The 144,179-nt window shown below is 39.9% G+C and overlaps 1 protein-coding gene across 27 annotated transcripts; it reads left to right on the top strand.

Annotated features, from left to right (window-relative positions):
* Positions 1 to 26,541: 26,541 nt before the first annotated feature.
* On the top strand, positions 26,542 to 136,397 carry LOC148846038 (CMP-sialic acid transporter 4-like). 27 transcript variants are annotated; one of them, XR_016101758.1, is made up of 17 exons: positions 26,552 to 26,835; positions 27,520 to 27,735; positions 28,201 to 28,317; positions 50,346 to 50,402; positions 75,643 to 75,720; positions 75,882 to 75,926; positions 92,476 to 92,535; positions 92,658 to 92,780; positions 93,235 to 93,312; positions 102,431 to 102,500; positions 108,426 to 108,533; positions 108,677 to 108,810; positions 108,906 to 108,985; positions 109,468 to 109,516; positions 109,624 to 109,686; positions 121,839 to 121,919; positions 126,140 to 126,496. XR_016101758.1 is itself a non-coding variant. In XM_088953021.1 (16 exons), the coding sequence occupies exons 2-15, from the start codon at positions 27,568 to 27,570 to the stop codon at positions 109,672 to 109,674; spliced, it is 1,218 nt and encodes a 405-aa protein (XP_088809147.1). In that variant the 5' UTR covers positions 26,542 to 26,835; positions 27,427 to 27,567; the 3' UTR covers positions 109,675 to 109,686; positions 135,544 to 135,887. The 27 variants fall into 27 exon arrangements, 21 of the variants coding, with proteins under 21 accessions (XP_088809147.1, XP_088809163.1, XP_088809160.1 ...); XR_016101759.1 differs by lacking the exons at positions 121,839 to 121,919; positions 126,140 to 126,496 and adding exons at positions 111,769 to 113,162; positions 113,480 to 113,794; XR_016101754.1 differs by lacking the exons at positions 121,839 to 121,919; positions 126,140 to 126,496 and adding exons at positions 135,148 to 135,321; positions 135,544 to 135,887 and having other exon boundaries at positions 26,553 to 26,835; positions 27,427 to 27,735.
* The last annotated feature ends 7,782 nt before the right edge of the window (positions 136,398 to 144,179 follow it).

Raw genomic sequence — 144,179 nt, 5'->3', positions numbered from 1 at the left:
GAACCATTGGTACCAGAACCAATCGAACATGAAATGTTGGGAACCTAGAACCAGAGCCAATAGGGTTTGTAATTTTTGGATTGGAACCGAATTGATCGGTTTTCAGAACAATTGGGTCTGACTCAACAGATTCGATTATAATAATAAAAAATAAATAATTATGTTATATATATTTATATGTAGGGTGGGGTCTGAATTAGTTCGGGACTAGGTGGAATCGGTTTTGAACCGATAGTAGTTGTGACCCTATATCCCAAGTTAGTTAAGCCAAAACTGACCCAATCGGTTCAGATCCAACAGGTCCATTAGGTCGGATCCAACCATTAACAACCCTAAATCCCAAGTTAGTTAAGCCTCAGCATGTGTCAAGTCATAGAGTGGGGACCAAAGTTATGATCTCAGTACGTGTTGCCCACAGGAGGTCTTAATGGACCATGCATGCTGTACAAAAATTGCACATTTCGTACCTGTCAGCTTTAAAGAAAAGTGTATAAGTGACGCATTGAGGTCTTTAAAGGCGTGTCACGGCCATTGGCTAGGTTATCGTTTCTATTCCATGGTGAATAAGTGTGATCAACTTTTGAATCTTGATTCACGATGCCACCATAGTGATGTATAAATCCATCCTCTTACACTCCCATGTTTCTAGATTTTATAATTATTATGGTTATTGTATAATGACAAATTTTAGGCGTCTCAATTGATTTTGTGGTTTATTCTAGTGTTTTTAGTTCACCATTGACTTGGCTGGTTTAACCGTCCGAAGTCTCATCCATACATTAATTAGGTTAAAAACCGTTCGGCCCAACAAGTTGAAATGTTGAATTATTCGACCTAATGACCAGGTTATGGGTTGCATATTACATATGTATATATGTATGCATATTTCTAGAGGCCATAATTTTGTTCTTCAATTTTTGATTCGGGTGGTTAGGTGGTCTTTTTTTATTTTGAGTAAATTTTTGAGAACTAAGCATCACAAGGGCCATAGGCATCTTACCCTACTATTTTCCTGAAAAAAACACTTTTTTGTTCTCAAATCACAAAATTTAATATTTTGTTACATATAAAAATTAAAAACTAAATAAAAAAATATAAATGAAATATAAAATAAGGCATACATTATATAAAATAATTATACATTATTTATTGATAAAGTATGTGTTTATACACATTTATATACACATATATGTATATAATTATACATATAGTTGAATATGTAAAATGTTGTTGTGGCATGGTCTGGCTCATTCAACCTGGATAGTTGAATCGGCAACCTGCAACCTAGAGGCAAAAACAGTTCAGCCTTTGGGTCCATTTTCAAAATGTTGGTCTAATCCACATTGGAATAATTTGAGAGTTTGTGAACCCTCAATTCGAAAACATTTAATGAATGTTTTATATTTATCCAATAAAAAATAATGGGAGGACAGTGATAGGAAAACAAAGGATCTTATGTGCTACCACCTCGGTATCCACCCTTGGTTCCCTATATAGAGCGCCGCAAAATTGGGCTGGCCCGCCTAGCACAACATGATGGCAAGTGGGTCGTGTCGGGCTTGGGGTTACAGTCCATGGGCCAACATGACACATCATGCCTGAGTGGGCCATATCGCCCGTGGCTTGCGTGTCGGCCTTGCCCAACTTGGCATGCCCCACCTTGTCCGAGGAAACTAGTTGTTGGGACCCCTCCAACGGCTAGTTTTTTGCTTTTTTGGGTGTTTTTTTTATAAAAATACCCTCAATAACTATAAGAAGCTATATCGGGGGTATTTCTGAATTTTGGCTTTGGATGTATAAAAAGTGACAATATTTCCCCCAACAGCTAGTTTGGGGGGGGCAGTTGGTAAAATGATAAATGGCTTTATAATGACCAAAATACCCTCCGAACAACTTAAAATGGCTAGTTTTTTAAGGTATTTTAGGTAATTAAATTATTTTTAATTTTTATAAATACCCCTATCCTCCACCATTCTCATCACACCAATTATCATACTCTCTTCTATAGTCTCATACTTTCTTTCTCTGCTCTCTAACTCTTAACTTTATTTAAATTTCAAAAAGAAGAAGGTTTGCTTAAGTATCTCAAGTGAGCAATTTGGGAGGTTTGGATGCCTCAACCGTTGAAATCAAGTTGAGATTTCGATTTGACAATCCGGGTAAGTGCAATTAAACTAATTTTTATTTTATTAGAATTAAAAAAAATGGTCGATTGTTCCTCCTAAAATCAATTTCCCAACATGTTTAATGTTGACAATGTTTAGTCGTAGTATGATAGCATTAACATTGATATGTATGATACTGATGTTGTCAGAGTTCCCGCCCCTATTACTGCTACTAGGGAAAGAAAAAGAAAGACACAAAGTTGACTAGCCCTGTTTGAAAAAATATTTAGAATAAAAGAGGTTGAAGGGAAGGGAAAAAGAGTTGTTTGCCAAAAATATAGGAGTGACTTTAGTTATAATTGCAAGGGTGGTATTGACCACTTCGGGAAACATTTGCTCTCCCATGAGAAACAAGATGAATAAGTAAGGAAAGATACATCACAAATACAAATTGGGTGTAAGGTTTTTGGTAATTTTAAATATTCTTCAAGATAAAATGAGACATGAGTAACAAATTATATTGTACATGCTGAAGAACCATTTTTATTAGTTGAGGATTCTAAACTTGAAAGATTTTTACAATGTTTTGTACATTCACAATTTAAAAGAATTTATAGATTAGATTAGATGTTTTAAAATTTTTTTATTCATATAAACAAAATTTAATTTCTGTTTTATCAAATCTTAATTTTGGAGTTGCAATTATTCTTGATATTTCGACCTCTAAATATAATATTAGTTATATTTGTCTAATTGGTCATTTTTTTATGATAATAGGCTTTTACAAAAAAAAAAAAAGAATTTTAAGTTTTATTATGACATACCGGCTCAACAATTGATGTAAGTATTTTAAATACTTTATATAATCATGTAATTGAAAATAGGGGTTTCTTCAATCAGCTGCCCCTCAGAAATCGAAATTTCAATGAACTTGGTACGGAATATGAAACCCATGCCAGCCCCAGCTCCTCCATCCCCATGTGCAAAAATTTAATCATTATACCCGTTATGCCCTTGGAAACTTGGTTCGAAATTTATTTGGTCGTTGAGTTTTCCACAATTCGATTTTTCAGCTTCCTGCATTCGTCGTCTAAAGGAAGGTTGACATACCCACCATTCAACGAAATAGTAATAATATTATACCGTTATACCCCTTAGCGCAATTTGAAACTAGAGAATAAGAACTCCGTTTGAAAACCTATGACGTCTCTATTCCTCTGTTAAAAAATGATGGTTGTTTTCTTCCCCGTGCTCCTCCATTCACCGTTCGGTAGATTGCTCCCGACCATCTTCTTCCCCATGCTAAAAAAAGGGAGAAACGAACTCTACTAAAAAACGACGACTTCTTTATCGCTCTATTCGATAATCATGACTTCTCTGTTGCTCCCGACCATCTTCTTTCCCATGCTCAAAAAAGGAGAAACAAATGCTGTTCTATCTTGACGGTCTTCCTCATTTTGCATGTTGAAACGTTCTCAAATATCCCTATATTCAGTAGTCATCGGCCGTGGATGACACTCAATGTTACCCATTCGAAGGAAGCTTGAGCATCGGTTTATTGTTCATCGTCCGTCGGAGGCACCCTGCGTTGACCATTGAAAGGACACTAGATGTTGGGTTTAGTGGGCGTTGGAAGGATTCTCAGGCCCCTACATTCAACCACCTTGGAGGCCCCCATGTTTCTGGCTCACTCCATTTGGATGCCCCCTATGTTTTTGTCTCACTCCGATGTTTTAGCATTCTATTAGCCACCCATGCAAAAGCTTCAAAGCTCGTTGCACCCTTACATGTCGTTCTTAGTATCAGTGATTACTGTCCAACCCCTTCATCAAATCTTGTTAATTTGCAGTGCACCGATGATCAGAATCCCTGTTTGTTGACGTTACTCGACCACAGGCAATTTACTTTGTTACATTTTTTTCTTGTTTGATTGTCGTAAGGACCTCTATAAATGAATATTTGAATGTTGCTTAGTTCAATGCTAATGAAAATGAATTGCGTAATGTTTATTAAGCTATGGATGTCGTTACTGAGGGTTATTGAACATTTATAGGTATGAATAGCCAACGAAGTATTGAGAATCAATCCTTGAATAGTTTACTGTATTGTACTAAGTATTGTAATTGCAAACGGAAATGATCCTTCAAATTTCAACAACTCGGAATAACCCACAGAGGTTGTTTTATAGTTGTTGATTAAAATTTGAGGTAATATTTTAGCGGGATAGGTGGAGATACCACCTCCATGGGGTGGGGAGAGGTCTCCTAGACGTTTGCAAGGATGGCAAAGAAGCCCCGGGCTAACGGGGAAGGTCGATGGTGGGAAACAGTGCTTTTGTAGAATCATCGTTTCCATCCATTGGGCCGATGGATGACTAGAAGGTGTGGGATTCTCGTTGGGTGAATGGTAGTAGGAAGGAGTGGGTTTGGTGGCCAGCAAACTGCTCCGCACTTGCCGGAGTAGCGTCCAAGTGATTTTTCCATATCCGAGATGCAGTCCCAAAGGGGGGCACAGGGGTAGACGGGAGATGGAACCACCACCATGGTGTAGGGAGAGGTCTTTTGGTTGTCCCCAGAAGAGGCAGAGTGACCCCAGGACAACAGGGAAGGACAATGGTGGTAAATAGTGCTTTTGCAGAACCATTGTTTCCCATTGTCAATCTGGACCGTCGAGTCGATGGAGGACCGGAAGGTGTCGGGATGCTTAGTAGGTGAGTGGGTTTGCTGGACAATGAACCCTTGTGCACCCATCAGAGTGGCCTCTAGGTGATACTGTCATTTTCGAGATGAGGCCCCGGGGGGGCGTTGGAGTATATGGGTTGCGGTACCACCTCCACAGGGTGGGGAGTGGTTTCCTAGACATCCATAGAGGAGGCAGAGATGGCCCCGGACAATGGGGAAGGCCGATAGTGGGAAATAGTGTTTTTGTAGAACCATCATTTTCCATCGTCGGGCCGATGGACGACCGGAAGGTGTTGGGATGCTCGGTGGGTGAGTGGTAGTAGGAGGGTGTGGGTTTGGTGGCCAGGGAACCCTCTGCACTCATTAGAGCGGTCTCCAAGTGATTCTACCATTTCCGAGATGTAGTTTTGGAGGGGGCGTTGGGTAGACGGGCAGCGGAATCACCTCTACGAGGTGGGGAGAGGTCTCCTAGACGTCCCCAACGAAGGTAGAGATGCCCCAGGCCAACGGGGAATGACGATAGTGGAAAATAGTGGTTTTATAGAACCACCATTTCCCACCATCGATCTGAACCATCGGGCTGATGGATAGCCAGAAGGTGTTGGGATGCTCGATGGGTGAGTGGCAGTAGGAGGGAGTGGGTGTGGTGGCTAGTGAACCCCTTCGCACTGCCAGTGTGGCCTTCGGGTGATTTTACCATTTCCAACACGTGGTCCCAGGGGGTACGGGAGTATAAGGGTGACGGTACAACCCTCACGGGGTGAGAAGAGGTCTCCGGGACGTCCCAAGAGGAGATGGAGATGGCCTGGGCCAACGGGGAAGGCTGATTGTGGGAAACAATGCTTTTGCATAACCATTGTTTTCCTCCGTTGGTCCGGGCTGTGGTGTCGATGGGCAGCCGGAAGGTGTCGGCATGCTTGGCGGGTGAGTGTCAGTAAGAGGGTGCGGTACCACCTCATAAAGTGAAGTAAATTTAATTGCCAGGTGTGATGTGCAAGCCTATACTATACTTTTGGCACGTAGACATGTAGATAAACCTAAAGGAATTCAATTGGCACGTATCAACAGTACACGACTACTTCCATTAACATTTTCACATACATCCTATACAAGCATAAAGGAAAGGGAAGTTCAAAACACCCCTAGTGGGAGTGGTTCCATGGTGTTGCGATAGTGTTTAGGTTAGGTGGGGGGGTGGTAGGGACGATACAACTATTGATCAAAATATATGGCTAATAGATATGATTAGTCCCTTCGCAAAACCAAATGCATCGATGGTGACCACAGGGACCCTTATCCTCACGTTATAGATTATTGTTCAATACACTGATGTTGGCCCGTGCCCTCATCTTTGTGACCTTGCGTCCAAGTTCCAAATTTTGTTGTCTCAAAGCCAAATTATCCTACACCGAAGCGTCAACGTCTCTCTATAGGTTCTGACTCTGCCTAAGAGCGTGGCGGTATTCTGGGTGTGTGACATCCACCAAATAGATGTGGTGGGATTCTCTGATCTGGCAGATTCCTATAGCATCTGTTGTTTGTATGCTAGATCCCAGCAATGGAAATAGTTTGTCGATAAATGATACCTCATGTCCACATACGTTAAAGCCCACAATTGCTTGATAGAGGCCATTCCCAGAACTCACAATCCACTCTGTATCCTGTTCATTCAATTCATGTTGGATCAAGTTAAGCAACTCCCTCTATAGAATAATTACACTGTTAACGCCATTGTGCTCCCTTGTGGACTTGAAAAAACAGAGTAGAATTTGGTTAGAATGTGAAGTTTGTGAACTGAATTCATGATCCACCCCATTTATAGATGTTTCAAGATCCTGGTTTATCCCTCTAGCCTATGGTGATGTCTATCAAAGGGTCATCGCACTGACAGATTGACTTGCATCACATTGCAATGCTGCTCTTTTACATCAGATTGCCCCATGGTTGTTGGGTTGCATCTCATACCACCGGTCTCCTTTACATTAGAGTGCCCATTAGTCATTGACTTGCACCACCCGCCCGTTGATCCTAGGCCTGCCTTGGTCCCCGTGCATGGGTGGCTAAGGCATGTGTGAAGCGGTACGTAGGTCTAGTTTATCCCTCCAGCTTATGGTGATGTCTGTCAAAGGGTCACTGCATTGACCGATTGACTTGCATTACGCTATAGTATTCCTCTTTTACATTGGATTGCCCCATGGTCGTTGGGCTACACCTTGTACCACCTTACTCTAGTCTCCTTTACATTAGAGTGCCCATTGGTCATTGACTTGCACCACCCTCCCATTGATCCTAGGCCTACCTTGGTCCCTGTACATGGGCGGCTAAGGCATGTGTAAACTAGTACCTAGGTGTGGTTTATCCCTCTAGCCTATGGTGATGTCTGTCGAAGGGTCACTACATTGACCGGTTGACTTGCATCATGCTATAGTGCTCTTATTTTACATTGGATTGCCCCGTGGTCATTGGGCTGCAGCTCATACCGCCATACTCCACCCATCCCTTACCCCTCTCATTTAAACCCCCACCCCCATCATAAGTACTTATCTCATAAGCACCACCCCCACCGCTAAGGTTGGGGGCAGTCTACATATCCATCAACTAATGCACAATATTGTGCGCTTTCTTCAAAATTTTTTCTTCCCCACTTTCTCTTTGCATCAATACTTATGACTGATGATATCTATCTATTTTTTGTAGGTGTGCCTTCTATTCATTCACAAACACATATGGAGCCCGAGACGGATAAGTCAATCTTATGCATTTGCAACTTTAATGGTGAATCAGTTGGCATTATTATAAATGAGAGCACAAAATTAAATTCATTCATGTAGAACATCTATGGATGTTTTGGAATCGATCCATGCATTACGAAGATAGAGTATACAATCCAGCACGATGAGAGACGCACCCTAAGAATTCAGCACCAAAGCGACATATGTACACATTCAGTACAACAAGATATCCTTAGACATCACCATCTCATTGAATGAACCAGTGAGTGATGTGGATTGCTCAAACAATGGTGAACAACCCGACTCCGATGACGTTAAGAGAAAGCATACGTGTGTTGGCTCAAATGGTATATTTGAAAGCGGTAGCATGGCAGCAACAATGTGACATGGTCTAATAACCGGAGTCAACCAAGTGTTTGAAGACACGGCTACATTTCGAGCTACCCTACCTAAATTCTCTGTAGCCCATAGATTCTCCTTTAAGTATAGTAGGATTGAAAAGACATACATTCATGCGCAATGTAGTATGGACAATTGTTAGTAGGAAATTCAAGTTAGTGCGCTGGGAGGAGGGCCAATGGTTCGAGTGCAAAAGTACCAACCTCTACAATCCCACACCACAAGTGCATCATCCTGTATAAGTCTTTCCATGTTGAATAAGTTTGTCGGAAGGTACAGGACAGTCCATCATAGAGAGCAGTGGATATCATTAAGGACATCAAACGTGACTACATGCTATAGTTAACGTATCAGTAGGCTTGGAGGGGGAAGAGGTCACAAAGATTCTAATCAACGGTATCAATGATGGCTCCTTTCTTGTATTCCATGGTTCTATGAGAAGATTGTCGAGTCCAATCTAAGTTTGTATGTCACTTATAGCATCGACGAAGATGGCCATTTCAAGACACTCTTCTTAGCATTCCATGCATCTCCCCATGGATTTCTCTTCATGGATTTCACTATGGGTGTTGGCCACTCCTATTCACGATAGATGCCAACAATGAGATGTTCCCCGTGGCTTTTGTCGTTGACCCCGCGAGTGCCTTGAGATTGCACTTGGTTTATTGGGCATCTTAAAATAGTAATAAGTGATGACAGAGATGTTATGATTGTTTCGGGTATGGGTAATAGCTTGGTGCATGTGGTCCAGTGAAATTTTCAACTAGATCTGCATGGCTTCTATTGTCGACACCTCATGGAAAATCTAAAATTGTATATGATACGACTTCATTTATCGAAGGAGTTGTGTGATGTAATAAAGGCTATGATGTTTAAAACCATGTACACGAGATCTATCGACAAGTATGAGTCACAAATGGGGAGGTTTTTTACATTTAATGAACGAGTTGGTAATTGGGTAAAGGGCACTGAAACTGAGCATTGGGCAAACTCTAAGTTCCCAAGAATGTGATATGATCAAATGTCATCAAATATTGTAGAGACAATTAATGAATGGGTATCAAACATTCTTGATAGCCTATAATGATCATGTTGATCACATTTTCAGTTGATATTGATGGAACTCCTTTGGAGGGGACATTGCGAATCCCGAGACTGCACAACACCAGTTAGGAGAAGGATCGAAGAGAAGTTGTACGTGACAATTCGCAATAGCTTCTAGTTTTAGGTTGTCTGTGCATGGAGTGGCCTCCCATGTGCACATGCATGTGCTGCCATATTGACAATGGGATGGAAATGTGTATGAATTTGTTGACCTGGACAAATCCCATATTTGTAGAAAAGAAAACAAAAATTAAAGTTGATAAAAGTAAATTACAATAAGGAAAAATAAGAATTGGAAATTAAAGAACGGAAATTAAATCTAAAAAGAAAGTAAACTGGTTGGGATCCGAATCTAGAGGTGGTAGTAGTGGCTAGGCTAATTGCAAGTAGGAACCCCTCCTCTTGCTTGGGCATTCTCCTCTTCCTCTACCCTTGAACTTCTCAAGATCAGCCTTCTGTCTTACTTGGGGCAGAATCCAACCCCTTCTCAAGAACCATTGGGTCATTTTCATAGAGAAGGGTGGATAAAACTGGGATTAGATATAAAGAGGGGGGTGGTAGCTGGGTTTTTGCAAAAATATGGGCACCCTAGGGTTTCATATAAAGGGTTATGATGGTTTTAAGGTGATCCTAAGCCTGAGAAGAGAAGGAGAGGACACCCAATATTATATAGGACTGAGATTTAGGTGCCCAGAATTGGATGGTGGAGATTTGGGCATCTAGGCTAAAAGCTGGGATCTAGTGGCTAAAGGTTGAATGGAGAGTATTAGAAGTTAGGTGGTGCTTTAGGTTTAGAATGCTAAAAAGAGAGTGCCCTAAAATGAACGGTGGAGATTAGAAAGGATGGAAGGTAAGGATTTAGCAATTAGGTGCGGTTAGGGTTTGTTAGAGATGAAAAGAATGAGTGGAGAGGCACCCAAGGGTTTGCTAGGGAGAGGGTAGTTTGGTAGGAGGGGCGCCATTAAGGGTTTAGCAGATAGGCGGCGCCCTCTTGTGCTCAGTTTTTCACAAAAACACTCCTCTCTCAGCTGGCCTTTACACCCGTTTCCCAAAAACTGCATTTTAGCCATGAAAGTTTCCTAATTTTTCACAAGATTTGCATAGAGACCCTCATAGGTCAAAATATTGAAGTTGACTGGGAAAAGGGACATTTGGATTATTCTAAAGCCTTAAATACCCCTGAAATGATGCCCTTAAGGTATCAAAGTATAGAATTATCGCACTCCCCAACTTAATCATTACTAGTCCCTTTGCAATGCAGCCTTAAAATTACACTGGGTAAAGAAGTCATTCCTATTGCAAGATCATCTTTGACAAAATTAGTCAAGTATCATCATTTCATAATTCTTAAACTTTGTATAGATCTGTATTGGGCTTAAGGGGTAAAACTGTCTTGCTTTGAACATTACAGAAACTTGGTTTAAAAATCTTATATACCATTCCATTTGCAGACTATCTCGATAAGTTGAGATTGATTTTAAAATTAGGTTGGTATTCATCTTATTATTTCTGAGAGTGGATTTCTACCCCTGAACTTTAGATGCACACTTATTTTTGTTGCTACATTCCACCATTTGATGCAAATCTCGACACTTGCCTTAGGTGAAGTGACCCGATTACTAAGTGTTAGGTAAGTGTCTTTGGCATTTCCTTTTCGGTTTGATGCAAATCTCGACACTTAACTTAGGTGAAGAGACCTGATTACTAAGTCTAGGCTGTTTGTTGACCTTTTATTCACTTTTTTTTTTTGGAAACATTGTTCAAAGTAGTCCACTATCTCTAACAATTTAAAGAATTTTTTGCCTAATTTCTCAATCTTTCTCTTTTTATCTATACGGGGGCAAACTTGAGAGTATTTTCCAAATTTTAAATGGTTTCGACAATGTTCAAATAAGACCAATTTTGACTCCTATCACCTATTACCAATTTCTACAAAATTCAATATTCTTCTATCAGTTTCCTTAACTTTTGTTTGGGAATCTCTTTTAATGGATTTTTTTAGTGAAATTTTAATTCCACATATTTAAAAGCTTAGTTTCTCATTTGTTTTTCAAGTTTTCTCTTTTTTTCCTCACCCCCAACTTAAGTGCCATTGTCCTTAATGGCATGACGAGAATGTTGCAAAGGGACTTGGGCCAAAGGGAACAATCAAGAAGGCTTTCCAAAGGGGTTCATGGTTTTCCAACTGGTCTTGAATCAAGAAAAGAAAAACTCAATCCCTAACAGTAGAAACACGAAAAACTACGTTAGATTGCTTCCCAACTAGCGTTAAGTTTGTTGTGTTTGCCAGACGCATTCACTCACTTCTCTCTAGATCACTTAAGCCTATCTTGTCAATCTTTCTACTCTCAGAGACTCCTTCCACATATGTTTTAAGTCTTTGACCAATGACTTTGAATGTGCTTTCATTATTTGGATCAGTAATTTTCACTGTACCATATGCAAACACTTTTTCCACAATAAATGGCCCATCCCACCTAAACCTTAATTTGCCAGGGAATAAACACAACCTAGAATTAACAAGCCAAACCTTTTGATTCGGTTCAAAAGTTTTTCTTAAAAAGTTTTTATCATGGAAGGCTTTTGTTTTGGCTTTATAAATGCACGAGCTTTCATAGGCCTCATTACGCAATTCCTCTGGTTCACTTAATTGCAGGGCTCAGTAGGATCCAGCTTGGCCTAAATATAGATTGAACTTTTTGATGGCCCCATAAACCCGATGTTCTAATTCAACGAGAAGATGACATGCTTTACCAAAACCCAGCCTATAAGGAGACATTCTAATGAGAGTTTTGTAAGTAGTCCGGTAAACCCAAAGTGCGTCATCTAGTCTGTCGGACCAATCTTTTCGGTCGGGCCTAATAGACTTTTGTAGAATGCTTTTAATTTCCCTATTGGATATTTCCACTTGACCATTCATTTAGGGATGGTAGGGGGTTGCTATCTTATGGGTGATTTCGTATTTACGGAGCAAAGCACGGAATTGCGCATTAGTAAAGTGTGATCCCACATCACTATTGATTGTTCGTGGACACCTAAAACTAGAGAAAATGTGTCTTTCGAACAAATTTCATTACAACTTTGTGGTCATTGGTCTGGGTTTCTACTACCTCAATCCATTTTGACACATAATTATTGGCCACCAGATTATGGTGGAAACAGTCCCATGAAATCAATACCCCAAACGATAAAAATTTCTATAGCTAGAATAGGGTTAAGTGGCATCACGTCTCTACGGTTCATATTCCCGATAGATTGGCATCTTAGGCAATTTTGGCTAAAGACATGGGCATCCTTAAATAAACTCGGCTAGTAAAAACCACTCTATAGAACCCTGGCCGCATTTTTCTTTCTCGAAAAGTGCCCCTACAGGTGAGAGTGTGACAAAAATTGAGGATGCTTTGGTGTTCAGACTTGGGGACACAATGCCGAATCACTTGATTCGAACATATACAAAAAAGCTCGGGATCTTTCCAAAAGTTGTATTTGAGTTGAGAAAAGAATCTGTCCTTCTTATTCTCAGACCACCCCTTGGGAATTTTACCTACTGCTAAGTAATTGATAGTATGAGCGTACCACAGGGGAGTATTATGAGAGACAAGTAAGAGGTGCTCATCTGGGAAGGAATAGTCATGGATGGGGTCGCTCTTTTCAATTTGAATTCGGGACAGATGATCGGCTACTACATTTTCAAAGCCCTTTTTATCCCGAACCACAAGGTCAAATTCTTGCAAAAGAATGATCCATTTGATGAGCCTAGGTTTGGCCTCTTTCTTAGACAACAAATGTCTTAAGGCTGAGTGACTAGAGTAGACAACCACTTTGGAACCTAATAAGTACAGGCGAAACATTTTCAAATCAAACACTATTACTAACAATTCATTTTCGGTACTGGTGTAATTCGACTGTGCCTCATATAGGGTGCGACTAGCATAATATACTACCATAGGACATTTATTCACCCTTTGTCCCAAGACTGTTCCGATGGCGTAGTTAGAGGCATCGCACGCTATTTCAACGAGCAACGGCCAGTTGGGAGGTTGAAGAATTGGGGCTTTGGTCAGTGCCTCTTTCAGATAATCGAAAGCCTGAAGACAAGCCTCGTCGAAATTAAATGGGACATCCTTTGCCAAAATATTACGCAGAGGCCTAGAGATCTTGGAAAAGTCCTTAATGAACCTACGATAGAAACCAGTTTGTCCAAAAAATGATCATATTTGCTTGATAGAGGTAGGAGGTGGGAGTTTAAAGATTAGGTCAGCTTTTGCCTTATCTACCTCGATCCCTCGTTTGAAAACTCTGTGGCCTAAGACAATACCCTCTTGGACCATGAATGACTCTTCTCCCAACTGATTACCAAGTTCGTCTCGATGCATCATTGAAGAACTTTTCGTAAGTGTTCTAGACAAGTTTCAAAGGAATTCCTGAAGATAGAGAAATCATCCATAAATATTTCTAGAAAATCGCCTATCATTTTTGAGAAAGTTGCCATCATACACCTTTGGAAGGTTGCTAGTGCATTGCATAATCCAAACGACATTCTTCGGAAAGCAAATGTTCCATATGGAGAGGTGAAAGTAGTTTTTTCTTGGTCTTTAGGGTAAATGGCTACTTGGTTATACCCAAAATACCGTTCTAAGAAGTATAAATATTTATACCCTGCAAGTTTTTCTAGAATCTGGTCAATAAAGGGCAGAGGGAAGTGGTCCTTTTTTGTGACGGCGTTGAGTTTTCTGAAGTCGATGCATACTCGCCATCCCATGGTAAGCCGGGTGGGGATCATTTTACCTTGATCACTGATAACCACGGTGAGTCCACCCTTCTTAGGCACCACTTGCATAGGATTTACCGAACTGCTATCTAAAATTGGGTAGATAATACCCACATCCAACCACTTGACTACTTTTTGCTTGACCACTTCTCTCATATTTGGTTTCAACCACCTTTGCATTTCCCTACTTGGTTTGGCACCCTCCTCCGTATAAATATGGTGCATACAAATGGATGGACTAATCCCTTTCAGGTCAGCCACCGACCAACCAATGGCACCTATACTCTTTTAAGACATCAATCAGTTTCTCTTCTTGTATAGGGGTTAAATCAGCTACTATAGTTACTGGTAGTGTTTGGTCAGGTCCTAGAAACACATACTTAAGGTATTCCGGCAAGGGTTTTAATTCTAGGTGCGGAGGAGATTCAAGAGAAGGCACGGGTGGTTCACTCTTTAGCTTTGGGAGAGGTTCAACAGTAGGCCAAGACCGTAATGGGTGTGGTGACTTTGTTAAAACATTAGCTTCCTTAATCGGGTCATCCACTTTGACTAGTTCGGTTTCTCTGGGGTTTATATTTACATTTATTGTACAAAAATCTTGTTCTGGGTAGGCAGAAGGACTTACAAACTCATACAGGTCTTCACACTTTCCCTCCCTTTGAAGAGTTGAGATTTCTTTAGCATTTTCTAAGTAAGGGAAATTAGAGGTTGTAAGATCTTGGTATTGGGGAAGGCCTAGGGATTCGTTTCTAGGGTCTACAACTGGCTAACTAAGCATTGAATCATTTTCCCACTGTAGGTTGGCTTCCATGAGCTGGATTATTTGGCTCTCTAATCTTAGGATAGACTGTTGTTGAGCTAAGATCAGTTGTCGGAGCTGCAGAAACCTATCATTGAGTGAATCAGTTTGATAAGGTTGAGGGGAGGTTTGACATGGCTGAGCCAGTTGAGTCCCAGGTTAATTATTGTACTCATCGTGAGTCTGGGCTTCAAACCATTGAGTGTGCACATCTGGCAAGGTGGGTTCTTGGGCTTGGGCCCAATAAGCGAAATAGGGCTGATTTTTCCACCCAGGGTTATATGGACTAAAGGATGGGTTAACATTGGGTTGGAAAAATCTGTTAGCTACATGTACTTGCTCTAGAATGACTGGTTGACATGGGCCCGCCGCAGGGCACTGGCTAACAAGATGGTTCGGGGCTTGCATAGATGGAACATGTTGGGAGGATGTATGGGCCAATTTGTTGAAGCAATGACTTGATCAAGTCTTTGAGCCATCCCATTAATCTTATCCAGTTGTTAGACACATGGCTCCAATCTATTTGTGGCTTAGGTTGGAAGTAATTTCTCATTCCACAAACTTCGGCCATTGAATTCATTTTTTTAAGTCTTTTTATTTTTATTATTTTTTTGAAATTGGAAATTTAAATTCAAATTTAGATTTTGAAATTTAAATTCTTGAAATTTAAATTCAAATTTGAAATTTTAAATTAAAAAAATGCATGAAATTCAAATGCACGACATACGAGCTGACCTAAGTTTTCCTAAACTAGTGGTTCAATTAATGTGAATTCTGTTAGGTTCACTTGGAATTACACCACTTCCTTTGGTTAGCCAGGTAAGAGGTGGGGATGTGGGAGGCTCCCGTTGCTCTCACAAGGACCTAATTAAGTAACCATAAAACCTGCTTTGGCTTAGCCATTTAACCTCTTTCCTTAGACATTAACCGTCGGTTATGGAAAGTAATTACAAGCTTTCCTAAAATTCAGCACACTTTTGAACCAAATGTGAGACTCCCTAAAGGATCTTGCTATCCAAATTTTAAATTACGGTTTCGGGTGATCCGCACATGAAGAGTGGTAATTTTTGGGCCAAGGAGGGGTGATGAAATCCCCACCTTATCTTATTTAAGTTGGATTGCCCTTAGATGGATTAATGACAAAAAGAAAAAACACAATAAACAAAATAAATGCAACTAATTACAATGCATGAACAATTATTTCTAATATGCAATTCAGCAATTTAACTTAAAATAATATAATAAACTAAACAAAAGAAGCAATTAAAATAATAATAATAAAAAGAAAACCTAACACATTCACAACTAACAAGATATTTTCAACACTTAAATAATCCTATATGATTCATGCTCTAGCATATCAAATCCGGAATGTTGGAATGCAAATGCAAAAATTTTAAAATAATAATTAATTTTCATTTTTTATTTTTTTTAAATCCGAAATTTGAAATTTAAATTTAAATTCAAATTCATATTCAAATTAAAATTTAAATTTAAATTCAAAATTGGAAATTTAAACTCAAATGAAAAAATTTGAATAATTTCCTAGTAACAATTAATTATTCAATTAAATAACTAATTAAAGGGGAATAAAATACAACAACAAATAGTTATAGCAAATAGGAAATATAAGGTTTAATTATGCTAAAGAAAAAATTTAACAACTACAGAAATAAATACTAACACGGGAAATTGCTACTCTAAGGATTAAAACAAAAATAAAAATAAAAGAATATGCAGCAATAAAAGAAAATAAAATAAAATCAATGAAGTGAGTTTCTAATATGAAAATAAAAAATAGAACCTAATATTCCTAAACAGAAATTCGCTCATGAAATTAAAAGGAAAAAAATATCTAAGAACAAAATGAAAAATAAATAATACTAAAAAATAAATCAGATCTAGAAAAAATGAAAGAAAAAAAAATAATTAACTAATTCGAAAATCACTATTTTACCAAGAAAAACTAGTTTGAAAAAAAAAGACCAAATTAGGGCGACTACACTTGAAACGCAGTCCAATTTCTCTTCTCTTTTCTTTTCTTCAGTAGTCTGGTACCCCACCTTTTGCTATTACATCTTGCAAAATCAAAGAAAAATAAGAATTAAAATGAGATTACATATTGAGTAATTAAACAAACAAAGAAAAAAAGAATGAAACAGATCCAAACAAATCAAATAAAAAATTTTGTCCGTTGCTTCCCTGGCAACAGTGTCAAAAACTTGGTGTGTCCGGAAGCATGTCGTTAACCACTTCGGAACACCATCTTTAATATTTGTAAGTTTCACTATTTCTCATAACAATTACAAACGCAGTAAATGGTGAGAATGGGTTGTATCCACAGGGACGTGAGGGAGAAATCGTAATAAACTTTAATACGAAGAAAAGAACACAAAGGGACCTTGTAGAACACAAAAATTTAATTAATTATACTGGAATCCATTAAAATAATATTCTAACAATGCTGAAAGTGAAAAGTTCAGAAAAATAAATAAATAACAGAAATAAATAAAAAAAAAAGCTAAATGAAAATTCTGCAACTCGATCAGAGGTAGCAGTCTCCGTATCTCTCCTTTGACCCTCGAACTCCTCGAGCTATGCTTTCCGTCTTACCTGGCTAAATGCCAGATCTGCAGAAAAAAAAAATTAACTAGATAAAAGAAAATTGCAACAAGGAAAAATAAGAAATGGAAATTAAATCTAAAACGAAAGTAAATTAGTTGGATCCGAATCCAGTGGTGTTAGTAGTGGCTAGGCAAACAACAAGCAGGAACCCCTCCTCTTGCCTGGGCATTCTCCTCTTCCTCTACCCTTGAACTTCTCAAGATCAGCCCTTTGTCTTACCTGGGGCAAAATCCAACCACTTCTCAGGAACCCTTTGGTCATTTTTATAGACAAGGGTGGATAAAACTGGGATTAGAGAGAAAGAGGGGGGCGGTAGATGGGTTTTAGCAAAAATATGGGTGCCCTAGGGTTTTGAATGAAGGGTTAGGATGGTTCTAAGGTGATCCTAAGGCTGAGAAGAGAAGGAGAGGGCGCTCAAAATTATGTAGGGTTGAGATTTGGGCTTCCAGAATTGGATGGTGGAGATTTGGATGCCTAGGGCTGAAAGATGAAGATTAAAAGGAATGGGTGGCGCCCTAGGGTTAGAATGGTAAAAAGAGAGTGCCCTAGAATCAACAGTAGAGATTAGACGCCCTAGGGTTAGAATGCTAAATAGAGAGTGCCCTCGAATGAACGATGGAGATTAGAAGGGATGGAAGGTAAGGATTTAGTAGTTAGGGGCGATTAGGGTTTTTTAGAGATGAAAAAAATGAGTGGAGAGGCGCCCTTGGGTTTGTTAGGGAGAGGGGAGTATGCTAATACAGTAGGAGGGGCGCCATTCTGGTTTTAGCAGATAGGAGGCGCCCTCCTGTGCTCAGTTTTTCACAAAAACGTCCCCTCTCTCAGCTGGCCTTTACACCAGTTTCCCAAAAACTGCATTTCAGCCATGAAACTTCCCTAGTTTTCTACAAGATTTAAATAAAGATCCTAAAAGGTCACAATATTGAAAATGACAAGGAAAATGGACATTTTGATTATTCTAAGGGCTAAAATACCCCTAAAATGATTCCCTTAAGGCATCAAAATGCAGAGTTAACAACACTTCATCACTTGATACACTTTGTCCACCGAAGACCAAACGACCACTGGGTCAACCCCAAACCAAATGGATTGAGTCCTACCCTATTGAGGAAGGGATGTTCATTGCATGCGATGTTGTAACACTAGACACTATAGGAGGATGTGCAAGACACCCATTGAGTAGGGGCAGGTCCAACAAAGTTGAAAGCCTAGAGTGTCAAAAATTTCCCTTAAACTTTTCTTTTTTAAGTTTTTTTGTGGATCTCTTCTGAGCAAGTACCATGCCCTAATGGCCCAATTGTATGTGCACTTGGGGTTAATGGTTTGACTAGGGTGTCAAATGAAACTAAATACATTTTTATCTATTGGTACATAAGTCAATGGATAGTCTACAGAAAATGACCCACCAAATAGCCTAACACTTTCTGACTGTCCATTGGCCCGCCGGCCTAGACCGACGGTTGAAATGGTGGTTCTGCAAAAGCACCGTTTCCCACCGTTGACCCAGGCCATCTTCGCCTCCTCTAGAGATGTATAGGAGACCTCTCCCCACCTCGTGGAGGTTGCACCGCCAGTCCGCCACGCATCTACTCCCGCACCCCCTCTGGGATTTTGTATCGGAAATGGCAAAATCACCCGGAGGCTGTTCTGATGGGTGCGGAGGGTTCGCTGGCCACCAAACCTACTCCCTCCTACTGCCACTTGCCCACCAAGCATCCCAACGCCTTCCAATCATCCACCGGCCTGATGGCCCAGATTGACGATGGGAAATGGTGGTTCTGCAAAAGCATTATTTCCCACTGTAGGTCTAGGTCGTTTCTGCCTCCTTTGGGGATGTTTAGGAGACTTCTCCCTACCCCATGGAGGTGGCACTATTGCCCATTTACTCCTATGCCCCCCTCTGGGACCACATTTCGGAAATGGCAGAATCATCCGAAGGCCACTCCGATGCGTGCAGAGGGGTTTGTTGGCTACCAAACCCACTCCCTCCTACTGTCACTCATCCACCGAACATCCCTAACACCTTTCGACCGTCCATCGGACTGGTGGCCTGGACCTACGGTGGGATATAGTGGTTCTACAAAAACATTGTTTCCTACTGTCATCTTTCCCCTTTGGCCCGAGGCATCTCCGCCTCCTCTGAGGACGTCTAAAAGATCTCTCCCCACCTCATGAAGGTGGTTCCACTGCCTGTCTACCCCTGCACCACCCCCCTCCGGGATCTCATCTTGGAAATGACAAAATCACTTGGAGGCCACTCCAGTGGGTGCGGAGGGGTTCGTTGGCCACCAAATCCACTCCCTCCTATTGCCACTCACCCACTGAGCATCCTGACACCTTCCAGTTGCCCATCGGTCTGATAGATCGGACTGATGTGGGAAACGATAGTTCTGCAAAAGCACCATTTCCCACTGTCGACCTTCTCCGTTGGCCCAGGGTGTCTTTGCCTCCTCTGTGGACATCTAGGAGACCTCTCCCCAACCCGTGGAAGTGGTACCGCCGCCCGTCTACCCTCGCGCCCCACTCTGGGACCGCGTCTCGAAAATGGCAGAATCACCTAGAGGCCGCTCCAGCGAGTACAGAGGGGTTCGCTAGCCACCAAACCCTTTCCATCCTAATTTTTATTTCACATTACCTTGTGCCACTAATTGTTGAGCAAAATTTTGATTGTAAGTCACACCACACACAGAATGGAACACTACTATGGAGATAAGGTTTCACCTGGCAATATAAAAAAATTTGCATTAATTTAAGCCATTCACCTCTAAATTTACATAGTTAGATCAACTCAATCATTGGCTCTATACAAAAATTTACACTGTTAATATCTACTCCCATTGGTCAGATAAGAGAAAGCATAAATAAAAAGGTTTTCAATCATCTTCATAACATGTGGAAATCATGGGATATGGTTTCGGATGAGTTAAGCCCCTATCTACCACATAATAACATCGATCATTCTCTACAACATAGGTATTATATGTTAGTATTAATGGGAGACATATTGTTATGTGATAACAAACGGAATTCACGTGTACTCACTGGATCAAAGTCAAAATCTGCACCTCAAGCGATGCAATCCATATACTTCATCACAAACACCCCACACTTGCTACCACTGCACAAAACATACATCACTTTTTGACTCAATAACTGTCATAAAAGTACCTCTACACCTAAGTTTTGAACATATAATATGTACCCAACTTGTTGGGGGGCTGACTCCAGGAATTCAAATGGCTAACTGGTGTTCCCGGGAACAAATGGTGCCAATTCTTCTCTCAAACTTGCTTGTTGCCAGATAATGTGAAATTGAACAGACACATGAGCAATCCGACTCATTATCTTATACCCAATTAGTAGTGTAAAAATCAACTCATGATACGTACCAAGGATCTTGCATAAGCGTCGTGGCAGCTACTATTTAGGGAACTGTAGGTTTTGATTTTTTGTTCAACATATCCACCACTAGTTGTTGCAAGTGTGAGCCATCAGATAATGGTATGAAAACCTTATTGCACGTCAATATTTCATTGGGCTTCAACCACTGACATAGAATATCGTGGCAGATGCCCGAGAAATACAACTACAATTAAAAACAAATAGCATTGGGATTATATCACAAAATGGATCGCTTGCATATGGATTTCTTGATGGTGTTGGTGGTTCTTGCCATTAGCAAGAACCAAATCTGAGAAATATTTTTGCAATGAAAGACAAACAACCCATACTGGTGTCATCGAAGACACATAGCATATCTTGATGGTGTTGGTGGTTTTTGCCATTAGCAAGAACCGTACACATCTATGACCTACATAACCAAACATGTCAAATCAACCACATTGCTAATTAGCCTTATACGACATGCAACACTCCCCTAAGCCAAACCAATACCTCAGCGTACACCCATGCTTCCGGGTTAAAGAGGGGCAACAAGCAATCTGGGGTAAAAAATACATCACCATTGCTCCATACCAATTGTTTATTTCCATAATCATTAATCAACTTCATTACACAAGAAAAAAATAATGGTATGGACAAAATATAGTTTAAAGCAAATCAATTAAATGGACACAATCTTGTATACAATCTTGTGCACTTGTCCTCTCTTGGAGTTGTTTAAGAACTATTTCACAACTGCTAAGTTCTCCTTTGGGAGCAAGTCCTTCATCTTAAAAGAAGTCCACAAGGATTGTGCATCCACCAATTGTAAGAAAGACTACACTAGTCAGTAACTATTAAACAACTCTACCCTAAACACAATAACCAAATCAACCCCACAAACAACATCGAGACAACACCAACGGTTATCACTTCACCTTCCCCTTCATTTCTCATTTGGACCCTGCAACAATGGCAAACTCTTTCGCTACTTGCCCTTGTTGCCCTGGAGTTAGGTAAGGCGACACCACCGTGCAGTTTTGCTTTCACTTTCTCCTTGCCCTTGGGTAACTTACATTTGTTAGTAGAGGCAATGGAGGGAGAGCAAGGTGGGGCTATAGTTCTAGTCCTTTCAGAAGATTTCTCTACCCCCGTGATGCCACATGCAACTCCAGCAAGCAAGTCTTACCATAATCATCATCGTTTAGCACATACGTTGCCAAACCTACCGGCCCCTCACTAAATGGTACTACATCCGGGTCCATCCCATTATTTCTCAACATTCTAGAAGCCTATTAACTTCATCACTAAGTGCCTTGTTCTGCTTTTTTGTTGAGGCATACTTGCTGGCCTCCGTACAAAGAATTTGATATTCCATAGATTCCATGCAGGATTTGCAAAATTTTTGAAAAATCTAGTTTGAAGCTAGTTAAAAAATCTCAACACTAGTAGTAAGTCAACTTGTATATAACTCAAAATATGTATGCTACACTAAAAATACCTTTTGCCCCTTTCGACTCCACTCATGACCAACACCCTCTCTATTAGAAAATGGTTCCTCACCCACTCTATGGCCCCTGGGTCCACAAACTACATATGAACACCAAAGGTGAAGGGAAGGGAGATCTATCATATGGATGGCCGAACCATGTAAGGTGGCTGGGAGAAATTTCAAAAAATTTCTTTCTCCCTTTCGGGAGTCCTATTCCCTGTTTTAGAAAAACTACATTTTTCAATGTTCGTTCTTGAAACAAATCAGACCAAATCTGAAACCAAGGTAAAGGAAGGGATATACCTAATACGGAATCAACAGTAGTTCCCAATCAGGCGTTCACACCCCAAAAGTTCATCAAATCCTTCATTCACTGAATATGACATAGCTTAGGGTGAGGCATGATCAACAAAGAGATTCTTCAACAAGAACCCCACTTCTTCCGCAAGAATCACACACGGATGTGAGCACAACTTTAAGATTGTTTCTTTTAGCAAGAAACAATATCAAGATCCAATCTTGGTCACTCCAAGAACTAGAGATCGAACAAGGTAGGGCGGCAAGATCAAAGAGAAGATCTAAGATTTGCAAAAAGTGTTTAACAGAAGGATTTCTCCCTCTATTTATAAGCCTTCTTGGATCAACTTCCTAATCATATCAAGAGAGGGTTATTTGATCCAAATCTTTATTTGGATCAGAACTCCTAAGTGGATAAGACATATCTTATCCTCTTGCTGATTTAGCCCAGTTTGTATTGGGCCCAGTTTGTATTGGGCCTTAGGCCCATTAAGCTTTCAGGCTCACTTCCTTTTGAATGTTGGATAGCTTGGCTCTCTTTGTATGGCGTGGGACCCCATCATTGATCTCCACATAAGCCATATGGGTTCAGCCTAGCCGCTGTTATAAGGCCTGGCTGAATTCACTAGTAAAGATAGTGAACCCCTAAGTCCATTAGTATGGGCTCTTAGCAGGCCCAACATTTACACTAAATGGTCATTGGGTCCAACCACCTTATGAAGGCCCAAGGACTATGGACTTATGTGAGATTAGCCCATTAGGTATAAACCCTAAATGGTCTTACACTTAACCTCTCAACCCATAATGATCAAACACTGTCCGACAAGAGAGGACCTCTCCCTCGGCTACAAGGTACAGTGTTGCACTCTCTATTCACATGCCTAAAAAAGCAATCAACCAATAAGTGATCCTGAATTGAATGAGATTAACATAAAGTATAAATAAAAAAAATGAATGCCATCCACACTAACCATCAACACAGCTCTGCATCCAAATAGGCAACCGCTATACGAGGATGAGCCTCCGCTTGTTCCAGCACCACAACCAGAAACAAACTGATGAAGACCACCAATTAAGAATTCATGTACACATTTACCCCAAGCATAATCATCGATACGTTGTAAATCTTCAACATATCCAGCCTAGAAGGAGCTCACCCTTGAACTGCCATAGGAAAACAACACATAACCGAATAATTACAAAATAATCAGCTTCACCACTTCTTCAATGTGCTCCTCACCATCTAACAGAATAATCTTTTTTAGCCTACACCATACCAGATCTAGCTCTACAGAGGTAGAGTGATTTTCTTCAAAGCCAAATGATTTTTTGAAGAATCCACTACCAAGAAGGCCTTCCGATAGGGCAACTGTACTACCCAACAGGCCAAGCCTCGTTATCAAGGCAACATCAGCCTCATGGAATTGCACAATCCTTTCACCAACTATAAATCATTGGATAGTTGAGTCCCACAATTTTACTAGATAACTCAAAAGGGTCATCTCCATAGTCAACTGTGGCAAATCTATGAAGTGTTCAAAGGGAATCTGTCGGAGCCTTCTCTTGTGATCCAAACTTAGAGACAAACTCTACAACATCTCCTAGTTCAAGAGACAACACAACGAGTAATGGCAAATGCAAAGAAAAAAATATAGCTAGTTCCTTACCACACTCAGAGCAATAGAACAGGGTATTGGAGGAGCAAATCCCACTATAAACTACTGAATCTCCAGCAAACAGATTTTCGAGCTCTAGCTTGCCATAGATTACTAGATTTGGATGGGGGTGCACGATGGTCGGGAAAGCTCACTTCCGACGGTGAAGAATGGTTGCCTCGGATGGCTAGTACGGGGGCCTTTAGGGAATAAGAATGTTGGGAGCAATAGAGAAGTCATCTACTAGACGACGAATGGAGGAGCACGGGGGAGAAGACAATCATCGTTTTCGAATGGAGGAACAAATTGTTGATTTTCGACTAGATGACAAATAAAGCAGCACGGGGAAGAAGATAGTTGCCATTTTCAAATGGAGGAACGAATCATCAATTTTCGAACAAAGTTATTTTTCTCCTGTTTCGATTTGTGTTGAGGGGTATAACGGTATAATATTATTACTGTTTTGCTAATGGGGGGAGGAATTGAAAAAAATCATATTTTTTGGCTGGAGTCGATGGAAGTTTCGTATTCTGTACCGGGCTAATTGAAATTTCGATTTCTAAGGGGGAGCTGACCGAAGAAATCCCTTGAAAATAAACTTTTGTCTGTTAGTTTTGATAAAGCTAGTAATAATGATTCAACAATTAATATTTTAAAATCTCAATTAAACCATGTCTTATTTCATATTATATGTTCATGTCACATCTTAAATTTATGTGTTTAAGATGCTTTAAATATTATTTTTTCTTATATTTGTAAAATCAGAAATTGTATTTTGTATATAAGAAGTTCTAAAATAAGAAAATAAGAATTTAAATATTTATGTCAAAGTTATGGTTTACAATATAAAAATTTTGTATTGGATGTTCAACATAGATGGAATTCTACCTATTGTACTTAATAAAGTTGTATTTCTTCTAAATGAATTCTTATTAATTTTATAATACAAAATACCATATGATATTATATTTGAGGAAGAATAGAAAATGGTAGATTTTAGAAAAGATTGTTTTTACAAATTTTTTATGATACAACTAATGAAATTTTGGGTGTTCATTACTGCACTAGTATTTTAGTTAATCATTTAATTATAATTAGTGAATATTTTGCAAAATATATAAAACATTCACAATTTAAAAGTATTATTTAAATAATGGGAAATAAATTTAAAAAATATTGGAATAACATTTTTCCTCTTTATTGCTTAATTACAATTTTAGATTCTAGGATTAAGAAAGATGATTTATATGTTTTATTTGAATCGTATTGTGAAAATATGAATATTGAAATTGGAAATAAAAAATAAGAAATTAATTGTTTATTATTTGATATGTATAATTTATATGAATGTAGGGCATATGAAAGTTGGAACTTGTATAGGTGCAACTTCCACTTTTAAAACAACTAGTTCATCAATAAGTAAGAGGCAAAAATATACTCCCACTTCATCAATAAGTTCATTTACTAAATTTATTTTTTTATTTACAAAGCAAGATTTTCTCATTCAAGTGATTACTTTGACTCGGAGGAAATGAATACTTTTGATATTTTAGCATGGTAGAGATATGAAAAAAATTATCTTTCTTGCTACATGGAAATGGATACTTTTAATATTTTAGTCTTGTCTTAATGCAGGTAATAGGGTGTTGGATGATAAGAGAAGTTGCACGAATGATGAAAGTATGGAGATGTACATATGTTTGGAAGATTGGTTGGATGTTGATGATTGATTGTATGATAAAGGACGGCATGACATTTCACTTGATGTTTCAGTAGAAATAGAGGATGATCAGGGTCAAGGAGATGTATGTGGAATTTGAAGAAAAATGTTGAAGTCAATATTTTTTTGTATAGTCAATAATTGTATTGCATTTTTAAAATTATTGTAAATTTTGTTTTTCAATTTTATTTTAATTATTTGTTATTTTTTCAAAAATGTAATTTTTTATTGTCAATCTATAATTTTATTATATTGTTTTTATATTTTAATCCATTTTCCATATTTCATTCATCCATTGACCATTGTATTGATCAAATTCAAATGAAATAAAATTCCTATTTTTTTTCAAGTTGTTGTCTATTTTGTATTTTGTTAAGTGTTTTTTCAAAATTTTGTTATTTTTTAATTTTCTTATTTGTTCCCAAAGTTAAATATTTTACTTAGCAAAGAAAAAAAAAAAAAGACTAGCCTGGCTTGGCCCAGGCCCAAGGCCAAGACCGTAGCCCAGCGTGACACGGCTTAGGCCTACGACACAACTTACAGACCACCTGACCAAGGCCATGGCACGGTACAGGCCCACATGCGCTGTGCCGGGCGGACCCCCAAAGTATCCCAGAGAGGAAAAGCACAGTTGGATTTATACTTCTACCCCTATAATGTGTTGGTTCAAAAAGTGAAAGGTTGCGAACTCGTAGTGATTTTCCAGCGAGTTCAAACGCACAAGATTTCGGTCGAAAGTGTTATTCCGTCTTCATGCTTATTACACATCTTTATTTATTTACTTTTGTTTTTGAAATTCCTGTTGCATACCTGCAGCAACCGCAAACGGCGCATGAAGACTATTGTAAAATTCAAGCAAACTTTGTAAAGGGAAGAGAAGAAGCGAACTTTGCGGCTATAAATACTTCGCAAATGCTCACTGTCTCTGTATATTCTTCGCATCTATAGATCTCCATAGATCCATATCTGAGTGCCCCAAGCGTTCTATTTCTCTCTTTCTTCGAGTTCCTTGGACCAGATCGAAGAATTCTCCCTGTTTTGGCGCGCTAATTCCTCGAATCGTATCGGAGTTTGGTAAGTTCAGCTACCCAGGTATTCAAATCTCGTCGGATAGTAGCGGTTCCAGTGGTTTTGGTTTTTGAATTGGGCTGGGAATGCTGAATTGAGAGTTTTCTTTTTCTTTTTTCACCTGAGTACTGTTTTTTGAAATTTGATTGAATTCGAGGTCGTTTGGGTGGTTAAGGTGTCCGAATCTCTGGAGATCAATTAATTTGATGGACTAGGAAAGATCCCGGTCGTGTATCTGCAGTATATGACTTTGTCGATTTGATCGTGTGGTTTCAAGCAGTTTTTATTTTTTTTTGGGATTCCATGACTATATGAATTGCAAATCATAGATTTGTTGATTTGATGACAAGATCTGGTTAGGTTTTGATTATGGAAGTGAAGGAAAGTTTCAATTTTGCTGGTCGTTGACTTGAATTTGGTGTGGCTTGCTGTATATTTAGTTGTATGAAGTTATGATAGTATCCGTATTTTTTTTTTGAAACTTATAGTTATCCAATTCAAACAATCTGATTCTATAAGAATTTATTCGATGAAGTATAAATATTGTTGCCTGTGGGGTTCTTTCCAATGATGAGTGGTTTGAACTTTTGACAATAGGTTTTCTTTGATGGTTCTATCTACTACAAGATGTGTCTGGGGCCGACAATGATAATACTGATGCTTCAATTGGTCCACCTTTGCGTATTGTAGATAAAGTTATAATTCTTGGTGATAATTCGGGAATTAAGCTAATAGCTAATGAAGAACGGGATGATAGAATGCAGTGTCTGCCACTCTAAATTGGTTTCTCCAACTTCAAAAACCGTGTCAAGAGCATATGATCGGCACAGGAGCAAGTTATCATCTAAGTACCGAGCCCTCAATGTCCTTTTGGTTGTTGGGGATTGCATCTTGGTCGGTCTACAGGTGATTTGGCATATTCTAATATGGTCTTATGATTCATGATTCTTGTTACAGATAACAGTGGAGCCATGATAGAGATGAATTCATCTTCTGTTAGATTCTGCATTTTCTTTGGGAAGGAACAATATGGTGCCAAGATTCACCATTAAATATTCAGCTTACTTGGTTCTAGGCAGCTTCTTGAGCTGCTTCTAGTGACTCAATGGGTTGCCTTGTAATTTTTTGTTAATATTTGATCATTTAAGTTTTAGCTTCTTAACTTTGCTTGTCATTTTGGCAAGTCCAAATGGCTCGAGAATGACATTAGTCACGATGTTGGCATTATTCTATAAGCATATTGATATAAAAAGAAACTGTTCTAGAAAATTAACAGACTTGTCTAGTATTATGGTTGCTGATTAACTTGAATTACTTCTGGATTTTTTAATGCTTCAAAGTACCTAATGTGGTCTTGTCTTTCTTGTGCAGCCTATTTTGGTTTTTATGTCTAAGGTGGATGGAAGTTTCAAGTTTAGTCCCATCAGTGTTAACTTTTTAACAGAGGTTGCAAAGGTTCTATTTGCAATTATTATGCTCTTGTTCCAGGTAGCTTGAATGTCCTTCAGGAATAGTTTGATAAAATGTGGTTATCATGCTTTAGTTTACATGATTTTGGTTTGTAAGCAAGTCTAATGTTTCTATTGCTGTACAGCTAAAAGTTCCCCTTATTTGGAGAAGTTATATGATTTTAGATGAAGTTAAATTGGTTTTTTTTCATAAGTGAATTTTATTTATCTATATTGTAATCAGAACAGATATAACCAGTATAAGTACCCATAAGAGAGGTGCAACCTCTCCCATCACAAATTTAACAATAACTGTTTACAATTGAGCTCAATACAATCAGTCCATGTTCACCCCTTAATTGGCAAAAGCATTGGTCATCCTCCTCACCCACTGTATACTGAGTGTCATATTTTTTGTTATCCATTTGAGTTTCTGCATTCCTTCCTATAGCACCAAATCACATATTCCGGATCTTTCAGCCACCCCACTATGAACTTAGAATCACCTTTAATCATCAACTTTTCTATATTCAGCTCATTTGCAAGATGAATTCCTTGCAGCACTGCATACAATTCAACTCTAGTAGAGTCCCCCACTCCCACTGGTCTAGAGAGTAGGGCAATGACATGTCCATCCTTGTATTGTAGGCAAATCATATTCAGCAGTATACCTTGATTTAACTTAATTAAGAAATCAGAAAAATAAAGTAGAAGAAGAGAAGGAGAATGTAGAAGAGAAGAAGTGTGTTATTGCAACTGATGTCTGGTGGCCCAGGGAATGTATTGTTGCGATAGATGTCTGAGATCATAGTGGGGGTTGGTAGGGAAGAAGACTGGTGGTAGAGAACAAAATCACTGCTCGAATGGACTTAAACTGATCTTACAGGTTAAATAATTACAGGGTAATGGTAATGAAGAGGTGAGATCTCTTGTGAGCCAGAGCAGAGATGCACCAACAAGGGGCTTATGTGTTTCTCAAGTGGCCTTACCCAGTACAAATCCTCTGGGAATTGGAAACTTAGGGTTGGATTCCAATCCAGGTCCTATTGACCCCAATTTTCAATCTTGAACCAACTCTCCTTGCATGTGTATCATTCAGTGACAGATATTGAACAATCTCAACCATTGCCTGGGTCTTGCCAAGAAGATGAGAGGGTGGGGTAGAGGGGGAAGGGTGAGTAGGGAGGACTTGAAGAAAGGGAACAAGGGGAGAGGATTTGGAAGATGATTTGCAAGTTTTTTGAGGATCTTAAGTGAAAGGAAGGATATGTTGAAAATGCTAATGACATTACTAAAGATGATGGGATTGAAATTGAAGGAAGTGGAGAATGTTAAAGTTTGCTCGAGGAACGGGAGAAGGAAAGAAAAAGATGTTGGAGGTGGAGAATTAAAATCTGATGTGGAGGGTGATTTAGAATTTAGTGGAAGGTGGGGGGGGGGGAGAGGTCAAAATAGAGAGTCCAGTTTTGGCTTGGGTTGGTTTGTTTACTTAGTTGTTGTAGAGATGATGGCTGAATGGTCCATAGTTCATTATTGTTTATTTATTTCTGTTTATGATTTATATTTGTGATTAGTGGGCCTTAGTTATGGGTCTGTTTTATTTCTTTTATTATTGTTTCTAGTGCTGGCTGCTCTATTAAGGGTATTCATGTAATTGTGTTCTTTTTACAATTAAAGAATAAAATATAATAGTGGGGGACAGGAGAGAGGTTCAATTGACTCCCTTCCTTCCCTTTTCTTCTGTCTTCTTCTTCGATTGTATGTCTTTTCCACCTTCTACAATCTTCTTTTCTGCTTTATTTCTGATTATTGTATGTGGGATTTACATCTTGGTATTAGAGCAGAGTTCCTACCTTCTTCCTTTTTTCCTTTTCAATCCCATATACACAGGTTGTATGGAGAGTTGATTGGTTGATTAATTAATAAGTATTCAGCCTAATTAGAGGAGGTTTTTGGAGAAGATTGCAGTGCTTGTTTGGGGCCCAAGGTAGGTTCTTGGAGAGTTTCTTGAAAACCCTAGCTAGCTGGAGAGTTTTTAAATTGAGGGGTATAGAGGGAATTTGGAAGTGGCGCTTGGGGCTGGAATAGAAGTTTTTTGAGTATCTTTGAGATCAACCCAAGTTGGAGAGATTTGTGGAGCCTCTAATAAGAGCGACTAGACTTTCTCCCTCTTCTCCCAGGTGCTAGGTCTGGTGAAATCCTATTTTTGGCTAGTTGAAAAGAAGTTTTGGCCTTAGGAGGTAGTGAGTCTTGACTAGTAAGACCCTATATTTCCGTTTGGCCAATGAAGCAAACTAGAGGTGAGATGAAACAACCTATAGACTCCAAGTTTGGCCCAAGAGGGTTTGTGGAGACTGTTTGGGGCAATAACCTCAGTGAGGTTAGATAAGACTAATTATCTAGCATAGTCTCAGCCAATTAAGATTCATGTCTACAGTAGAGGGAAATGGGGGTACATCACTAGGAGTAAGAAGCAACCTAAGGAGGATGGCCCTGCCTATGAAAGGTGGATGTAGGAGCATTATAAAATTGTAGGCTAGTTATTGAATTCCATGTAGCCTCATATTAACCAACATTATTTGTCAATGGAGACTACAAAGGAGGTGTGGGACAGTGTCACAAAGACTTAGTTTTAGAAGTTGAATGTTGTTAGGGCTTACAAGCTGAAGAATGATGTGAATAATTTAAGACAGGGGGAGAAGCCTATGGTAGGAGATTGACTTAATGGAGATTGTTGTGTGGAGGTGTACTAAGGATGCTGAGACTCATAGGAAGCTAGTTGAGAGGAATTGGGTTTTTGAGTTGTTTATAGGATTTGTGAATAAACCCTAGTTGATTCTAGGTCAGAGTAGAGAAGAAGAAAGAAGAAAGAAAAGAGAAAGAAGAAGAAGGAGAGGAGAAGAGTGTTCGGCCAGACTAGAAGGGAGGATGTTCAAAAATCACTCTCCTAGCCGACCCACTTGACTTTTATTAATAAAACTTGAGCTACGAGAAAGACAATTTTGTCCCTCGTAGAAGATGGGACACATAACTTAAACTCAGATACAATAGACCTTTCACTTTTAATAAGATACACCAGAATGACCAAAATACCCCTGACTCGAATATTCTAACACTCCCCCTTAAGCTGGATAGTATATATCATATAGTCCCAGCTTGTTACAAATGTAATCTTTTCTTCCCCGAGACAATCCTTTTGTGAAGAGATCTGCTCACTGATTTCCTGAGCTCACATGAGATGTAGTTATTACCCCACTTATCACTTTCTCTCTCACAAAGTGACAATCCACCTCAATATGTTTAGTTCTTTCATGGAAGACAGGATTGGATGAGATGTGAATGGCAGATTGGTTATCACAGTATAGTTTTATGGGTTTGTCAATTGAGAAACCCATCTCCTATAGTAGGTTCTTCAGCCATACTAGTTCACATGTGGTATGGGTCATAGCCCTGTACTCTGCTTCCGCACTACTTCTTGCCACCACTGTTAGCTTCTTGCTCTTCCAAGTTACAAGATTGCCACCCAGGAAGGTACAATACCCTGTGGTTGACCTCCTGTCTGATATAGAGCCAGCCTAATCAGCATTTGTGTACCCTACTATCTCAAGAGTACCTCCCTTTTGGTATAACAAACCACGACCTGGAGCACCCTTTAGGTACCTAACAATTCTCAAAACAGCTTCCCAATCAGGAACCCGGGGGTGTTGCATAAACTGACTCACCACACTCACAACAAATGATATATTTGGTCGGGTAATGGTCAGGTAGTTCAACTTTCCCACCAACCTTCTGTATCTTCCAGGATCATCAAAATCTTCACCTGCATCCACACTTAACTTGGCATTGAGTTCCATAGGAGTCTCTGTTGGTTTAGCACCTAACAACCCTGTTTCTTCTAGTAGATCAAGAACATATTTCCCTTGACATAGGTTGATCCTCTGTTTTGACCTCACAATCTCTATTCCTTAGAAATACTTTAGCTTCCTCAGATCTTTCGTATTGAAGTGGTCCTGTAAGAATTTTTTCAGCCTATCAATTCCATTACTGTCACTTCCAGTTATGACAATATCATCCACATACACAGCTAGCAAGAATTTTCCATCTTTTGAGTTATAGCTGAACACAGAATGATCAACCTGACACTGTTTCATCCCAAAGGCCTTCACCACTTCATTGAACCTGCCGAACCATGCACAAGGAGATTGTTTCAGTCCATAGATTGCCTTTTTGAGCCTGCACACCTTACCAGCCTCCCCCTGAGCAACAAACCCTGGTGGTTGCTCCATATACACCTCCTCAACAAGATCACCATGTAGGAAGGCTTTTTTGATGTCAAGTTGTACGAGAGGCCAATCATACATAGTAGCCAATGAGATCAACACCCGAATTGAACCAATTTTAGCCATAGGAGAGAATGTCTCCATATAGTCCACACCATATAACTGAGAATAGCCCTTGGCCACTAACCGTGCCTTCAATCGTTCCACACTGCCCTCAGGAAGATACTTCACTGAATAGACCCATTTACACCCAACAATGTGTTTACCAGGAGGAAGGGTGGTGAGTTCCCACGTATGATTATGTTGTAGAGCAGAGAGTTCTTCTTCCATGGCTTGCCGCCACCCTGGGGAGGTAAGGGCTTCCTGTATAGTCTTGGGAATGGGAACCGATGAGAGTAATGATATAAACTTGCAATGAGAAGTAGAAAGGTGAGTAGTGGAAACATAGTCTGAAATGGGATGAGAAGTACAAGTACGTTTACCTTTCCGCAGAGCAATAGGGAGATGAAGATCTGAGGGAGAAGGAGCAGTAGCAGGATCTGTCGACAGGTGCTGAAGTGGAGGAGACGAAGCAGTTCTGCGGGTATACATTGAGTAATTGGCGGCCTCTCTGTAGTAACAGGCATATGATGTGCTTCTGTAGTAGGAATGGGAGCTATGGGAATGGGGTCCACAACCGGATCAGGAAGAGGAACCACAGAGGGAGAAGAAGAGACACCGACATCTGAGAAAAAAGGAACTGATTCAAAGAAGGTGACATCAGGGCACACAAACGATTTATGAAACTTAGGGTTATAACACTTGTACCATTTCTGAGTCCTTGAGTAGCCAAGAAAAATACACTTCGTAGCTCGAGCATCTAGCTTGTCTACTCCAGGCCCCAAGTGTTGAACAAAACAAACACAGCCAAAGACTCTTGGGGTGAGAGGAAAGAGAGACAAAGTGGGAAACAACACAGAGAAAGGGGATTGACTTCCAAGGATTGACATGAGCATCCGATTTATCAGAAAACAGGATGTAAGAACAGCATCACTCCAAAAATGCTTTGGGACATGCATATTGATCATCAAGGACCGAGCAGTTTCAAGAAAATGTCTATTTTTCCGTTTAGCTACACCGTTTTGTTGCGGGGTGTAGGCACAAGAAGTTTGATGAATTATTCCATGATGTTCTAGGTATTGCTGAAATGGTGAGGAGATGTATTTTTTGGCATTATCTGAGCGAAGTATTTTCATATGAACACCAAATTGAGTGCATATTTCAGCATGAAATTTCTGAAAAATAGAGAACAATTCACTACGGTCTTTCATAAGATAGATCCATGTCATCTTTGAAAAGTCATCAACAAAGATTACAAAATACTTAAACCCATTGTATGACACCACTTTAACTGGACCCTATACATCAGAATGAACTAAAGCAAAAGGACTTGAGACACGACTATCAATTCTTGGACTAAATGAGACTCGATGATGTTTTCCCAATTGACATGACTCACAATCTAATGATGAAAGATGACTCAAGGAAGGAACTAGCAACTTCCAAGCCTTGAGAGAGGGATGACCAAATCTGCAGTGCCATTGGAGAGGAGTAAGAGATGACTGAAAAGCCACTGGGGGGCCACCACCATCATGGTAATACAAACCACCTGCTTCATGCCCTCCACCAATCTTCGTCCCCGTCTTGATATCCTGAAACACACAAGAAGGATAGAAGGTTACAGAACAATTAAGGGACTTGGTTAATATGCTAACAGACGTAAGGTTAAAAGGGAACTTAGGAACATATAAAACAGATGCTAAAGACAATGAGGAGAGGTCAACATCACCAACACCACAAATAGGAGATGTAGAACCATTAGCAAGTGTAACTGTCTGAGATGTGGAGGTGCTAGAAAGGGAAGAAAATACATCAAGAGTCCCAGACATATGGTCCGAGGCTCCAGAATCAATGATCTAGGGTGAGGCTTTGGAAGCTAAACAAGTCATACTTGAATGGGCAAGTGTACCTGTGTTCTGCTGAGATGTTTGAAGGAACTGCTCATATATTGCCCGTGGTACACTCACCATTTCCTGCCCGGAAGCACAAGTGGGTGTGGAGGGGGTTGGGGCAGTTTGTTGGCTTTCAGTAATTGTGCTACTACTCTTAGATGTAACATGGTTAGCCCAAGTGTTGGGTGGACCACACAAATCATAGCATAAATTAACTGTGTGCCCCTCTAAGCCACAATGTGTACATCTTCTCTGAGCATTACCCCTTCCTTTTCCACAGCTTCCCCCTGACTCTCGGCCTCTAGTCCGGCCACTAGCCCAGTTAAACATGTGTCCACCACGGATGCTTGCAGGGCCACTGCTGCCACTACCACTTCTACTTCCACGACCACTCCCTTTAGTCACTACCAAACCAGATCTATCAGAGAAGGAAGAATGTTCCACCGGCCCAATGGATGTCCTCTTAAGACGGGTAAAAACTTCTTCAAGTGAGGGGAGAGCTGATCCTCCCAATATCTGTGCTCTGATAGGCTCATACTCAACCTTCAAGCCCACAAGAAACCTAGTCACATCAAGCTGTTCACGTTGTTGTTGTTGGATCTGGACATTTGTTGTTAGAGGGCGATACACATTTAGCTCATTGCGGATGTTCCTCAAACTTGCATAATACTCTTCTAAGCTTTGACTTCCTTGCTTCAAATTGAAGTACTCTTGGTATAACTGATATACCCTAGTTGTGTTGTCTTGTTCAGAGTACAACTTTTTAGCATGATCCCCGATCTCTTTGGCTGTATCTAGGAACATGAAGTTCACACAAATCTTTGGTTCCATGCTGTTCCAAAGCCATGTCATTATCTGTGCATCATCTTGTTCCCAATCACTGAACCCAGGAGAATTAGAGGAAGGTTTCTCCTTCCTCACATGTTTTACTTTCCTCTTGGCCTTCAAGAACACCTCCATAGATTTTGCCCATGGTACATAGTTCTCACCATTCAACTTGATGGATGTCATTTGAACACTTAGATAATCTAAAGAAAGCATGATGCCTGTTTTGTTGTCATTCTCAACTACAGTTGAAGCCATCTCAATTATTTCACCTTTGAATATACACCACAGTCTCACACTCATCACAAGACTTATCTCACTTATGATACCACCAACCCACTTTCTTCAACTACACATTACACAATACACTCTAAAGCTGAAATCATTCGGTCAACACATCAAACACTTGGACTACACACAGCAGGACCATTTACCATCAACACACCACTACTGAAATTACTCAGTCATTTCATCGAACACTTGTTCTTCATACTGCAGAACTGATTACACACAAGGTCTAGGGGTTCACTTTTAAGCATTTAGAATCATAGATATGTCAGCCACCACAACACAATCAACACCACACCACTGCTGTCATGGACATCAGCAGTCTACTACTCTTCTTTCAGCACAAATGCGAGCAAGAAAACAAAAAAAAAACATGACTGATATGTGTATCAGTTTCACCCAGCACCACAACAACTAACTTTTGAAGCACAAAAATAATCAGCATTCGCAGTCCATTTCTGAACACACGACAGCAGTGTCCATACCTGTATACGTCCAGCCCTCTTCGTACACTGAATAGAGGGTCTAGTATACCACTTCAACGACCACCACAACACCGGCCAGAGACCTTCTCACCTCTAGGCCCTCAAAACAGCAACTCCTTTTCAGCCCTTTATCGAGTTTTCAATCAGGTCAGCTGTAGGATGATGAAACCTACTGTGAAGCTGGCGGCGAACCCAGGAAGAAGACAGCAGCAAGAAAAACACGAGACCTTAATGCTCTGATACCATGTGAATAAACCCTAGTTGATTCTAGGTCAGAGTAGAGAAGAAGAAAGAATAAAGAAAAGAGAAAGAAGAAGAAGGAGAGAAGAATGTTCGGCCAGACTAGAAGAGAGGATGTTCAAAAATCACTCTCCTAGCCGACCCACTTGACTTTAATTCATAAAACTTGAGTTACAAGAAAGACAATTTTGTCCCTCATAGAAGATGGGACACAACTTAAACTCAGATACAATAGACCTTTCACTTTCAATAAGATACACCAGAATGACCAAAATACCCCTGACTCGAGCATTCTAACAAAACTCAATCCTGAGTATGGTATTGGTAGACGAAACATTCTAACAAGGGACGAAGTGGCCTTATCTCAATCTTACGCCATGGTTAGCAATGAGGAGAGTAGGAGGCAGGTGTAGGTTGTAGAAGTCTCAGTTGATCATTTTGCCAATGTTGGGATGAAGCCAAGGGCTACCATTGAGAGGACAGATTTAGTATGTGAGTACTGCAAGAAACCTAAGCACGCAAAGGATACTTGTTGGAAGCTACGACCAGAGCTTATACCTCTTAAATTCAAGAACAATAATATTGGTAAGAAGAATGGGATTGGGAAAGGTGGAAATGCTAATGTAGCCCACCTCTTCTGAGGTTGAAAAACGTTTCAGTGAAGAAAAATTAGTGGGAGAACAGCTTGCAGCTGCTAAGAGTAGGGTATGAGAAGTATGGCTGACTCATTGACCACTTAGAGTCTACTACTACAACTACTACCTCCTCAAGAAATAGTTCCACTTTTGCCTATTCCCATTCAGGTATTTGTGCCTTTGTGAATCATGCTTCTATCTCAGTTAATCGTAGGATCCTTTTGATAATTGACTCTAGTGCCTCTAACTATATGACTAGTGTGTCTCATTGATTTTCTACTTACCAGGTTTTATTTGATCGAGGCAAGATCTCTCTTCCTGATGGCTCTCTTGCTAGGGAAACATCAGAGCTTTAGATACCCTTACTTTATCTTCAGTTCTTCATGTTCCTAAACTTAATATATACTTAATTTGACAAAATCCTTGAATCGTAGTGTAGCCTTTCCTTTCTTAATGTCTTTTTCAGGACATGTAATCTCGGAAGGTGATTGGGAGTGGCCAAGAGGTGAATGGGATATACTTGTTGAATATACCTGAACAAAGTCAAGTATCACCTCAGAGAGTAACTTTTGGTTCTAATGTGTTTAGGAGGCGTTTGATAAATCTGAAAAATTAAAAAGATATTAAGTGTCTGAACTTTGAAAAGAGGCATAGATGCTTTTCTACTTTTTAGAGGCTCTGAATAGATAGGGTTGTTTGTGTTGGATCAACCCTTCGACATTTGAAATTCCCTGATTTTACTGTTTTACCCCTGAAATAGACTATTTAGTAATTTTTGAGTTCAATTTGTATTATTTCATAAAAAATAATTTATTAAATTCAAAATAATATTGAAAAATATGAGTATATTATAAAAAGTAAAAAATAATTTATTAAAACAAGAATAAAATTAAAAAATACATATAAATTTATAAATTAAAAATAAATTATTAAGAGTTAAAATAATAATGAAAATAGTAATAAAGTCCATAAAGCAATGAAAAAAAATTTAATAATTATCAAATTAATATCTTAAAACTATTAAAATATTTAATAATTAATTATTAATAAAAATTAAAATAATTAATAATTAGTACAAATATAATTTATAAAAATTAAAATGAATTTATTAAAATAAGAAGAAAATTATTAAAAAAATATTTAATAATTAGAATAGATAGGACTGCCATTGCTGAGAGTTGCATTGGTGGTGTCGGGAAAGACAAGAGGGAGTTTGAGAGAGGTGGGGGGGGAAGGAAGGGAAGGAGAGAAGAGAGAATGATAAGTCGGGATGCTCTATTCATAACAACTGGTTCGGGGGAGAGAAATTACAGAGATGTATGCTGTCGTTGGTTGATTCAAAATCGCCACTGCAACAAGTTGCAGTGGTGGAAGAGACTGAGTGGTGGTTGAGGATGTTGCCGAGAGAAAGAGAGGAGAGGAAATGGAGGGAGAGGGAGAGGGGGAGAGAGAGAGAATAGGGAGAGAAATTATAGAGAGGGATGTTGTCGCTAGTTGATTCAAAATCGCCGCTGTAACTCGTTGCAACAGTGGAAGAGGCCGACTGGCGGAAGAGGCCGCTAGTTAATTCAAAGTCCTCCTCCTCTCCCAGTTCTCCCATTCCTCATCCTCCATTTGCTAGTCCTTTAGTTTTCACTACTCATCCTATTATTTAGAGGTGGTACCAAAGACAAAGCTTATGACATGAGTAGGTTGTTCTCCATTCTACAGTTGAGCCTTAGACACTCCTAGCTCCTGAAGAGAGGATAGTTCCTTTACGACCTGCCTTAGCATCTTCTTTCCCAGATTTAGACCGACCTATAGCTGTGAGAAAGGGTAAGAGAAAATGTACAACGTCCAAGTACCTTCTTACAACTTCTTGTCACCATCCTATTACTCTTTCCTAGCCTCTATTTCCCCTCAGCCTATACCCAAATCAATATAGAGGCCTTGTCTAAGCCAGAATGGAGGGAGGCTATTAGAACTAAAATAGAAACGCTTCGCAAAAATAATACATGGGATATTGCAGATTTGCCTAATGGGAAGGAACCAGTGGGATGTAAGTGGTTGTTCACCATCAAGTATCATGCTGATGATACCATTGAGAGGTATAAGGCCTAATTATTTTCCAAGGGTTATAGTCGAGTGTGTGGAGTTGATTCTATGGGGATCTTCTTACCAGTTGTCAAAATGACCTCAATGAGAGATCTTTTTGTCCTTGGCAGTAAGTTCTGATTGGCTGTTATATTAGTTTGATGTTAAGAACACCTTCTTAAGTGGGGAGTTGACTGAAGTATGTCACTTCCTCCAGGCATGCATGGTAAGGAAATGCGGAGCAAGGTGTGCAAAAATTGAAGAAATCCCTTTATGGCCTCAAGCAATCCCCTCGAGCCTGGTTTAACAGATTCTAGGCTGCACTTGTTGAGTTTGGTTACACTTAGATGCAATTTGACCATTCCTTATTTATTAAGAGGAGAGGTACTATGGTTGCTTTTCTTTTTGTTTATGTTGATGATATTGTGGTTAAAGACAATGATACAAAGGAATAAGCACTCAAGAACTTCCTTAATTCAGAATTTGAAATTAAGGATTTAAGGGGGTTGAGATATTTCTTGGGAATTGAAGTTGCAAGGTCCAAAAATGGTATCTTCATCTCCCAATGGAAGTGTGTGTTAGATTTTTTTACTAAGACTAGGAAACTTGGTGCCAAACCTGCCTCTACACCTTTTGATGCCAACCACAAGCTCTCGCTAATGATGGTGAGCTCTTGGTAAGATAGGGGAGTGTTCCAACGACTTTTGGGGAAGTTACTATATCTTTATATGACATGGCCAAATATTTCATTATGCTATTAGTGTGATTAGTTAGTTTATGCATGCCCCTAGAGTCACACATATGGTTGCAGAACAGGTTTTGTGTTACTTTAAGGGGATTTCAGGAAAGAGTATTCTCTTCGCTAGGCATCGACACATGAAGCTAGAGGCTTATACAGATGCCGGTTGGGCTGGTAGTATTGAAGATAGAAGATCTACATCTGGTTACCATGTTATGGTAGCGAGGAACATTGTCTCATGGTGACGTAAGAAGTAGTTTGTAGTAACTAGATCTTCAGTTGAGGCAAAGTATAGGGCCATGGCCCATGGAGTTTCAAAGTTGTTATGGCTCAGGTCACTTCTAGAGCAGATGGGTATTGCATATGATAATCCTTTAATGTTGTATTGTGATAACCGGGCTGCAATTAACATGGCTCACAATCTAGTTCAGCATGATAGGAAAAAATACATTGAAGTAGACCATCATTTTATAAAAGAAAGAGTGGCTTCTAAAGAAGTTTGTCTTCCTTTCATTGCCTCAGAGCAACATCTAGCAAATGTTTTGACCAAGGGTGTCCCTAAGGCAAAGTTACAACACTATGTAAGCAAGCTGGGCATGATTGATATCTATGCTCAGCTTCATGCCTAGCTTGAGTGGGAGTGTAGAGATGATGGGCTGAACGGGCCATAGTTCATCATTGTTTATTTATTTCTATTTATGCTTTATACCTGTGATTAGTGGGCTTGTTTTATTTCTTTTATTATTGTTTCTAGTGCTGGCTACCCTCTTAAGGGTATTGTTATGGACGCATTCGTTGGGAGGAAGTACCATCGCCGACAGCAGCAGTAACGTGGGACCCTTATCAGATTATCTAGCTAGCCACAGTTCATCTTACCTTATCTTTATCTTATCTACTTTCTTATCTTACTCTTATCTTATTTGTTCCAATATGGATTAGTATAGAATCTGATTTATCTTAGGGAGTTTTTATCCTTCTTGAGTAGGGAGTATTATCTATCTTATCTGTAAGTAGTTTAATTATCAAGGAGTCTCCCTACAAGGAGGACTCTTACCTCTTGTAATATCCTATTTAAGGAGCTGAGATTATTGAATAAAGATATCAAAAAAAATTTAATCAAGGAAGAGAGTAAAAGGAGAGTTCGGTGATCTCTTGGACAAATCACCCTTTAGGACGCCAAGATAGGTTCGGCTAGGAAGGGGAGGAACAAGGGAAAGCAAGAGGTTTTTCCCGTGGTCCGACCCGTGACGAGATCCTATTCCCGGGCCCATAACATCTTGGTATCAGAGCCTAACGTCATGGGAGATCTGGAGTAGCTGTCGTCTAGGGTCCATGAACTGGAGCACAGGCTCGTGGAGAACAACGTGGAGGTTTGTGAAGTCCAAGACGATGTCCGGGAGCTGCGATGCTTGCTGGAATCGTATTTCTCTAACAGGGAGAGGAGCTCTGAAGGGACTACCACCACCAACAGCCGCCGACCAGATTGGATGGAGTCGTTCGGCGAATAGCAGACTACCGCCCCGGCAGCCGCGGTTGTTCCTAAGTATAGTCGGCTGGAGTTCTCGTCTTACAACGACACCGGAGATCCGCTGGGGTGGCTATACCGTTGTGAACAGTTCTTTTGCAATCAGCGCACGAAAGACAGAGACAAGGTCAGCCTGGCCGCTTTCCACCTAACGGAGGAGGTGCAACTCTGGTTCTACCGACTGGAGCAGGTGGAACCCGGACTCAGTTGGGGTCAATTCAAATCCTACTGCCTCCTCAGGTTTGGACCCCCGTTGACGAGCAACCCGCTAGGTGAATTGATCAACCTCAAGCAAACAGGAACCATGGCTGAATACCAACACCAATTTCAAACCCTCCTTGCTAGGGCAGCCTCGGTACGACCAGATCAGCAGGTAGATATGTTCACCGCAGGGTTAGCAGAACCCCTGAGGGTGGACGTGGAGATGCAACACCCTCCCAACCTGGTCACAGCCATGAACCGAGCTTGTGCCTTCGAACGTAAGCTACATCTCAGCCGCGGGACCTTCAGTGTGGGTCGGCCGCCGATGTCATGGGCACCCTCGAAGTCAACAGGGGTGTCCCCTTCTTCAGCAACCAGCAGGGAACATAGACTTCATCCAGGTAACGTTCCCAGGTCGGCATCAAGCATGGGAAACAGCATGGCGGCACCACCCATTAAACGGTTGTCTAGAGCTGAGATGGCAGAGCGCAGGGCAAGGGGGCAGTGCTTCAATTGCGATGATCTATATTCAGCGGGGCACAGATGCAAGAGGCTATTCTGCCTTTTGGTGGACGAACAAGAGGAGGACGAGGATGAACTCATAGCATTAGAACCCGAGATCTCTCTTCACGCGATTATCGGGATAAAGACCTCACAAACCATGCAATTGCGGGCGCAGGTAGCAGGGAAACCAGTACACATCCTTGTTGACTCGGGAAGCATGCACAATTTTGTAAGCGAGCAAGCTGCCCTCTAGTTAGAATTACCTATGGAAATCAGGCCACAACTGCTGGTAGCTATAGCGAATGGAGAGAGGGTTCACAATCCCAGAATCTGCAAGAACATCCAAATATAGGTCGAGTCAGAATCCTTCTCTACTGATCTATTCGTGCTATCCTTAGATGAATTTGATATAGTTTTGGGAGTTAAATGGTTGATCACCCTAGGCCCAATCCCGTGGGATTTTAGCGCCCTAACAATGACATTCCACTTGGATGGAAAACAAGTTACTTGGCAGGGAACCAGAGTAAAGGCAAAAACGCAGTTGCATACACTGCAGGGCGAAACAATGCACATAGCGGATATGGAAAGACTCCTCACTGATTTCTCAGATGTATTCCAAGAACCCAAGGGACTTCCACCCTCCCGAGCTTGCAATCATCGGATCCCTCTGTAGCAGGATCAGAACCCGTCGTCGTCCGGCCTTATCGCTACCCACATCTGCAGAAGGACGAGATAGAGAAGCAGTGTACGAACATGATGAAGCAAGGAATCATTCGTCTTAGCCGCTCTCCCTTCTCCTCGCCGGTTCTATTGGTGCCAAAGCAAGATGGGACTTGTAGATTTTGTGTGGATTACAGAGAGCTCAATAACTGGACCATCAAGGATAAATTCCCTATCCTCGTTGTAGATGAGCTGCTGGATGAACTCCATGGAGCCCAGTACTTCTCGAAATTAGACCTACGGTCAGGATATTTTCAGGTCCGGATGGCTCCCGAGGATGTGGAGAAAACTGCCTTCAGAACGCATCATGGTTACTTTGAATTTCTAGTTATGCCGTTCGGTCTCACCAATGCCCCATCCACATTCCAGTCTCTGGTGAGCGAGGTATTTCAATCCTACCTCCGCAGATTTGTCTTAGTGTTCTCTGACAACATCTTAGTTTACAGTAAGTCATGGATAGAACACGTACATCATCTACGGACTGTTTTTGAACTCCTGCGACAACACAAGCTCTTCCTTAAGCGGTCCAAATGCTCTTTTGGGGAGCGCCGGGTTCTTTACTTAGGGCATGTAATCAGTGGGCAAGGTGTCACAATGGATGGCTCCAAGATTCAAGCAGTCAAGGAATGGCCCAAGCCCCAATCCGCCAAGGCTCTCCGCGGGTTCCTAGGTCTAACGGGTTACTACTGCAAGTTTGTACAAAATTACAGACTTTTGGCTGCCTCATTAACCAAAATGCTAAAGAAAAATGCCTTCCATTGGGACGATGCAGCTGATGCAGCCTTTGCGAGTTTAAGGGAAGCTCTCTCCTCCACGCCAGTTCTACAGTTTCCAAATTTTGACCTCGAATTCATAGTCGAATGCGATGCAACGGGTATGGGTAATGGAGCTGTATTGCAGCAACGGGGACACCCGATCACCTTCTTCAGCCGCAAACTAGCTGACCGACATCTAAAATTACCCGCCTACGAGCGCGAACTGATTGGGTTAGCTAAGGCAGTGCAACATTGGAGGCCATACTTATGGGGAAGATCCTTCGTCGTCAAGACTGATCACAACAGCCTCAAATATTTGTTGGAACAGTGGCTTACCACTTCGCCTCAACAACATTGGGTTAGCAAACTACTTGGTTTTGATTTCCGGGTAGACTACAAGGCGGGATCCTTAAATCGTGCCGTAGATGCCTTGTCTAGACTAGACAAAGATACTATGCTCCTTTGTGCAATTTCACACCCCCGAGTCACCCTGTTGGAAGACATCAGGAACACACTTTCACAATCATCGGAGTGGAAGGACCTTGTTTAGAAAATACAGTCCGGGACAACCGACTCAAATTGGTCCATTCATGACGGGCTAGTGTTTTACAAAGGACGTATATACTTTTCGACCGATTCTTCCTTAATTCCCTTCGTCATCTCTGGTATACATAACTCCACCCATGAGGGCATTCAGAAGACACTGCATCGCGTCCAAGCTGATTTCCATTGGCCAGGTATGAAAACTTCTATTCGGGACTTCATCCATAACTGCTCCATGTGCCAACAACACAAATGGGAGAACCTACACCCAGTTGGCCTTCTTCAGCCCCTCTCAATTCCAACACAAATCTGGGCTGATATATCCATGGATTTCATCAAGGACCTACCCAAGGTGGGCGGAAAATCAGTTCTATTCGTGGTGGTGGATCGCTTTTCTATGTATGCCCACGTTTACAGTGCTGTTTCAGTCGCCCACGTTTTCTTTACACATTTTCCATTTACATGGGCTACCAGAATCCATCATCAGCGACAGGGACCCTGTTTTTACTAGTGCCTTTTGGAAGGAACTGTTTCGGTTGCATGGTACAACCTTAGCTTTTTCCTCTGCCTACGATCCTCAGACAAATGGCCAAACAGAGGTAGTGAACCGTACAATCGAGATGTACCTCCGTTGTTTTGTTGGGGACCAACCACGCCGGTGGGTTGATTGGCTTCCCTGGGCCGAATATTGTTATAACACGGCCTATCATTCGTCCCTCGGCATGACACCCTTCCGAGTCGTCTATGGCCGGGATCCTCCTCGCTTGTTATCATACGAGCCCGATTCAACTCGATTGGATGAGATTGATCGTTCCCTCCAAGAGCGCGATGCCCTCCTAGCTGAAGTTTCTCTCCGCTTGCAACAAGCGCAATTACGCATGAAGCATGCCTATGACCAACATCGACGAGAACTAACTCTTGAACCAGGTCAGTTTGTGTGGTTGAAGCTCCAGCCCTATCGGCAAGGTTCCTTGGGACACCGGGCTGCCCCTAAATTAGCTCCTAAATTTTATGGACCCTAAAAGGTATTACGGCGGATCGGCCCAGTTGCATATCAGCTTGAACTGTCGGAGCACAACAGAATCCATGATATTTTTCACGTTTCCTTGCTCAAGCCATTTACGGGTCATCCCTCGGATCAAGTACCCCCCCACCGCCCCTGAAAGGCGGCAAACTCATCCCCCAACCTCGGGCTTTAGTTCGATCTAGAATCAATCGGGGTGTTCTCGAGGTCCTAGTGGAATGGGACAGCTTACCATCAGTCGAAGCCACCTGGATTCCCTTGACTGAACTCCAAGACACCTATCCGGATCTCGAGCTTGAGGACAAGCTCATAGTCCAGGAGGGGAGTAATGTTATGGATGCATTCGTTGGGAGGAAGTACCGTCGCCGACAGCAGCAGTAACGTGGGACCCTCATCAGATTATCTAGCTAGCCACAGTTCATCTTACCTTATCTTTATCTTATATGCTTTCTTATCTTACTCTTATCTTATCTGTTCCAATAAGGATTAGTATAGAATCTGATTTATCTTAGGGAGTTTTTATCCTTCTTTAGTAGGGAGTCTTATCTAGGAGTCTTATCTATCTTATCTGTAAGCAGTTTAGTTATCAAGGAGTCTCCCTACAAAGAGGACTCTTACCTCTTGTAATCTCCTATTTAAGGAGCTGAGATTATTGAATAAAGATATAAAAAAAAATTCAGTCAAGGAAAAAGGAGAGTTCGGTGATCTATTGGACAAATCACCCTTTAGGACGCCAAGATAGGTTCGGCTAGGAAGGGGAGGAACAAGGGAAAACAAGAGGTTTTTCCCGTGGACCGACCCGTGACGAGATCCTATTCCCGGGCCCATAACAGGTATTCATTTAATTTTGTCCTTTTTACAATTAAAGAATAAAATACAATAGTGGGGAACTGGAGAGAGGTTTGATTGACTCTCTTCCTTCCCTTTTCTTCCATGTTCTTCATCCATTGTTTCTCTCTCCCATCTTCTTCAATCTTCTCCTTTTTCTGTTTTATTTCAAATTATTGCAGGTGGAATTTACATATGTTGTTATGAAGATTTTTAACTTTAATGTTAGAGGATTGTGTAGTGTTAGGAAGAAGCGGGTGATAAAGGATCTCTTGTGAAGGGAGTGACTAGACAGTGATATTGCAGGAAATTAAACTCGCAGATATGGATAGAAGGTGGATGAGGAGTGTGTGGAGCTCTAGTGGTATTAGTTGGACTGTAGCACCTTCTTGGGGTGCCTTAGGGGGAATGTTCACAATGTGGAGAAATGAAGTGGTGGAATCTATAGAAGAACTAATTGGCTGTTTCTCTCAATTTCATTAAAATATTAAAATGTAGGGGATGGCTTTACTTGGGTCTTGACAAATATCTATGGGCCTAACAATTATAGAGAAAGAAAGGATTTGTTGGAGGAACTCTTTGACATTAGGGGATTATGGGATGATCCCTAGTGTCTAGGGGAGATTTCTACTAGCATGAGGAAGTTCAATGAGTTAGTATACTCCTGTGAGCTAAAAGAGATTATGCTTCAATGGAATTTGTTCACTTGGTCTAATTTATAGGCTTCCCCTACTTGTTTGAAGTTAGATAGATTTATGTTTGGCACTGAGTAGGAAGAGTATTGGGAGGGTTGGTGGCTAGGGCATTGCCAAGGGTTACCTTTGATCACTGCCCAATTAGTATTGGAATGGGGGACCTTCTGAGTTGCCCCACCCTTTTTAGGTTTGAAATTATGTGGCATACTCATCCAGACTTCATTCATAAGGTGGAAGAGTGGTGGAGAGAAGATATGAGAGTACATTGGAAAGGAGTAAGTTTCCATTGGAAAATAAACTTGGCTTATTACTAGTCATGTGGTTGGTTGCCCCAAAATCAATGATCCAATGGTTGGAAATGAGGTAGACACATGAAATGCAGAGGTATGGTTACCTGAAGTGGATAGATGTGAGGTAGACAGAGTGACTGAGCACTCTTCAAGTTGCCGGAGAGTCCTACCATACTCTTTCAACTGATCACGTAAGGTATTTAGCATCCCCTCCTTGGAGTTAGAGCCTGTGGAGATACTCTCTTGAGATGAGTCACCGTTTTCTTTTTTTTTTTTGATAAATGAGAGATTTTATTAGGGAAGAGGATAGAAACATATAACAATTACAAAAGATGCTTGGAGAGGCATGAGCTGTGACCTCTCCAACCCATCAAAAACTAAAAGAGATTACAACTGTGCCCAATACAACTCATCCCTAGTTGCCCCTTGCTTGGCTAAGCAATCAGCCATAGCATTAGTAGTTCTTCCCACCCATTGTGTTCTAGCATTCAAATTCCTTGTCAAACACTTAATTTTTTTAAGTTCATTCTTGAAATGCCAAACTACTGTCTCTGGGTTCTGTAACTACCCCATAACCACCTTGGAGTTTCCTTCTATTACTAGCTATTCCATCCTATCTGTACAGCAAATCTACCCCTTGCAGAGCAACAAGCAGTTCTGCCCTAGTGGAGCCCCCCTCACCTAATGGGCTTGAAAATAACAGAGTTACAGAGCCATTTTCATTCCTTATAACTCCTCCCATCCCAGAATAACCTGGATTGCTTTGACTGCTATCATCAAAATTTAACTTCATAAAACCTTTAGGTGGTGGTACCCAGGATAAAGTCCTTCACATCTTGTTGGCTTCTCTCCTTCTCTTGGACTATTCTGGCATTCCTTTCTTCCCACACTGTCCAAAGCAATGCTGCTTTTGCAACCCTCCACATTATTCTTCCTCCTTGTTGGCACCAAGCAAAGACAGAAGGGTAAAAAAGAAAGCTTACTTCTGCTGGCCTTTTCCACCTGCATCCAAAGATCAAGAATGGCCAATCCCACAAATCTGCTGTAACCGAATAAGAAATTAGTAAATGATAACAATCCTCACCATGGGATCTACAAAGAGTACACCAATTAGGTGAGATGCAAAGATAGGGCCTTCTCCTTTGTAGATTAGATTTCTTCCCATACTGCTGTGGTTCCTTAAAGGACTGGAAGTTCTTTGGCTTGTCCACAGGGTCCCAACATGTTTCTTTGGTATGTCAGGTTCTGCCACAATGAGAACATCTCAACTTATCTTTATCAACAGCCTCAGTCCTCTTCATAGCATCATTACCCTTCCTCCTCTCCTTAGATTGAACTAGGGTGTAAACTTCCTGAATTGATGGGAGCTCCTTTCTCCCTAATACCTGAACACGAATGAGTTCATAACTGGGATTAAGACCAGCCTAGAAAGCAAACACCCACTTCTGATTTATAAGTCTCTTATACTCCTATGCATTTGATTCATTCTTCCAGTCAACAGTCAGATAATAATCAAGCTCTTTCTACATTGAGGTGAGAGAAGAATAATATGATGACCAACTTTTCTCCTCCTGTTTACAAGTGGATTTTTTTTTTTGATTGGAAACGATAACTTCATTAGTATAACTTAAAAATAACTTTCCAGATTTAAGTACATCTGTCAACCCCTAAGTAGGTGTTGAGCCCCCAGTAATCTTTCTTACAAAACTGCCCAGAACATACTCTCCCTCACAGTCCCTTGTTTACAAGTGGATCACTACTTGAAGCTGATATGTATGAGCATAATGCCTTTGCTCGGAAAAGTAGCCTTAGCTTGATTCCATATCTCCTTTTCCATATCAGTTCACATGAAGTTCTTCCTCAGACTAGGGTGAATAGAGGTCACTAGCCAAGACATGATCAAGTAGTTGTCTTGGTCCCACTTACCACGAGCCAAACCAGCCTCCTTAGGTTGAGGGACATCACCGGACAAATACCCAAGCTTACCTCTTCAGCCCATGTATAATTCCACACTTTTTGATCACTCCAAATAATTGAGTCCATCAAGGACAGTGATAGCAACAATAAAACCCCAACTTTCAGCACCTAAACTGGTCATGTTTTGGCTTCCAGTAACTTCTGAGATAGTTGAATCTTCAGTAGGGATTGTCCTTACACATAATAAATGGTAATCACACTTGAAACTTGTACCAGAAAGGAGTAAAAAGCACCAACAACCACAAACCCCGATCTATTTATCTGTTAACAACACCTAAACCTGGCTGGAAGACACAAAACCAGCAGTAGAAACACCTTCAAGCACCACCAGCCAAAAAAAGGAAGGAGGGAACACCTCCATCCAACCCTCACAGTCTGTACACTGCTAAACAACTGATGTGCGGGGGGAAAGAACACTCCTCAAGCACCAAACACACCACAATACAGATTGCCAGGTCTGAAACTTGGTGTGAGATCCATAAAACAGGGCACAACACACAGACAAATGGATCTCAGATCTCAGCAACAGAAAAACACTGAGGAAACTCCTCCATGAACTCAAAAACTCATCATATGAAGGAATAAAACACCCCAAACATTAACCTTTTTGGTTCTACAACAAAAAGGAAAAGAAAGAATAGCAGAAAACACTTACTTGGTCGGATCTCTTTCAGTTTTTTGGAAATTCCAGTCAATTCTAGAGGAAATCTGAGTAGAAGAGAAGAAAGAGAGGCGCTTTTTGGTTCTACAACCAAAAGGAAAAGAAAGAATAGCAGAAAACACTTACTCGATCGGATCTCTTTCAGATTTTTGGAAATTCCTGTCAATTCTGGAGGAAATATGAGTAGAAGAGAAGAAAGAAAGGCGGATCCAAGCCTTGACTTCTATCAATCTTGCTCTGATTTCATCTTGAAGTAAAGAGAGAAAGAGAGAAGGAGAAACAGTAGATCAGAAGAAAGAATATTTGCTGGAAAAGTGTCAGTGGCAGCACCCTCACTGAATTATATGTGAGGGTGTTTAAAGAATAGAGAAAACTACAATAATTACAGCTTAACAAAGAAAAGACAATAATAACAGTCTAATAAGAACCTAACAGTGGTCCTAACAACATAACTAATTTACTTTTTCATTTTATGTATTCATTTTGTTTATGTACGTGTGATTTGGTGGTTGGGGTGGAATATAATTCCTGAATACCTGTACTAGGGTGACATATTGTGTTGGATACTTAATTTTTATTGTGAACTCCTTATTTGATGCCTTGTCAAGCTGTGTCCTTGTTGTATTTGGGTAACATGGGTGGCAGGGAATTTCCTAAGCTTCTTTGCTCTTTAGCTGGACACTGTTTAGGAGTGACTAAGGGAATTGAATAAAGATTCTTATTTTTTTTTGTCTCTTGATACACATGGCTGTGATGCTCATCTTATTATGGTTCTGCTTAATTCTGTAGGCTAGACGTCAGAAGGTAGGAGAGAAACCCCTTCTCTCAGTTTCTACATTTGTGCAGGTAAGAGTTCCCTGCCATTTTAGCAGGTTCATTTAGCTCTCTGTTGTTTGTATTTGAAGGTGTTATTGTCAAAAGTCTGATCTTGTATTTTCAGTGTGCTATCCTAGTGTGTTTAAGAAAGACAGGTTGAAAGGGAATAGCTAAATTTCTTTATTTCAGAAGTGTTCCAAAAAGCTTGTTTGACTAATGCAACAAAATAAAGCTTAAGCTAAGAGCCTTGAGATTCAATTTTAAGGCTATAAGACACATGCCTCATACCTTGAGTCTTGAGATGCCTTATGCCAAGAATATGTCATTCACATTTCACACATTTATTGAACTATTGAAGTGGGCTTCTCATCATAAACTCATGTTAAAGATCAATTCAAGCCTTCCATGTGTTTGTGGTTCATTTTAATATTAGGTTTTTAATACCCATTTGAGGAGCTTTCTAGTCTTGAGGTATGTGTAAGAATGGATTTAATTGTTTGAAGCTCTTAGTATCCCTCTTTGTATGATTCATCCATAGAAATGCAGTCCTTTTATGTATAATTTCATACTTGGCTAGGAAACTAGGAGGCACTTTCAAATGGGTTTGAAGATCAGCATACAGTTTTGCCAATACAATTGCCAAACATGGGGTAAACAGAGCTAATCTATTTTAGGGAACAATATCACAATGATTGATGTAATCAATAGGGGTTGTGGTTAGGAAGCACATTGGTAGCCTAACAACATAGCGAATCCAGCCCTTTGCTGAATATATTCTATTGTTTTGTACCCAAGCAATAAAATTTAATTGTTAACTGGAAAAAGGCGTTGCTTTTTCATTCTCATGATGGAAATGCAAGGAGTGGCAACCCAAGGTTGGAGTTTTTGTATCGTTGTTTGGTTGGGAGGTTCATCAACTCTGATCCTGATATCAGAGAAGTGGAGAATTATATGTCAATGGAATGGCATGGTAGGCATTTAGAAAATGTGCGGAGACTGGGGGTGTGCTTTTTATATTTAGTTTCAGGAGGAAGTGCAATATGGAAAAGGTGTTGGAATTAGAAGAATATGGTTTTAACAGGTTCCCAGAGCTATACTTGGACAGGTGGTGTCCAGCCTTCGGGAAACTTATGAAGGAGAAAGACTTGTATGGATTGATGTTTATGGTATCCCTTTGCATTCTTGGAGTACGGAGACCTTTAGAGCAACTGGAAATGCATGTGACAGATTCAGATGGTTTGACTTTAGGAATTGTTTGGGAGCAGATATAGTTTGCCAGGATTCTTGTGTATGCTGAGAATGCAAAGAAGATCCTAGCGTTTTTGGATTTTCTATGCCAGAGAGGTGTACCAGTTGAGGATTGTGGTCACGGGGTGGGATCCATTCTTCAATTGAGTGTTTACCATTGGAAGGAGTGTAACAGAAAGGAATAAAGATGAAAGAGAAGAGAGAGAGAGGAAGGGAGAAGAGGAACTGTTGCGACTCATAGGGCAACGATGGGAAGAGGAAGAGGAAGAAGCTGAAAAGGCAAGGGAGAATAAGGGTAAAAAGGTAATTTTTAATGGAGGGCCCTTTTCAGGTTTAGAGGGTAAAATAGGAAAGACAAAAGAAGGGGTGAATGATGAATTTACTAATAAGTGCGGGCCTAGGGTTGAGGTAGGTTTCGAAAAACATAAGGGCAAGAGCATTAAGCATTAAGATTGGGGGAATAGGAGTTGAAGAGATGAAGAGAAAAGAGGGAGGCTGTGTTAGGGTATTTCTGTCTTTATACTTATGTTGAAGTTGCTGATCTGTAATATTATATTAGAACTAGTGTCCCTCACTTAAGTAAGTTCACATGTGTCTTTTCCATTATGTTAGTAATATAAAACATGTCTGGCCGAATGGGAGAGGGAATTTTTTCTCTCATTCGAACCAAACTTTTCTTCTCTCCTTTTCTCCTCTTTTCTCTCTCTTTTTTTCTTCTTTCTTCTAGTAGAAATCACTGATTGTAGATTTAGTTGAATTTCTTGTGAAAGGAAAAGGGGAGGAAGAGAAAGATTTCAGTAGTAGAGAAGAAAAGAGAGGGAGAAAAGAGTAGGAAGTCAACCAGGATTCTTGAATTAACCCTAGCCTCCAACTCTTCATTATATTTATACTTAACTTAAAGGATGAGATATTACAAGGATGCCCTTAGTAGGGCGGCTACTAATGTAGTTGAACAGTCACAACTTAAAAACATAAACTAATGGGCCTAACGCCCAATAACTCCCTAACTAAATAGCTTAAAATAAGAATAAAGAACAACTATGCCCAACTCAAGACTCCCCCTCAAGTTGGGAGTAAATGTCACACATTCCCAACTTGCGTAGATCATGCTCCAACTTGTTCTTTGCAACACCTTTTGTGAGAGCTTCCGTGAGTTGCAGATCAGAAGCAATGTATGGAAGGCAAACTTCTCCAGAAGTTACTCTCTCTGATAAAATGTCTATCCTCTTCAATGTGCTTAGTTCGGTCATGCTGGACTGAGTTATGGGCAATGTTAATTGCTGCCTGGTTATCACAGTATAACATCATAGGTTCTTCTGCCTGTACACCAATTTCTTCTAATAGGGAACGGATCCAGAGAAGTTTTGAAACTCCATGTGCCATGGCCTTGTATTCAACTTCAGCACTTGATCTTACCATCACTGTTTGTTTCTTACTCTTCCACGAGACAAGGTTACCCCCAACAAGGGTGCACACTTGAAGTTGATCTCCTGTCATCAAGGCATCTTGCCCAATCTGCATCTGTATAAGCCTCTAGTTTCAACTGTCCATGATCAGTAAACAATATGCCTCTACCTGGGTGTCCCTTCATATAAGCAAGAATCCTGTCAACTGCCTCCCAATGCTAGACTCGTGGAGCATGTATATATTGACTTACCACACTTACTGCATAGGAAATTTCTGGTTTTGTCATACACAAGTATAGCAGCCGACCCACAAGTCTCTGATATCTCCCAATGTCCTTTACTGGTTCACCTTTTGATGCATTGATTCTATGGTTCTGATCAATAGGGGTACTGATTGCTTTTGTTCCAAGCTTCCCTGTCTCTTGAAGAAGATCCAAGACATACTTCCTTTGAGAGATAAAAATTCCATGTCCTTTACTGGTTCACCTTTTGATGCATTGATTCTATGGTTCTGATCAATAGGGGTACTGATTGCTTTCGTTCCAAGCTTCCCTGTCTCTTGAAGAAGATCCAAGACATACTTCCTTTGAGAGATAAAAATTCCATGTTTTGATCTTGCAACTTCAATGCCTAGGAAGTATCTCAGTTCTTTAAGATCCTTAATTTCAAATTCTTTATGTAGATTCCTTTTCAGACAATCAATCGATGAGTTACTGCTCACCTCGGAAGCCCCTTCAAGGGTGGCTTAACCTGCTGAAATAGAAGATGAAGGGAGAGCAGAGAGGGGAAGGTAGGAAGAAGAATGACGTAGAGAGAGAGAGGTAAAGAGATATTCATTCACACTGTTTATTACATGATCAAGGCCTTATATAGCTGGCCTACATGTGTGCATCGTGGAGAGAATATCTTCTGGTGGCAGTGTAACTAACTCTAGAGGCTTTGCCGCGTGTCCATTACCCTTTCTGTCTTCTAGTGAAATGCTGATTGGTGGTGGTCTGCTCCACTCCCATAGTTGGGCTTGGAGAGAGTATTTGGGTTCCAACAATTCCTCCCCCCATAGCATCGACCTTGGCCTCAAGGTCTAGGTTCGGAAACCTCTCGTTCAGCCTTAGATAAGGTACCCAAGTGGCGTCATCTGGAGGAAGCCCAACCCATTCTACCTTGGCTTCTGGCACAACCTGACCACCTCGTCGAACCCAACGGAAATTCACAATTCTGATAGGCTCTGTGTCAATGTCCCCTTCTTCAGTGAATTGGGGTAAGTTAGATAAGATAAGAGTATGATTTCCCACCGCCTTCTTAAGAAGTGAAATGTGAAACACCGGATGAAGCTTTGAGGTTGCAGGGAGGTCCAACCGGTAAGCAACAAGGCTCACTCTCTCCAGAACCTTATAAGGCCCATAATACCTGGGCGCTAGCTTGTGCCAGGCCCGTCTTACTATTGAGATCTGGCGGTAAGGTTGGAGCTTAAGGTAAACAAAATCACCCACTTGAAATTCTAATGGGCGGTGGTGAGAGTCATAGCGGGCCTTCATTCGCTGTTGGGCTTTTGTCAAGTTGGACTTTAGCAATCTAAGAATCTCGTCTCTCGCAAGTAGACGGGTCTCTACTTCTATCACCTTTGATGACCCATATTCATAAGGTAATATGGGAGGGGGTTCTCTGCCATATAGAGCTTTAAAGGGTGTCATTCCAACAGCCGATTGATAAGTCGAATTGTACTAGTATTCTGCCCACAGAAGCTAGTGAGCCCACTGTCGAGGCTTCTCCTTTATGAAGCATCTAAGGTAGGCTTCCAAGCATCGATTAAGAACTTCAGTCTGTCCATCAGTCTGCGGGTGATAACTTGTGGAGGGGTGCAGTTGGGTTCCTTGCAACCAAAAATATTCCTTCTAGAATGAACTCAGGAAGGCAGGGTCACGGTCTGAGACAATGGATCTTGGGGCTCCATGCAGCTTGGTGACGTCCCGTATGAAGATGTCAGTCACCATTGTTGCGGTGTAAGGGTGAGCTAATCCAGAGAAATGGCTGTACTTGGTGAGACGGTCAACCACTACCATGATAACCTTCTTTCCTACAGAACGTGGAAGACCCGTGATGAAGTCCATGGAGAGGTCTTCTCACACTTGCTCTGGAATCTTGAGGGGTTGTAGAAGGCCAGCGGGAGACTGTGAGGAGTATTTCTGCTGTTGGCAGGTTTAGCATTCGGATACATAGTGCAATACATCCTTACACATTCCTACCCAGTGATAGTGGCTGTTGAGCCTCTTTAGGGTTCGTAGCACCCCTGAGTGTCCCCCCAACGCAGAGTCATGAAACAACCTTAGCAGTTCAACTTTGTGGGCTGAATTTTGGGCAACAACAAACCGGCCCCTAAAGAAAAGATCAGGCCTCACAATTTGGTAACTCGCAACTTGGGAAGGGTTACGACTCCACTTATCTCTAATGTTCTATAGCTGCGGATCAGACCTGGCTTCTTGCCGTATAGCTTCAAACAAGGGAACACTGGGCTGAGAGCAGGTCAGATGGGCTAACTCTTCCACTCGTCACAAGGCATCAGCTACTCTGTTTGCGGGCCCAGGCTTATATTTTATGAGGTAGTCAAAGCCCATTAGTTTACTAAGCCATTTTTGCTGCTTCGGGGTGTGTACCCTTTGCTCTGCTATGTACTTCAAACTTTGTTGGTCTGTCCTTATAACAAATTGGCGTCCCAATAGGTATGCACGCCACTTTTGCACTGCCATTACCATAGCCATCATTTCTTTGACATAAGTGGACTGACTTTGGTGAGCTGCTGAGAGAGCCTTGCTGAAATAAGCAATGGGCTGCCCTTTCTGCATCAAGACGGTCCCTACTCCTACAGCTGATGCATCACATTCTATTTCAAAGGGCTGAGAGAAGTCTGGAAGAGTGAGGACTAGAGGGCTAGAAACTGCTATCTTCAAGTCTTCAAAAGCCCGCTGGGCATCATCAGCCCAACTGAAGGAATTCTTCTTTAATAGGCGCGTTAGAGGGGCGGCCATAAGCCCATTCCCCTTAATGAAGCACCTATAATATCCGGTAAGCCCAAGAAAGCCCCTTAAAGCCTTTATAGTAGTGGGCTTGGGCCACTTCTGGATGACGTCTACCTTTTCTTGGTCTGCCATGACCTGCCCTACTGCAACCACATGGCCTAAGTATTGAATTTGTCCTTGTCCAAAGGAACACTTTGTCATTTTGGCATGTAACCGGTGCCCCCTTAGAGTTGTGAGGGTGAGTTTCAGATGTTCCATGTGTATCCCAATCCCCGCTGTGTACCAGAATGTCATCGAAAAACACCAGAATAAATCGCCTTAGGAATGGCCTGAAGATGTCATTCATGAGGGCCTGAAAGGTGGAGGGGGCATTGGTGAGTCCAAAAGGCATAACCAAAAACTCATAATGGCCATCGTGGGTCCTAGAGGCTGTCTTGTGGATGTCAGCCTGGTGGACTTGAATCTGATGATACCCGGACCGCTGGTCTAATTTGGACAATACTCATGCCTCTCCTAACTCGTCCAGCAGTTCATCAATGAGGGGTATAGGAAACTTGTCCTTCACTATAATCTGATTCAAGGACCGATAATCTATGCAAAAGCGCCAACTACCATCCTTCTTGTTCACTAGGAGTACAGGGGATGAAAAAGGGCTGGTGCTGGTCTGTATATGCCCTTTTTCCAATAGCTCTCTCACTGCCTTCTCAATTTCCAGCTTCTGGAAGTAAGGGTATCTATATGGCCTCACATTGGCCGGTTTAGAACCTGGTAAGAGAGGTATCTGATGATCATGAGCCCGAGGTGGAGGTAATTGGTTCGACTCCTTGAATACGTCACCAAACTGATCGAGTATCGATTGTAAGGCCTCGTGTTGGGCTCCTGTGGGGTGGACACAACCCTGGTTGTCCAGAATTGGGACTGTGGGCCGAATGCCTAAGTGCATAAATAAGGGTTGTCCAGCATCCTTGGAGGCCCGTATCATGGAGGCTAAAGTGTCACCTTGGGGACTAGGGGGACGCACCCCTTGTAAATGACAAGTCTGGCCATCTTGGTGAAAATCCATTGTCATTTTGGCACAATCACAAAGTGCAGGACCTAGGCCACGCAACCAATGAACCCCCAAAATAATATCAGCCCCCGAGAATTCCAATGGGTGGAGATCCACCATGAAATTATGGCCCTAAATGAGGATTTTTTCCTTCTTACATACACCATTACATGACATCTGACTCCCATTAGCCACATGGATTGAAAAGAGAGGAGTGGGTTGTATAGTCATACCTAGTTGCTTTGCCAAACGACAAGTGATGAAATTCAGGGTAGAGCCACTGTCAATCAAAATCATCACGGTCCGGCCAACCAATCTTCCTTCTACTCGCATGGACTGAAGAGAGTTGAGGCCCATGAGGGCGTGAAAGGAGATCTCAGCCCCATTAGGTTCTGGTCTATCTGGAATCAGTTCACAATCATTTAAGTGCTCTGGTTCTACCTCTTCTGGCTCTTTCTCTGTCTGTAGGAGAAACACCCGCTGGACCCGGCATTTATGGCTCGGCCCAAACTTGTCATCACAGTTATAACAAAGGCCTTTCTCGTGCCGGGCCTGCATCTCCGCCCATGAGACGTTTGAAGGGCATAGTGGGCCTGGGCAAGATGGGCTTCTGATGATCCCCAACCTGTTTCATGGGCTGTTGATTGACCCGTGGAGGAGTCCTCACATTCGGGTTGGTCGGCTTGCTGGCTCTGCGTAGGTTGTCGATTTTTTCTTCTTGCAGGCGAGCCAATCCCACCGCAGCCATGATTGTCGCCGGACGGAGAGCCCTCACCTCCAGGCGGATATCCTCTTTGAGGCCTCCCACAAAACATCCCACTAAGGCCTTCTCCGGTCAGCCATGTACCCTGGTCGCCATTCGCTTGAACTCGAGCTGGTACTCTGCTATCTGCTTCAACCGAGTGATAAGCTCGTCGTAGTCCACGAACGCCGTCGGTCCAAAACTGATGCACAGAGCTTCAGTGAACTCTGCCCGAAGTTACCTGGGGATGATTTTGGCGATACCACTGGAGCCATAGAATCACGTCTCCTTCTAGATGAATGGAAGCGATGGAGACACGCTGGTGTGCGGGTGTTTCGTGGTATTTGAAAAATCTTTCTGCTCTAAAGATCCAAGGAATGGGATCTCCACCAGAATAGTTGGGAAAGTTGATCTTAGTGACTTTTCTGGTGGGGTAATACCCTGTTCTTTGGTTGCTGGAAGCAGAGGCTTCCGTTCCTGCTGGGTGACTGGTCTCACCGGATTGTTGCTGAGAGGTGAAGCTTGATACGACCACTTTGAGTTCCCTGAATTCGTTCAGCACCTGGTGGAATCCACCCTCAAGCTGGTTGACCCTATAATCCATGGTAGAGGAACGTGTCTGTGGCATCCTGAAGCCTGTGATCTGGATAGCCTGGCTCTGATACCAATTGATTAGTTACCGCTCACCTCAGAAGCCCCTTTGAGGGTGGCTTAACCTCTTGAAACAGAAGATGAAGGGAGAGAAGAGAGGGGTGTAGAGAACACTGATCTGGGCCCCACTGCAGTGGTCCCCACTGTGTTTGTAGGACAGCAGTGTAGTTATTTGTTTCAGTTATAGTAGTGTTAGTTTGAGTCAGTTTGTTAATTCAGTTGTTATTTATTTCAGTTTTTATTTATTTATTTTATTATGTAAGTACCAAGGGCAGATGTGTCCTTTCCATTATGTACTAAACATAACCTATAAACATTAAGAGAGTGGCGGCGGAAGATCAGTAAGAATCTGTCATTCCTTTCAACAACTTGTGTTCTCTTGTTTCTCTTCTATTCTCTCTCCTTTCTCTCACTTTCTCTTCTGTTTTGCAAACCTAAAACCTTTTAGGATTCAAGACTGATTACAGTCTTGATCTTCTACTTGGTATCAGAGCCTATCTAGGGCTTCTCATGTGTGTCTAGTCCAACCGACCACGAGGTCAAGCTAGGGCTGGAAGCTTTGAAGAAGTTTTTCGGTTGGTGAATCTTGGAGATTACCAGGAGAGGTTTGCAGCAGTTGAAGACTTTCCGCGGCTTGCAGAGAGTTGGTAATCAGGAAGAGGCAGCGAAGGTTAGGGTTCAGGTAACCCTAGAAGACAGTAAACCGAAGTACATAAGTTTTTTTTTTACTGAGTTTCAAAGACTGCAATCAGTCGAGATAGGTTGGACCTATCTAGAAAGAGGGGCTGAACTGTGTTCAAGTTTGTTCTAGGGTTTGGCTTGCCGAATTGTGTTTAAGTTTGTTTCTAGGGTTTGACTGTTGGGCCGAACCCCCCTCTTCAAAGGTGATTAGTTTTTAGGGTTTCATATTGCCCTACGACAAGTCCCACTTGTGCGGACTGCTTGGAGAGTGCATCTGAGCACTTACTTCAGACCTATAGTTGAAACCCTATTTTTGCTCTCACAGCAGTGGGCCCCACAGTAGTGATTTCAGAAAATAGCATCTCAGATTGATAGGCTGCCTGGTACTGTGCATGCCGATTGATTTCGGATCAGATTTGAGTTGATTTCTTGCATATACTGTTATAGGCGATTGATTTCAGATCAGATTTGGGTTGGTTTTAGATCGGATCAGATCATATTTCAGATCAGATCAGATTTGCGTTGGTTTCGGATCATATTTCAGACTTACTTGTTTGACTCTGTTTTCTGGTATAATTGCTCTAACAGTTTGTAGCCACTGAATCTTGATCAAAGATGGAGTTTAAGGGTCAGGGAGAAAGTAGTTTTGGAAACCACAGTTATGGTAGTGTATCTGAAACCGGGTTTCAGATTACAACTATGAGATTTGATGGGTCAAATTATTTGGAGTGGGCGCAATCAGCCATGATGGCTATTGGAGGAAGGGGAAAACTGGGTTACCTCTTGGGAGATGTGAGAACCTTCCAAGGAGGACCCAACATACACCAAGTGGGTTCAAGAGAACTATTTAGTTATGGCATGGCTGTGTAATTCTATGCAGCCACATATCAACCGAAATTACTTGTGGGCAAAGACAGCCAAAGAGATATGGGATGTTGTGAAAGAAACCTATTCCCAACCCCTTAATGTTGCTAGAGCCTATGAACTGAAGTGTGAGGTGAACGGCCTTAAACAAGGAGAGAAGCCAGTTTCTGTCTACTTCTCTACCTTGAAATCCTTGTGGCATGAGATTGACCATCTAGAGACCCTTGAGTGGGAGAGTCCCAAAGATGCACACTCACAGAAACCAAGTCGAGACGAATAGGGTATTTGAGTTTCTGGCTGGTTTGAATTCAGAATATGACATTGTGCGACAATAGATATTGACAAGAGATAGTGTGACCCTTTCTCAAGCATACTCCCTGGTGCATAGTGAAGAGACCAGGAGGAAAGTCATGATGCAGCTTCAACCCTCTTTCCCAGCCTTGACAGCTATTAAGCCCAAGCCAGGGGGTGACTCAGAAAGGGACCAGAAGAAGGAAGATAAACGGGATCTGGTATGTGAATATTGCAAGAAACCCAAGCACACAAAAGATACTTGTTGGAAGCTACATCCTCACTTGGTCCCAGCAAAACTAAGAAATAAGAAGGGTAATGCTCATATGGCAGTGAACACTGATTCAACATCCTCATCAGGCACATCCTTGGAGACTTTAGCTGCTGTTCGGGCTGCCCTCATACAGTTGGAAAAGGAAGTTGGGAGTTCAGCTCAGCCATCTCAGTCACCATCAGCTCTTGCCACATCTGCATTTGCACATTTAGGTACTCGAGCCTCAGCTTACCATGCTTCAGCTCCAGGTATTACTGATCACTGCTGGGTAATAGATTCAGGTGCATCTGACCATATGACTAGCTTGCCATCTTTGTTCATTTCTTATCACTTGTTCTCTGGCTGAGATAGAGTATCCATTGCTGATGGCTCTCTTGTTCCCATTTCGGGCAAGGGGGACATCAAGCTATCGGATACTATCTCTTTATCTTCTGTCTTGCATGTTCCTAAGCTTGATACTAACCTGCTTTCAGTTAGTAGTCTTACCAAACACATGAACTGTTTAGTAACCTTTTTCCCTGACCGATGTGTTTTTCAGGATTTGGAGACGAGGAAGGTGATTGGGACTGGCCGTGAGACGAGCGGGATCTATCTGCTTGGAGAGAGTTCTCGTCGGGAGGAGTCAGTGGATAAGAAGTCTTTTTTTTCCCAGTTTGTGAGTTCGGTTATGCTTTGGCATAACTGATTAGGTCATTTGTCTTTTAAGTCTTTGAAGAGTCTGTTTCCTGCTTTATTTGAGTCTGTTGAGTTATCAAAGTTGAGGTGTGAGAGTTGTGAGTTTGCCAAACATTGTAGAACCTCTTATTTTTTAAGTAATAAAAGGAGTAATTCCTCTTTTGATATTGTGCATACTGATGTTTGGGGGCCATATCATATCTCTTCTATGGGTGGGTGCAGATATTTTCTACTGTTTGTTGATGACCATACCTGGTTTTCTTGGGTCTATCTTATGCGTTCTCGGGATGAGGTTCCTGCTCTGACCCAAAACTTCCATCAGATGGTTCTCACTCAGTTTGGGACCAAAATCAAAGTCCTTAGATCTAATAATGCAAAGGAATACTTTGCTCAGCTATTGACCTCCTACCTTCTTAGCCATGGAGTTTCACTAGAGCACTTGCCCTTATACACCACAGCAGAACGGCGTTGCCGAAAGGAAGAATAGGCATATCTTGGAGGTGGCTAGAAGCATTATGTTTACCTCTAATGTACCTATTCGCTTCTGGGGTGATGCTATCCTCACGACAGTTTATCTCATTAATCGAGTTCCTTCCCGGGTCGTTGATATGAGAACCCCCTTTTCCCTTCTATACCCAGACGAGGAGTTGTTAATTGTTCCCCTTAAAACCTTTGGTTGTACCTGTTTCGTTCAGCTTCTCAGGCTTCATCATTCCAAGTTTGAACCTAAGGCCTCCAAATGCATTTTCCTTGGTTATGCACAAACTCAAGGGTTATTGCTGCTATGATCCGGTTTCAGGGAAACGGTTTGTCTCCATGGATGTCACCTTCTTTGAGGAGACACCCTATTATCCTAGGGTTTCTCCTCAGGGGAAGAGCAGTGAGAGTGGGGCTGTTTTGAGTTTCTTTCCTCAGGGGGAGAGCAGTGAGAGTGGAAGTGGGGCTGTTCCTTTACCTATTCCACTGGGTAATGAAGGTTGTAGTGGTGAGGGTGGTCAGAGGGAGCCGGAGTTGAGAGTCTATCACAGGTGATGCAGGCAGGTTGATCCTAGTCTTCGGCAGTGCCGACCAGCTCCAGTTTCTTCAGCGCCTTCAGATCCAGAGCCTACTGAGATACCTCTCACCGTTGCCGCTTCCCCTCCTGTGGATGACTTTGATCTCCCTATTTCCATTCGCAAAGGGAAACGACATTGCACCACTTCTACAGCTCACAACATCTCACAGTTCTTATCCTATGATCGTCTATCACCATCTTACCGGTCCTATCTCACTTCCATTGCCAATGTCCCTATTCCAAGAACAATGCAAGAAGCCTTATCAGTTCTAGAATGGAAAGATGCAATGTAAGTCGAAATGGATGCCCTGTTGAAGAATAATACTTGGGCACTGGTTGACCCACCAAAAGTAAAGAAACCGGTGGGATGCAGATGGGTGTTCACTGTGAAGCATAATGCTGATGGCTCTATTGAAAGGTACAAAGCCCGGCTGATTGCAAAGGGGCTCACTCAGACTTATGGTATAGACTATTTGGAGACCTTTGCCCCAGTAGCCAAGATGACCACCATTCGAGTTTTGTTATCCCTTGCAGCAAATCATTCTTGGCCCCTGTTTCAGATGGATGTTAAAAATGCCTTTTTGAATGGAGATTTACAAGAAGAGGTTTACATGTAGTTGCCTCCTGGATTCTATGATACAGAGACAGGTAAGAAGGTTTGCCGACTGAACAAAGCATTGTATGGTTTGAAGCAATCACCTAGAGCCTGGTTTGATAGGTTCAGACTAGCCATTGGAAGGTTTGGTTATGTACAGGCTTAGTTAGATCATGCACTATTCATCAAGAGGGTGGAGTCCTCTCTAACACTACTAGTAGTATATGTTGATGATATTGTGGTGACAGGAAATGACAGTCATGTGATTGAGTCCCTCAAATAGCTTCTTCATCAAGAGTTTGAGGTGAAAGATCTTGGTGCACTACGGTACTTTTTGGGTATTGAGGTTGCTAGATCCAAGCAGGGGATTTTTATCTCTCAGAGAAAATATGTTCTAGATCTGTTGGCGGAAACTGGAAAGTTGGGTGTTAAGCCGGCCGATACACTCATCAAACAAAATCACAAGATTAGTGCAAAGGGTGGGGAGCCTCTTGAAGACAAAGTTATGTTCCAACGGTTGGTTGGAAAGCTTCTATTTCTCTGCCTCACTCGGCCGGATATCAGCTATGCAGTTAGTGTTGTTAGCAAGTACATGCACTCCCCTAGAACTTCTCATCTTCTTGCGGCAGAGAGAATATTAGCATACTTGAAGAGATGCCTGGGTAGAGGTATATTGCTCAAGAACAATAATCACATGAGGGTGGAAGTCTATACAGATGCCGATTGGGCTGGAAGTGTTGATGATAGAAGGTCTACCTCTGGATATTGTGCCCTGGTGGGAGGTAGCCTTGTCTTTTGGAGGAGTAAGTAGTAGAGTGTTGTTTCCCGCTCCAGTGCTGAAGCGGAATACAGGTCAATGGCTAATGGAGTGGCTGAAATCTTATGGCTGAGGTCACTATTTGAAGAGTTGGGTATTGACTATAAAAAGCCCTTAATGCTGTATTGTGATAATTAGGCAGCTATTAATATAGCCCACAACCCAGTGCAGCATGACAGAACTAAACATATCGAAGTTGATCGACATTTTGTGCGAGAAAGGGTCATATCACAAGAAGTGTGTCTTCCGTACATCACATCTAATATGCAGCTCGCGGATATCCTCACCAAGGCTGTACCAAGGAAGAAGTTAGAGACAAACCTATCCAAGTTGGGCATGATAGATATCTACTCCCAACTTGAGGGGGAGTGTAGAGAACACTGATGTGGGCCCCACTGCAGTGGTCCCCACTTTGTTCGTAGGACAGTAGTGTAGTTATTTGTTTCAGTTATAGTAGTGTCAGTTTGAGTTAGTTTGTTAATTCAGTTGTTATTTATTTTAGTTTTTATTTACTTTTTTTATTATGTAAGTACAGGGTAGATGTGTCCTTTCCATTATGTACTAAACATAACCTATAAATATTAAGAGAGTGGCGGCGGCAGATCAGTAAGAATCTGTCCCTCCTTTCAACAACTTGTGTTCTCTTGTTTCTCTTCTATTCTCTCTCCTTTCTCTCACTTTCTCTTCTGTTTTTTATACCTAAAACCTTTTAGGATTCAAGACTGATTATAGTCTTGATCTTCTACTAGGGGAAGGTAGGAAGAAGAATGACTCAGAGAGAGAGAGAGAGGTAAAGAGATATTCATTCACACTATTTATTACTTGATCATGGCCTTATATAGCTGGCCTACATGTGTGCAATCATGGAGAGAATATCTTCTGGTGGCAGTGTAACTAACTTTGGAAGGTTCTGAGTGTAACTAACTCTGGAGGCTCTGCCGCGTGTCCACTACCCTTTTTGTCTTTTAGTGAAGTGCTGATTGGTGGTGATTTGCTCCACTCCCATGGTTGGGCTCGGAGGGAGTGTTTGGGTTTCAACACAATCTCACTTAGGTCATTCCCCGTGACAACAATATCATCCACATAAACAATTTGGACTGACACCAAAGATCCCCTTCGCTTCACAAACAAGGTATGACCGTATTGAATCTAAGTGTATCCAAAAGCAATCAAGGCCTTTCTAAATTTGACAAACCATGCTCTGGGAGATTGTTTCAAGCCATAAAGTGACTTCTTAAGCCTGCATACCTTTCTCTTTTCAGTATCATTGTAAAAGCCAGCAGGAAGATTCATATACACTTCCTCTTGTAGATTCCCATTTAGGAAAGCATTCTTCATATCAAATTGAAACAAGGGCCAAGAGTATGAGGCAACAAGAGAAAGAAGTGTCCGAACAAAGGTCATCTTTGCAACCGGTGCAAAGGTCTCTAAGTAATCAACACCATAGGTCTGTGTGTACCCTTTTGCAATAAGTCTTGCATTGAACCTTTCTATACTTCCATTTGCCTTATATTTTACCATGTAAACCCATCTGCATCCAACTGTTTCCTTGCCTTCTGGTAGATCCACAATGTCCCATGTCTGATTCTTAATCAAAGCTGCCATCTTTTCTTGCATAGCTGTCTTCCACTCAGGTTTGGAGAGAGCCTTACTAACACCTTGGGTATAGACACTGAGTCGAGGGAGGAAAGAAAAACACGGTAGGAAGGAGAAAGTCCACTTTAGGATAATTACTGTGAAATACAATGAGCAGTACACTTTCTCTTCCATTTTTTGAGAGCAATAGGAAGATCAGGGTTAGTAGAATCAATGGGAACTGAAACAGTAGCGGGACCAAGAGGAATACTTGAATTCATGTCAGTCGAATCTGGAGTCTCCAAGGAATCGACAGGAAGTGATGTGAGTTCTGCTGTAGTGGAATCAATCTCATTGTGAAGTCTTTGTCGTAAGTAATGTTGAGAAGCAGGACGCAAAAGAGGTGGTAAGGTAGGTGACACAGTATGGTCAAGCACAGGAGTAGACACAGGGACTGGAACTGGGAGAGGAATAGACTGTTGACTCACTTCCCTAAAACTCTCCCTGAGAAGGATTTTTTGAAAAGAAGTATGTGGATTCAAAAAAAGTGACATCCATGGTAACATGTCGGCTCCTAGAGACTGGATCTTAGCAGTTGTACACTTTCTGATTTTCTGCATATCCAAGGAAGACACACTTATTTGCCTTGGGATCAAGCTTTGAGCGGTGAGGACCAAGGACATGTGCAAAGCGGACACACCCAAACACCCTGAGAGGAATATGAAACATCTCCTCCTTAGGAAAAAGGAGACTGAATGGGGTGTTGAATCCAAGTATACGAGAGGGCACCCTGTTAATCAGATATACTGCTGTGAGAACTGCACCACCCCAAAACCGAACTGGAACTGTAGATGTGCTCATCATGCTTCTTGCAATCTCAACAATGTGTCTGTTCTTCCTTTCTGCAACACCATTCTGCTGTAGATTGTAGGGACAACTGCTTTGATGGAAAACACCATATTCTCACATCTTTGAAGTAAGGTGTTTTTCAAACTATTCCCTGGCATTGTCTGATCTGGACACCTTTTTTCTTGTTCCAAACTGTGTTAGCACCATCTGATGAAATTGCCTCACCAAGGATGGTACTTCATCACGGGATCTCATCAGGTAAATCCAAGAGTACCATGAGAAATCATCCACAAATAAGAGAAAATATTGATAAACTCCCATAGAAGGAGCATGGTAAGGTCCCCACACATCAGAATGAATAACTCAAAAGAAGAAGAACACCTTTAATTATTAGGTTTAAATGAATGTCTACAATGCTTTCCAAGTTGACAACCTTCACACTCCAGACTTGACAAACTAACAGACTCAAAAAGGTTTGGAAACAAAAGACTCAAAGAAGAAAAAGGTAAATGGCCCAAATGATAATGCCAAAGCATAATTTGACCCATAGACCCTGACTCACTATCCCTGCTGACATGATGACTCTGATGAGGAGGAAGAACATTTAGGAGGTAGATCCCATTTACTTCACGACCACTCCCAATCGTCCTCTTTGTTTAGGTTTCGCGGTTCTCACCATGGCAGACTGATCAGAAACAAGATTTTTCATCATCACATCTCTCCTACTCTCCTCCCCTAACACAAAGGCATATGCTTGGGAGAGGGTAACACTGTCCCTGGAAAGAAGATGCTGTCTTACAATATTATACTCAGGCTTAAGGCCAGCAAGAAATTCAAACACCCTATACTTCTCTAGATGTTTCTGATAGGTAGCTGCATCCTTAGTGGTTTCCCAAGCAAATGTCTCTAAATGGTCAATCTCCTCCTGCCACAAGGTTTTAAGGGCTAAAAAATAGGCTGCAACAGGTCTGTCTCCCTGCCTTGTAGAAATAATCTGATTTCTCAACTGATAAGCCCTAGCAACATTCTCCCTTTGTGAATAGGTTTCTGCAACCCCATCCCATATTTCCTTAGCCGTATTTGCCCATAACAAATTTTTACCTATATGGGGCAACATGGAATTACACAACCAAGTCATCACCATATAATTCTCCTGTACCCACCGGTAGTTGCTAGTTTCGGGTTTCACTTCCTCACCAGTGATATACTCTATTTTCCCACGAGCACCAATGGCCATCTTTGTAGATTGTGACAATTCTAAGTAATTTGCACCATCCAACCTAACTGTAATAATGGTCCCAGTCCCGAAAAGGTCTCCAGCACCTCTTCCCACTGGTCCCATTTCACTCCCAGGCTTATTTTCAACTCCGTGACCCTCCATGCTTCTCAAAAAATGTAAAGAAAATAACTAAAATATGTAACAAGATCAAACGAAACACTTCTGGAACCAACAACACCTTTCTGGTGTCCTAGACTGCCTTCCCACAAAAGATTCATTTTCTGTGGGACGAAAGAAGAGAGAGAAGAGGTAGTCACTCTCTTTAGAAGCCTCTAAATCAGGCAGGACTTGAATCGCCCCTTACAGAAAACTCCAAGGAACCCTAAAAATTAGGGCGCCACTTCCTAGGTCAAAATTGAAGAGTCCAACAGAAACAAGATTCTAACCCTTTCTCCATTTTTTCCTGATTTTGATGAGAAACCCTAGATCAGCTACGGGGGCACACAAATTAACCAAAAAATCCAAAATTTGGGCTTACCTGAGAACTTCAGTCAGCCTTCTTAAATCACCATGCAGTCGGCCAATCTAGGGCTACATGAGGAAATAGCTCAAGGAACCTTCGGCCTGCTCTGATACTAAGTAGAAATCACTAATTGTAGATTTAGTTGAATTTCTTGTGAAAGGAAAAGGGGAGGAAGATAAAGATTTCAGTAGTAGAGAAGAAAAGAGAGGGAGAAAGGAGTAGGAAGTCAACCAGGATTCTTGAATTAGCCATAGCCGCCAACCCCTCATTATATTTATACTTAACTTAAAGGATGAGATATTACAATGATGCCCTTAGTAGAGCGGCTACTAATGTTGCTGAACAGTCACAACCTAAAAACATAAAATAATGGGCCTAAAGCCCAACAACTTCCTAATTAAATAGCTTAAAATAAGAATAAAAAACAACTAGGCCTCACTCAACACTTCTTCTCTCTTCTTGGCTACTATCAGACTAACAAAACTCAAGGGCAGGCCGAATCATAATATGGTATCAGAGCACAACTAAGCAACTCGGATCTGCCCAGATTTCTGTTTTCTGCGCACTTAGTCTAGGGTTTTCTCTTGATTTCTCTTGATTTCTCTGCCATTGATTGGAGATAAGGGAAAGGGCTGAAAAGGAGTGGCCACCCTCTTCCCTTGGAGGTCTCTATGCCTCTTGTTGTGCTGTTCATGGTCGGTTGTTGTGGTTTCTAAGAAGCCCTTCCCTAATCGATGAAGAGAAGAGGGCTGATTCGTGTGGTGCAGTGGGTGTCTTGTGTGTTCTGATTTCTTTTTGTGTGGTTTGTTTTTCGGGTGATGAGGTAAGATTTCTATGCATATTTTTGTTATGAATCAAATAGGAAGTATGTTTCAGATTGTATGGTGGTATTTCAGATTGTAGTGTGCTAGGGTTTATGCTGTTTTTTAGTGTGATTCGAAAGGGGAGTGGTCCTCTTATAGTGTGGTGAGATCTCAGGTAGTCGTGGGGTAGGGTTTGTGGTGTAAAGAGTGCAATCATCAGCAATTACAAGTGCTGAAACCAGTGTGATTAGTGTGATCAAGTAGTGTGCAGTGTGCCAAATTCAGTAATAACAGAATTCAGCAATGGGAGATAGCAATGATAGCAAATCTAATGTGATGATACCTACTGACTACCTGAATGTTCAAATGACCTCCATTAAACTGAATGGAGAGAATTATGTACCTTGTGCTAAATCTGTAGAAGTTTTTCTGAAGGCAAAGAAGAAGGTGAAAATATAAGGGAGGAGAAACCCTCCACTGATTCTCATGAGTATGGTGACTGGGAACAAGATGATGCACAAATTATCACGTGGTTATGGAACAATATAGAACCCAAGATTAGTGTAAATTTCATGTTTCTTGACACTGCCAAAGATGTGTGGGACCATGCTAAGAAGTTGTATTATGGTCAAGACAATACAACCAGAGTATATCAGCTGTATCAGGAATACTTTAATCTGCAACTGGGCAATCAAAGTTTTGAGGAGTACTATGCTAGTATGAGAAACATTCGTAATGAGTTGAATGTTTATCACCTCCTCACTTCTGATGTCAAGATTCAGCAACAACAGAGAGAACAACTTGATGTGACTCGATTTTTGGTGGGGCTGAAATCTGAGTATGAACTAGTGCGGGCTCAGATACTAGGAGAGTCAGCTCTCCCTTTCTTAGAAGAGGTGTTTGCTTGACTTCGGAGGACTTCAACAATTGGATCTACTGAGAACTCTAATGTTTTTGATAGATTAGCCTTTATGGTATCAAGGGGCCGTGGTGTTAGAGGTGGAGCTCGGGGAGATCAATTTGGCCATAGTGGTAGCAGTGGTCCGGTATATGGCCTGAGTGGTGGTGGTGGACCTACATATAACCGTGGCGGTGGTCGTACTGGAGGTAGAGATTCAGGGGGAGCCCGTGTCAGAGGATGTGGCTCGGGTCCGAGGAGATGTACTCATTGTGTTATGGATGGAAATACCATTAATTATTGCTATGACTTGCATGATCCACCCTCAACTTGGGCCAATCATGCCATGACTAGTGACACCAGTTTTAGACAGGAGAGTCGTTCAGCTGATCAGATGCTTCCTACATCCACAGATGTTCCCGGGAAAGAGATGGTGAGTGTTCCCCGTGATGAGTATGAGAGGTTTGTCCAATTCACATCTCAGTAGAGCACGACTACTTTGGCACACTCAGGTATGGCTTGTCTGGCATCCACACCCAATCCCTAGATTATTGACTCTGGAGCCTCCGATCACATGATTGGAACTCCAGGTGTGTTTTCTTCCCTCTCTCATTGCTCAACATCACAATCCGTCACCCTTGATAATGGCTCCACATCCTCCATTTGTGGTATTAGCAGTGTTAACGTGATGACCCCCTTACCTTTATCCTTAGTTTTGTATGTCCCTAAATTTCCGTTTAACCTTATGTCTGTTAGTAAGTTGACCAAGTCACTCAATTGCTCTATTACTTTTTACCCTTCTTCGTGTGTTTTTTAGGATCTCAAGACGGGGATGAAGATTGGTGGAGGGCATGAAGCTGGTGGATTGTCTTATCTTGACGGTGATGGAAGAACATCAACAACTTTCCAGTCATCTCTCTCTCCTCTCCAGTGGCACTGTCGATTTGGTCATCCTTCACTGAAAGTTTTGAAGTCTTTGGTTCCTTCGTTGAGTCAACTTTCTATTTTAGATTGTGAGTTGTGTCAGTTGGGGAAACATAATCGTGTTCCCTTTAGTCCTAGGGTTGATAATCGTGTGTCGAGTCCTTTTTCTTTGGTTCATTCAGATGTTTGGGGTCCTTATAAAGTGATTTCATACAATGGATATAGATATTTTGTCATTTTTGTTGATGATTATTCAAGGATGACGTGGCTTCTATTTAATGAATGGAAGGAGTGAATTGTTTACCATCTTCCAAAAATTTTATGCTAAGATTCGCAACCAATTTGGTGTTTACATTAAAATTTTTCGTTCTGATAATGGCCGTGAATATTTCTCTTCATCATTTCAAGAATACTTGGAACAACATGGCATTATACATCAGACCTCATGTACCTACACCCCACAACAAAATGGGGTGGCTGAGAGAGAATCATCATCTTTTGGAAACAACTCGATCCCTTATGCATCACATGAATGTTCCCAAACCTTTTTGGAGTGATGCGGTGCTTACTTCTTGCTTCTTGATTAATCGGATGCGCACATCTATCCTTGACGGTCATTCCCCATTCACTATGTGCTTGATTTGCTGGAGGAAACAGGTTAGGTGCTAAACTAGTTGAAACACCTATGGAAGCAAATAATAAGATGAACAGTGATATGGGTGAAGTGTTTGAAGATCTTGGCAGATACTAGCGACTTGTAGGTAAACTGAACTACCTAACCATTACTCGGCTAGATATTTCATTTGCGGTTAGTGTGGTAAGTCAGTTTATGCAGAAACCTCTAGTTCCTCATTGGGATGCGGTTCTAAGAATTGTGAGGTATTTAAAAGGGGCTTCTGGTCGTGGTTTGATATACAAAAGTGGTGGAAAACTTGAAATAGAAGGATATACTGATGCTGACTGGGCCGGTTCTATGTATCATAGGAGGTCTATCACAGGCTATTGGACTTTTCTTGGGGGTAATCTGGTGATATGAAAAAGTAAGAAGCAGACAATCATGGCGAGGAACAGTGCAGAGGCTGAACATAGAGCTATGGCACATACTACTTGTGAATTAGTGTGGCTAAGGAACCTTCTACAGGAGATAGGATACAATGTTAACACTCCAATGAAGCTCTACTGTGACAATCAGGCTGTAGTTAATATGTCTTCTAATTCGGTGTTTCATGAAAGAACCAAACACATAGAGGTTGACTGTCACTTTGTGAGAGAGAAGGTGCTGAATGGAGTGATAGACACTTCATATGTTAACACAGGGAACCAGTGGGCAGACTTATTTACTAAAGGGTTGAGTCGGGGAAGAGTGGACTACATATGTAACAAGATGGGATTATATGATATATACTCACCAGCTTAAGGGGGAGTGTTAGTGTCGAGTATGTAGGGGTATTTTTGTCTTTATACTTATGTTGAGGTTGTTGATCTGTAATATTATATTAGAACTAGTGTCCCTCACTTAAGTAAGGGCACATGTATCTTTTCCATTATGTTAGTAATATAAAACATGTCTGGCCGAATGGGAGAGGGAATTTTTTCTCTCATTCGAACCAGTCTTTTCTTCTCTCCTTTTCTCCTCTTTTCTCTCTCTCTTCTTGGCTGTTATTAGACTAACAGAACTCAAGGGCAGGCCAAATCATAATTGGCTGCAATGGCATTGAAACAAATTCCAAAGAGCTTGGGAAACCTTTGAACAGAGGAGTGGTTCGGATAATTCATCAAGTTGGAAGGAAGATGACAACGAAGGAGAGAGGGACCGTGGTGGCTTGTTAAGAACGGAGGAGAGGATTGTGTTCGAGAGACTTGAGGACAACGAAAAAGGAGCAGAGGAGGGGGGATCGGGAGTAACGACGGATGCGAGGGCTCAAGAAAATGAAACAAGAGGCAAGATTGAGAAAGAGTTAATTGGTCAGGCTCAAGATGAGTACTATGAGGAAGAATTTCTTGGTTGGGATAACCAGGTTAGTCCTTTTAACTTCGAAAATGAAGGGGAGAAGGTGCCTAAGCTAGATTGTTTCAATTTTGTCTTTTATAAGATGTGTTGGAATATCATAAAAAAAGAGTTGTTGAAGATGTTTAGGGAGTTATGGGTGGAGAAGAAGATCGAAAAGTTGGCAAATGTAACCTTCATTTCTCTTATTCCGAAGGTAATGCAGCATGGGTGAGGGATTTTAGGTCAATAGGCCTTATTTCAAGCCCATATAAAATTATTGCCAAGGTGTTATCTGCAAAGCTGAATGAGGTACTTCATTTGGTGGTGGATCCTACTCAAATAGCATTTGTTCATGGGTGTCAGATTTTGGATGGGGTCTTGATTGCTTGTGAATGTGTGGATGCAAGAATGAGAAGTGGGGAAGGTTGAGTGATTTTCAAACTTGATTTGGAAAAGGTGTATGATCATGTAGAATGTGGTTTTTTGGAAGAAGTTATGAGGATGGGCTTTCGGGAGAAATGGAGAAGCTAAATGTTTGCATTGCATTTCATTGGTGTCTTTTTCAGTTTTGGTGAATGGAGTGTCAACAAAATTCTTTGACACATCAAGGGGATTGAGACAAGGGTATCCTCTCTCCCCTATGCTTTTGTTTTAGTGGTGGAGGTGTTAAGTAAGTTGGTGGATAGAGGGGTGATTTAGGAGCTGCTGGCTTGTTTCAATCTTGGAAATGGGAGGATGACTCTCTCATCTCCAATATGCTAATGATACCTTGATTTTCATGGATGCATCTGTGGAGCAAGCTTATAATATCAGAGATATTCTTGAAAGTTTCCAATTGCTTTTGGGTTTAAAAATCAATCTTGGTAAAAGTGTGATGATTGGGGTTGGAGATATTCAACAATCTATTTTAGATGAATGTGCTAGGGCTTTGGGTTGCCTTATTGGGGATTTCCGTTTTTCGTATCTTGGGCTACCCATTGGGGCTAGGCCAGCTGCTCCATATACTTGGCAACTTGTCTTAGATTGAATTGGACAAAGATTGGTAGGTTGGAAAAGTAAATATTTGTACTTTGATGGGGAAATCACCCGTAGAAAGAGTGTTCTTTCTAATTTTCCAATTTACTATTTGTTTCTCCTAAAGGCTCCAACTTCGGTGATGGAAGAAATTGAAAGGCTTCAAAGGGAATTTCTATGGAATATAAAGGTGGAGAAAAAGAAATATCACTTGGTATGTTGGGCAAGGATGGATTTGAGTCGAGCCGAGCCGAATACTTGGCTATTCGAGTTCGACTTGCAAGAATAGTATCAGGCTCGAGCTCGGCTCGGCCCAAGCTTGACTATAAGCCAAGTTTTTTTGAAAAATAAAAATTATATGTATAAAATTATTATTTTTTTAAAATTTTGACAAAAAGTTAAGAATTATAAAAATTATTTACTATTATACATAAAAATAAAAATACTATATTAATAAAAATATTAATATATATAATAAAATTATTTATTATATGTACATATGTATGTATACATATAATAAAATTATATATATGTATACATATAATAAAATTATATGTATGTATATATATAATAAAAATTATTTATTTAATACTAGGCTCGTGAGCCTCATGAGCCGAGCTTCATTGGGCTTGAGCTCGGTTCTATTAGCAAACAAGCCTATATATCAAGCTTGAATTCGGCGAAGCTTGGTTTAAACCGAGCCGAGCCAAGCTTTTCACGAGCCAAGTTCGAATAGCTCGTGAAAGGCTTGGTTCGTGGCCACCTCTAATGTTGGGCCAAGAAATATGGGGGATTGGGAGTGAAAAGGGTGGGGATTTTTAACAAGGCTTTGTTGGGGAAATGGTTTTGGAGATTTGGTAGGGAGAGGGAAGCGCTTTGGAGAAGGGTGGTTGCTTGCAAGTATGGAGTAGTAAACTTTGGGTGGGATGTGAAGGAGGTAAGATCTTATAGGGTGAGCGTTTGGAAAGGGATTATGAAATCCAATTCATTGGTTCAGCCGTTTCCTTCTTGGAAAGTCGGGAGTGAGTCAAGTTTGAATTTTGGGAAGATAATTTGCTTGGTGTGGAAAGCTTTATGAGTTGTGTCCAAGGCTCTATAACTTAAGGGTCCATTTGGTCCGCGGACAGGATAGGACTAGAATTGGAATTGGAATTGAAATTCCCCGGAACCGGAATCTGACCTATTCTTGATGTCTATTTGGTTCAATTAGGAATCGGAATTGGATTACGATTATTGCTGTTTGGTTCATTCGGAGTTGGAACTGGAATCAACTAAAACTTTTCAATTTTGTATTGGTTTGTTTATTATTTTATTATTACTTAATTAATATTTTATCAAAATATAATTATTATTTTATTAGTTCTTTGTTATTATCATTTAATAATTAATATCTTAGTATTTATCATTAGTGTATGTATTTTTTGTTAATATATTATTATTTTATTATTACATTAATATTTTATTAATTTATTATTTTCTATTATTTTTTATCATTTTAAAATTATTTAATTTTTAATTTAATTATATTATTATTAACATTTTATTTGTTCTTAATTCTAATATTTGATAAATATTTTCTTTTGCTTTTTTATTATTTTGTTCTTATTATTTTATTAGTGTTTAATAATTAATATCTTAGTATTTATCATTAATTTTTGAATATTTTATTAATATGTTATTATATTATTATTACTTTGATAATATTTTTGTTAATAATTTAGTATTTTATTATTATTTTCTTATTAGCTTATTAATATTGTATTATTTTATTAAAATAATATGTTAGTATTTTGTTATTAATTTAATTATAATGTATTAATATTTTAATTGTACTTAGTTATTATGATTATTATTAAATAAATAATATCTTTGGTTTTTATTATTAATTTTCTAATATTTTATTATATTATGATTATTTGATGAATATTTTATGATTATATTAATGATTAATATACTCTTATTTTATTATTATTATCTTATTTTTACTTTCATATTATTTTATTATTTCATTCTTAATGTTTTATTATTACTGCAATTATATTGTATTAATTTTTTTATTTATACTTTTTTATTATTATATTTAATAATTAATACTAAAATGTCTGTTTCTTGCAGGCAGCACGCAACAATGTTCTTCTTGCTGTTCCAGCTCTTCTGTATGCTATCAATAACTATCTAAAATTCATCATGCAGGTATAATCCATATGTACATCTCATATGTGGTTTGTACTATTGTTTGACTCAATAAAAAAGGTTATGTGCTTTTTCTGTGATTTATGAAGTTTTGATCTATAATTACCTTTTTGTCTTATTCTCTGTGCCATGGATTTTAATCATGTTGTTACCTTATGCAGTTATATTTTAATCCTGCAACTGTTAAGATGCTGAGCAACCTGAAGGTATTTCTTGATAAATAATTCATTGATGGTACTTACTATTTTATGATGCTTAAATGATGGATTTGGTTACAAAATTTTTTACCATGAAGATAAGCGTGAACAAACAATTCCTCTGCTTCCATAAACCAGATTCATATTCTGCTCTCAAATTCTTGTAAATGCTTTTATGCTTTTCTGTTATGAGTAGAAGGAAAAAGCATCTTCACTATTGATGTATACCTGCAGGGTTTTTTTTGACTTTTACCTTCTATTATAATTATAATGATAGAAGGCTGAGTGTACACTATTTTTTTAGCAGTAATGTTAAGAATTTTAAGGTTAGAATAAAGGATGTAAAATCTGGATTGTACCGCAAGCACCCCCTACAGCATAGGCTAGCCCAGCTACTGAAACCCTTTTTTTCACATTTGCTTAAGTTACAGGTTACACTCCTAGGAAGTCACTCCCCAAAATACTTCAGTCTTGGTAATTCCTTCTTTTGCCAATGAATCAGCAATAGCATTCATAGAACTGTTGATCCAAGTTATGTTGTTATCAGCTCCCTATGTCAAGATCCTTGCTTCTCTTGTTAAATGTTTATATTACAGAAGAAAAACAGCCTTTTGAAATGAAAGGACTGTTTAAAATGTTGCAGAGAATCAACAGAAAGTAGCAGAAATCAGGTTTCAAGAAGAGAGAAGAGGAAGAAGAAGGTGGTGGCAACTAGGGTTCAGAGAGAGATTTTCGAACATAATTTCCTCTTACACCCCTAATACCATTTCATTAAGTTAAACTTATGTAATTTACAGAGAGGTCCCTGGTTGGGCATAAAATTAAAAAACATAACATAAGAAAAATAAGGGCCCAGATTAAGGTCTATTACAGCAAAGAACAAAAAAAGATAAAGAAGGATAAACAGCCAATGGGCCATTCGTCCTATCTTCTCTACACTCCCCCTCAAGCTGAGCATAGATGTCAATCATGCCAAGCTTTTCAGTATCATGCTGAAGTTTAGCCTTGGGAATGCCCTTGGTGAGGAAATCAGCTAACTGTCATTCAGAAGTGATGAAAGGTAGACACACTTCTCCAGAAGCCACTCTTTCTCGAATGAAGTGTTTGTCAACTTCAATATGTTTGGTTCTGTCATGTTGCACTGGATTGTGAGCAATGTTGATGGCAGCCTGATTATCACAGTATAACATCAATGGCTTATCATGCTCAATACCCAGTTCCTTCATCAAGGATCTAAGCCTTAGTAATTCAGAAACTCCATGAGCCATGGCTCTATATTTAGCTTCGGCTGAAGATCTGGCAACAACTGATTGTTTCTTGCTTCTCCAAGAGACAATATTACCTGCCACAAAGCTACACTATTTAGAGGTAGGTCTTCTATCATCAATATTTCTGGCCCAATCAGTATCTGTGTAGGCCTCAAGTTTCATATGACCATACTTGGCAAATAGAATTCCCTTTCTAAGAGAACCCTTCAAATAACACAGAATCCACTCTACTGCTGCCATGTGAGTGTCTCTGGGAGCATGAATGAACTGACTAATGCAACTGACAACATTTGCAATGTTTGACCAAGTCATGCATAGATAGAGAAGTTTCCCAAGTAGCCTCTGGAAGACTCCCTTATCTTTCAATAATATTCCATCTAAAGCAGAGAGTTTATGACTCATATCAATAGGAGTAGCAACTGGTCTAGTACCCATCTTCCCTGTTTCAGAGAGCAAGTCAAGTACATACTTTCTTTGAGAGATAAGGATCCCATCCTTAGATCAAGCAACTTCTATGCCAAGAAAGTATCTCAATTCCCCAGGATCGTTGATCTCAAACTCTGTATGAAGGAAAGATTTGAGATCATTAATCCTTGATACATCATTACCAGTCACAACAATATCATCAACATACACAATTAGATAAACTGCCAATGATCCTCTCCTCTTTACAAAGAGGGTATGGTTAGATTGAGTTTGTACATAGCCAAAATTAACAAGGGAAGCCCTAAACCTTTCAAACCATGCCCATTTAAGTCCATAAAGAGATTTTTTCAGCTTACAAACCTTCCCTTTCATATCTGTTTCATACATCCTTAGAGGAAGAGACATATATACCTCTTCATGTAACTCTCCATTTAGAAATGCATTCTTTACATCCAGCTGGTAAAGTGGCCATTCTGAGTGTATAGCCAGAGATAGCAGAACTCTCACAGAAGTCATCTTGGCAACATGAGCAAAGGTCTCCAGATAATCAATCCCATATGTCTGTATAACCTTTTGCAACCAGCCTAACCTTATACCTTTCAATGGTGCCATTAGCATGATATTTGATGGTAAAAACCCACTTACAGCCTACTGAATCATTCCCTTTAGGTAAATCAACCACTTCCCAAGTGTTATTCTTGTGCAGGGCATCAATTTCTGTTCTCATAGCATCCCTCCATTCTGGAATAGTAAGAACTTCTAACAAAGACCTGTGAATTGGGTTAGAAGCAACAGAAGAAAGGTAGCCAAAATATGAAGGAGAGAGCAAATTATAAGAAAGGTGTTTGGAAATGCAATGTGTAGTATATTTCCTTTTTCCTTTCGTAATAGCAATAGGGATATCAAGGTCAGGAAAGGATGACTACAAAGGGGCTGTATCAGTACCTGTTGTCTCTTCTGTGACTGGAAGTGCAGGAGGCTCATGTGGTGTAGGGGAAACAAAATACTCACTTCTGGTTCTCTGCCATGGTACAACATGGGATCAAAAAGAGGACGAGGAGATAAATGAGGGATAGGAACATTGGAATGAGAATGAAATGTTTGATCCTCCCTTGACTCATTTGTGGGAGGAAGATGTTGGACAATGTATGCCCTTAGCTCCAATCAGATTGATGTATTGATTATAAATGAATAAAAGTACATAATTAATTCATGTTATATCTGGTATGTTTCTGTTTAATTAACCCTTAAACTGGACACTTATGAGACTCGTGTTAGTTTAGAATGTTCTCAGCCGTTGGATAGACTTGGGGAGGTTTATCCTGCTAAGGCTGACACTGATGTGTTGCCAAGTAAGTTGGGGTAGCTTGTCTTAGCTGTCGGGGTTAGACCCGAAGCACATGTAGTGTGTGTTTGCTTGAAACATTGAATCCGGACCATTTTTCAGTTGTGCCCTGCTCCTTGGAAACTGGTGGGCAAAACTGGAAAGTTACACCTAACCCCTAGACTCGATTATGGTACTGCTCTAGGCGTTGGATTGGGCTGTCTTTGATATGTCAATCTGTGAGATCCTTAGCGGGGGTCAAAACCTGGGTATGTTGGGGCAATCTGAGAATTCACTCAAGTGGGTGATCATAGTGACAAGATCAGCCCCTTTGTCGGACAAAGTGAATGATCGGGGATTGCACTGTCTCTGATGGAAACCAAAACTGCCGGCAGTCAATTTCAACTGTTTGAGATTTGTTTTTGCAAAATATATATATATATATATATGTTATGTTTTATGAAAATGTTTGCAAAATGTTTTAATTCCCGGGATCCATCCAAGCAGAAAGTGTGACACTGTACCTTGCAGCCGAGGGAGAGGTCCTTTCTTGTCGGGCAGTGTCTGATCATTATGGCTTTTGTGAAGATCAATGTTAGGGTTCCATGCCATACAAAGAGAGCCAAGTTAGCCAGTAATTAATAAGAGACATGAGCTAACTAGCTAACTCCATAATGGGCCTAAAGACCAAAGATTAATTGGATTAATCAACATAGGGCGACTTTGGGTATAGATCTGGGTTTGGATCAACAGTTAAGATAAGGGGATAAGCCTTATCGCTTAAGGAGTCCAGATCCAAATAAAGATTTGGATCAACAGATAAGATGAGGGGATAAACTTTATCACTTAAGGAGTCCAGATCCAAATAAAGATTCGTATTAGGAAACTCCTAATTGGATTAGGAGAAGCTGATCCTTAAGGCTTATAAATAGAGGACGAACTTCAGTTTTACACTTTTACTTCTCTCGGTTCTCTCCCTCTGTTCTTGCTACCCCACCCTATTCGATCTCTAGTTTGTTGGATTGATCAAGATTTGATCTTGATTCTGATTTTTGCAAGAAAAATCAGATTTAATTCGTGCTCACCATCCCTTGCTTGATCCTTGTTGAAGGATTGTAGTTCTTGCTGAAGGATTGCGTTGCTGAACCTGCTTCATCTCTAGTTGCGCCATCTTCAGTGTAGACGGGTTTTTACCCTCTTTGGGCGTGAAAACCTACTTTAGGAGCTATACGTGTGGATTCTGTATCAAGTATTGCCCTCCCTTTCTTTTGGTTTCAGATCTGGTCCGGTTTGTTTCAAGAACGATTCTTGAAAAATGCAGTTTTTTCTAAAACTGGGAATACAGTTCTTAGAAGGGAGAAAAGAAATTTTTGAAATTTCGCCCAGCCACTTTGCATGATTTGGCCATCCATATGATGGATCTCCCTTCCCTCTAGAAGTGTCTCAAAAGAAGACTCAACTGGGATAGGAATGGGGAGAGCAAACAACTGTGACAAATTTTCCCCCTTTGGACAATGTCTCTCCTTAAAAGAATAATAAAAGGAAGAGAGCTCATCAAAGGTGACATCCATTGAGACATATCGAGTTCCAGTCTTCAGATCAAAACAACAATAACCCTTTTGTGTGGGGGAATAACCAAGGAAGATACACTTGTGGGCTTTTGGTTCAAATTTATGTCTCTGGACACTTGGGATATGTACATAACAAGTGCAACCAAAAACACAGAGTGGAATAGGAAAAAGGTCCTTGTCTGGATGAAGAAGACTGAAGGGAGACTTGAACCCCAAAACCCTGTATGCCATATGGTTGATTATGTAGGTTTTAGTAAGAACATCATCACCCCAAAATTTTGTAGGGACATGTGAGGAAAATATGATACTTTTTGCAACTTCAACAATATACCAATTTTTTCTTTCAGCAACTCCATTATGTTCTGGTGTCCTAACACTGGAGCTTTGGTGAATAAACCCCAAGTCAGTGATATAGCAGGTCGGGTTTTTCTCAAAATATTCTTTTGCATTGTCGAATCTGAAAATTTTAATTCTAGTAACAAACTGGATTAGAACAAATTCATTGAATTGCCTCTCAAGTCTGGGAACTTCATTATGGGACTTCATAAAAAAAATCTAAGTGAACCATGAAAAATCATCAATGAACAAGATAAAATATTTGTAGCCACCCAAGAAGGCAAGTGGTAAGGCCCCCACACATCAGAGTGCACAATATGGAATGGAGAACAAGATCTACAATGTTTTGACAACTCACAAGACTCATAATGAAGACTGGATAGACTAATTCCCTTAAACAGTTAAGGGAATAAATGACTTAATGCAAAAAAAGAAAGATGACCCAAACAAAAATGACATAACATGACTCGACTGATAGACTCTGTAGATGTAGATCCAAAAGTAGCTTTTCCAGGTTGTTCATGGCTCTGTCCAGGAGTGTCCAACAGATATATTCCATTTGCCTCATGGCTACTCCCAATCACTTTTTGAGACTCCGGATCCTGAAAAACATAGTAGGAAGGAAAGAAGGTTACACAACAGTTCAAAGACTTAGTTAGGCTACTTACAGATAACAAATTTGTATTTAGCTTGGGTACATGAAGTGTAGAAGGAAGTACAAAGGAATCTGTAGCCTTGATGGTTCCCTTGTCGGGGATAGGGGCAAGAGAGCCATCGGCTAGGGTGATTTTGTCACGAACAGGAAGTAAATCATAAGAAACAAACAAAGTGGAAAGGCTGGTCATATGATCAGAAGCACCAGAATCAATAATTCAAGGGATCCTACGATTACCTGAAATAGTTGCATGATTGGCAGAAGCCCGTATACCTGAATGAGAAAATGCAGAAGAGGTTGAATTTCCTGGAGGGTTGGAAGAAGAGGCCACACCCTCTAGGTGACTGATCATCCTTCAAAACTTCTCATACTTTGCCTTCATAGCTGCCAACTACTCACTAGTAGTCTCCTCTTCAGTTAGGCATATGTCATTATCTGGACCAACAACAATATTGGCACTCCCTGCCTTCATATTATTAGACTTCTTTTGAAACCGAAGAGGAAGAAGCTTAGGATGCAATTTCCAAAACTTGTCTTTAGTGTGTTTTGGTTTCTTACAGTACTCACAAATAATTTCTTTCTTCCCTGAGCCACTTGGAGTTCCTGTAACTCCCTTAGGTTTTACTCTCATATTAGCAAAGTGGTCATTTAGACCAGCCCTTTGAACCTGGACAAGTCTCCTGCTTTCTTCACTACTTGCCAAGGCATAGGCTTGAAATAGTGAAACACTATCCTTGGATAAGATATTTTGCTTTGTGATGTCATACTCTGGATTCAGCCCTTTCAAAAACTCAAACACCTTGTTTCTCTCAACAAGTTTCCTGTAGGTCTCAACATCATTAGTGATGTCTCAGGCTACAACTTCTATCAAATCAATTTCTTGCCAATAGAGACTTCAATATTGAGAAATAAACAGCTAAAGGTTTCTCCCCCTGTCTCAAATTCTTCACATCACTCCTTAGCTTGTAAGTCCTGGCTACATTTAATTTCTGGGAATAGGTTTCAACAACACTATCCCAAATTTCCTTCGCTGAATTCATCCACAACTTCAAATAACAATAAATGAAGACAGAAGAAAACTTGTGTTGTGAGTCAACCTCTATGGAGTTGTACCTACTATGTCACACCCGGAACCCCGAAGAAATAGAGAAATCTCAGCCGCACCTTGTAGACTTCCAAAACACCAATCCACTTGAATCGATCTTCAAGATGAACAAAAAGAAGACTTTTAGTCACTGAGTGCCCAGGTCAAACTCCCTATGGGGCCCGTAATCAAATTTCTCCAGAAAATTAGGGTTTCGGGCAACACACTTGAATCTGTCAGGAGGACGACAAAACCAGTCCCCTTCTCTCCAAAAACCACTGACAACTAGGCTGAAACAGGTTTCTTTAACTATTCATCCGATTCAGTTCTCCATACACACTGTGTATGGGAGAAAAAGGTGAAAAGAGAAGAAGACAAGCCTGCTTTGATACCAAGAAGAAAAACAGCCTTTTGAAATGAAAGGACTGTTTGAAGTGTTGCAAAGAATCAATAGAAAGTTGCAGAAATCAGGTATCAAGAAGAGAGAAGAGGAAGAAGAAGGTGGCGGCAACTAGGGTTCAAAGAGAGATTTTCGAACATAATCTCCTCTTACACCCCTAATCCCATTTCATTAAGTTAAACTTTTGTAATTTATAGAGAGGCCCCTGGTTGGGCATAAAATTAAAAAACATAACATAAGAAAAATAAGGGCCCAGATTAAGGCCCATTACAGCAAAGAACATAAAAGGATAAAGGAGGATAAACAGATCTGAACTCTACATTTTTGCTTCTTCTGGACTGTTGCGCCATCGGATTCATCCTTTTTTCTTGGATCTCTTTGTAGAGACATCAGATCAGTCTGAAATCTTAGATCTGGTGTTGCCCAGAGCAGATTTACTGAATCCCTTTGGTTTGGTTTGGATCAGTTTTGATTTTGAGTGGTTTCGATCCACTCTTCAGTTTGGTGGAGCATTACAGTTACCTTTTTTTTTACATTGGCTGAAAGATTCTTTAGGCCTTCATCGCCAACCCTTACTAAGTTTTTCAGACCTTCATTGTCTGTTTTTCTCTCTTTCTTGAAGCCCGCCCAATATGTCAGAAACCACTGTATCAAATACCACTGCACAATCGGGAAAAGTTTCCTCACATCAAGCATCTGGCGACCTGCAAAACATTCAAGCAGCATATAGGTTGAACGGGAAAAATTATTTGAAGTGGTCTCAGTTTGTTCGAACATATTTAAAGGGAAAAGGAAAGCTTAGCCATCTCTTAGGGACGGGACTGAAGGAAGGAGATCCAAGATTTGATGCATGGGACGAAGCTGACTCCATGATCATGTCATGGTTATGGAATTCAATGAACCTGAAATCAGCGACACGTGTATGTTTTTATCCACAGCTAAAGAGATCTGGGATGTCGTCCGACAAACATATTCAAAAGCACGTGATGCAGCACAAGTGTACGAAATCAAAGTCAAGACTGGAGCAACTAAACAAGGCAGCAAGACAGTTATCGAGTATGCAAATTTACTGCAGAACCTGTGGCAAGAACTCGATCATTATCAGTGCATTGAGACTAAATGTGCAGCGGATGCAGCAATCCTAAAGAGTTTTATCGAAAAAGATCGCGTTTATGACTTTCTTGTAGGACTCAATGCAGAATTTGATCAAGTTTGGGTCCAGATTCTCGGCAAAGACAGATTTGTCCTCTACACGGGACAACAAGGAGTCTCTTTGGTGTACCTATTGCAAGAAACCAAGGCACACCAAAGAGAAGTATTGGAAGCTGAATGGTAAACCATCGAATAGGGAATGATCAAAAAGTTAAGGGGGCTTCTGGGATCGTTGGAGAAACCTAGTGGTACAGGCTCTCTTGCAATCTCAGGTAAGTTTTCTATTCCTCACGGACTAAATGTCTCAAATGAACCTATTAGGGATTTATGGGTTATTGACTCAGGAGCCACAGATCACATGACTCACTCCTCACTACATTTTAGCACTTATACCCCCTGCCCAAACAATCAAAAAATAGCCATTGCAGACGGTTCCCTTACTACCGTAGCTGGCCTTGGGGATATCCATATTAATCCATCACTTACACTAAAAAGTGTCCTTCATGTTCCAAAATTGTCCACTAACCTGATATCCATCCAAAAACTCACCCATGACATGAACTGTAATGCGCTTTTCTATCCTTCTTACTGTATATTTCAGGACCAGGATTCGGGGAAGAGGATTGGACTTGCTAAGGAGAAGAATGGACTCTACTATCTTGAAGAATCATGCAAATCAAATATTGTCCAGGATAATGTCATTCCTTTCATCATCCAACAAAGACACCATTTGGCTTCATCACTTTAGACTAGGACATCCATATTTTGGAATTCTGAAAAGTATGTTTCCCTCCTTGTTTAAAGGATTGAGTGTTGAATATTTTCATTGTGATGTGTGTGAATTTGCAAAACACAAGCGTGTGCCCTTTCCAATCAGTAACAAGAGAAGTTCAGTCCCATTCTTTTTGATCCATAGTGATATATGGGGACCCTCCACAGTTCCAAATGTGTCTGGCTAACGATGGTTCGTCTCTTTTATTGATGATTGCACTAGGGTCTCTTGGATCTTTCTTCTTAAATCTAAATCAGATGTAAGTAGTATGCTCCCAAATTTCCATAACATGATCCAAAATCAGTTTGGGGTCAGAATCAAAAGATTTAGATTGGATAATGCACGGAATTATTTCAACCAAACTTTATCTCCATATTTTCAAAAAGAAGGGATTATCCATGAATCCTCCTACATTAATACTCCACAACAAAACGGAGTAGCAGAAAGGAAGAATGGTCATCTACTAGTTGCAACCCGAGCCTTACTTTTCCACCAGCATGTTCCAAAAACCTATTGGGGGGAAGTTTGCCATCGGATACAAACAAAGTCAGGGAGATCATACACTCTTTATAAAGCATTCGGATGCAGGGGGAGTCACGACTCTTCTGGTATATGTCGATGACATAATTGTGACAGGAAATGATGAAAAGGAGAAGGAAGCCTTGAGAAGATGCCTAGTCAAAGAATTCGAAATAAAAGAACTTGGGAGATTGAAGTATTTTCTAGGGATTGAAGTAGCTCATTCCAGAGAAGGCATCTTTATCTCACAACAGAAATATGTAACAGATCTTTTAAGAGAGATAGGAAAGTTAGCATGCAAACCATCCTCCACACTGATTGAGCCAAATCACAAATTGGGAGAAGCAAATGAAGATCCAGCCGTGAATAGGGAAATGTACCAAAGATTAGTTGGAAAACTTATATATCTTTCCCACACAAGGCCAGACATAGCATATGCCGTGAATGTGGCTAGTCAGTTTATGCACAACCCGAAAGAGGTTCACCTACAGGCGGTCTATAGGATACTACATTACCTAAAGGCTAATCCTGGCAAAGGAATCTTGTTTAAAAGAAACACTGGATTAACCCTAGAGGCATACACCGATGCAGATTATGCAGGCTCTCCCATGGATAGGCGGTCCACTACAGGTTACTGTACGTTCCTTGGAGGAAATCTTGTGACATGGAGGAGTAAGAAGCAGAATGTGGTAGCTAGATCAAGTGCGGAGGCAGAATTCAGGGCAATGGCTCAGGGAGTATGTGAATTACTATGGCTCAAGATAATTTTGGAAGACCTAAAGATCAGATGGAAAGGTCCAATGAGATTATTCTGTGACAACAAGTCAGCTATTAACATTGCTCACAATCCCGTCCAACATGACAGGACAAAGCACATTGAGATAGATATGCATTTCATAAAGGAAAAGCTGGATAGCGGATTAATTTGCACTCCATACGTCTCAACGAATGGTCAACTGGCAGATGTGCTGACAAAAGGGCTTTGCAGTGTGGCATTCCAAGGACTTATCTCCAAGCTGGAAATGAAAGATGCATATTCACCAGCTTGAGGGGGAGTGTTGGAAAGTAGAAGATTGACTCTCTGATTGATTCTCCATAATTTTAGGTCCATCAGTTTAGGAAACTTAATTTCCTAGAATCATGGGATATTAATTGGAGAATCCCACTGATATAGAAATTAGTTTTTTAGGAAAAGTTAGTTTCCTATTTTTATCACCCTGTAAATTAGCTCTGTAATTCTATATAAAGTTGTGTACATGCTCCTTCCAAGATAATACAATCAATTCATTTTTTCTCTCAAATTTTCACATTTCAAAAGAAGATCTTGGTGCTGTTTTTTGGAATCTCCTTGAGTTGGTCTAGAGTTACAGTCTTCATTTTTTTTGGTTATAGTCTTTCTTTTTATTTGTATCCTATCTTCATGTACCTCTCTGTATTTCTTGGTGATCTCTCATCACCCTCAGTTGTACTTTCTTCTATTATTAATATTTTTTTTCTTTTCTATTTATTGCCAAAAACAAAACCCTCAGGATTTAGTTTTATTGGATTGTTTGAGGGTGGTATCCATCTCAGTGTTTCCATGGTCCTGAATAACGATGAAACAACAATTGTTTGCCAGCCCCTAGTGATATCTTCTGTAGAAAAATGTGCAAACTACTTCAATATCTTGACCCAATTGAGATATCTCTCATCTCTGTAATTTCCTCTCTAGTTTGGTTCTTATCAGAGAAAATTCCTGCAGTTCTCTCCTCCCACATTGATCATTGTATTGTTGTCCTTGTGCATCTCCATAAACTATTCCCTCTTTTCTTTGGTTGAGAGAAGAATGAGTCCTCAAAAGAAGTTGGACTTCCACTGTGGTGTCCATTTGTAACTGTTGTAATTCTTCCACTACTAGATGCCAGGGGTAACTCAGTTATTTTACCTTTTATTATGTCAACCTAATATAATAAAAGAGCGGGTGCCACCAGGCCCAGTAATCTCTTCCTCTTCTACTTTGTATTCTTCCATGATAACTGCTAGTCTGACTTAAGAGAAGGTTTTTTATTCGCAGATCTGAGATTTTGCTCTTTTTTTTCCTGAGAATGTCAATTGTGACTAGAGGCTGAAAGAAGGCTTGGGGCTGTTTGATTAAACCTGCAACCCATTTATTTTTCCTTTTTTTTTTTCTTTTTCTGCTTGGTTGTAGTACCAAGAAACAACCATGCTTTGGTGGCCGATCACTACTGGTGGAAGTAACGTATAAGTGGTTTACTAACCTCAGCATCTCTGCTCTAGTGGATTGTGGGATCTGTATGACTGCTGGGGGGTGTTCCAAATGCAGTCTTCTTGGTTGCATGATACATGTGACTGCCAGAGGTCAGTTCTCTGTTACAGGTTACTGATGAGGCTGTGCAGAACTGTTTTTGACTATGTATTGAAGGGTTTACAGATATGGAAGTAAGGCCCCGTTCGCTTTTCAGTAAGTTACTTACCTGGGTAAGTTTTTCCTGGGAAACACGTATTTACCCATGTTCTTTTCTTTCCCAAGTAAAAAAAAGGAAATGGCCATTTTAACCATAAAAAATTCATTATTAAAAGGGGCATTTTTGTCCCATTAAGTGTTGGAAACTTTCCCCCCAAGTGGGAAAGTTACTTACCCACCTAGGAGATGGGTATCACTTACCCGGGTAAGTGATACTCAGGAAAATAAACTTTCCCTGGTCCCCACATTAATCTGAAAAAGGAACATGGGATTAAAAAAAAAGAACGCGCTCTCAAAATCCAAAAAAAGAACACCCCCCAAGTTTTATACCTGTAAAGGCATGTTTGAGTGTATTTTGAGGGTGTACAGGGCTGGAAGTGAATTGCAGACTTATTTTAGATTGGATTTATGAACTGTTAGCATGCAGAACCTATTGGACTTCTTATTATTCTGTTTTGGTTTGTAGAGACCTGTTTTTGCCTACAGATTGCTGATGGCGATGTGGACTAATGTATGGACATCAGATTGAGTCAGATCAGATCTCTAAGTTGGTGGGTGTGACCAATTACCGAAGTTGTGAAGTCTGTGTAGACTGTCACAATGTTGGTGTTTGTAGTAGAATAGTTATTGAAGTGCAAAGGCTGCTTTGATACGTGTGAACCGGAGTGGACGAATTGGTACCCCTCTTGGTATGGTTCAGAGGAGTAAAGTGGTTGATAGGAAGGAAGCTAGGGTATTAAATGGAAGAATTGGTAAACCTAAGGAGAGTGGACGAGCTCATGATACTTGTGAGCAGGAGACTTATATGATTATGTCTTGGATGCTCTTATCTATGCAGCCGACCTTTAGGAAGAATTCTATGTGGGCCAAAACAGCAAAGGAGATTTGGAATCAGGCCAAGGCAACAAACTTTAGTTTGTAGAATTGCTGAACAAAAGCACTATGCACAGGTTTATTAACTACAGGTGGAATCTTTAGCTTGTAGAATGGGTGAGAAGAGTCACTCCACATTATCAAAAGGAAACAAATTTCATTTATTTCCTGGAAGAAATGAAGCTCTACAATGTCTAGAAAATTCACAAAATTCACATTATAGACTACAAATTGGTATAAACTTGAACATAATAAGAAATAGGAGCCTCAAGGGTTTAAAATTAAGATGATCCAATCTAGAACTCCAAAAATAGGTTCTAGATTTTTAGGACATTGATTACTAAAAAATTGACATGATTGCAAAGTAGACAACTTGAATCCAGATCCCGGAACACAAAAAATTGGGGAAAAAGTCACTTTACAAATAGAGTTTTTGGTAACATAGCTTATTGACAATAAATTAGTAGATGACAACATGAGGTTCCGTTTGTGAAGATTGCGAATACGAGTTTTAGAAATACAAATATGGACTGTGTATACAAGGTTTTGCACTGAACATATTTGTATTTGCACTCTTCCCAAATGGAGCCTGAAGAACAAATGATAACATAAGATTAGAACCTGAATTTGATGTCTTCCTTTCTAGAGGTAGAAGAGAGGGATCCCATTCGCTTAGGGTGTAACTGGCTTTGCTCAAGCATGTTTAGCAAGTATATCCTATTCGCTTTATGGCCACTCCCAATCACCTTCTGGGATTTTAGGTCCTAAAAAGCACAATAAGAAGGAAAAAAGGTTATGCAACAGTTCAAAGATTTTGTCAAAATACTAGCAGATAGGAGATTAGTATGAAGCTTAGAGACATGAACAGAAGTGAGGGTAAGAGGGTTTGAAGTCTTGATGTCTCCCTTGCCCAAGATAGGAGCAAGAGAGCCATCAGCTATGGATATCTTATCACAACCAGAGAACAATTGGTAAGAAGTAAAACGGTTAGGAGCATTAGTCTTATGGTCAGATGCACCAAAATCAATAATCCAAGGGATTCTACTAGTATCTGAAATAGTTGCATGATTGGCAGAAGCATGGATACCTGTGTGTGCAAATGCAGATGATGGTGTGTTGCCTAAGAGTGGTTTCTGCAGTAGTGTTTCCAAGTGACTTATGAGTTGGCCATATTTTTCAAATTCTGCTTTCATGGCTGCAAATTGCTCTATTGTTGACTGCTCATCATTGACCCCGTTATCATCTTTTGAAGTCATGGCAACATTGCCACTCCCATGCTTACCATTCCCAGTCTTCTTGTTATTATTCTATTTGTGGAATTAGGGTTGAAAAAAGTGTGATGTAACTTCCAACAAGTATCCTTTGTGTGCTTCGGCTTATAGTATTCACGTATAACCTCCCTTTTCTCCTCAAGTGCCTTCGGTTTCATTCCCACATTAGCAAAATGATCAACAGGTGCTGCTCTTGAATCTATACTTTTCTCCTGCTCTCTTCATTGCTAACCATAATATATGCTTGTGATAGTGAGACATCATCCTAGGCTAAAATATTTTTCCTAGTTATATCATATTCATGGTCGAGTTCTATCAACAAATCAAACACCCTGTTTCTTTCCACAAGTTTCCTACATGTTTCAACATCCTTTTTATCCCAAACCACTGCCTCCATTAAGTCAATCTCTTGCCAAAGTGATTCCATCTTAGAGTAGTATACAGCTGAAGGTTTCTTCCCTTGCCATAATATATTCACATCATTCTTCAATTTGTATGCCCTGGCTACATTATGTTTTAGTGAATATGTCTTTGCAACACTATCCTAAATCTCCTTTGCAAAGTTCTCCCATAAGTAATGCTGACTCTGGTTGTTTTGAGTTCACCAACCACCATATAAAAGTATAGTTCTCCTGCATCCACTTCTCATAGGAGGGATCATCCTCCTTTGGCTTCTTCTTACTACCTGAAATATATCCCCACTTCCCTCTACTGCATACATGAATCCTCACCGACTGTGATGGTGTGACCAAACTAGATAATTTGTTCCATCAAGTTTCACAGTGGTCATAGCCAGGAGAGGGTCTATAGAAGCTCCCAAGCCCAGTCCAGACATTGTCCCCTGCTTGTTCTCTACTCCAGAGTTCTCCATAAGTCCAATACTTATAAAGAAAACATTCAAATAGTAAATATGGATTACTGAAAACAAATAAGCTAATTGCTGACCTGAACAGGAACCAAAAAATAGGGTTTCACTCCACCCTGCAACCCAGGAGAAATTTGGAAATTGCAGCTGCTCCTTAGGGGTACCCCAAAACTCTGTTTAGCTTGAATCGATCTCAATAAGGGTCCAAAAACTACCCTTTAAACCCTGAGCGCCAGGTTCAAAGCACCGCTAGGACCCTCAATTGGAAATTCTCCAGTTGGTTAGGATTTTGCAAAAAATCTCCAAGGAGCAATCTTGGGCAGAAATCTGAATTGAAAAAGCTCTCTAGAACCCTCTACCAACCAGGCCGAATGAATCTCTAAATAATCAACAGCTTAACTCTCCATACACACTGTGTATGGGATTAAAAGAAGGAAGAAAAGAAAGGTAGGGTTTGCTCTGATACCAAGAAGAAAGTTGAACAGTAAAAATGCTGTGAATATAAAAGAAAAACAACAAAAGGAAGAAAGAACAAAGCAAGTAGAGGAAGAGAGAGAGATGAGAGAAGAGTGAGATGAAGAGTTCAGTCCATCGTAATTCCCTTCAGCCCTATCAATCTGTTTTATTAATTGTGAATACTAACTGTAAATGGAACTACATGAATGCTCCAATAGGGCTGCTGAGTTGGTAAACAATAAAAAGAAATAAAAGATGGCTCATATACTTGAGGCCCAATACAAGAAAGAAACAACTTAGAAATAAAACATTAATAGGAGCAAGTTAAGGCCCATCTGGTCCAATCTTTCTACAGATTCCATATATAACACAAAGGAATGATAAAGGAATTTGCATTTTCATTACTCATCAAGCAAAGGATAACCACAAGAGGGGATAGACACTAATCTTTACATTTTTATTGGAGCATCCCACCAGTATTACTTTATCCTCATAGTGGCTTCTCAGTAAAACTGTAAAAGCTTTGATCTTTTATAGAGTAGGAAAGGTTGGGGAGTTCATGGAGAAAAAAAAAAGATTTTATAATGGAAAAGGCCTCAATATATCCATAGACCTTACTCTCAAGTCTTGACCTTCAAATTTTAGGAAAATATCCTTTGGTCAACGAGGTAGTGCTTCTTCAATCCGCTGCTATACTTTTTTTCTTCGTTCAATACATTTTATTTTTAGTATAAAATAATGCTGCTTGATTGTTTGTCACTAAACAGGTGTTGGTTTTGGAGTTTTTTGTGAAATCTAACCCAATCCATTTTTGTGGCTTTTCTGGCTCGGCTCCCCTTTTTTCTTCCTTCTATGTAGGAAGCTATGGCTTTTGGTTCTCTTTTAATTAATAAGGTGCTATTATAAAGAGAAGGTGGTTTTTCTACCAATGAGAGAACAAAACTATTATTAATATTTCATACTGTTGTAGTTGTTTTATCATATGAAGAGTACTTGGATTTTCCTACTTCTCTACTTGTTGAAATATAAGGATATCCTTATCTCTCGTGATAGGTTTTTAGTGTCTTTAGGCGTCAGGGTATTTCATGTAAATTTTCTTTTGAGGATTGCAAACATTTGCAGGTTTTGGTTATTGCTGTTCTGTTAAAGATAATTATGAGACGACGATTTTCCACAATTCAGGTTAGCTTGAAATTCTAAATGATCTCCTTTTTATACATTTGGTCTTTTAACCATCCAATTGGCAAACTAATTCAAATGAATCGGTGTCTTATTACATATTCCAATTCATTATTTTGTGACAGTGGGAGGCTCTGGCTCTGTTGCTCATTGGAATTAGTGTTAATCAGCTCCGGTCACTACCCGAGGGTACAACTGCTATGGGTCTTCCAGTTGCAACTGGTGCATACCTATATACGTTGATCTTTGTAAGTAATATACTGCATAATCTTTTTTGGAACCGAGGTTGGTATCATGAGTTTATTGTGGATCTAGATTCTATTACTAGCCTGGTGTTAAAAGTTAATGCCCACTTTGGTGTAAGTCTCCTCTAAAGTTGTCCACTTGAAGTTTTGTGATCAATGTATTACCATCACATTCGGATGTTCTTAGTGTTCTATTTTAGTGTATAATCTAATTCTCAAATGCTCAATTCACTTTGTTAGGATAGTTATCTTGCAAATAATCATCAAATAGTTCATTGCATTTTATATGTTTATATACAAATAAAATGGTATCAATAAGCTTCTTGTTTGCATTTCATATGCTAGTGGCTTAACTGATATTGGTCTCTGTTTTTTTGTCAAAAAGAAAAAAAAATCTCTGATAAACTTTGTAAAAGATTTTGGAGATAATGCTTAACAATGGCTATTCACATTACAGGTTACTGTTCCATCTTTGGCTTCTGTTTACAATGAATATGCATTGAAGAGTCAATTTGAGACAAGTATTTATCTTCAGGTGATTCTTCAGTACTATCTAATGTGCTTGAGGCCTGGTGGATGAAAATAACCTGGGGCTTCATGGTATTGTGGTTGGATCTGTTAAGAAAATAATCTCCACTTATTTATAATATGCTTCGTATTTTTCTTCCCATTAGTCCATTGGCCTGGATTATTTGTATTTGCTTTCCAAAGAAATCAACTTTGTGATTCAGATGAGTGTTTTGTTGCTTGATCTTAAGGAGAAACAAGAGAAAGCGTAGATCAGAGAGAAAATGGGAACGGAAAGGATTTTGTTCTAATAGAATTCAGTCCTTCTATTGACAACATCATTAGTTTAAATATCATTTCATGAAATTACATGTTTACCCCTGATTAAAGTAACTCACACAATTCCATATATCTCAACATCCCCCTCTAGCTGAGCATAGATATTAATCATGTCCAGCTTGCTAAGACTCTCCAATAACTGAGTTTAAGATATTGATCATGCCATTTTACGTTTCTAAGCTGCACAAGTCAATTTCCCAAAGCCTTTAAAAAATCTGGCGGTCTGTACTCTATTGTTCAGCCCTCTAAGTACTGTTCAAGGCACTAGTCAGTGTTGCATGGACATAGGAGTTGGGATCCAATGTGTATCCCAGAATCTGAGTCAGAAAGATGAGAAAAAATGGACTTGTAGCCACATCTATGGAAAAGTAGATACTATTAAAATGATTCATATTGAATTCAAACATTATAACATAAAAATTGTAGCCTTTGTTTCTAATTGATGTTTGATGCAAAAAATGGACTCACCTTGTATATTAACTGTTCATTTGTTCAATAAGCTAGGAAATAAAAAGGAAATGTTATGTAGAAGTGCCCTTGGAGAATCCGTAGAGTGTTGGACTCGAGCATGTCTGACACAACGCACCATTTATTTAGGAGAGTTCATGCAAAGCACTATAAAGAAGAGAACTTAAGTCTTTCATATGAAAAGAACTATAAAGAAGAGACTTAAATTTCTCAAATTCATTCATCATCCCTAGTTAACAACATATCATCAACATAAAATAGAACCGTAACACACTAAGGCTTCTTTAGACAAAAAGAGAGGATCTGTGGAACTTTGACTGTATCTAACAACAACAATGACATCTCTAAATTTCTCAAGCTAGGTTGGGGAGTCTGTTTCAGTCCATATAGCGACTTCTTTAGTTGGCAGACAAGAGCGGGACCACTACAGTATCCTGGAGGGGGTATCAAGTATGCCGTCTCCTTTAGCTGACAAATAGAGCCAAGGGAACACAAACTATAATAGTCTTGACAACTGGGGTAAACGTTTCTTACCATATTCCTATGTGTACCCCTGAGCAATAAGATGAGCTTTGTATCTAAGGAACCATCGACTTCAGCTTGATGGTGTAAACCCATCGACTCCCAATACTAAAAGCATGGCTTGATGAGTAAGAATATGTATAGAGTACAATAAGGACTATAATGATATAATACATCAAAAAGCTCCTCATAAGATATCATGAGTAGCACCAGAACACTTCTTGATGACAGATAGCTTTCTTAGCCCTCAGAAAGACGTTTGGAATACTCCTTGTGGATCTTAGGCCACAACAGAAGAATTACATTTGTGCACACCATCAAAACTTCTGCTACTTTGAACCACAATCAAAGGGCTTCAACAGAGATCTCACATGCATGGTTAGTAATATTGACAATATTTGGCGAAATATCACTAAAATATCCCCATTTTCTAGGTGGCAGTAAGGAAACTTGGTATGCAAAATTTCTCTGATTTTTTGCCAATATATTGGCGATATTTCAGATTTCATTGATAGGCTATATATTTAAAGTTTAAATTTTTAGAATATTATTAAAAAATTCCATATTTCAGTAAAATCATTGTAATTGTTTAAAAATATTTTCCTAAAAGAACCAATAGGAAGTTATGATAATTGGCTTTCTACTTACTAAGTCACTATAATTCACTATATTTGCAGAGAAAAAGAAAAATGCATATAACCACAAAAGTGTATTCTCAATCTAATAAAAAAATATAGTAACAATAAAAACAAAAGTTACGATGCCAAGTAATTGACATATATAAAGAAAAGAAGATGGCTAAAGACCAAAAGGGAGTTGAAGAGAATATACCTATTACATGTGGAGACTCTATAACTTGATGTATCTTATTAGTATAGTCCTTGTTGTACATTACTTGTGCTTATTCTTCTTTTCTCTTTCAGCCTTATATGGGCATTCTTGTAATTGTACATATCTTTTAATATATAAGAGACTCTTTGAGGTGGGAGTCATTCATTCTTGACACCTCTAAGATTATTCTTGTTCTTCTCTCTATTCAGACAAGAGTGTTGACATTACAGTCTTGTAATTTCTTTCCTGTTTGATTTATACAATTCTTAGCTATGGTTTTTCGAGTCTTATATGTGCAATTATATTAGTTGAAAAAACAACCCACTTGATGTATGGAGCTGTTTGAGATTAGATGCAAACCAGAAAATGAACAAACAGGAGAAGAAGAGAAGAGAGAGCTGGCGGCAATGAGTGTTAGAGAGTAAGAAGTTCGAACTTAACCTCTCTCTAACACTCTAAACATCTTATTAATAAGTTAATCTTTGACAAATTACAGAGAGGCCCTTGAGTGAGCAGGAAAATACAAAAAACAGAATATTACAGAGTATGGGCCCAGAATAAGGCCCGCAACAGAGAGAAACATAACATAACATGAAATGACAGTCTATGGGCCATTCGGCCCATCTTCTCTACACTCCCCCTCAAGCTGAGCATAGATGTTAATCATGCCCAGCTTGCCAGTGTCATGTTGAAGCCTTGCCTTGGAAATGCCCTTGGTGAGAAAATCTGCCAGTTGTCCTTCAAAAGTAATGAATGGAAGACACACTTCACCGGAGGAGACTCTTTCACGAATAAAGTGTCTATCAACCTCAATATGTTTGGTTCTATCATGTTGTACCGGGTTGTGAGCAATGTTGATGGCAGCTTGATTATCACAGTACAACATCATGGGTTTGTCATGATCTACCCCAACATCATGTGCCATGGCTCTATATTCTGCTTCTGCGGAGGATCGAGCCACAACTGTTTGTTTCTTACTCCTCCAAGAGACAACATTACCAGCCACCAGACTGCAATACCCTGAAGTAGATCTTCTATCATCAATATTTCCAGCCCAATCAGCATCAATATAGGCTTCAAGTTTTAGATGATCATGTTTGGCAAATAGAATTCCTTTTCCTGGAGAGCCTTTCAGATAGCACAAAATCCGTTCTGCTGCTGCCATATGGGTATCTCTAGGAGCATGCATGAACTGGCTAATGCAACTGACAGCATACGCGATATCTGGCCTAGTCATGCACAGGTACAAAAGCTTCCCAAGAAGTCTCTGAAAGACCCCTTTGTCTTCCAACAAAGTTCCATCCGAAGCTGAAAGTTTGTGACTCATATCAATAGGAGTTGCAGCTGGTCTTGTACCCAATTTTCCAGTTTCAGACAACAAATCAAGAACATATTTCCTCTGGGAAATAAGAATCCCATCCCTGGATCTGGCAACTTCTATGCCAAGGAAATATCTCAACTCCCCCAGATCCTTAATCTCAAATTCTGTACGGAGGAAAGACTTAAGGCCCAGAATGCCAGAGGCATCATCACCAGTCACTATAATGTCATCAACATACACAATGAGATACACTGCTAGAGACCCACTTTTCTTCACAAAAAGAGTATGATCTGACTGTGTCTGAACATAGCCGAATTTAACAAGTGCAGCTCTAAATCTCTCAAACCAGGCTCTAGGAGATTGTTTGAGGCCATAAAGAGATTTTTTCGGTTTACATACCTTTCCTTGCATATCTTTCCCATACATTCTTGGAGGAAGACACATGTAGACCTCCTCATGTAAGTCACCATTCAGAAATGCATTCTTTACATCTAACTGATAGAGAGGCCAATCAAAGTGAGCTGCCAGAGATAAAAGAACCCTCACAGATGTCATCTTAGCAACAGGGGCAAAAGTCTCCAGATAGTCAATCCCATATGTCTGTGTGTAGCCCTTTGCAACAAGTCTGGCCTTGTACCTCTCAATAGTCCCATCTGCCCTGTATTTAATGGTAAAAACCCACTTGCATCCAACTGGATCCTTCCCTTCAGGCAAATCCACCACCTTCCAAGTACCATTTTCATGTAGAGCATCCATTTCAGCCTGCATGGCATCTCTCCATTTTGGAATCCCAAGAGCTTCTGATACAGACCTAGGAATGGGGTTAGAAGCAACTGAAGAGAGGTAGGCACAATATGAAGGGGAAAGTAGGTCATAAGAAAGGTGTTTGGAAATGCAGTGTGCAGTACACTTCCGCTTTCCTTTCCTAACAGCAATGGGGACATCGAGATCTGGGAAGGGGGATTCCAAGGGAGCTGAAGCAATACCTGTTATCTCATCTGTGATTGGGAGGGTATGAGCCTCATTTGTTGTAAGGGAAACCACTTGCTCATTCCTGGATCTCTGCCTTTGATACACTTTGGGATTATGGGTAGGACGAGGAGGTAAAGAAATAGGAGCACTAGGACAAGAGGAATGAAGTGGCTGATCCTCCTTTGATTCATTTTGTGAGGATACAGATTTGTCAAGAGACTGAACTGGGACAGGAAGGGGAAGAGCAAAAACTTGTGACAGACTCTCCCCCTGTTGACAATGTCCTTCCTGAGAGGAACCATAAAAAGGAGAAAGTTCATCAAAGGTAACATCCATAGAGACATGTCTGGTGCCAGTCTTTGGATCAAAACAACAATAACCCTTTTGTGTGGGTGAGTAACCGAGGAAGATGCATTTGTGGGCTTTTGGTTCAAACTTGTGTCTCTGCACACTTGGAATGTGAACATAACAGGTACAACCAAACACACGAAGAGGAATTGGAAAGAGATCCTTATCTGGATGAAGAAGACTGAAGGGGGATTTAAACCCTAAAACCCTGGATGGCATCACCCCAAAATCTTGTGGGAACATGTGAGGCAAATAAAAGGCTCCTTGCAATTTCAACAATATGTCTATTTTTTCTCTCAGCAACTCCATTTTGTTCAGGGGTTCTAACACAGGAGCTTTGGTGAATAACCCCCATGTCAGAGAGATACAAGGATAAGCTCTTCTCAAAATACTCTTTTGCATTGTCAGATCTGAAAACCTTAATTTTGGTACCAAATTGAGTCAAAACAAGCTCATGAAATTGCCTCACAAGTCTCGGGACTTCGTCTCGGGATTTCATTAAGTATATCCAAGTGAATCTAGAAAAGTCATCAATGAACAGGATAAAGTATTTGTAGCCCCCCATAGAGGATAAGTGGTAAGGCCCCCACACATCAGAGTGTACAATATGAAAAAGAAAAGAGGATCTTTTATTGCTCACAGGGTAATTTTTTCTACAATGCTTTGACAACTGACATGACTCACAATTGAGACTGGACACACTGACTCCCTTAAACAGTTTGGGAAGCAAATGACTTAAAGCAGAAAAAGGTAAATGACCCAACCGACAATGACTCAACATAATTTGACTGACTGACTCTGAAGAAGTAGAACCAAAAGCAGCATTCTTGGGATGATCAAAGCATTGGCCAGGGGTGTCGAGCAAGTATATTCCATTCGCTTCATGGCCACTCCCAATCACCTTCCGAGACTTCAGGTCCTGAAACACACAGTGAGAAGGGAAAAAGGTTACACAACAATTCAATGACTTGGTCAAGCTACTTACAGATAACAAGTTGGTATTTAACTTAGGTACATGAAGAGTGGAAGATAAAAGTAAAGAGCCTGTAGGCTTGACAGTTCCCTTGCCAGAAATGGGGGCAAGAGAACCATCAGCTAAGGTGATTTTGTCACGACTAGGAAGCAAATCATATGACACAAACAAAGTGGAAAGGTTGGTCATGTGATCAGAAGCACCTGAGTCAATGATCCAAGGGGTCTTGGGATTACCTGAGGTAGATGCATGGTTAGCAGAAGCCCTTATACCTGAGTGAGCAAATGCAGAGGTGGCTGGACTTCCAGAAGGGTTGGATGATGAAGTTACACCTTCAAGCTGGCTGATCATCCTTCCAAACTTCTCATAATTAGCTTTCATGGCTTCCAATTGTGCACTTGCAGACTCAAACTCTGTATCTGTACTTGTGGCTGTATGTGCACTTCCTGTCTTTCTACTGTCATTCTTCTTCTGGAATCGGATAGGGACAAGACTGGGATGCAATTTCCAGCACTTGTCCTTAGTGTGTTTCGGCTTCTTGCAATATTCACACACCACCTCCTTCTTTCCTGTGCCACTGGGGGCTCCTGTAACCCCTTTGGGTTTGATTCCCATATTTGCAAAATGATCATTGATACTGACCCCTTGAACCTGCACTTGCCTCCTGCTTTCTTCACTGCTGACCAAAGCATATGCTTGAGAATGAAACATCTTCCTTGGACAAGATGTTTTGCTTTGTAATGTCATATTCAGAATTCAGCCCTGTCAAGAACTCAAAGACCCTATTCCTTTCAACCAATTTCCTATATGTTTCAGCATCCTTAGGGGTATCCCATGTCACGGCCTCTATCAAATCAATCTCTTGCCATATAGATTTTAGGGCTGAGAAGTATGATGCAAGTGACTTCTCCCCCTGTCTTAGATTCTTCATATCACTTCTCAGTTTGTAAGCTCTGGCAACATTTAACTTCTGGGAGTAAGTTTCTGCAACACTATCCTAGATTTCTTTAGCCGAGTTCATTCACAAGTAATGTTGGCTAATCTGTGGCTGCATTGAGTTCACAAGCCACCCAATCACTATGTAATTCTCCTGCACCCATTTCTCATAAGAGGGATCCTCCTCTGGGGGAGCTTTCTTGCTCCCAGAGATAAACCCCCACTTTCCTCTACTGCAAATATGAATTTTTACGGATTGTGACCAGGCCAAATAATTGGTTCCATCCAATTTAACTGTAGTTACAGCCAACAAGTAATCAGTTGTAGTTCCCAAATTATGTCCATATTCAGCAGTGCTCTTGTTCTCAGTTTCTGAGAAGTTCATTATGTAACAACTTCAATTAGGGTTTCGGCAGGCCTTTAAAAGTGATCTGATTTCAAAGAACTCAGATTGAGTTGAAACAATAGCAAACACAACAACACACAAACTCAGTTCAGAACTGACAGCCGTGAGAACCAAGTTCGGTGGCAGCACTTTCAAAGAGGAGAAACTCTGATTCAGCCCTCAAGGAACAATCAGTAGGCCTCCAAACAATATGTATTCTTGGTTCCCAACAATAATTTCCCAAGGAGAACAAAGAAAACAGTCCACAGTACCTAAGAGGACTTTTTACAAACACTATTTATGCAACAGTCAACACTTCACTGTTAACAAGCAGAAATCACTTCAAGAACACTTTGTCTAAGTCCAAGAAGCAGCTGAACTAAAGTAGAGGCTTGTACCACTCAATTTAGATCAGTTTTTTGGCAGTTTGGAATCCCAATAACAGCCGAACCACACTTCCAGAATAACCCAGAAATCAGTCCAGCAACAGTGCGTCGAATGGAGGTGTTTTGAATGCTTTAACAGTCCTCCCAAATAACAAAAAATAACTCAGCAAAGAACTGAGAAAAGACTTACAGCAAGAGAGTCTCTGGTTTGAACTATAAACCAGGCCGAACACTTGTTCTCTAAGATAACTTCGAAAGTCCTTTTCTCTGATTTCAAATCAGGCCAAACAACTTGCTCTCTGATTCTTCCTAGTCACCGAACCCTTCTCCAAGTGTATAGAAACTTGGGCACCCTCCAATGACCTCTAAGAACCAGGCGGATGACTGTAAACTTTCATCCCTAGAACCTCCTCATGTAGTTGGCTGAACTAGAACCACATGAGGGACACGCCAAGCAATGGCCCGCTCTGATACCAAGTTGAAAAAACAACCCACTTGATGTATGGAGCTGTTTGAGATTAGATGCAAACCAGAAAATGAACAAACAGGAGAAGAAGAGAAGAGAGAGCTGGCGGCAATGAGTGTTAGAGAGTAAGAAGTTCGAACTTAACCTCTCTCTAACACTCTAAACATCTTATTAATAAGTTAATCTTTGACAAATTACAGAGAGGCCCTTGAGTGAGCAGGAAAATACAAAAAACATAATATTACAGAGTATGGGCCCAGAATAAGGCCCACAACAGAGAGAAACATAACATAACATGAAATGACAGTCTATGGGCCATTCGGCCCATCTTCTCTACAATATTTTTTCTAATGATCTCTTGTTCTAATAACTAATTCCATGTTTCTAGAAAACTTTTCTAATTTCTTAGATTCTCTAAATATCTTAGTAAAATTAGTGAAATATCTCTGAAGTTTCTCCAACTCTACTTGGTGAAATGTTCATCACTATCTAATTTACAAACCATGTTCTCATGAAGCCCTACCAGATTCAATCACCACTTCAGATCATAAAGGAAGCACTTTTGTCTTCTGATGAAAGAAAAAGAATGAAAAAGTAGAAAGAGAGGCTGATCAAATGAGGTTGAGTTGTTGTTCCACCAACAATCTATTCTCTTCAATTCAGGCATAAAGAAAAGAGGAAGATGATGAAAACTAGTCTTTTCTATGGCAGATAATGCTCTGTTGCCATGTCAATTGTCATAGGAAGACTAAAGGAAGGAAGGGAAGTCAATGAGAGAGAAGAAAACGTGAGAAGAATCCAATGATTAGGGTGTGGCAGTGCCCGAACCCCTTTTATGTTAGAGTGGTTAAAATAAAGTTAAATTATAATAGTTCCCTTGTGCCTAAAGTACATATAAAACTAATACTTCTGACACATACTATGATATTGGGCCCACCATGCATGCAGATTATCTACTTTGAGTTTTATCCCCCCCCACCCTTGAACTTTTACTTGCCCTGTTAATCCCACCAATCAAATTTCAAGTGATTATGCAAATATTAAGTTAGAATTGCTATATCCAATATTTCATTACTTTTCCTGGGAGAGTGGACGTTTGGAAACTTGGTATGGATTTGTTCAGTTTTATTTTTTACTTTTTTTAATTTTGAAGTTCAGATGTAACAAGACATGATAAATAAGAATTGGCTGGTTTGCAGAATTTATTTTTATATGGATATGGTGCTATATTCAACTTCATAGCAATTCTTGGAACTGCCATTTTTAAAGGTACGATGAAACTAACAATTCTGGTTTGCAGGTATCTTTGACTGATCCAAAGATATCTTGCCCTTTCTTAAACTAGTAAACGTATTAGTAGTTTGTTATGTACATATGTGTATGGATGAAAGAGGCCTATGAATCTTTTCAATTTATTTTCATTTAGGTCTGTTTAAATCTTTACTGAATTAATAGAGAAGCAGTGCTTTCATGTAAACAAACTTTAGTCCATTAAAGCAGTGTTGGAAGTTCTTTTCTTGGTATTACCTGTTTCATATCAGAACTGTGTCTAGCCAATATCACATTGTATTTTTTTTTTTAATTTTTTATAATTGTAGTTGATGTACACTTTCAGCAGAATTTGTACAATTCTGTAGTCCTTAGTTTTTATAATCAGCTTGAGGGGGAGTCTAGAGATAATAGGCCGAATGGGCCTTAGTTTCTTTGTTTTTCTTTAAGTTATGTTTATGACTTGTGTTAGTAGGTAGTGGGCCTATTTTCTTTTTTTTTTTATTGTTTTTTTATTGCTATCTTTAGTGATGGACGCCCTACTAAGGGCACTCGTGTAGTTCTTATTTTTTACGACAAAAAGAATAAAAGAGATCCTTGGTGTTAAGGGCCCGCGAATAGGATCTCGTCACAGGTTGGTTAGCGGAGAAAACTTCTTGTTTTCCCTTGTTTCTCCCTTTTCTCGAGGAACCTATCTTTAGCGCCCTAATGGTGACTTGTTAAAGAGACCACCAACTCTCCTCTGCTCTTTCTTGACTGAAAATATCGATAATTTTCATGAATATCATCTGCTCCTTTAAATAGGAAATTACAAGAAGATAAAGAGTCTTTCTTTAGGAAAACTTCCTAATAAATAGGAAATAATAATGCTACTGCCTAATTAATAGGAACACTGAACTTACCTAAGAGATAAGATAGGAACATTGAATTTAGCTAAGAGATAAGATAGGTACACTGAATCTAACGTCCATCACTGCTGCTGTTTGCGGCTGTATTTCTTTCCAATAAAAGCATCCACAAACATTACTCCCCTCCTGGACTAAGAGCTTGTCCTCAAGCTCGAATTCAGGATAGGTGTCCTGAAACACAGTCAAAGGAATCTAGGTAGCTTCAGCCAATGGTAAGCTGGCCCATTCACCAGAACTTCAACAACTCCTCGATTAATTCTGGAGCGAACAATAGACTGAGGCTGGGGAATGATTTTGCCCTCCTTCAAAGGTGGTAATGAGGGAACACTGATCCTTAAACAGCTTGAGCAAGGAAATGTGGAAAACATCATGAATCCTACTGTGCTCTGGAAGTTCCAGCTTATATGCAACCTCACCAATTCGTTGCAAAACCTTGAAAGGCCCATAGAACTTAGGAGCTAATTTAGGAACAGCCTTGTGGCTCAAGGAGCTCTGACGATAAGGCTGAAGTTTCAACCAAACAAACTACCCAGGTTCAAACGACAATTCCTGATGATGCTGGTCATAGGCCTGCTTCATGCGGAGTTGTGCCTGTTGTAAATGAAGAGAAATTGCAGCCAAAAGAACATCTCGCTCCTGTAAGGAACGATCAATCTCCTCCAAACGAGTACCAGGTTCATAGGACAACAAACGAGGAGGTTCACGGCCATAGACAACTCGGAAGGGTGTCATTCCTAAAGAAGAATGATAGGCAGTGTTATAACAATACTCGGCCCAAGGAAGCCAATCAACCCACTGTCTCGATTGATCCCCAACAAAGCAATAGATATACATCTCAATCGTTCGATTCACCACCTCAGTTTGTCCATCTGATTGAGGATGATAAGCGGAAGAAAAGGCTAAGGTGGTACCATTTAACCGAAACAATTCCCTCCAAAAGGTACTGGTAAAAACCGGTTCCCTGTCGTTGACAATAGATTCTGGTAGCCCGTGTAAACGGAAAATGTGAGTGAAAAAGACATGGGCGACAGAAGTAGCGCTGTACGGGTGAGAAAGAGGGATGAAATGGGCATACTTAGAGAAGCAATCCACCACTACATAAAGACTTGATTTTCCCCCAACCTTGGGTAGTCCCTCTATGAAATCCATGAAAATATCGACCAATATCTGCGTTGGGATCGAAAGGGGCTGAAGAAGACCAGCTGGATGCAGATTTTCCCATTTCTGTTGTTGACAAATAGAGTAGTTTTGTATAAAGTCCCTGATAGAAGCCTTCATACCTTGCCAATGGAAATCAGCTTGGACGCGATACAGTGTTTTCTGAATACCTTCATGGGTGGAGTTATGAATATTGGAGATGATGGAGGGAATCAAAGAGGAATCAGCCGGGAGATATATCCGACCCTTATACATCACAAGCCCATCTGTAAGGGCCCAATTGGAGTCCGCAGTTCCAGATTGAATTTTCTGAACAAGAGTCGTCCACTCTGTTGATTGTGGCATCTCTTTCTTGATGTCATCCAATAAGGTGACTCGAGGACGTGAAATCCCACAAAGGAGCATAGTGTCTGCTTCGCGCCTAGACAATGCATCTACAACGCGATTTAAAGATCCCGCCTTGTAATCCACTCGGAAATCAAATCCAAGCAGCTTGCTAACCCAATGTTGTTGGGGAGAAGTAACAAGTCGCTGCTCCAACAAGTATTTGAGGCTATAGTGATCAATTTTGACAACAAATGATCTTCCCCACAAGTATGGTCTCCAGTGTTGGACTGCTCTAGCTAACCCAATCAATTTGCATTCATAGGCTGGCAATTTCAAATGATGATCAGCTAGTTTACGCCTGAAGAAAGCAATTGGGTGCCCTTGTTGCTGTAATATGGCGCCAATCCCTATTCCGGATGCATCACACTCAACTGTAAACTCAAGATCAAAGTTTGGTAATTGCAAAACTAGAGTGGTGGAGAGGGCATTGTTTAAATTTTCAAAAGCCGTGTCAGCTGCATTGTCCCAATGAAAGGCATTCTTCCTCAACAAGTTGGTTAATGGGGCAGCCATCACGCCATAATTCTGTACAAATTTGCGGTAATATCCTGTCAAACCGAGGAACCCGCGTAGAGTCTTGGCGGATTTGGGCTTGGGCCATTCTTTGATCGCTTGAATTTTGGAATTATCCATTGTTACACCCTTGCCGTTAATGACATGACCCAAGTAAAGGACCTAGCGCTCTCCAAAGGAGCACTTGGATTGTTTAAGGAAGAGCTTGTGTTGGCGCAGTAGCTCAAAAACAATCCTCAGATGATGCACGTGTTCTATCCATGTTTTACTATAAACCAAAATGTCGTCAAAAAATACTAAAACAAATTTGCGAAGGTGGGACTGAAATACCTCATTCATTAAGGACTGAACGGCATAACTAAAAACTCAAAGTGGCCATGATGAGTTCGGAAGGCAGTCTTCTCAACGTCTTTGGAAGCCATTCGAGCCTGAAAGTACCCCGATCTTAGATCTAGTTTTGTGAAATACTAGGCACCATGAAGTTCATCCAACAACTCGTCCACAATGGTAATAGGAAACTTATCCTTAACAGTCCGGTTATTAAGCTCCCTGTAGTCAACACAAAATCTCCAAGTACCATCCCGCTTTGCCACCAACAGGACCGGGGAAGAAAAAGGGGAATGGCTAAGGCGGATGATCCCCTGCTCCAGCTTTTCATCACATTGCCTTTCTATCTCATCGTTTTGGAGGTGTGGGTAGCGATATGGCCTTACTACTACTGGTTCTGAACCCGTCACTAGAGTAATCTGGTGATCGCAAGCTCGGGAAGGAGGAAGTCCCTTGGGTTCTTGGAATACATCTGAAAAATCAGCGAGGAGCCTTTCCATGGTTGCTGCATGTGTCATTTCATCTTGGAGCACATGAACCTATGGTATTTGGCCTTCACCACTTTACCCTGCCAAGTGACTTGCTTTCCATTCAAGTGGAAGGTCATCGTTAGGGCGTTGAAATCCCATAGGATTGGGCCTAGAGTGATCAACCATTTCACCCCAAGAACTACATCAAATCCATCCAAGGATAGCACAAACAAATCAGCAAAGAAGGATTCAGAATTGACCTATATTTGGACTCCCTTACAGATGCCCGGGCTGTGTACTCTTTCATCGTTTGCTACGGCTACCTGCAGTCTCGATTTGATTTCCATCGGCAGTAGTTCCAACTGGAGGGCAGCTTGTTCACTTACAAAATTGTGTGTGCTTCCTTTCCTAAATCAACAAGGATCAGTATTGGTTTCCCTGCTACCCGCGCTTGCAATTGCATAGTTTGAAAGGTTTTTATTCTAGTAATTGCGTGGGGAGAAATCTCGGGTTCCAATGAAGAGGGTCCATCCTCATCTTCCTCTTGTTGAGTAAAGTTCATCACAATTAAAACACTGTCCCCTCGCCCTACGTTCCGCCATCTCAGCCCTGGACAAGCGCTTAATAGGGGGTGCAACAACACTGCTTCCCACACTGGATGCCTTTCTGGAATTGTTGCTTGTCTGTGGTTTCTGTTCTCGGCTGGCTGCTGAAGATGGAGCTATTTCGAGTGGTTTCGGGGCTGCCCATGTTGTTTGAGGCCGCCCTATACTGATACTTCTGCGGTTGAGTTGCAATTTTCGTTCAAAAGCTCTAGCCAAATTCATAGCAGTAACCAGATTGGGGGGATTTTGCATCTCCACATCCACCCTCAAGGTTTCCACTAATCCCGTGGTGAACATGTCAACCTGTTGGTCTGGTCGTACCGAAGATGCTCTTGCAAGGAGGGTCTGAAATTGTCGTTGATACTCAGCCACAGTTCTAGCCTGTTTGAGATTGATTAGTTTGCCTAATGGATTGCTTGTTAATGGGGGCCCAAATCTGAGAAGGCAGTAGGATTTGAATTGGGTCCAACTGTGCCCAGGTTCCTCCTGCTCCAATTTATAAAACCAGAGTTGTGCCTCCTCTGTCATGTGGAATGCGGCTAATCCTACCTTGTCCCTGTCCTCTGTCCGTTGGTTGCGGAAAACCTGCTCACATCTGTACAGCCATCCCAAAGGATCTCCAGCTCCATTGTAGGAAGGAAATTCCAGCCTGCTATACTTGGGAATGATTGTGCTTCCCTGGGCAACGACCTGTTGCTCACCAGACGATTCTGCCACGTCTGGTCGGCGGCCGTCTGTTGTTGCAGCCCCTTCTGAACTCTTTTCCTTGCTGGAAAAATATAACTCCATCAAGCGCCTCAATTTTCGGACGTCGTCCTTGATCTCGCGTACCTCCTTGCTGTTTTCCACGAGATTGTGCTCTAGATCATGAACCCTAGTCTTCAATTGCTCAAAGTCACCCATGATGCCTTGCTCTGATACCAAATTGTTAAGGGACCGCGAATAGGATCTCGTCACAGGTTGGTTAGCGGGGAAAACTTCTTGTTTTCCCTTGCTTCTCCCTTTTCTCAAGGAACCTATCTTTAGTGCCCTAATGGTGATTTGTTAAAGAGACCACCAACTCTCCTCTGCTCTTTCTTGACTGAAAATATCGATAATTTTATTGAAAATCATCTGCTCCTTTAAATAGGAAATAACAAGAAGATAAGAGTCCTCCTTTAGGAAAACTTCCTAATAAATAGGAAATAATAATGCTACTGCCTAATTAATAGGAACACTGAATTTACCTAAGAGATAAGGTAGGAACACTGAATTCAGCTAAGAGATAAGATAGGAACACTGAATCTAACGCCCATCACTGCTGCTGTTTGCGGCTGTATTTCTTTCCAATAAAAGCATCCACAACACTTGGGGGCTGAGGAATGGTTTTAGAACTCTCTCTCTTCTTGCTCCTTTATTTTTCTCTCTCCCATCTTCAATCTTCTTCTTCTTTTCTGCTTTTTTCTTTTCTTTAGTTCAGATTATTGCCGGTGGGATCTACAACTATTATTACTGTCTAAATAAAATAGAATGAGTTGTAGAATTAATGATTGGCTTCTCTGACTTGAATGTTTCCAGGTCCCAATAGCCTTGATATTCTGCAAGGACACTCAAAAGCAACTATGTTTTTAATATGCAACAATGCAGCACAAGGCATTTTGTCCTCATTTTTCTTTAAATATGCAGGTTTGCTTTATGTACTTTTATTTTATAAAGTGTTTTGGCATTTTTAAAGCAAATCCTATTTTTCAGACTATTGATCATTATTTCTGAAAAAATTATATACCTTGTACCCATTGTAATTGGAAGTTTTTACTTAATGCCTGCAGATACAATTTTGAAGAAATATTCATCAACTGTTGCCACAATATTTACAGGCATAGCATCTGCTACATTATTTGGCCATACTCTAACTGTAAATTTTGTTTTAGGAATATCTATTGTGTTTATCTCAATGCACCAGGTAATTAAAGGAAGACAACTATTTCCTAATTTTCTTTTCACTTGAATTATATTTTGGGGCATACCTTACATATGGTTTTTCATTTCACTCTTCAGTTCTTTTCATCTTTATCAAAAGTAAAAGAAGAACCACAAAATGGAGCCCTGGAAATGATGGATGTTCAGAATAATCGCAGGCATGTCCATTTTTTTTTTCATTGCTTCTATTTACACAGAACATTTTCATTGTTGTAAAAAGGATTATGAAAGAATACTTGCATCTCATTAGAGTATTTCACCTCTTAACTGCACTTCTATAGTTGTATTCTGTGTATTTATTAGGGGATAATGGGTGCAGATTTCTATTTGTGTGTGTTGGTTGTGTTAAAGGTTGAGTTGGGGAAAACCTATCTTGTATATGGTTCTGTTCATTTTGATTACTATAAGTAATAATAATTATGATCTAATCTTACTAGTTACAGTATCTGCCTGTCTTTTAATGAATGGGAAAATATCAAATGACCCAGAAGAAAGTTTTGCAATATTATGCTATGGTGATTACTCGGAAACTGTCTGGTGATTTAAACACATGCAGTATATACTTGGGATGAGTCTGCCAATGACAATGTTGAAGTTCCATCCTTCCATTTGAATCTCATACGGATATTTGTTTTATCAGGTCAAAGGAATCATCTTTCCTAAATATGGCAGCAGGAGCAAATGAGGATGTGAGATTAAAATATACGTGTTTCATTTCTTGTTAAAATTCATTAAAGATTGACAATACCTTTTGACTATTATGGCTATGTTCTATTCTTTTTATCCTTTTCTCTAGGCTAATCATCACATTCGATCTAATCAGAGGGAGCCACTTCTTCCTACCTAGATTACTTTCAAGGTATACTTCTGTTTTTTTATGGGTGCTTTTCTTCCTTTCCAAATGAAATTCTACTCTTTTTTTTGGCAAAAAGTGGCTGCATTGTCCTGATACAATGCTTACCTCAAATGCATCTATTTACATACTATACCCATTTCTAGTCATGTTTGTACCTCCATTGTTCCTTTATTCATTCCATTGATTCTTAAAGAATATTTGAAGTTTCTTTGAAAATGTGACTAATACTTCTCTGTCCAACTTTGCTGGGTTTTTCTGAAATGCTTTATGGGGACTATTTCAGATATGAGACGTTTATAGCTTTATGTATTGTTAATGGTTCAGTTAGCACTAAACAAAGACAACTGGCAACATAACTCTAATTACGTAGGAAAAAGACTAAACTACCCTTATGACTGGTGACTCTAACACTCCCCCTCAAGCTGGTGAGTATATGTCATATAATCCCAACTTGTTACATATGTAATCCACTCTCCCTTGACTCAACCCATTTATAAGCAGAATCTTCCCACTGGTTTCCTGAATTTACATATGTTGTACTTATCACTCCATTGAGCACCTTTTCTCTTACAAAGCGGCAATCAACTTATTCTATGTGCTTTGTTCTCTCATGGAAAATTGGGTTAGAGGAAATATGGACTGTGGCTTGGATGTCACAGTATAACTTCATAGGGCTGTCAATTGGGAATCCCATCTCTTACAAAAGATTCTTCAACAACACTAGTTCACATGTAGTACGTGTCATGTTCCTGTATTTAGCTTCAACATTGCTTCTTTCTATTGTGATTTGTTTCTTGCTCTTTCAAGTAACCAGATTTCCCCTAAGGAAGGTACAATACCTTGTAGTGGATACTCCTATCAGAAACTAAGCCAGCCCAATTGTCATTTGTGTAACCTTCTACCTCAAGACTTCCTCCATTCTTATATCGGACAATTGTCATTCTTATAACAAGCCATGACCTAGAGCTCCCTTCAAATATCAGACAATCCGTAGAACTGCATCCTAGTGTGGAACCTGAGGATGTTGCATAAACTGACTCACCACACTCGTTGCAAATGATATATCGATCCGATTAATAGTCAAGTAGTTCAACTTACCCACCAACCTTTTGAATCTCCTAGGATTTTCAAACTCCTCACCTACATCAGTACTTAATGACATTTTGTTCTATAGGTGTTTCAGTTGGTTTGGTACCTAACAGTCTTGTCTCCTCTAGCAAGTCAAGAACATACTTTCTTTGGAACAGGTTAATACCATGCCTTGACCTTGCAACTTCTATTCCCAAAAAAATATTTTAGATTACCAAGATCTTTTGTTTGGAAGTGGTCATGTAGAAAAGCCTTCAATCTGTCAATCCCCGTACTATCACTATATTTAATACAATGTCATCTACATACACCACTAACAATATCTTTCCAGCCTCTGATTCGTAGTTGAACACAGAATGATCTACCTAACAATGTTTTATACCAAAGCCTTTTACTACTTCACTAAACCTGCCAAATCATGCACATGGAGACTATTTCAACCTATAGATTGCCTTCTTAAGTCTACAAACCTTACCATCCTTCCCCTAAGCAACAAACCTTGGTGGTTGCTCTATATATACTTCCTCAAGGTCACCGTGTAAGTAGGCCGTTTTATGTCAAGCTGAATGCGTTACTGCTAAAGATATCAACACTTGGACAGATTCAATCTTGGCAATTGGAGAAAAAGTTTCTGTGTAGTCAACTAGATATCAATGTTTTAAAACGTGAAGGTGTGATGTGAGGCATTCCACTTGTAGAAGAACTACTGAAGGGTAGTTTTGTAATTCTACTATTACTGAACTTTATTTTTTCTTCTTGTACTATAATAGGCGTGTACTTTAGTGTACAACTCCTTTTTTATTTTCTTTGTAAGGACAATCTTGTCCATTTACATAAGATTAATATAAATACATCATTTCTGGGTTGGTTCGATCAGATTGATCAACCTTAACAAATCTGGACTTTTGTCTTTCTCTTTTCTCTCTTACTCTTTCTCGAACTGACATGGTATTAGAGCAGGCTGTTCTCTGATCCTTTTCTCCTCTTTTTGATCAGTGTGACATCTTTTGTGACTGCCGATTGATTCTGGATTGTTTTGATCTATCCAGTGATCTGTTCTCTGTGTTTTGTGCATCCAAGGAGAGAGATTTTATTAGATCTTTCTCGTACGACTTCAGTTTGCAGTGAGATTTGAAAGGAAGTGTCGCCTAGGTCATCTCATCATATTCTGAAACTTTCATCGAGATCTGAGAAGATTTGAGAGAGATCTATACATCTCTTCTGGGCGGCTGCACCCAGACTTTCCTTTTCTAGACTGTGTTTCAAGTTTTCTTCTGCTGAAACCTGGACACTTTCTGGTGACTGTAAGAGGCTTCTATTATCAGTTTCTTTGATTCTCACAGCTGTATTACTTCCTTACTGCTCGACTAGGTCGGTCTTTACTTATTTCCTGTTCATTATGGCTTTGGAAAAGAGTGAATTTATTTCTGTCAAATTTGATGGGAGCAACTTTGCTCTCTAGAAATTTTATTTTCAGTACTTTGTTGAAGGGAAAGGCATGTGGGGTTACATTGACAGTTCCACTCCCATGCCTGACGCAAGTGATGTCAAAGGGCTGAAACAATGGAGAACTGAAAATGCTCAGGTTACATCATGGATACTTGGGTCTATTTCAATGGATGTCAGTATCCTGATGAGAGGTCTCAAATCTGCCCATGACATGTTCGAATACCTAGAAAAGGTATATCAACAATCGAATATGTCTAGGCAATATCAGATTGAAATCAATCTCTTCTCCTATGTTCAAGGGGAGAAGAAGATTCAGGAATACTATGCAGGATTTATAAATCTTTGGACTGAATATGAACTAGCTCACTTTGGGGATCTTTCTACAGATTGTTGTGTGAAGACTATGAAGAAGCATCTCACTAAGAGAAAGACCTTGCATTTCTTGATGCATTTCAGGCCTGACTATGAAACTCTTCGCTCCAGCATTCTTAGTAGAGAACCAGTCCCTGAACTAGATGCAATCCTTGGAGAGTTGTTACGGGAGGAAACACGTCTTTTTACTTTATCTGCACTTGATTAGAAGAAGGAACATGGGATTGATATTGTGTTCTTAGCCACTAAACAGAAGGGTACGAAAAACCTCTCGAAGTTGTAGTGTTATGAATGCAAAGAATTTGGTCACGTGGCATTCCACTGCAAGAAGAAAAATTTCTGTACTTACTGCAAACAACAAGGACATATCATTGTGGAATGTCTGACTAGGCCTCCCAAGAAAGGACAGCATAAGGCTTATCAGCCCTCAATCAAATCTGTCTCTATTGATGCTGCCACCTCATCATCAGCCCACAAATCAGATGCCCAGGGAAATCTAATTGAAGAAAAGATCCGTGAGCTCATGTCTCCAACTATTTCTTCTACTTTTTCTGCTTTTGGACTGGCTGGTAAGTCTGTTTTTTTGTGTTCATCTCCATGTCACATGTGGATTATTGATTTAGGGGCCTCAAATCACATGACTGGTGCCTCCTTTGGTCAGTCTCCTAAACCTAGATCCTTCAACAACCATATTATTACCGCCAATGTTGATTCTTTACATGTATATGGTTGTAATGATTTGTTCTTATCCACCACTAAGACCAAACCCTTACATCTTCCCAAAACTTTCTTTTTCGCTAAATTGACTACTAGTTTAATATCTATCGGACAACTTGTTGATGATGGTAATAATGTCTTATTTACGCGTGATGGTTGTTTCATTCAGGACCAGCACACTGGGGAGCTGAAAGGGATGGGGCGTAGGCTTGGGAGGCTGTTTGCTTTGGAATTCGAGACTAAGAGATCTTCACTGGATTCTTGTTTGCTATTTGTTTCTCCTAGTTCTTCTATTTCTTCATGTAATAATGTGTGGCATTTATGGCATAGATGTTTGGGTCACACCCATGCTAAGAATTTGGATTATTTGTTTTCCTCTGATTGTTTGCCGTTGAATACTTCTTCAGTCAAGAATATTGATAAATCTTGTTTAACTTGCTGCTATAGTAAAAGTCATGTTTTACCTTTCCCATCTTCTACTGAACATGCATCTACACCTTTTTATCTCATTCATAGTGATGTGTGGTCGTCTCTAGTCATTTCACGCTTGGGTTATAAGTACTTTTGTATTATTCATTGATGACTATACTCATTACACACGGGTTTACTTTCTTCGAAAGAAATCAAAAGTCTTCTCCATGTTTAAGAACTTCCATGCTATGGTAATGACCCGGTTTAAAAGCACCATAAATATTTTGAGGTCAGATTCAAGGGGAGAGTACTACGATGGTGAGGATGATGAGTTTCAAACCTATCTTAAACAACATGGCATTCAGTCCCAGAGATCTTGTCCTGGTACTCCTCAACAGAATGGAGTATCATAGCGCAAGAACTGTCATATTGCTAGTATGGTTAGGTCCTTGATACAAGATTCACATGCTCCCCTTACCTTCTGGGTGGAGACGACCTGCACTGCTGTTTTCTTTGTCCATCTCCCTATTCCTGAAAATTCTTCTCCCCATCAGGCCTTGTTTCATCGTCCACCAAACCTATCCATTCTTCGTGTCTCCAGATGTGTTTTCTTTGTCCATCTCCCTCCCCTTGAACGCACAAAACTAACAACTCAATCAGCTATGTGTGCTTTCATGGGATACGGTACAGAACACAAAGGGTTTCTCTGTTATGATCCCAAAGTCCGTCAGTTGTGCATTTCTCACAATGTCATATTTCTTGAGAATCTCTCATTCTTTGAACATATTGTAAATTACCTGCACCATCCATTTCTGTTCTGCATGACTTTAGTTCTACAGGTGATTCTCCTTCTCTTCAACCTCTTCAGACATACTTCAGGAAGCAGCTAGTTTGCCCATTGCCTATGCCTCCTCCATCTCAAGCAATAGTGTCTGGTCATTCCTCTCCATCCACCATTACTGTAAGTGCAGATTCTCCTCCTGAGGATTTACCTTCATCTATTCCTTTGCATCGGTCATCTCGTATTTCTCGTCCACCTGATCGCTATGGCTTCTTTTTCGAGTCATAACTCCTTCTCAGTTGTTTTGTCAACCACAGATATTCTTAAATCTTACAACTAGGCTGTAGTAGTTGAGCATTGGAAAGAAGCTATGGATTCAGAGGTCCAGGCTTTACTGGAAAATGACACATGGGATCTTGTCTCTCCGCCTGGTTGCTCAAGACTACAAGTAAGAGTATGGAATTGACTATGATGAAACTTTTGCACCTGTGCCCAAAATGACAATAGTCTATTTGCTACTAGCCATTACTTCCCTCAAACAGTGGATAGTTCATCAGATGGATGTCAAGAATGCCTTCCTCCATGGAGAGTTATAGGAGATAGTTTATATGAAACCACCTCCCGGCTACTCTAACAATCCTCAATTAGTGTGTAAACTGAAGAAATCTTTATATGGCCTTAAACAAGCTCCACGAGCTTGGTTTGATTGCTTCTGTACAATAGTGTTGGAAGTTGGTTTTCAACAGGGTGCTTTAGACTACTCTCTTCACTATCAAGCGGGCTCAGGGATTGACTCTTCTTTTGGTCTATGTTGATGACATCCTTATTACTGGAGATGATGTGGATGGTATTACCAATTTCAAACTTTTGCTTAGTAACTCCTTTAAAATGAAAGATCTTGGGCCAGTAACATACTTTCTTGGACTCGAAATTCAAAGATGTCATCGGGGTTACTTTGTCAACTAACAGAAATATGCTTCTGATTTGGTGTCTCTTGCTCGCTTGACTGACTCTAAACATGTTGATACACCTCTGGAGCTACCCTATATAGACAACTTGTACGTAGTCTCATCTACCTAACCATGACTAGACCTGACATCACGTATGCGGTTCAGATTGTGAGTCAGTTTGTTTCAGCTCCACATCAACCTCTTTATTCTGCAGTTCTATGAATTATTCGTTATGTACGAAATACACTATCATATGGCTTATTTTTCTCATCCTCATACAGCTCCATGTTTATGCAGATGCTGATTGGGCCGGTTGTCCTGACACTTGTCGCTCTACTACTAGCTGGTGTATATTCCTTGGTGATTCTTTGATTTCTTGGAAATGCAGGAAACAACAAACGGTTTCCAAGTCATCTACTGAAGCCGAGTATAGAGCCATGTCTTTAGTATGCAGTTAAATAATCCGGCTTAAGGCTCTCCTTCATGACATGAATATTGATCACTCATCTGCTATTCCTCTGTGGAAAACATGAGTACAATCAAGATTGCAACCAATCCTGTATTTCATGAGCAGACTAAACATATTGAGGTGGATTGTCACTTCATTCGTGACCTTCTCCATGCGGGTCACATCTCTCTCCCACATGTTTCATCGGGTCTACAGCTTGTGGATCTCTTAACCAAAGCCATGACCAAAGACCGACGTTATTTCCTAGTTGACAAACTGATGCTTCTACCCCAGCATCAATTTGAGGGGGAGTGTAGAAGAACTACTGAAGGGTAGTTTTGTAATTCTATTGTATTGTACTTTATTTTTTCTTTTTGTACTATAATAGATGTGTACTTTAGTGTACAACTCCTTTTTTATTCTCTTTATAAGGAAAATCTTGTCCATTTACATAAGATTAATATAAATACATCTTTTCTAGGTTGGTTTGATCAGGTTGATCAACCCTAACAGATCTGGACTTTTGTCTTTCTCATTGCTCTCTCACTCTTTCTCGAACTGACACCACTACTTAGAGGCATGAGGCATAGTTCAGAACATGAGAGGTGTAAGCCTTCTTAAGAAGAGGGGTACGAGGAAGGAGGATCTCAATTTTCTTTATTTTTAATAAAAATCTTTTATATTAAAAAGAATGAAGATGCATAACACTAGTTGAAAGGGGGGGGGGGGGGGCGAGGGGTCTTATTGTCTCCCACTTTCTTTCCCTTTATATGTTCTTCCCTTCCCTTTCCTTTTCTTTTTTTCTTTTTCTCTTTTTTTAATTCTCTTTCTTTCTTTTTCTTTCCCTTCCCTTCCCTTTCTTTTCCTTTCCTTTTTTTCTTTTTTTCTTTTCTTTTTTTGGTCTTTTTATATGAGGCGTACACCTCATGAAAAAAGCGTATGAGGCATACGCCTCATAGGTGTCAACCCCTTTAGCCTATGCCTCAAGGCATCTTAGGGGCACCTTGCTTGGAGGCACACCTCTAGGCGTACACCTTCTATGCCTTTTACAACATATTCTATATAACTGAGAGTAACCTTTAGCCACCGATTGAGCCTTCAACCTTTCTACATTGCCATGTGGTAAATACTTCACAATATACACCCACTTACATCTGACAACATGTTTACCAAGAGGGAGAGTGGTAAGCTCTCATGTGTGATTATATGCAAGTGTAGATAGTTCCTCTTCTTTTGCTTGGCACCACCCTGGGGAGGTAATAGCTTCTTAGACATTCTTAGGGATGGAAATAAAGGATAAAAGAGATACAAACTATTGATGGGAAGTAGAAAGGTGAGAAACAAAATCGTAATTGTTAATGGGATGATAAGTACAACTATGTTTACCTTTCTCCAATGCAATAGGAAGATAAAGGTTAGAAGGGAACAATTGTTGGATCTATTTATGAAGAAGAGATTGGAGGAGGAGCTGGTGCTCGTCTGCTTGCATGATTGGTGGTCTTTTAGTAGTAACCCGCACTAGAGAAGATGAAGGCTTGGGCACAACTAGAATTGTAGGAATGGGGTCTTCAACTGGAACAGGAAGAGCAAACATTGGAGGAGAGGAACATTAGGACAGGTAAGAAGGGAACAAATTCAAAGAAAGTGACATCTAAACACACAAATGAATGATGGGAGCTGGAATAGCCAAGAAAAATGTATTTTATAGCACACATCTTACTTGTCCATCCTAGGCCCTAAATTATGAACAAAACATACACAACCAAAAGCTCCAGGAGTAAGGGGAAAAGGATAGACATGGGCATCCGATTGATGAAGAAACATGGTGTAAGTACAACATCACTCCAAAAGTGCTTGGGAACTGTTAAAAGCTATTAATTCTCTAAGTATAGTACCACAGGGGTACTATTGTAAATTTCTTTTATTTTTTATATCTTGTCGCCCTAGTATATATACAAAAAGGTTGGTTCCACCAGCAAGACTTTTGTCTCTCAGATCTCTCTTCTCTCTTCCTCTCTTCTTCTCTCTCTCTTCTCTCTTCCTCTCTTCTTCTCTCTTCTTCTCTCTTCCCCTCTTCTTCTCTCCTGCATAGCATGGTATCAGAGCGGGACTATTAGATCTGAAAGGAGAAATCGAGCGAACAGTTTCCTTTGCACCAGATTTCAAGATCTGCCGCCCTCATCTACTGTTCGGCTGATTGAAGATCAAGTTTTTCTTACACACTGAAGTAACCTCTCTCTTTTTTTTTTTCTTGGTCGTGCGCCAGGGCAGAACCTGTACTAGGTCTGCTGGTTGGATGTGAGGTGATCAGCACCTCTTTCTTTCCTTATTTGTGGGGTTGGCTGACCCCTGTATAAACTGTAGGTCGTGAAGACCTTTTGTGTGCTAAGAGATCTTGTCTCTCTCTCTCACTTTCTCTTGTACACTTTCTTTTAAATTCAATAAAGCAATCAGTTATTCATAAAAAAAAGACTTTGTGCTATGATAGCAGCTTTTTTGGTGAAATTGAAGGTCAGAGAGTGACTTGTACTTGCTATACCATCATCTCTGTTGATGCGTAGGTCAAGAAATGACCTGTATGCACTGTGACAACAACTAGTTTGCTTCTGTAGGTCAAGGGATGAGTGCTGTAACAGCACCTGTGTTTGACAGAAAAGGGTTGTGTTTCTGAAGAAAAAAGGGGGTTCCTTTCTCCCTTGGTGTTAGACCTTTTTTTTTAAGGTTTTGTGCCCACTTCAAGAGTTTTTTTGAATCTGTAATCATGAGCGGTGAAGATTCTACTACATCCAGTGTTTCCTCAATGCAGCATGGAATGAGTGGGGGTGTGGACCTATCCTTTCCCATGGCTGTTATTACTCTTGATGGCTTAAATTATTTAGAGTGGTCAAGAGGGATCAAGTTGTACATTACTGCAAGGGGAAAGATAGGTTATATAAATGGGAGAATCAAATAACCCAATTGTAGGAATGCTGAATATGGCAGATGGAACCAGGAAAACAGCATGGTCATGTCCTGTCTTTTAGTGTCTATGCAACCTCAAATAAGAAGGAATTTTATGTGGGTTGAAATGGCAAATGAGATTTAGGAACAAGCAAAATCAACATATTCTGAACTGTGTCACTATGCAAAAATTTACCAGTTACAGGCAGAATCGTCCACTTGTAAACAGTGAGAGAGGTGCCTGTCTGTGTACTATTCAGACTTGACCTCTGTCTAGAAGGAATTATATCATTATCAGAGTGTGGACTGGAAGTGTGATGAAGATGCAAAATTGTACAAATCCCAGCAAAGAGTGTTTGCTTTCCTACATGGCTTGAATCCTGCATATGAATCTATCAGAGTCCAGATCCTAGGTAGCAAGGGTCTTCCATCCGTCCAGGAAGTTTATGCTCTAGTACAATAAGAATAAAGTAGAAGAAATTTTATGAACAATTTTGGAGGGGATGCAATTATGTTGGCAGCAAAATGGAGTGTTACAACAGGTGGGGGAAATACCTTTAAGAAGGGGGATTTTTCATAAAAAGGTGGATGACAAAGACAAATTGTGGTGTACTCATTACCTATCTCATCACCGTATGCCCTCCCGTTGGTTAGAGTGCAAAGCCTCACATCAGCTTCTTTTTCCTATGGCTCTCCTTTCTATTCCTTCTCATGTGTTTGGTTGTCGTTGTTTCGTTCAAAATCTATCACCCACTCGTGAAAAATTAGATCCTCGTGCTATTCCTTGCATCTTCTTGGGGTACTCTTTCATTGAGAAGGGATACTTGTGTTTTGATCCTGTTTCTCAGAAATTTTATGTTTCTATGGATGTCTCCTTCTTTGAGAGTGAGCCTTTCTTCCCTATTTCTCCTCAGGGGGAGTGTAGGAATGAGGAGAAATTGGTTCAACTCCCTCCTTTTCTTGATTCTCCTCCCTTTTGTGTCTTCTTTCATCAACACAAAAGCCAACCATGTTCAAGAGTTGTGGAGCACCTAGAAGCTGTACCACCAATGCCATCAAACTCTCCAGGGGCGGATCATACCTATCTAGGTACCTTGGTTCCTGTTGATGTTTCTAACCCCATTGCTATTGATACTTTTGTTGCTAATGACCTTGACCTTCCTATTACTCACCGGAAAGGTGTTAGATCTTGCACCACTAAACACCCCATTTCCCACTTTGTTTCCTATGAAAACATTTCATCCTCCTTTCGGGCCTTTATCTCTTCCATTGATAGTGCTCCTATCCCTAAGAATGTGGCAGAAGCTCTTTCGGTACCTGAATGGAAAGATGCTATGAAGGAAGAAATTAATGCGTTACATAAAAATGACACATGGCAAACTAGTAAATCTTCCTGAGGGGAAGGATCCAATTGGATGTAAATGGGATTTCACAGTTAAACACAAGGCTGATAGCACCGTGGAGCGGTATAAAGGTCGTTTAGTGGCAAAGGGGTTTACACGTGTATGGAATAGATTATGCATAAACTTTTGCACCCGTTGCTAAGATGGTAATCTTGACTGGAATCTTGACTGGAATCTTCATCAGCTTGACATCAAGAATGCCTTTCTGAATGGTGACCTTGAAGAGGAAGTATACATGGTACAACCCCTTGGTTTTTGGGCTCAAGGTAATGAACAGAAAGTGTGTAGGTTAAAGAAATCATTATATGGGCTGAAAAAATCACCAAGAACTTGGTTAAGTAGGTTCCATGTAGCAGTACAACAAAGAGGATACAAGCAGTGTCAATCTGATCACACATTGTTTGTGAAAAGAGGGGAAGGAAAAATTGCAGCATTGATAGTATATGTTGATGATATAGTTATCACTGGTGATTGAAAGGATGAAATTCAAAAGTTGAAGAATTTTCTTGCTACTCAGTTTGAAGTGAAGGATCTAGGTCCTCTAAGGTACTTCCTTGGGATTGAAGTGGCCCACTCACAAAAGAATATCTTCATTTTCCAAAGAAAGTATGTCCTAGATCTACTCCAGAATACAGGAAAATTGGGAGTGAAGCCAGTTGATTCTCCTAATGATCCTAACCACAAACTAGGTGACTATCAAGGTGAACCCATCAAGGATATGAAACAGTTTCAAAGACTTGTAGGAAGATTGTTATATCTTTCTATGGCTCGACCAGACATAGCTTATGTAGTGGGTGTTCTTAGCCAGTTCATGCATGCCCCTAAGAGTACCCATCTTGAAGTAGTAGAAAGAGTTCTCAGATATCTTAAGAAGTTCCCAAGTGCAAGCTTGTTGTTTCAAAAGCATGGACATTTGAAAGTTGAAGTGTATATTGATGTAGATTGGGTAGGATCCCTGAATGACAGAAAGTCAACTAGTGGCTACTGTACCTTTATAGGAGGTAATCTAGTTACCTGGAGAAGCAAAAGGCAAAATGTGGTAGCTAGATCTAGTGCTGAAGCTGAATATCGGGCAATGTCTCATGGAGTGGCTGAAATCATGTGGCTAAAATATTTGTTAATTGAGTTGGGTTTTCTAGTTGACGGACCTATGACCCTATTTTGTGATAACAAAGCAGCCATAAATATTGTTGCTAATCCAGTGCTGCATGATAGAACTAAACACATCGAAGTCGACAAACACTTTATTAGAGAAGGTCATCATAGGGGAAGTGTGTACTCCTTACGTTAGCTCTGAAGATCAACTTGCAAACATCTATACAAAAGGGCTATACCACTCACGACATCATGATTTATGTGACAAGTTGGGCATGATTGACATTTATGTCCCAACTTGAGGGGGAGTGTTAAAAGTTGTTAATTTTCTTAGTACTGTAGGGGTACTATTGTAAATTTCTTCTTTTATTTTTTATATCTTGTCTCCCTAGTATATATACAAAAAAGCTAGCGCCACCAGTATGACTTTTGGCTCTTAGATCTCTCTTCTCTCTTCTACTCTCTCTCCTCTTCCTCTCTTCTTCTCTCCTGCATAACAGGAACATTCATATTGTGCATAATGGACCGAGCAATTTCAAGTGAATGTCAGTTCTTTCATTCAGCCAGGCCATTCTGTTGCGGTAAGTACAAGAAGTTTGATGAATTACACTGTGTTTCTCTAAATATTTGAACAATATTCTTTTGCATTATTAGAACAAAGAATTTTAATATGGATGCCAAATTAAGTCCGAATTTCAGCATAAAACTTTTAGAAAATAGAGAACAATTAACTTCTGACTTTTATAAGGTAAAGCCATGTCATCCTTGAATAGTCATCGACAAAAGTTACAAAATACTTGTAATCATTATAATGCACAATTTTATTTGGACCCCAAACACTTGAATGAACTAAAGAAAAAGGACTCAAAACCCAACTATCATCCCTAGGACTAAAGGAAACTTTATGCTGTTTCCTATACTAAGACAACTCACAATCCAAAGAAAAAAGATGACTCAATGATGGAAGAAGTAAATTAAATGTCTTGAGATATGTATGACCAAGCCTACAGTGCCATTGGAGGGGAGTGAGGGAAGACTAGAGTGCTACTTTTGGACCACCACCATCAAAATAATACAATCCACCAGCTTCATGCCCTCCACCAATCTTCATCCTCATCTTGAGATCCTGAAAAACATAAGAAGAGGGATAAAAGGTAATAGAACAATTAAGAGACTTAGTCAATCTACTACTAGACATGAGGTTAAATGGAAATTTGGGTACATATAAAATAAAGGATAGAGATAAAGATGTAAGGTCAACATTACCATCACTGCAAATAGGAGAGGTAGAACCAATCATTAGTTAGGATAATTGTTTGGGATGTGGAAGACTGAGAAAGAGAAGAAAACACGTATAGAGTCCCAGTCATATTATCAAAGGCTCTAGAATCAATAATCCAATGTGAAGGATTGGATGCCAAACAATCCATACCTGAGTGAGCAAGGGTAGTCGTGTTTTGCTAAGAGGAAGCTTGAAGAAACTTTTCATACTCATCACATGGGACACTCACCATTTCCTTCCTAGAAGCACATGTAGATGTGGAAGGTGTCTGATCAGCTTATTGGCTCTCACTAATTACACCACCACCACTAGTCATAGCATGATTAGTCCATGTATTGGGTGGGCCATGCAAATCATAACAAAAGTTGATAGTTTGCTCCTTTAGCCCACAATATGTGCACTTCCTAGGACCATAACTCTATCCTTGACCACGATCTCCCCCTAAATATCAACCTCCACCTTGTTCACTTATACATTTAATCATAGGACCACCTTGGCTTCCTTGGACTCCACGTCCACCTCCACCACCTCTATTTACATGACCTCACCCTCTTGCCACCACAATAATAAACTTGTCAGAGAGGGTAGAATTCTATAAAGATCCAATAGAATTCTCTGAAGTCGGGCAAACACCTCTTCAAGAGAGGGAAGAGCTGATCTACCTAGTACTTGTGCTCTAATCGTTTCATATATAGATTTCAATCCACTAAAAACCTTGTCACATCAAGATGTTCACGTTGTTGTTGCTGAATTTTAATATTTTAAGTCAAGGGATGATACACATTAATCTCATTCTGAAGGTTTCTCATACTAGCATAATACTCCTCTAGGCTCTTATTTTTGTACTACAGATTGAAGTATTCTGAAGGTTTCTTAGCATGGTCTCAAATCTCCTTGGTTGTATCGAAAACATAAAGTTCACACTAATCTTTGTCTCCATGCTATTCCACAACCAAGTCATAATCTATGCATCCTCTTGGATCTCAAAAGACTTCCATAGACTTAGCCCATTGCACATAATTCTCACCATTTAATTTGATGGATGCCATTTGTACATTTAGGTAATTGGTGGAGATCATAACACCTGATTTATTATCACTACACTCTCCAATTGTTGCCATTGATTAAAAAAAAAGGGAAAACTTCAATCACCAATACCACCCTTCACTATTAAGCACTCACTACACCACACCCCACACCACAAGTAATTAATTGTTTCTGAAACACTACCTCAGGTTTCATCCCTAAAAACTCATTGCTATTACACACATTCAGACAACAATAGGAAAGGAAAAATTAGTCCCTAAACATACTTGCTAACCAACATTGCTAGGCAGGGGAACACAATGCCACCAACCCTGTGTTTTAAAAACGCAAGGCACAAAAAAAGTGCAAGGGGGCAATTTGTGCTTGAGGTGCAAGGTGAGGTGTGCACCTTTTTGAAGCAAGGTGCACAATTACAAAAAAAAAAAAAAAAGCTAAAAAATAAAAAAAGAAATCAGAAATTTCAAAAAATGTAAAAAAAGTTTTAAACATATTATTAATAAAAAATATAAACTTAAATTTTAAAATAAAGGTTTTAAAACACCTATTACCTAAATTTAAAATACACAAACATAATATGCAAAGTGTATTCAAATGAAAGGGCTGCATTTGTACCAAGCCCTTCGAGGCAAGCCCCCCGGCCTAGCTGCCATAGTTTTCAAGGCACCAAGGCGAGGGTAGGTGACAGGGGGGCACCTTGTCGCCTCGTCGCCTAGGAGATGGATTTTTTTAATTAAAAAAATACATATCCTAGGGTAGTTCCCTAGGTTCCATAATCATCTTTCCTTAATAACTATCCATAAATTTCATAAGAAAATTATAAACTTAATGTTTAAGTCTAGAAAATCAACATATTTATGAAAAGAAAAAGAAGAAAGAAAAAAAAAAGGGGACTGAACCCCTGTTTTTGTTATAGGAAAAGAAGAAAAGAAAAGGTGGAAGAAGAAGTATGGGGGAAGAAATGTGTTGATTAGACAAAATTTTATGTTTTTCCCTTACTTATTGGTTTAGATTCTGAAGTCTTTGAGGGTTCAATACAGCAGCTAGCGACGTTTGTGTTGATTAAACCCTGACAAATAAGAAAATAATAAAAAGAAATTAGTTTATAAATACAAAAATGAATATTTTTGTTTAATAATGTTTATTTTATAATGATATTCTCAAAAGAGTAACAATACAAAAGTATTTTATAAGACAGTATACAAAACTGCTTGGTGACTGGGCGAGTGAGCCTCTAAGGGTGCCTTGTCACCTAGGCATCGCCTTGACAACTATGCTAGCTGCTAGGTTAAAAAAAACACAAAACAGTGTAAAGTTTTAAAAAGGCGCATGCCTGGGCTGAGGCACAGGGCACATCAGGCACATGCCTAGGTGCACCTGGCATGTGCCTTTTGAAAGGGCTGCATCTAGGACCTAGGCAAGGCACATACCCTAAAATGTGCCTTGCTTGTGCGCCTAGGTGTGCCTTTTAAATCACTGCACCAACCGGTTATGAAGTCCTGTTCACACCTGTCCACAAACCAGCTCTCTTAGAGTCAACAAGTAGAGGGTTTCTAACATACCACCGAGACAAGCACCACAACAACTACTGGAGTTATGATTACCTCCTAAAAGGAACAAGGATCAACCCTTTTTGGTCCCTTGTTGATCTTCAAACTAGTTGATGAGATATCACAAAAGTTCAGAACTGATATGGTGATGCAGAGAGGAAAAAAGGAAGAAGAAAGAGAGGAGGAGAAGAGGAAGAAAATAGAGAGCTTGGCTAGAGAAAAAGAACCACTCTCTCAGTCAGCTCCCCTTTTATTTATATGTCATGTGTCTTGAATACAAAAACTATTATGTCCCTCATTGAGTATGGGATGCATAACTTAAACAAAGACAAAATTGACAGCTTAATTCTAATTACATAGCAAAAAGACCAAACTAGCCTTATGACTGTCGACTCTAACATGTATCACGACCTTATAGGTTGATGTTAATTTTAAAGGTGATTTACGAATAAATAGAATTTTTGAAGTGTAGATGGAATGATTGTGATTTCGCAATTTAATGGGGTCGGCTACATGAATCCTGTTTCACCATTCCATTCTGTATAGTGTCATATTCGTTATTAAATTATGAGTGCTTAAATCAATTCCTACTAGCAACTACTTCAATCCATACTTTTGGACTGCACCTAGCCCTTCTAGCTATGGGTGTTGTAATGCAGTGTTTGTAGAATGGAATTAATCCCTCCTCCCCAACCAAGAAGCAGACAAGACAAAAGCTGTGTTAAATTTTTAGTATGGGGAAGTGCAATGCTTGTATAATGGGATTCATTGTCAAGTTCAATATAATATTGTTCTTTAAAATGTGTCTTTTTGGTCATGACCTTTAGGTTTTCATAATTGCTTGCAGTGTCTTTTCCTTTTCATGCTGTGGTTATGCTAGTGAAGGAATCCAGGCCATAATATGTCCTTCTTGAATCTTTTTCAGGGATGTTTTTTGAAGGAGATTCTTTTGACTGGACTTATTGGATGATATAGGAGATAAGCCAGCTCTTATTACTCAATAAAGAAGATAAATACGTAAAAGAATTTTGTTTTCCTTTTATAGGGTCTTTTCCCTGTTGTAATGGGTGATTAAGCGTGTGGGCCAACTCTTATGTTTATGTTGTTTATTTTACTGTTATGTTGGGCCTGAAGTTATTGAACTCAGATTAGCTGTTTTTTATTTGTTTAGCATATGTGCCCCTCCACTAATCAGGGGCATACTTGTCCTTTCATGTATTATTGGCCTCTTAATATAAAGTTCGCTTTAGGGCCGGCTGAGAACACTTGAGCTGCTCATTCATTCTCTCTTCTATGCTGTTTTCTCTCTTCTTTCTCTTCTACTCTTGCAGGTCAGCAAACATGGTATCGGTGCACTAATCGATCTAATTGCTGATTGTTTCAACCTTTTTCTCCTTTTATTTTATCTTTTATCTTATTTTTATTTTTCTGGGTACCTGTGAAGAAGCCCTAGGCCTGAGTGTAGCACACAAAGAGGTCTGTATCTAGGGTTTCTCTTTGGGTGTAGGGACCAAAGAGGAGTTTTTCCAGCCTAGTGTATGCCCTACTAGAGCTTGTTCACTCCCAGTAGCCATTCAACTACTATAGAGATCCGTTTAGAACATATCTAGGACTGAGTGGACAGTCCTAGATTAGGCCTGGAGGATAGTTTCGGTTGCAGTAGAAAGGTTTCTCCAGTATCTGGAAGGTGCAGAGAGGCTGAAAGTGGTTCCATAACCGTACATCTATTGTTGTAGTTGTCAAGAGATAAATTGTATTTGGGTTTTTGGAGGTTATAGGTGTATATTTGTAATGCTAATAAATTTTGAGGACTTGCATGTTTTTATGGGAGAACGAGGGGCTTGTGTGAAATTCTTGTATAATTTGGTGTTTTGCTTATTTAAGCCATTACTTGTGTGGAATTAGGGTTGAGTGGGAGTGGATATTTTGTTGTGAGTCTATTGAGAGGTCAACCATGTATTTCTTGTTCTTATAGTTGATATTTTCCCTTTCTCCCCGTGGATGTAGGTTACTGAGCCAAACCACACTAAATCTTGGTATTTTCACTATTTCTTCTTATTTTCTTCTTGATTTGTTATTCTGTTTTTTGTTAGTTGACATGGTATCAGAGCAGGTTTAGTGTGGGAATTAGTTTGGTGAACAAAGGAAGACCGACAATCGAGTTACTGTTCACGGTTACTATTCACGCGAGGTTCATTTTATTTGGCTTTGATCTCAAACTTCATTCATTCTTATTCAGCATCAAGTTGGGTATATTTCACAACTATTTCAGACTATTATATTCCCTTTCTTGGATTGTTCTGTTCAAAACAAGAAATCTGGATTTTCTGGACTGGGATACCTATCAGGTCAGTTTTTCAAAGTTCTCTCAAACTATTGCTCTATTCACTTTGAGATATTAGATTTCGTGTCGCCTTATGCTGTTCTTGTAGCCCTAGAAATTTGGTGAGATCTGGAGTTGATTTTCTAGGGTTTTGATCCATTCCTTTGTTCGGTATGTCTGAGAACCTTGTCTTTTTTAGACTGTCAACTTTAAGTTGTTGATTGCTGAAGTTGTTTGTGGCTTGGTTTGATATTTGGACTGTTTTGGTGAATGATGGATCTATTATCATTGGTCTATCTGGTTTGTTTACCTCATAAGTGTTTTGCATGGAAGATGTTTGACAAAATGTTTTAGCAATGATCCTTTATTATGTTCATCAATTTTGAGTTATTGTTGAAGAAATCCTTAGAGATTTGATCTCTTTCAGTGACATGGGATCTTGATTCACTTTATTTAGTTGGCTTTTCACGTGGCCAACTCTGATTCCTCAATTTGGTTTATGGAGTTCATAGTTGGCTTTCCATTGTTCAACTCTGAATCTTTGTTATAGTTTATGGAGTTCCGCATAGTTGGTTTTCCGCTAGCCAACTTTGTTTTGGTAATTTTGTTGGCATTTCTGATGATCTTGTTTTTTGACATGGTTGGTTCTTCAGTTTGGAGATTGTAATTGGCCTTATGATGCTTAATTTGATTCTTTGGCATGATATGTGTTGGCTTTCCATTGGCCAACTTCACTTTGGTGATTACTAGATCATGACTTGGCTCTACTCTAGCTTTCCAACACTTCATTCAAATTTCTAACATCCAACTTTGGTTTCTAAGAGGCCCCTTCAACATCTCAAGTTTCATGGTTGTTGCTTCAACAATACACCTTTTATCATGGAAGTTGCTTTATTGCAAACTCAAGTTGGTTTCTCCACCTTGAGTTTGAGGGAGGGTGTCAAGAGATATATTGTATTTGGGTTTTTGGAGGTTACAGATGTATATTTGTAATGCTGATAAATTTTGGGGACTTGTATGTATTTATGGGAGAAAGAGGGGCTTGTGTAAATTATGGAATAATTTGGCCTTTTGCTTATTTAAGCCATTGGTTGTGTGGGATTAGGGTTGAGTGAGAGTAGATATTTTGTTGTGAGTCTATAAAGAGGTCAACCATGTATTTCTTGTTCTCATAGTGGATATTTTTCCCTCTCTTCCCATGGATGTAGACTACTGAGCCAAACCACGTTAAATTGTGGTGTTTTCTCTATTTCCTCTTCTTATTTTCTTCTTGATTTGTTATTCTATTTCGTGTTAGTTGACAGTAGTGTCCAACAGGGTACCATTGCTAGTTCGGCCTCAGTTTTCAGTAGGGTATTAACTTATTTTTTGGTGACAGAAGTTGTAGTGTTATTGTTAGGGGGGAACCATGTCGACAATCTCTAGAGAAGTGTCTTCTAAGGACAACCGAACTGTTGGGAGAGCCTCAAACCTTGATAATCCTAACTTGTACAGCCTACAAATCACTAGTGTGTTGTTGGATGAGTACAATTTTATAGAACAGTCAGTTGTTGTCAAGTTGTTCATTACCTCATGGGATCTTTTGGGATATATCAATGGAAATAAGGAAGATGCTGAATACTCAACTTGGTGTAGGGAAAATGTAATTGTTATGTCTTGGTTACTTGCTTCAATGATTCCGAGGGTTGCAACGATTGTTCAACACTTTCCCACACCCTTCATGATTTGGGAAAAAGTATCTAAGACCTATGGACAACAAAAGAACAATACAAGAATTTACAGATTTAACACAAGATATTGTTGCCTTAAAACAATGGGATATGTTTGTAGCAACTTACTTTGCTACTTTGGAGGGGTTGTGGGAGGAGTTGGACCATCATCTTGTGATTGACTAGGAAAATACAAAGGACAAGGAGAAGTACAAACAAATAGAGGAAGGTAGAGGTTTTAAGTTCTTAGCTAGCTTGGACCTAATATGAAGGTATAAGGTCTCAAATATTGGAATGGGATGAATTTCTAGATTCGCAACATGTTTATTATCTTGTACAAAATGAGGAAGTAAGAGGAAGGAGATACAAGTGGATACCCAGATTTATCTTGCTAAGCATTCAACTTTGTGGTTTCCTATAGACAAAAGACAAAAGGGGGGGGGGGGGGGGGGGGGGGGAGAGTTCTGACAAGAAGCATCTTAAGTGCACACATTATGTGGGTGAGAGACATACAAAAGAGACATGTTGAATTCTTTATCCTCATTTGAAACCAGATGCTTTAAGGAAAGATAAAAAGCCTCAGAAGAGTCAGATGGCGAGTGGAAATATAATCATGAGTAACAATGCAGAAAATCAGAAGAGCACCTCTTCCACAGTTACCCCTTTGATGGGCCAGACCACTAGTTCCGTCTCATCGGGATCTCTTCTAGACATTACAGCTGATGGGGTAGAAATCCTTAATTGAGCTATGGCTCGGTTGAGAAATAATCTCCTTGCATCCTCTTTCTTGCTAAATCAGGTACTTACATCTACCCACAATATTACTAGTCCTTTATATTCCAACTCTTGGTGTAAGGGGATCGACTTATGTAGCATTGCATGCTAACAACTATGACAAGACCAGTGTTTTAAAAGCGCAAGGCGAAAGGCGAGGCACATGCCTTTTTGAGGCAAGGCGTGCACAATTAAAAAAAAAAGCTAAAAATTCAAAAAAAAATGCAAAATATTAAAAAAAATAAAAAAAAATATAAAACATAATATTAATAAAAATATAAACTTAAGTTTTAAAATAAATGTTTTAAAAGACCTATTATCTAAAATTAAAATGCATAAATATAATATGTAAAGCATATTCAAATGACATATTACATTCCTAATTCTACGAGCCCATTCAAAAGGCGCACGCCTGGGCTAAGGCACAAGGTGTACCAGGTATGCGCCTAGGACCTGAGCGAGGCACCTACCCTAAAATGTGCCTCGCCTGTGCGCCTAGGTGCGCCTTTTAAATCACTAGACAAGACCAGCCAAACCCATGTCATTTTGGCCCATTTTACTAACTAAATATAAGTGTTGAATATTTCAGCACAATAACAAAATTAATGCATGAATATTCTAGAAACCAAGAAAGCGTTCTTGAATAAAGAAATAAGCATGAGAACATTCTAGCAATAAAATTAATAAACAAAGCACTTCTAGGAGGGGGGAGGTTTGGAGCTGAGAAGGGTTAAATTAATAAACAAAGCACTTCTAGGGAAATGGTTGTGGAGATTTGGGCAAGGGACAGAGAGGGAGGCTTTATGGAGGGTGGTGGTTGGAAAATATGGTGTGGTCAGATTTGGGTGGGAATCAAGGGAATCAAGAAGTTCTTATGGGGTGAGTGTTTGGAAAGGAACCATTAGATTCAATCAAGAGTTCAGAAGTCTAGTCAGTTTAAAGTGGGGGATGGCTCTAGGGTGAGGTTTAGGGAACATGAGTGGCTTGGGATAGGGAAGCTAAGTGAGGTTTTCCCAAGATTATACAAGTTGACAAACCAACAAGTTTCAACAGACTAGTGTTATGAGTGGAGAGGGAAGCAACTGATCTGGAATCCGAAATTCATAAGGCCTTTTCTGGACCAAGAAGTGGAAGAGTGCATTATGCTTTTGGAAAAATTAGAAGGAACCAGAAATACTAGATCTACAAAAGATGGTTTATGGTGGAAAGAATGTAGGAGGTAGATTCACTGTTAAGTCATTCTACAAGGCACTAGTAAGAGAAGGAATGGGTTTAGACCAGATAAAAGGAGTGTGGGGTAACCTAGTTCCTCCAAGGGTAGAAGTCTAGGGGGTTGTTTCTGGCCAGCTGGTGTTATTTGTGTAATCAAGAGGAAGAAACAATCCTTCACTTGTTCTTCTCATGAAGTGTAGCAAGCTTCATTTGGAAGTTTTTCTCTTTATTTGGAATTAGTGTCTTCCAACCAATGCTTCCAACAGAGATCTTCTCGAAATGGCCAAATCTTAAAGGCAGCAAGAAAGCTACGATTCTCTGGAGCTGTGTTCCTTTTGCAATTTCTTGGGCTAATTGGAAGGAGAGAAACAGAAGGGTTTTTTATAACAGGTAAAAAAGCATTGAATATCTGGTAGCTGCAGTGAGCAATCTGATTTCAGACTGGGTCCTTAGACTTCCAGATTTTGATCAAGTATCCAAAGCTGATTTGTTGAAAAGGTTTTGGAATACCCTTGATTTACAGCCTTGTAATGAAGAATCCTTTTCAATTCGTTTTCTAGTTTGTATTTGGTGTGTCAACTTAAGAAACTTTTGGAATGTGCACCCAAAAACTATAAATAGGTGCTTCCCATCCATTTTAACTGGCCTTGGAACCATCCTTGTCCCATCACCTTGATAATAGTCCATCCACTTCCTCTCTCTCCCATCTTCTTATGCATCCATCCGCCATTTTGTCCCACTTCTCACTGGAATTCCAGCTCTGGTGAACTACATTGGCGTAATCCCTGCAGCCCCTGGTGCGGCCACTTGCTTCTCTCTCATTTCTTCCCACTTCTGGTCTAGCCAATTCCTCAAACCTCAGGGTACAAACCACCTCACATTCGCGGCCTTACACTTGGATTATTGATGTTGGAGCTACTAACTATTTGACATACATGCCCTCCTTGTTTTCTTCTTATCACCTCATGTCCATCCAAGACAAAGTGAAAGTAGTTGATGGCTCTCTCTCCACCATTTTTGAAAAGGAGGAGGTAAACCTCAACAAAGATCTCTCCCTTAAGTCTATTCTTCATGTGCCAAACTTTGCTTCAAATTTGTTATTTGTTTCTAAGCTTACTAAGAATCTGAATTGCAGTATAACCTTTTTTTCATACTCATTGTGTTTTTTAGGACAAATTAGTGAAGAGAACGATTGCAGTATAACCTTTTTTTCCACATGAATTTATTTGCTTAAAAGTCGTGTTGAAGTACCACACAACCATGGTATTTTATAAAATGATTGAGACCCAGTTTAGGAAAAAGATTAAACGGTTTCATTTAGACAATACAGTTGAGTACTTCAAAAAATCTTTGAATGTGTTTTATGGAGGATGCAGGTGTGTTGCATTGATCAACTTGCGCCAGTACTCCTCAACAAAATGGAGTTTCTGAACACAAGAAAAAACATTTATTGGAGATTACTCGAGCTCTACTATTTTAGCACCAGGTGTCCAAAGGTTATTGGTCTCAGGCAATTCTTATAGCCTCATACTTGATAAATCAGATGCCATTCAGGATGTGAGGTATGAAAACTCCCTATTCTCTCCTTTGTCCTAGTCAAAATGAGTTTTCTCTACCTCCTTAAAGTTTTTAGGTGTGTCTTCTTCATTCATGTCAAGGATCCTAAAAGAACAAAGTTGGATCCAAGAGAAAGTATGTCACCAAGGATGTGGTATTCTTTGAGTCTCAATCATTTTTCAATCTCCTAAGAATCCTCTTTAGGGGGAGACTAGTAGGGTGGAAGAGGATTATTCATCTTCTCCTTCCTTTGTGCCTTTCCCCATTTGTAGTTCTAGTCTTTCACTTTCTTCCTTTGATCCTTCTAGTTCTAATTGTTTGGGTGAACTTGGTGTGACTCCTACTGATCCTACTACTACTACTACTACTACTACTACTACCACCGCTCTTGAGGCAAGAGGTGAGGCTGATATTCGTGATAATAATTGTGATCGTAAGGAGAAACTGAGAATCTTTTATAGGAAAAGGAAGAGGGATCCTCTAGCATATGACGACAACCAACCGAACTCCAATTAGTCTAATATAGTGGATCCATAATTCTTACTTTGGTGCTCCTACACCTATTTTTGACATTGGATCTTCCAATTGCTCTATGTAAACCTATTCGCTGTGCCATTTGACATCTCATTGCTAAGTATTTGTCTATTCCTATTTGTCTCCTAGTTATTTCTCTTTCGCTTTTGCTCTTTCTTTTGTCCATGTTCCCATTGGGTACTTAGAAGATATAACTGATCATGAATGGAGAGAAGCAATGAATGATGAAATGAGGGCTTTAGTGAAAGTTAAGACTTGGGAATTAGTGGATCTACGTGAGGGAAAGAGGAAGGCGGGGTGTAAGTGGGTGTTCACGGTAAAACACAAGGCAGATGGCATAATAGAAAGGTATAAGGCGACGCTAGTGGCAAAAGGGTTTACACAGAAGGAGACATTAGCATTGGTGGCAAAACTCAACTATATTCGAGTTTTGCTATGCTTAGCAACAAATTTCTTATGGGAGTTGCACTAATTAGATGCAAAGAGTCATTTTCTAAATGGAAATTTACATGAGGAAGTATTTAAGAACCCTCAGGGCTATGATTTCCAAGGGAAGGCATGTAAACTAAAGAAAGCCTTGTATGGATTGAAGCAATCACCTTAAGCCTAGTTTGAAAGGCTATGTGGGGCTATGAAGAGTGTGGACTATACTCAGAGTGGGGTTGACCAAGAGGATCATATGGTCATTACAGGGAATGGCCAAGAGGAGATATGAAGATTAAAGTTTCTAGCTTCAGCGTTTGAGATCAAAGATCTAGGTAACCTAAGATACTTCCTTGGCATTGAAGTTACAAGATCAAAAGATATAAAAAGGAAGTATATACTAGATCTACTTGAAGAAACGGACATGATGGGAAGCTAACCAGCCAATACTCCTATGAAACAAAACCATGGACTATAGGATTCCATTGGTAAGGATTATATAGACAAGGAAAGATATAAAAGATTGGTGGGAAAATTGATCTACTTGTTTCTTACCTGGCAAGATATAGCTTATGCAGTTCATGTGGTGAGTCAGTTTATGCATGCTCCCAAGGTTCCTCACATGAGAGCAGTTGCAAGAATGCGTTGATACCTAATGAGTTTTCTAGGAAAAGGATTCTTGTTCAAGAAACATGATAGACTTGAGATAGAGGCCTATACTGATGCAAACTGGGCAGGTTCCATTGGAGACAAAAAGTCTAAACTGGGTTACTATACTTGGGGGGAACTTGGTCACTTGGAGAAGTAATAAACACAATGTTGTTGCTAGATCAAGTACAAAGGCTGGATATAGACCTATAGAACATGGCGTAGCTGAACTACTGTGACTTCAGACTCTTCTTGGTAAGTTAGGAATGAAGGTAGAGTGTCCCCTCAAGTTGTATTGTGACAACAAGGCTACAATTAACATTACAAACAATCCTATTCAGCAGGACAAGACCAAGCATATTGAGGTTGATAGACATTTTGTGAGAAAGGACAATATCTAGTGAACTTTGTATTCCCTATACATCTTAAAAAATGCAGCTTACTGATGCAATAACCAAAAGGCTTATTTCAACAAAGTTCCATGGACTTCTTGGCAAGCTGGGCATGATGGACATCTATGCTCAGCTTGATGGGGAGTGTTGTAATGGGTGATTGTCTTGGCCAACTCTTATGTTTGTGTTGTTTATTTTATTGTTATGTTGGACCTGAAGTTATTGGGCCAGATTGTCCTTTCATGTACTATTGGCCTCTTAATATAAAGTTCTCTTTAGGTCACGCTTAGAACATTTGAGCTGCCCATTCATTCTCTATTCTATGCTGTTTCCTCTCCTCTTTGCTCTTCTACTCTTGCAGGTCAGCATACATTCCCCATTTGGGATCCCTATCCTTGTACTTAGTATCCTCCGGTGAGAATTTGGATTAAAAGGGTCACTGAACTGCTTCAGACGGAGATCAAGAGTTGGTCCATGGTATCTTTGTGCAAAAAGACGACCTGATTTCTTCTTCAACCTTGAAGACACTAATGTGGTGATTATATTGTCATCTGCATTCTTCTTCTCAAACTAGTATTTCTAAGAAAAAAAGTTTCCCACTTTTCACCTTGTATTTGCTTCTCTAATTGCAAATTTCTGTGACTTTCTTCAACTTGAAGTTGAGACTTGCTTATAAACTTTTTCGGGATCTCTAATGGTTGTAAGGAAAATACTACTACCCTTTCCTTATACTTTGTATCTTTTGTGGAGAATTTAGATAATAAGGGTCAGTGAACTGCTTCAGAAAGAGATGAGAGTTGCTCCATGGTGTCTTCAAGCAAAAAGATGATCTGATCTCTTCATCCTTGGAAGACACTGATGTGGTGATTATATTGTCATCTGCATATTTCTTCTCAAAATAACTGATAACAAAGTTTTCCCCTTTTCACATTTTATTTGCTTCTCTAATTGCAAGTTTCTCATGTCTTATTTTCAACTTGAGTTGGCAATGTTACTTATAAACTTTCTTGGATCTTCCAATAGCTGAAAGGGAAAATATTACTACCCTTTGTATCCTTTTCAATCTGTAATGGTAGTATTTTACTTAAATCTTTCGGCATATTTCATGAGCTTCCCTTTTGTTTCATCTAAAATTGCAAGTATACGTCTTTCTCGGTGATATCTCATTAAGGCTCAACCACCTCCCCCTCACAAAGAAGGAAAAATAGAAAATCTGCTATATTCCTTTATTTTTATGGGCAGGAGGTTACAAATAAGGATCGATGAAGTAGACGGTATCAAAAAGATAGAGTGATACGGTGGATAATTGGAAACGAAAGCAAAATCAGCTTCAGGCTTGACAGTTGAGTTCATGACTAGGATGTGCTGTGGGACGTTGTGAGGTGCCCCCTTGTGGGGGGGTGGGGGGCGGGCGCTGATGTTTTTAACTCGATAATTAGGTCACTAAAAACAATTGTTAATGTTTATTTCCTTTTTTATTTGTCAAAACTGATTAGGAGTTTTATTGATTTTCTAAGGCTTTATTCAACGTGTCTAAGATTGAAAACATTGCAACTTATCAGTGTGTATTGTGTGATACCGCTATTTCAAATGGATGATCTGTAAAACACTGGAAAATGGGGTCTCAAACTTTTTCTTAGACTTAGGGTGCATGTGAGTATTCTTCGCCACTCCCCCAACGGCGGTGGGTTTCAAAACTTTTTCGTCGATACTTTGGTGTACCGTCTACGTATTGCAAGCAAGGTTCAAACAATCGAATCTCTTTAAATGGGGAAAAAACACGTATTTGGAGTTTTATCCAAGTGAATTTTTTTTTTATTATTGTGGCTTTTATTATTACAGGAGGAATGAATACAGTTTGGGGGGTGGGGTGGGGCTACTAAGTAAGTGATGCCACTTATTAGTAGCCAATCATAATTGCTGTAAGTGATGCCACGTCACTGTCAACATTTACTCTGGTTGAAATCAACTAATTCTTGAGATTTAGATGGGTTCAAAGACCGATGCTATACATTGGACCTTGATTACCCAAAAACAGAACCTTGATTACAAGTATCGACTACCTTTCGTACTACAGTATATGCTACAGCGGCAAAAGAAAAATGATATACTACTTAAAGAAGGCTTCAAATCTGAAACTTTGTGGGAAATTTCTACGTGACAAAAAATATTTGGGTATGAAAGATGGGCCAATAAAATGATCAGAATACATGGATCTCATATTTGATTGAAGATATACTCCTTGTTTTTACAAGTACAAAAAACAAAAATACAAAAAACTAATTTTGTGAGATCTTATGATATGGAATCTCTGGATGATCTATTATATCCATAGATCCAGAGTTTTTGTTTATGCTTAGATCCATAGATCAACTGATGAGAAAGGAAATGAGAGGAAATTAGGGTTTTATAGACTCAGGGGAATGCTAGGGAGGATGGGCAAGAGATGTATTAAAAGTCCAGAAGATCATGTTGCAGCCAGTAACTGAGATTTTGTTTATGCTCTGCGGTGGGTAATTATGGTCAACCAATGACTCTCTACTTGCAATGCCTCTATAGTGATATATGATCATATCCTCTTACATTATCCCCTTTTTCAATCACTAGTGTACCAATTATTGAGAAAAAATTGGGTTTGTCACTCTTGCCATGGCTATGAGATACTAGCCCCAAAATTTTCAAACAATTGTTTAAACAAAATTAGCCCAAATTTCTAAGGAACTTTCAAATAAAATTATTTCCCGAGGGGAGTTTTCTGAGGGTAGAGGTCAAAGTGGTTTGTGGAGTGTTTTTTCCAAGGAAAAGTGAGATAGCCTCCAGAGAGGATTCTCGAAGGGATAGTGAAATTGGTCCTCCAAGGAGCATCCCACAAAGACAGTTGTCGAGGAAGAGTTAGCATTGTTCATTTAGGCTATGTTTGGTTTGAAGGAAAAGGTAGGGAAAGGAAAGGAAAGATAGGGAAACCTTTACAAATCTTGTATGAATTTCCCTACTTTTTCCTTCAAACCAAGCATAGCTGAAGGGTAGCCTTTAGGGATGTATGAGAAGTTTATGCAGAAATCTTGAAATGATGTGATATAGTGGGTATGTGAACCGTCAATCAAGACTTAACGGGCAAGCAAATGCCTTGCTGACATGTGTATCACATTATTTGATTCTTTGACCTTTATCTATAGGGTAAAATATAAAAACCTCCCTTGAGGTTTCTGACAATCATTTTAACAAAAACCTCTCCTGAAGTTTCATTTTAACAAAAACCTCCCCTGTAGTTTTGAAAAATCCTGTAGTTACCTCTCTTCCATCATTGTCTCAGTCCATTATCAAGAAAAAACAACACTATTGTCTCCATAATAGACTTTGAAGTTACAAATTTCCCTTACTACTTATTAGGAAATCTTTCAATATAATCAAAATGCTAGATTTGCCCTTTTAGACTTCATTCAACCATAATGATTTTACAAAATTAAATTACTTTACTCTTTAATTTGACCTAGGGTATTTTTCAAATAAAAATTAAGTTTTTTTAGAGTATTTTAGTAAATCTCCATCTAAATTGATAAACATAAGGATAAAATGGGTATTTTCAAAAAATTAATGCATAAGGCCAACATTTTCTAGTTGGGACAATGATAGAAGGGAGGTAATTGCAGAATTTTTCAAAACTACAGGGGAGGTGTGTGTGTGTGTGTGTGTGTGTGTGTGTGTGTGTGTATACAAGGGCCTAGGTGGTAGAGGAGATCCATGCCCCCCCCCCTATGACTTCAAAATTCTCTCAAAATCCATTTAAATTCCACTTATATTTTGACCTCCCTTATCCATATTTCTTAGCTTTTGGCCCCCCTATCCATGTTTTCTAGGTTTTGGTCCCCCTTAACAAAAAATTCTTACTCTACCCCTGTATATATAGTCTCCTTTTTTATTCTTATATGCTTTTGAGTTTAATCACTAGACTACTTAAGAATGGTCCTTTGTATTTTTTCATAGTAGAAGATGTAATAACTTATGAGCCTTACAAAGCAAGATAACAAAATGGTCTTTCACTAATAAAGTTAAAGAATTACAGACACACTTGATACATACATTTGCGGTTCTCTGAATGTTAGGACATAATGTACATAGTTACTTTATAACACTAGTAATTAAGCACATGCATTGCACGTGAGAAATTTTTCTTCATATTAATTATTTTAATTTTAGATATATTATAGTTAAGATAGAAATTGAAAATTAAAAAAAAATAACATTATGATTAAAAATAAAGTTAAATATTTATTATTCAATTATGACATAATGCGTTTTTTTTTTGAAAAGTTGGATCATTGACCCACCATCTAGATAGAAATAGCATTGCCTTTGGATTAGTTTTAACTTAGGGAAAATTATAGTCAGAGCCGGTTGTACATTTAAAGTTTGGTTACAAGTTGGTCCATAAACCAACAAAACTCAAACAAACGACTTTACATTTCAATTTATAAAAACCCACACCATGTCACCGGAGGGCAATGTGGCTATTGCCAACATGGGACTCTTAATCCATATTGGAAACAATAAAAAGCTTATATTAAAATTTCCCTTTAATGTTGGGTGATTGGAAAATAAAAAAAAAAAGGATTTTTAGTCTCTCTCTCTCTCTCTCTCTCTCTCTCTCTCTCTCTCTCTCTCTCTCTCTCTCCTCACACTCTTTCACTCACAATCATCTTTATCTACTCAACGACTATGTGATTTGAAAATAAATAAAAATGGTTTTTGGTTTTTGTATTTACGTTATCTATATCAATTTCTCTCATTCTCTCTCGCTATCTATCGTTCTCCCTTAATCTCTCTCATTCTCTTTCTCGGTCGATTTCTCCTTCTCCCTTAATTTTTATCATTCTCCCTCAGTTTATCTCCCTCTCCCTCTCTTATTTTTTTTATTTTCTTATACACTTATATGATATTAATCAGATCGTATAAAAAAACGTGAGACCAACTTGGTATGGTTAAAAATTTATTACACCAATTTGATAAAATTCACAAGAAACTCTTGGCTATGAAATTTACACCAATTGGAGAGCGATAGAGATTGAGGGAGAAGGAGATTTTGACCGAGAGAGAGAGAGAGAGAGAGAGAGAGAGAGAGAGAGAATGAGAAATGACAAAGCTCAGACTAGATGTTTGTATAAGTTCAATTTAGAAGAAAGAGGAGAAGGAGAAGAAGGAGAAGGAGAAGAAGAAGAAGAAGAAGGAGAAAAGGTGAAAATGTCACAGTTGAACTAGAGAGAAAAATTCAAATCCCTCTAATTGGCCCTTCTTTTATTTATACTCTTCTAAGATATACAAGAATTACCATTGTGCCCTTACTTAAGTGAGAGTCACATTAGCTGAACAATACATATATAACTAAACATAAAAGGACTATACTATCCTTGTACAACCGGCTCTAACACTCACCCTCAAGTTGGTGAGTATATGTCATATAGTCCCAACTTGTTACATATGTATTCCACTCTTCCCCGATTCAACTCTTTGGTAAACACATCTGCCCATTGATTTCCTATGTTCACATATGTTGTTCTTATAACTCCACTAAGTAGCTTCTCATGTACAAAGTGGCAATCCACTTCTATATGCTTCGTCCTTTCATGAAACACTGGATTAGAGTATAGCTTCATAGGAGTGTCAATCGAGTATCCCATCTCCTCTAGGAGATGCTTCAACCACACTAGCTCACATGTTGTGTGTGCCATAGCCCTATATTCAGCCTCTACACTGCTTCTTGCTACCACTATCTACTTCTTAATCTTCCATGTCATTAAGTTCCCACCAAGAAAAGTGCAATACCTTGTAGTGGACCTTCTGTTAGATATGGACCCGACCCAATCAACATCCATGTATCCTTCTATCTCAAGACTTCCTCCACTCTTATATAACAAACCACGACCTGGAGCACCCTTTAAATACCTCACAATCCTTAAGACTGCCTCCCAGTGTGGGATTCAAGGGTTCTACATAAACTGACTTAGTACACTGACCGCAAATGAGATATCAGGTCGAGTGATGGTTAGGTAATTAAGCTTACCCACCAAACTTCTATGTCTTCTTGGATCCTCAAACTCCTCACATATATCATTACCCAATTTAACATTCAGTCTTATAGGTGTTTCAGTTGGTTTGGCACCCAACAACCCCGTTTCTTCTAGCAGATCAAGAACATATTTCCTCTGGCACAGATTAATACCATTCTTGGACCTCGTAACCTCTAACCCTAAGGAGTATCTTAATTTTCCAAGATCCTTTGTCTGTAAGTGATCTTGCAAGTAAGTCTTCTGTCACTGCCTATGATAACAATGTCATCTACATATACCACCAAGAGAATCTTCCCAATATTTGATTTATAGTTGAATACAGAATGATCAACCTAACACTGTTTCATTCCAAACTTCTTCACCACTTCACTAAATCTCCCAAACCATGCACAGAGAGATTGTTTAAGTCTATAAATAGCCTTCTTAAGTCTACATACCTTCTCACCCTCCCCCTAAGAAACAAACCTTGGTGGTTGCTCCATGTACACCTCCTCAAGAAGATCACCATGTAAAAAAGCATTCTTGATGTCAAGTTGAAACAAGGGCCAATCAAACATAGCAGCATGAGAAATCAGAAAACAAACTGACCCAATTTTGGCAACCGGAGAGAAGGTGTTTGTGTAATCAATACCATACTATTGTGAATAACCTTTGGCAACTAACTGAGCTTTCAACTGTTCAACACTCCCATCAGGTAAGTATTTAACCGTGTACACCCACTTATAGTCGACAACATGCTTACCAGGCGGAAGAGTGGTGAGGTCCCATGTATGAGTACGAGTCAGGTCCCATGTATGAGTACGAGTCAGGCCCAAGAGTTCTTCTTTCATTGCTTGGCGCCACCCTGGAGAAGTGAGGGCTTCCTAGACATCATTGGAAATAGAGATAAATGCTAACATAGAAACAAACTATTGATGGGAAGTTGAAAGGTGAGATACAGAAACATAATTGAAAATGGGTGGAGAGTGCAACTGGGTTTACCTTTTCGAAAAGCAATAGGAAGATCAAGGTCAAAACTTGGGGTTGGGTCTGGGGTGGGAACAACTATTCTGTCGACAGTGATGAAGCTGGGGGAGGAGCCGGTGCTTGACAATGTGTATACACTTGCCGGATAGGTGGTCCTCTCTCAGGTAGCTACACTAGAGGCAAAGATTGGGTCACAACTAGAATAAGAGGAATGAGATCCTCAACAGGAACTGGAAGAGAGGGTGATGGCAATGAAGGAGAAGAAGTATCTAACTCAGAAAAGAAAGGAACAGATTCAAAAAATGTAACATCGAAACACACAAAGAACGCCGAGAATGAGGATTATAACACGTATACCCTTTTTGAGTCATGGAATAGCCAAGAAAGACACTCGGATCTAGCATCTAACTTGTTTATCTCATGCCCAATATTATGAACGATCCAAAAACTCTAGGAGTAAAGGGAAAATGAGACAATGTGGGAAACAGAACAGAGAAAGGAGATTAACCTTCAATGATAGATATGGGCATGCGGTTAATAAGAAAGCAGGATGTAAGTATAGCATCACCCCAAAAGGGTTTGGGGACATTCATCTAATGTAAGAGGGATAGAGTAGTTTCCAAAAGGTAACGGTTTTTTCTTTCAGCCAACCCATTTTTTTGAGGGGTGTAGGTACACGAGGTTTGATGGATAATGCCATGTTGTTCTAAATATTCTTGAAAAGGTGTGAAAAAAATACTCACGGCCATTATTAGAACGAAGAATTTTAATATGTACACCAAATTGATTGCAAATTTCAGCATAAAATTTCTGGAAGATAAAAACAATTCACTCTTTTCTTTTATAAGATAAAGCCATGTGATCCTTGAATAATCATCAACAAAAATTACAAAGTACTTGTAACCATTATAAGACATGATTCTATTTGGACCCCAAATGTCCGAATGGACTCGATGTATGACTATCAACTCTAGGACTAAAGGAGACACGATGATGTTTCCCAAACTGACACAACTCACAATTTAAATTAGAAAGATGACTCAACGACAGAACAAGTAACTAAATTGCTCTAAGAGATGGATGACCAAGTCTGCAGTACCACCGATGAGGGGAGAGAGATGACTGAAGAGCTGTTGTCAAACCACCATCAAGATAATGCAGTCCACTAGCTTCATGCGCTCCACCAATCTTGATCCCCATCTTGAGATTTTGAAACACACAAGAGGAAGGGTAAAAAGTTATTGAGCAAATAAGAGACTTAATCAATTTACTAACAAACATCAGGTTAAAGGGAAACTTGAGAACATATAAAACTAAGGAGAGGGATAATGAGTTTGTGTCAACATTGCCAACACCACATATGCCTGATGTAGAGCCATTGGCAAGAGTAACAGATTGAGAAGTGGAGGACATAGAAATTGATGAAAACACACGCGGGTTCCAGTCATATGATCGGAAGCTCTAGAATCTATAATCTAACGGGAAGGTGTGGATGCCAGACAAGCCGTACCTGTGCGTGCAAGGGTAGCCATGTTCTGTTGAGATGTACCCTAAATGAACCGCTCATACTCATCCCATAAAACACTCACCATCTCCTTTCTGGAAGCATCTGTAGATGTAGTGGGGATCTGGTCAGTAACTTGAGATTATTGTCTTGAGCTACCACCATTTACAGATGCATGATTTGCCTAGGTTGAAGGTGAGTTGTGTAGATCATAACCGAAGTTGATAGTATGTCCCTCCATACCACAATGAATACACCTTCTTTGAATATTACCACATACCCTACCACGGGCTCCCCCTGAGTCTTATCTTCCAATACAACCACCATCACAACCATACATGGGTCCACCACCACTACCACAACCATGCTGACCTCCTCTACAACCATGACATCCCCCTCTTGTAACTACAAATGCAGACCTATCTGACATAGTATAAGTCTCTGTAGGTCCAACTGGAATCCTCTAAAGACGAGCAAATACTTCCTCAAGAGAGGGAAGAGCATATCCGCCTAGTATCTATGCCCTTATGGGTTCATACTCAAACTTTAGCCCTACTAAAAATCTGGTCACATCCAACTGTTATCTCTGTTGTTGCTGAATTTTGACACCATGTGTAAGAGGATGATAAACATTCAACTCATTTCGTAAATTTCTCATACTGGCATAATAGTCCTCAAGACTTTGATTCCCTTGTTGCATATTGAAGTCCTCTTGGTACAGTTGGTAAACCCTAGTAGTGTTATCTTGTCTAGAATATAGTTTCCTTGCATGATCCCGGACTTCCTTAGTTGTATCTAAAAACATGAAGTTTACACTAATTTTGGACTCCATGTTGTTCTATAGCCAAGTCATAATTT

Source organism: Nelumbo lutea, chromosome 7 (assembly GCF_056320005.1).
Source record: "Nelumbo lutea isolate HS-2025 chromosome 7, American lotus-T2T, whole genome shotgun sequence".
Lineage (NCBI taxonomy): Eukaryota > Viridiplantae > Streptophyta > Magnoliopsida > Proteales > Nelumbonaceae > Nelumbo > Nelumbo lutea.
This window is presented reverse-complemented; position numbering and strand designations above follow the sequence as displayed.

Excerpts from the sequence above, each read along its gene's own strand:
- LOC148846038 (XM_088953034.1), top strand. The coding sequence starts at position 27,568 with ATGAAGAACGGGATGATAGAATGCAGTGTCTGCCACTCTAAATTGGTT. Across the intron at positions 27,736-28,200 it reads GCATCTTGGTCGGTCTACAG|CCTATTTTGGTTTTTATGTC; the intron begins GTGATTTGGCAT and ends TTTCTTGTGCAG. Across the intron at positions 28,318-50,345 it reads TTATTATGCTCTTGTTCCAG|GCTAGACGTCAGAAGGTAGG; the intron begins GTAGCTTGAATG and ends TTAATTCTGTAG.